The following is a 119,934-nucleotide window of genomic DNA, read 5'->3' on the forward strand; positions in this document are numbered from 1 at the left end:
AGGATAGTCAATTAACTTCAACGGAGAACTAATATGGGCAATGAATAAGGAGGGACTTCCTATTGAACGCCTTGTTTCCGTGATTGATGTTTCTAAGTCTAGACTGAGTTTGTCATAAGCTGCGGTATGATTGAGCCATTCTATTCCGGTTTCGCTTCTCTTATTTTTACACACCTGAGTCTAGAATTGTGAAGTAGGATGGATTTAGCCATAGCTAGGAGTAGTTTCAATGAATATTCCTCTTTGGGATGAAATTCATATCTTCCCGAGTCTTATAGTTCGAGTGGCTGTCATGAGTTCGACCGTGTTTCAAGTCTATCCGGCTAGAGATGCATTTACTTATGATTAACTATTAGATATAATGACCACACAGTCAGTTTTGGGGAAGCCGGTGCATCCTTTTTAGATGAAAAGGTGCGATGTTGTTACCATATAAGGGATCTCTTCGAGCTTTTGGAATACCTACCTGGTTGCCTACTATTGGCCTGTATTTTTCTGGGTACGTATTTTGTTACAATTTACCGTGGTGCTATAACAGTAGTCGGGCTGTCTTTACCTCCTCGTTCGGTGATATTGGATATTATTATCTAGTAATGCTACTTTCAAATGTCATGGATTATAGATTCTTCATATAGATATGTCCCTATCCTACGATGGATGGTGGAAATCGATGCACTAGGCCGTTTTCAAGTTAACCCAAGCAACCTAACTCCTTTCATACTTGGGTATGTTCAGTGAATGATGTATATATAACTCAACTACTAACAAGTTCAACTTGAATCTAAGAACGCGCAAGATCCACCTGAATAGCTTATACATTTGATGACATTCTAGAATATCATGAGCCACACCGTGGACTTTGCCCAATCTAAATTTAAGCTGGCATAGCCATACCGGGAAGGCTGTCGAGCCCTAGTATAAATTAGTATCCGCGCTTCCAATATTGAGAAGAGTCAAAACTTACATCCATCGGTTTCCTCTCCAACCATGTCGGCAACCTTGCATTGGTTGGCAGTCGACATAGCTTGCTTCGTGATGGAACCGCAGCCATCGTAGAAGCATTCAGACTTGTCCATTGCGCGTTGAAGAGCATCATCCTTCCAGCCGAACATGTAGTCGCCGTGGGTACCATATCCACTACCCTCAAAACTCCATACGAATGGGTTAGGGCCAGAAGTCCACATGCTGTTGAACTTGGTGGTATCCCATGTAATCTCGAATGTGACTTGGGGAACTCTGTCAAGTTTGTTAGTAAATTGACGGCTAACCTGATGGCAACGATGGTTTTCGAAAAATAGGGGGTCGGTAGGGCTAGATAAGGGCTAAATAGGGGCAACGCAAGAACACGACGCTCTTATACATACCTAACCGGGTGAGATTCCGGGCATGCGGGAGCATTGTTAAAGTAATCCGTGTTGACCGTGTTGTACATATGGGATTGATGGTCTGCACTGTCAAGGTTCTTACCATCCCAGCATCTAAGTTGATAGTTAGTATCCGTATAGTCTTGAATTTAGCGTAGAAAAATTACTAACGGGGGGAAGTGGTGAGTGGTGAATATACCACCTGAGCATGGCTTGTCAGGGAAGTTAGCCTGTAGGGTGCCTCTGTTACCGCCTGTCATGCATTGGTAACTAAGCCCGATGTGCTCTCGGGCCGTAGCAGTTGGGCTGCCCACGGTCATGCGGAAACCCTGAGAAGCTTTAGATATTTGAATAACGAACAAAGAGTATGGATATAATATTTAAGAATCATTTTAATACCGGTGGGAAGGCCTTGATTTTTTGCTGGTTGAGATTGTCCCTGCTCAAGTCGAACTGGGTGTAGTAGACAGTAAGTCCACCTTGGGCGCCGTTCGAGCCTCCCAGTAGGGGCTGGACGGGAATCACCGGTACACGGTGGTAAGATCCATTGACGGGATGTTTGAAGTATAAGTGTGCCGTCCAGTAGTTTGAGAAATCCTCGGCCATTTGGCAAGTAGTGCATGTAGCTCTAGCACCAACATCACCAAGCATAGTAGCGTTGAAGGCATTTCCACCGACGATATGGTGCACGTGAGCGGACGGGTTAATACCTGGCTGCACCACAGGATCCAGACGTTGGATGGTTAGGGTTGAGCATGGAAACCGGAGACCGGCTTGGACGGGCGCGATAAACGCGATAGCTGAAAGCAATCTCATCTTTACGGTAAATCCGATATTGACAAGGCTAACAATAGAACCACGAGGATCTGAGGATTCAGGAGGAGAAAGTAAGGAGACACAGGCCCGGATCTACAGATCTATTTGACTTATTTTGAATACAACTAGACATCCCCTACATATGATATCAACGCAAAAATTCACAGCAGAGCGTAGAGCATCTACCTAACTAGAAAATGAATGGAAGTTCAGGATGACCTAGGTCTAGTGCCAATCAACTCACGTCTACCCCATACGTTTGTAGAATTAATATCCGGCGAGATGGCGACCTCATATATATTTATGTACGAGGGGGTTGACAGGTTCTCGGCAAATGCCTTTCCTATGTATTTATTGGTTTTGAAAGGTGCCGTGAGCTAGGTACCTAGACTATCTCGCATCATCATAAGTTACGTAAATGGTAAAAGGGTCCAAAAGGACAAGGGATCGGTTACGCGTTATTGGATCCGGTTAAAGTAGGGAGATTTGAGTTGATTTTATATATATCCTTCTGGTTATTCATTGGGTGGAGTATCACCGTTGAGCTCATCCGCATCCGAATTTGTACTTATCTAACGCGGGGGATGAACGACTACCACCGCTACTCGTCCGGGGAGTGGTTTCCGGTGGGAATTAGGATCGAGTTTTTACTCGGTCCCCCGATAACGAGACAGTTGAAAATGATATAATAGCCTATGCCGACTCTAATTGGTGAGTAGAATTTCAAATAGTTAGTCTGCAGACTTTGAATTGAGGTGTTACAACAGGAATTATAAAAATAATAAATGAGCCTCGAAGAATCAATAAATTTCAAGGTGAAAAAAAGAATGACGACGTAATCGGCTGTCGCAAAGGTACAGAAAAGGAGTAATTCAGGGGGGTTAGATGATACATTTGCCGAAAATATGAAAGATGTCTAGGTAGATACCCTTGAAACCAGGGAAAACCATCTTCAACTCTGTCATCGCCCCCCTTCTATCCCTTTTACAATTTTAGGGTTACAGGCTTCAACTATTAAAACCAGACTAGCCCGCGACGTTCAACATCGTCATCACACCATCTTATTACCTAGATATCGGCCTAATAAGGCCCCAACCGGTAGATAACTACCTCCTTGATAGATACCCAGGTAGATATCGATATTATGTAGGTTTCGTTGTGTGGCTAGGTATTTTCTTGTAACCCATCTACTCGAGGTGTATTCCAAATTTCCATTAGAGCCTCATTAAGAACGAATCGGCAGGTTCGTTTCAATTGCATCTTAATACTACGAGAAGCCTTGAGAGAAATGATGAATATAGTTCTATCTTTATCATAAGGCGACTCTATGGGGTCACTAGGGGTAATAATGTAGCTGGGTTCATCGTCATTCTTTGTCATAGATGCACACATAGATACCTTCGTATGCCTGGTAGTAAGCAATTTGAAAGCATAATCCTCCGCATTAATATGAAGCATGACCTAGGATGATATATTAATCTATGGGTAGTTTACCTCAAAGTCTGGTTCGTACCACACTTATAGATAATCGGGAATGACGGCAAGTAAGGATCTTTAGGTGGAAAGAGGTGAATATGTTAAGCCTAAATTCCTAGAGTCATGCCGTATGGTAGTAATACGTCGTGGGGTAGACCTAAATCATGATATCGCATTAGAATGTGGCAATCGTTAGATCGATGTGAGTGAAAAGCTCTCGGTCGGAGATTCGATAGAAACGAGTACCGGTCTGCCGGAATTTGTTTATAGGCCTGACGTAAGAGTATTCCCTATTCTTACCTAGAATAAAGGCTCTGTAGGTATCATGTGGTATCATATTAGTACTAGGTGGATCGGAAGTCACCACTCACTCACTTGTAACTCACCTGGGGAAATGTACGACATGCCATCTGAATCTCATAGGTACTTTTTCAATGAAAAACCCAGGAGAGGGCACACGGGATTGGATTGTTGGGTTGTCTTTATTTTCATATTTGACAACTGTAATCGGCTTTGTTCAAGTTGACCTTCGACATAACTCATGTTTATGATACGCTGGCTGCTTCAAATATTTTGGTCGTTGTCTTAATTAAACTCCATCCACCCTGCTCGTTGATGGCAGATGCCTAGGGGTCGGCAATCCCCGTTTATCCTTTATACTTACCAAGATACCTAGGTATTTAAGCGTATGTCTAGGAAAATGGAATGTTTATGATAATCGACGCTGGTTCGTCTCCTATACCCGTCCCATCGAGGGTAGAATATCTATTAAACGTATAGAAAGAGTTCATCGTAACACGTATCTCGAATCTAGCCGAAAAGAGAGTCCCTTCTTTTAATAAACCTCAACACCTTGCTGATATGAAGAATAAAAATTATCGAGTAGCTTTAATGGCCTCCTCTAGAATATTCAACCCACTCTTAATTTCCTCATCGTTAATCGTGAGTGGTGGAACGAATCTGAGTGTATTAGTTCCGCATGTAATCACCAACAATCCCCTTTCCCTAGCTGCCTTCACTATAGGTGAAGGATCTTGAGTCAATTGTAAACCAAGAATCAAACCTTTACCGCGAACCTCGGTGATTAGATCAGGGTATCGTTCTTTCAAGCTCTGAAACCCCTCGATGAACTTCTTTGACTTGGAAAGAACGTCTTGTTGCAACTTTGGATCGGACAGTTGAGAAACCACGTAATGAGCCAATCGACATGCCATAGGGTTACCACCAAAGGTCGTACCATGATCACCAATCTTGATCTTTTCACTAATATGATTGTTGACAATAATGGCACCGACGGGAAAACCGTTACCGAGCGCTTTGGCCGTGGTAAGGACATCAGGATGTGCCTCCTTGGGAAGATGGCTATGCGCCCAAAGAGTACCAGTTCTTGACAGACCACATTGAATCTCATCATAGATGAGTACTACTCCAACTTGACGACATCGCCTGGCTAGAGCAATGAGGAATTCATCGCTAGCAACGTTGACTCCTCCCTCACCTTGAATAGGTTCGATTATCACACCACAAGTTTTATCCGTTACGAGATCGTCGATTGCTTCAATATCGTTGTATGTACCGTACTTGAAACCTGGCAACATGGGAGCGAAAGGTTGTTGGTATTTGGGATTGGGAGTCGCGGATAAACTGCCCATGGTACGACCGTGGAACGAATTATGGAAGGAAACGAATTCGTATTTGGCACCGGAAGGATCTAAGACCTTGCCAACTTTTCGAGAGAATTTAATGGCAGCTTCGTTGGCTTCGGAGCCGGAATTGCATACGAAAACTGTTGCAGCGTCATGCATAGCACCGGATTCGAGGGTTTTTTCGACTAGAAGTTGGGATAGAGCTCCTGTCCATGGATTGTAATAGAGGTTGGAAGCATGCCATAATGTATGAGCCTGGTGGGGTTGATTAGTATGTGCGTATGGAAACGAGAAATGAAAATAAAGAAAAATAACGGAATAAAAAACAATTGATTCAATCTTACCTGATCGGAAAGGACTTTCGCAAGACCAGGATTGCTATGTCCAAGCGCATTGACTGCGATCCCCGCCGTGAAATCCAAATACTTTCGATTTTCTAAATCCCATAAGTAGGAACCTTCTCCTTTGACAAATACCGGTGGTGGTCTAGCATACGTCGCTAGCATGAATTTAGAGTGTTCATTAATTAAAGATGCACTGGCTGAATCATCTGATGGATCTGGGTTCGGTAGGGAAGCTTCGTGAGAAATGGATTCTTGAACACTGTGTGATAGATTCGACGTTGTTGTCGCTTGAGAGGATATACCTCGTATTCTAGTAGTAGTAGTAGATACTAATCGTCGAACGGGGGATCGAAAAGCCATGAATATCGTATATCGTATGTCGTATATCGTAAAGTTGGGGACCGTCCTACTATGTTACCACCGCGTTGATTGAGGAGGAGAAAATGAATTGAAAAGAATAAATCGAAGTACTTTATTTTATATCAAAGTACAAAAAAGAAAGAGTCACTTGGAGAAAAACATGCCACTCAAAAAACTTGGAAAGAATCATAGCTTGTATCCTTATCGATAAGAATTACCGTTCCGATCTCGCAGTTTTTTTTTTCTTTGGAGTATGTTACAGAATCATCTTTTTACGGTAGGAATCTCTCTTCTTCTTCTTCTTCCTTTTGGGACCTTCCATTTTTCATTCTTTTTGAATCCCTTCGTCAAGTAGGATATGTTTGAATAAGGCGACTGTACTTTTGATATCTTCTTATCTTATCACTTATTTTTCGGTAACGTGGATTTGTTTTAATAATGGTCCTAATTGCGAATAACAACACATTCAATATATACCCATGTAGGTGTCTACTCGAATCTTAGGTGCCTAGATGCCCTTAAGAGCTTTGTCGCGATTGAAAACGAAGAGTTCTACAACAATGTACCTATTTCGATAGGTGTATTATAGGTAAGGGCTAATCCGCAACACTGAAAATTGACGGACCAATCGGTTAGATACCTCCTTGCGGTAGGCGACGGCTTTACCACTGTCAGCGCGTGATCTTAATTGATCTTCCTTCTATTCAGCTCAAAATGTATCCCCGAATAAAATACGGGTCACCATTCCTAGGTATCTATCTAGATATTTATGATGGTATTCGTCTACTTATATACCTAAGTAGGTACCCGGGTATTGGTCAATTTTCACAACCAAGAATACCTACAACCTACATATGTAGATATGAGGTAGGTATATAGGTACGTGCTAGAGATTCATTCGAACTCATAGCTACGAGGCGGTTCTAGGATTACCTGCCCAGATACCTCGTGTACTACTCATGGACACAAATCTCCAAATCTCCAACGTGGGGCTACATTCCTAATCCCCCTGACGGCTCCAGGCTTAAAATCAAGTGAATGTGGGGGATTATGGGGGGAATCGATCTGCTGATCAGTTAGTGATTAGTACTTGTAAGGCGACTTTCACATGCCAGATTCACTTACCTATGGCATGAGTTAACCTAGATCCTAGACGCAAACGTCACCAGAAGAGCCGATAGGTTCCAGGTTTTCATCACAAGCTTCTAAATTCAATCTTATCCTGTCAGCTCGGTCAGCTACTAGCAATTATTATCATATTACATACTAGTCCTCGGAACTTATGTCACGAACCCAATTTCTATTGTCTACTTCCGAATAGTCTTAGATCTAACATTGTTTTACTAATCCGAACTCTCCGTACCGAGCCGTTTGTTGTTTCGTGCCTTTAATTCCATTACCTTGATCTTCCCTAACAATAAGTTGTCGTAAGAAACCATGTTACAATTCACATGCTGTATTACTTTTTGAAAACATATCGACTAGTGTTTATCAATCTAGATTCTTCGTATTACCTTTTTCCAATCGTATATGCGACTATTTTGTGTATTATGTTTTGAAATCGCAAATTTCCAATTTTCTAATCATTTCTTTATTCCCGCCTACATTTCTATCTTCCAATGATACCTAGGTGAATCTACCCTACCACTATACATTATGATAGACCACGTGCTTGGAAAACCTTCCGTGAAGTCGCGTAGACTTCAAGTACTTGCCGTCTTGACGTTTTGGTCATTCTACCTATTCAAGTAAGAAGATCGGATACATTCATCTGAGGATCTGATTCGCGATACTAACATTAAATAGAGGTCATCGACATGGGCCCCCACTTATCCGATACCTTTCGAAAATATCGTCGAGAATATTAACAACATGGCAAACCGTCGTATTGACCATGATGTATCTATACGCCGCTCGGAATTTCAGTACTCTCGTCGGACTTGCTAGTCCGGAACCAATGGCAAATATGTATGATGCAAAATACTTCCGTGCGACATGGGTCTTAACTGCACTTGACGCGGGGTTCTGGACAGCTATGAAGCTGAAGAGAAAATGGATACGCGATATAGCCAGCCTCGTATTTTCTCTCTTCTATCTGGTAGCAGCGGAACGTGCAGACGAAAAGGTTAGAAAGGTTAGAGGAGCCTTGACTGTCGATCATCTACGAGTTAGTTGGAATAAAGGAACCTCGCCGTATTTACGGGCGGCTCAAAACCTGATGCGACCTCGATTTACACGATGGCCACCACGAGCTATTCGGATACCTCGACCTAATACTAGCGATTACAAGGAACCTGTTTCCGGTTGGTTATATTATGACGGACCTATCTCCGACCTGGAACATATCAATAAGATGATCCTAGACATTCCCGGGGGTGGCTTTGTGGCTATGGATCCACGGTGTAACGACGATAAGCTCTTTTCTTGGGCCGGAAAGACGGGTCTTCCGGTACTTAGTCTGGATTACAAGAAAGCACCAGAGTTTCCATACCCATATGCCCTGAATGAATGTTTCGATGTGTATACGACGATAATTAGAAGCAAAGGAAGATGCATAGGAATGTCGGGGATAGAGATTCCGAAGGTGGTGGTCACTGGTGATAGTGCTGGTGGTAATCTTGCGACAGCTACGACTCTTATGGTAATCGAGAGTGCGACAAACCAGCGTCAATCGTCGATCCAAGCGGAGTTACCAGTACCTGCTGGCCTTGTACTTCTTTACCCCGGTTTAGATATGAACATCGGCAACTGGATGTCCGACGAACAAATGTCTCTTATCAAAGATCGGCGGATGCGAGTTACGAATAAGGATTACCTGCGTCGGAAAAGTATGCAGTATAACGATCTTGTCGGTACTCCCCATCAATCCGATGACGAAGACGAAGAACCTTCCGGACCAGTTGCCGGCACCAAATTTTCCAAATTGGATATTGCCGCAAATGACGACGGCCTTCGTAGTCCTCAACCGGAATATTCCCATGCTAACCGTCAAACATGGACGAAATCTCAACAATCGATTCCTATCACCAATGGAGATACCAAGTCAATATCGCACAGACCCGAACCCATGCGAACGCGTTTGGCTATGGCATCTATGATATCCTATTTCAACGATCGCGTTTTGACCCCCGAAATGATGCGCGCAATGATCATTTTGTATGTCGGACCCCACAACCGACCCGACTTTTCGCAGGATTATCTATTATCTCCCATATTGGCACCTGATTTCCTGTTGCGAAAATTTCCCAAAACATACTTTCTCACCGGCGAACGTGATCCTTTGGTTGATGATACGGTCATCTTCGCAGGGCGTTTACGTCGTGCAAAACAAGCCTTTCATTCTCAGCGTAGCTCTCAAGGAATGAAAGGTTTGGACGACATTACGGACTTCGACGAAAAGGACGTCGCTGAAGTCGTTCTAATCCCTGGCATCAGTCATGGTTTCACTCAATTCCCAACTTTGTACCCACCTGCGTGGAAACTAATCGATCGCTGTGCGCGATGGGCTGTAGATCTATTAAATACCGCAGAAGCACGCACGAAATTTGAACAGCAAACACAGTCGAAACGTCATCACATTCGTACCGAATCTAGCGGCGATGAAGATAAACCACTCGAAATAAATATGACGAAACTACGATCGAGAACCACTAGCGACGAGAATAAGGCGAAATCAAAAAGTCCCGAACGAGAAGAAAGCGATACTGACAAGCCAAATGGAAATACGAAGAAGAAAAGATCAAATGGAAGATCCGGGTTTGGACAAAAATCTAAAAGCTTTGTAAAGCTAGATAGTTCCGACGATTTACTTGGACGTCGTATGCAAGGTCTTGCTGGTCCTTTGACCGGAGCACATGAGGAAGATTAAGCAACGGTGGATGATAGAGTCGGGTGATTGACCTCCATATTCGCCTAACCTGTCTAGGTAGGTATGTATGATTATGGCATTACGACGAGGAAACAATATGTTATGTATGCTGGAGAGGTTTACTATGGCGTCTACGCAGCTACGGATAGATATACCTACTCCAGGCAACGCGACACTACTTTATCACCTACCTACCAACACGTCTCAAGTCTAGACACTGAGTATTTAATCTTCCGGACTTGATCAATAATTTGAACCAATCTATCTGCCGATTACCTCCACCCGAAAACGATTAGCACCTGTGTCTATATATAACCGATTGGAGGCGTCTAGATACTTGGGTAAGAAGCTAGGTGGGGATTGAAATATAAGTAGTCGGCGATCAGATTCGTCATTGAAGGCCGACCTACCAGTCAAGGAATCATCCACCAACACAATCACCTACGTCCCCTACCTAGGTAATTTATGGTCGGCGACTGAAATAAGACGACCTTGTCATATTACATCTTCATCTCAACGCTTTTAGCTACGATAAGCTCCGACATTTAAACCTGCCGATATGATGTTGGATAGATTGGGTATGGCGATGCGATACAATAACCGCGCTCTGCTAGGTACATGAATTAAAATATTCATAGGCAGTAGCCAGCCAATCACATCCTCTATTGAACAAGTTCCCTAATTTCGACGAGTTAAGGTGGAATTTCTGTCAATATGGATGCTATCAATGCTTAGAATCTCGTTATACTCCTCAGAGAAATTGATATTACTTGGAGTCAACGAATACAACACACATGAGGCTACGAATCAACTCCCAACGTGACATCATACAAGTCAAGAACATTCCGACTGGTCTCGTCTTAGGAGTTGGGCGGTATTCATGCGTCTTCTGATCTTGATTCGCAACTGTTGCGCGTGATCTGGACCCTGAATACTCGCTCTACAATGCTTAGACATGCTATTCCATCCACTACGAAAGTACTTGAAGCATGTCCTCGACACGAAGCCTATTAGAAACCCGATCGTGATATCCAACAACTAATCTTACCCCAAGTTCAGACTAGATGACGGAAGCAACAAGATATAAGAGATTGGATCGTGGATGTGTATTGGGAGCCCTTGAGTCGCGATTGTCTACAAGTTCAAATTTTGCCCATGGTCCTCAAATTCAATTATTTCGTATTCGTTCATCGTCCAGAACCATTCCATCGACTTCTGTGATGCCTCGTCAAGGACTTGACGAAGAATCTGATCGTATGTGCCACCTTTTGATATTTATCATTGGTTATTATCTAACTTTCCGTGGATGATTTGTCATTAAAAGATATCCCCACCGTAAAGCCGACCGATGATACTATCCAGACGTATAATAAAAGAATTCAAATAATGGAACCTATAAATAACCAACTCCGTACAGATATTCAGGAAAGACAACATCAAGAGTATGATGCGAAAAATGAGCTTAAACAAGCGAAGTTAAGAATATCCGATCTTGAGAGTCAACTTGAAATTCATGTAAATGAATCACGAATCATCGCCAAACAACGCGATAAGACCGTCATGATAGAAGACCGACAGGGTAAAATGGAAGAGAGCGATCAAAGCTACTACGAGTCAGAGGGCGTAGAGAATGGTTTTACGGAGCAAGACTTTTATGAAGAGGGACGGCACTATATTAAAAATGATAAGGTAGTCTTCCATCATGTTGTCTGGGGATCAGAGTCCATCAACGACGAGTTACTTGAACGCCGTCTTTTGGACTACATTACCAAAGACTCTAGCTTCATCGTCACTCGAAAATTTGTTGGTCATGAAATAAGGAATGATGAACAAGCAACATTAGTTATCGCATACTCCAAACCCCCCAATACCTCATTGCGCTGGCTCGTCGTCAATGAAGGTCACGAAGGAAAATTCAACTTAGATTGAGATTAAGTAGCAATCCCAGCTAAATTTAAGTATTAGATCCCAAGAATTGCCCCTTCAATCCAGTCTAATTTCCGTATACAATCTTCCGTCTCCTAGTTTGCTGTACTGCGATCTAGCGGGCTAAATAAAGTCGATATACATGGTTACATCATTAGCTAATACCCCTTTCTAACTTCAGCTACTCAGTAATTCTCCGTTAAAGTCTATGTCTTTGCCTATGTCTCGACGCTCCCATTGGATGGATCGATATATTGGTAAGCTTATATATATCTGACGACCATGTGCTCAGAGTTGTACAGACTTATGTAATACATGAGTTAAGGTCCTTCGTGTAACCCTTAACCCCTATTCTAGTAATGCTATAGTATATGGTGTCTTAGATTATGTAATAACATCCTTAAGGTATCACTTATATCATATCAATTTTTCTAATGGTAAGGTGAGCCGATATTGAACAACCAAGATCTGTACGATCCTCTTCCTTCCATCCGCCCTCTTTGAGTACGGAAAACTTGCATTTAGGGTACCCAGGTACATAATAAGTGACATTCGGGTGGTGATATTGTAACTCTAACGATATGATAGACGGCGTATTAACAATCCGATCAGACATAAAGTTGAACATACGAATTATGTATTCAAGTTATTAATAGATTTATAAGTCTAGTATAGTTGTAATCGGGTACATATCGGAAAGAGGCTACAGATTTACGTAGTATTATATGTAAGGGGGCTGTAAGTCGGATGAGTCCGTGAATATTGCCCCCCTCCGAATCATAGATCCAATTATTTACTAGACTGTCAGCTAATTAACATGATGTGGTCATATATGAGGTCCGGAGTGGACAGCCAAAGCAACTCTCACCATATATGACCCCTGAATCTCTCCTAGGGGTGTATGGTAACACATTAAAGCATTACAGTAACGAGATATAGATAGATACTCCCCTACTAATGATCCGCAGCGATACTTAAAATACCTCAGATACTTAAATGCTTAAGGACCCGGTGGTGGCGAGTAATAGGAAGAATCGTAAGAACCAATCGATTCTCATGATCATGGATAGGTCTGAATTCATCAATTGGTCAACATACACGGATACTAAGTGCCTATCGAGTTATCCTACTTCACTGGGATTCGGTGAGGCGCCTTAAATCTCAGAGGTACTTGTACTTGGTCTTTCGTTTGTTTTGTTTTGTTTTGTTGAAAAAAAAAAGAAAATAAAAAATCTAGGCGTATACTTAGAAACAGAGCTACAAGGATTCCTACCAGGCATGTTACTAGCCACTGATATGATAATTAGCATACCCAAGAGATACGGTCCGACCCTTTCTTACCAACCTCATGATATTTCATCCAACCCTTGAGAAAGTCGCTCAAGGTACAAATATCGGGTGAGCACTACCCGAAGGTGCAATATCCGGATTTACCAAGACGGGAAAAAATAGGAATACAATTGTCTATGACGGTATACCGCTTTTAGTAGGATTATTACGTTGCAGTAACTAATTATAGCCACGAATTAATCTCTTTCGATTGTTGATTAAGTAAGTAGATGCTTGAGTTGTAGCGTAGGTAGGTACTTAAGTCTAATATCCGTGCGGAATATCGAGCTGAACATACCTAGTCATTTTTTGGTCTATCAGAACATAACATAATTCACTACCCTTGTTGTTTCATGATCCCGCATCGCGCAGGAGGGTGTAGAGCTCTTATTTACCTATAATCAAAAAGGCTTTCTAAGAAATTTCCACCATCTCCTATCCACCATTCTTTACATATCTCATGTTCTATGGAGTCGTTTCATGTAAGTCATTTCCAACATGCATAACGGATCGACCCCCTCCCTCGTGGCCTATTATGTATTTCGCGACTTATCTACTTGTTCCCTATGAAGGTTATTTCTACCCCTCTAGCTTATAGGTATAGCCACAGATGTATCCTTGACAAACTTCCACACCACCTCAAAGTGATATATCCGACGAAGTTGGAGTACATATAAGAATGGTTGGGTAACCGAACATCCATTGTCAAATCCCATTTTGATAGAGCTGAGACCAAGGTACCTCGCCTAGAATAGATGCTGTAGGTAAGATTTTAGTTGTCTGAAAAACAACCGCCAAGCCTCGTTACGCCGTGGTTAGCACGTGTAAACATGTCAGATGAGGCTTTCATCTTAACATTCATCTGTTATTCTTGTCGGTTATTCGCTTGGATCAACCTAACATGGTCCGAATCTAGCATATGACTGCATAGAAAACCCACAAACATGATTCGGCGAGCCAGACGACAATAGTTATAAGCTATCTACCCTCCTTGTAAGTAAGGTAGGTTATATACGCATATTGCAGTAATAATTCACGAGGAAGTGGAAATATGTACCTCTAGTCAGCCAGCAAAACAAGTGCATTAGCTTCTCTTAATGCAAGCTCAAGTTATGTTCAAGAGGCTATCATATACATGTAACATGCAAGTACGACTAGGTTGTAGAGCCTATTGTAACGCTTAGCATCCACTGCAAAATCCGTTAAACCCCTTTGAACCTCGCCCATTCTTGCCGTTTGCGCGCTGAACCGATGAGCGAATGTTTAACGCTAGGTATTGCTTCGTAGACAAGCCACCCACGTAATAGGAACCCTTTTGATTTGGTTCCTCCCTCTCTTATTTCCTTCGGCTCGCTTCCCGTACCCCCCTGGACCCCCTGAGCCTAGATAAGTACCTAGCCTCGGGTATTCGATGACATAATGATGTCAATCCTTCAAATACAACAGACGCTAGAAGCTAAACAGCTGTGGCGTATACCCACCAACCACCAAGAGCAGGAGAAAAATGTCTCAGTAGTGACAGTAGGGAAATTTTGCATGTCTTCGGATATGTTTGAAAAAAAAAAGAGGATCTAATTGTCGAAAGAATTGAAAGAAACAAAGGCGAACCGCGTTAGAAGCTAAATAACCCCCTAATAGATTGTCTACTAACACCATACCGGAAACCGGAAACTGGGTATTACCGTAGAGATGCGAAGAATGATATAAAAGTACAATCGTATAAAAATGCGACACAAAAACCTCCAAGCGCCTGTCAATTTCGAAAACAATTGAGAAAGAATAAACGGGGTATTCGTTCGTTCGTTCGTCAAACTCGTACTCGTAGTTTCGTTCGGTCTCATCCGGTGAGTTTTTTCTGGATCCATTCCAAAATTGAATTGGCCTAGGAAATTTGATTATATGATGTTTGCAATGCTGATTCTCTCCGTACTTCGACTTCCCGATGTTGTTCCAGCGGCTGGACTGTTTCTGCTACTTCCAATCTCGGCTACACCACCTCCTGGTAAATTTGCTCCTTGTTCTGTTTTAATAGGAGGAAGTGTTTGTGCTCTAGGTATATATCCCGGTGCTGGGCTTCCCGCCCCAGAAGCAAGACCTCTTGTAAGCTCTATTAGATTATCCCACCCGCTCCAATCTTCCCTTTCTTTGGCGTTTAGACCTGTCCGAGTATCTGGATGTCCCAGGCCGCCCCCAACGGAAGATAGTGGTAATGTTAACGGGGCTTCACGCTCCGCTCCGAACCATACCCAAGATGCTTCTGTGCTAGCTTGTATATCGGCACTCACGTAGATCAAAAGCTCTTCATCTCGTAATAGCGCATCTTGAATAGTCCTGGGGTCTGGTAAAGTCGCTTGTGGGGGATAACCGGGTGTTGTCGAACGGGGTACGACGGTTAATAGAAATTCTCGCTGTTTGGTTCCTAATACTTGTAGGAAGAAAGATAAGAAACGACCACACGGGATCGCGACGTCTCGTCGCGCATCGACCGACTTGAGAGCTCTCAGGCATGTGGATGCTTGATCGTAATATCCGGTTAGGAGTAAGAATAATGTGCAACGGAAGACATGAGTCACAAGAAGGGACGTAGCCGTGTCAGCAAGCGTTGCATTCGTCCGAGCGATTAAATTCGCCGTATCGACTGCTGTTGCTTTACACTGCTGAATCGCATCGCTCCTGGCTTCTAAAGGACAACCCGGGGCAAGATTATGGCGGTGCAACAATAATCGAGTACTAAGGAGGTACGAAAGGGGCATTAGCACATGAGGAGCGATTAGGGAAGAATTGCTTGCTTCGCAGGCTTCCGGGAACATCTTCTGACATGCGACGAAGTGATTATCGAAAGTCGCAAGGCATGGTGGTTCGATTACTGGATGAGAGAAGGCTTTTCTCATGGCAGAAAAGGACCGCACGATATTGATGATCCCATGTAGAAAATGCGTCAGGGGTACGGCGTTTGGAGGATGTACGGGACCTTCAGTATGGAGGTAATGATCGTCGAATGGTTCGGGTAAGGCTACGTCGCAATCGGCATCGTCGATCATAAAAGGACGTCCAAGCTCCATAGACAGCGTACGATCGAACACGTAAATTGCCCACCAAACTCTTCGTCTCATATCCGCCTCGACCCTAGAACGTACCCCGACCACTTCTAAGTGGAGATCAAGATCCTGCGCACTTCGTACAGCACTACCTAACCAAGTCCAAGCTGCCGACCTCAAATTTAGCTCATTTAGAGCTAGCGAAATAAATAACGCCGTTCGAACGTTATCTAAATCGAAGTCGTTATTCCACGGATCGATTAAGCTTCGCGAAGCTTCGAGGAATTCGTTGGCTTGTAAAGTTCTGTCAGGATATGGGTCGTTACTAAACAAGCTCCCCATAGCTAATACGGCAAAGAACATAGCATGCCAAGATATGGGAACCCGCTGTAGATCAGTGGTATTCTGGTAGAGCTCATCAACTTGGTGCTGCAAAGTCGGCCAGTGTAATATTGGCATCATAATATGCGCCGCGCCGTAATACGTTAGAAGGAGTTTATCTACGATCGCTTTAGCGGGTAACGACGGTCTAGCTTGATCGAACGAAACGATAGTCGTCTGTGGTAGTCGATAGGGCGCTGGAGGTTTCAATAGACCTCTCGAGTAATTTCGGAATGCTGTTCTCGCTCGTGAAGGATCCCGTAATAATGGTACTGCTCGTTTTCGTCTCCTAGGTTCGGAGTTGAGCTCTGGGAGTAGCTGAAGCTGTTGCTGCTGCTGTTGCTGCGTCGGTATCTGCTCTGCCCCCTCCGCATCAAGATCCATATGTTCGCCCCTCTCAGCGAGAGTACGCCTCAGGTTATTATTCTCCCTCCGTACTCTCTCTATTTGCTTCTCCAAATCCTGTACTTGTTTGATGGATGACATTCGCCGGTTTGTTTCCTTGGTAAACTGACATTTGACGTTACGGCTAGAGCATTCCGAACAGCTCGTCGTCTCCGTAGCATCACACTTGACCTTTCTCTCCCGACAGGCATCGCAACTTTAAATAACGTACGAGATTCGAGAAACGAATATCAACTTGTTCCTGGTACACCGAGGTGACCTACGGAATGTCAATAATCGTCCTCTCGATATCCCATACCTAGAAGTTAGCATTGGACTTCTTCCTACGCTGATAAAAAAAGGGGTTCGTAGAAAGAAGAAGACGATCTAGTTTCCAGGTCAAACTATCTACCCGAGTACGTACCTAGGATCTTTCCTCCTTTGACGGTAAGCACGTTTCTGAGCCGAGACATTTGCCGACAACTGAGCACTAGAAAGTCCCGGAGTGCTCGCTACCGAGTCCGTTGGTGGCAACGAATCTCGGCCCATCACGGAAGTTGCCGTTACCGGCGTATATGGTTGAAACCCTGTCTGGCTCACTGGAGGTAGCGGCGGAATCCCTATAGGTTGTGGTGGCGTCTGAGTAGGATTCGGTCTCGCGTTAGAACCCATTAAGTTGCCTAAGAGTTGAACTTGCGGCCGAGGTGAAGTTGCCGAAGAGACCGAAGAAGAGTCATACGATCTTGTAGATGGATTAGGAGAACGGGGAAAAGGGTTGTGTGACGATGCTGCCATCGTTCGTTTTTTTTTAGGGAATGGAAGAAATATAATAATAACAATAATAATGGCGACGGTAAGAGATTATAGAACCAAATTAAACTCTTTCCGTAGCTTGGTCGAGCGGAGTTCTCCTCGGGTCGGGCTCTCCCCAGTCGGGCGGCGTTCTGGGGAGAGTTACCGCTCAAGGAACATGCAGCGAGCTGTGTTGCAAACGTCTTTTCGGAAAAGGCCAACTATCAGAATAGCATCCAAACACCATTCCACCGTGGTCCAGTCCTGGGATGATGAACATACGGCGAGTGGCGGACTTTCGACGTGGGTGGAGGCGACTTCGAAGTTACTACCCTCGTACCAAAACCGTAGTCCGAATCTAATCCACCTAAAAGCTTTCGTCTCTTTCTCTTCCTTCCTCCAGAAAACCTAGGAACGAACTGCTGTATTTTTTGCGGTGTTGCAGCGGCAGCGTTGTGCTACTAGAAAACAAAAATAACCCTTTCTAGTTCTAGTCTTTTTTTTTAAACTATTCCTCCTCTGTCCCTATTGATTCGACAACCCAACAAATTGCCACTAGCGGGGGCTCCCAAACTACACGGGATGAATGACCGGTTAGAATCAGAGCCTTGAAAGCGTTGAGGTTGTTGCGATCTAGCATTGATTTTTTGTTCGATTGGAAGCTTTGATTATGTCAAGCAGGTTGGATAATAGGAAGGTTGGTTGCCTAAATAGGAAGGGTGAATCTGCCAGTAGGCGATAACGATCATGTATGAAGGTGAGAGGTATAGGTAGGTAAGTACAATACGGGTTTAATGTGGTGTTACTGTAGAAGAGCTTCCGGGGTGGACGATGATAATGGTGATGGTAGTTGAGTTTTGGGAGATGTGCGGCCCTTTTACTCAAGGGGTAAGTAACTAGTAACAATAGAAGAAGTAACAAGGCGTCGAGAGAGGGGGGGTGAGAGAAAAGGGCAACGACTTGAGGAGAAAAGAAGATGATGGCAAACTTCATAGGTAGTAACGCGAGCTATTACTTGCTGCTAACTAGTTCGCAGATGTATATTCATCTGGGTCTCCCGCCCTAGTCCGGCGCCAAAGCAAAAATCGGGAATATAATCTAGAGGGGTCAAACTGAACGAATCCTTCTTTCTGAACCACCCCTGTAAATAAGTGCAAGGAAGGAAACCGAACAGGGCTAGGTAACGATGCCCATCTACAGCAGTAGCAAAGAAAAAGCAGCTAGCTACGGTGTTTCGAACTTCTTAGGTGGGTCGCCGGCCTGGACCCTAGCCTGACCCTAATATAAGCACAGGTCACCATACTGTGGTAAAACCCTGGGTCCTTGCCCAGATCAAGGGGGGCAAGCCGCGATGGCGAATCGGACTACCATTTCTGAAAGGGCTTAATAGAGATTCTACTAACTTGTATGTATCGTGTATATGTATCGTATGTATAGATATCGTGGGTATATCGCGATTTCTATTCCGTATGTAGATATGTATCTAGGTATATAGGTAGGTAGCAAAGGTACAGTATCTTAGTACATATACGTCGGTACGTATGGTATGTATGTATGTTCAACCGATATCTACCTAGCCCCTCAGCATATATGTACCGTAGCGCTTTCAAACTTGGGGAATGCGACTGACAGGGAAGATATCCTTTTTGGCTTGCTGCGGAGGCCAATGGCTTGTCAGAGATACCCCCCCTCCCCAGGTTGATGCTAAATATGAACTAAGTTTCCCAAGTACATACATTCATGCGACATTACTTTTCCCCTACCTACCAGAAAGTCATCCTGATGTCGGTTCGGCTGCCCTGCCCTGCCCTGCCCATGCCCTGCAATGGGTCTTTGCCCTGACCATGTAGGGAATCCTAGACTATGCAACCTCCATATTGGAAAGTTGTACTGTATTTAGTAGTAGTTGCGCATTATTTAACAGTTGTAGGATATTTTTTTAGGTAGGACTGACTGGTGAGTCGGCATTCCTCTCGGCTGTGCCAGGTCTACCAGACCCGTTCGGGTGCATGATGTGCATTCGGAATCTAGAAAGTATTCTTTTGGGGGGAAGTTTTCTATCCCCATGTCCTTTTTTTCTTTTCTGTCCTCAACTTTTCGTCCTTCTCCCGGGAGTGTACCGTAGGTACCTAGGTACTTTAGATGCTCTAGGTAGTTTGGTAAGTGTTTTTTTCCTTCATTCTTTAAACATCTTAATATCTCTTCCTCCCCAGTTCTTCAGCTATTCAACTTGGCGACACGCTAAGTCTTAGTTAGCAAAATAAAAGTGGTGCGAAATAATAATAAGAGCTATGCTATATACGTGTAGGGGGGTTGATTTGTTCTTTTTTTCCCTGGCAAGCGGCAGTGGCCGGTCCGTCGTTTTAGTAACTTTTGACAAGCATGGCTAGGACCAGACGATAGATGCGTGTAAGATATTGTTAGGTTAGACAATCATCTGTGAGCTTATGGCCCGATCGCCTTTTATTTTATTCTTCTTTATATTTAATAAAACCTGGCATATGAAAAGAGGAGCGTCCCACAGAACGAACAACGGGTCACGACAGGGTAGAAAATATGATCACTAAGGACAGCTAGCTTGAAACGTACCAAAGATCGAGTACTCTCCGTGCTCGTCCCGATGTAACCTGATCGTTTGGTTGAACTAAGAAATCGAATAAACTCCGAAAATTATCAGCATACTCCAAGTAATTGGATGCGCTATTGGTTCCGAAATGCTGACCTTAAAAGATATCCGTGTGGTAATGTTCTTTTTCTTTAGTTATCTTGCTTTTTCTCCCCAATCCTTCGGAAAACTTACCGGACGAGTGGTCGGGGCCCTGTCACAAGCTCGTGGCATTTTTCAAACTTGTGGCGTTCTTATGGCGGTCCCAGCCCGAAAGAACCGATGGCTACTAGCTCGCCCCTCAATCTTTCTCGAACGAGTTAGTGATCCCGGGACGATCTGATCATTTTCAAGGCACGTTTTGTCCTGGTGATAGCCCTAGCAATTTACAAGGGGGGAGAGAAGAAAAAAAAAAACCTTGGGCCCCAACCGTACATATGTATATACATGGTAGCTACGTAGTAATCTACCTAGGTATGTAGGTATGTAATCCAGTCGGGGTTGAAAAGGACATGGGGTATAATGCAAGGTGCCGCAAAGAGATCACACACTATAGTATCAACTTAAATACGTACAGTACTTGCTTAGGGAGGTACATAACATTGTACGTACGTGGTATGTAGCCTGCATAACGGTTTTTGGTAGGTCCAGGGGGGTGTTACCACCCTTGTCTGTACGATGAGGGATGATTCCGAACAAGCAAGGGTTAGATAATGGAGTTTTCCGCCCTGATGAACCCATTTCCAATTGATGAAGAAGGGGTCGAATAATGCGTCGTATCTTTTATACCATAGTTTTTCAATAGTACGGGATCTCTTCTTATTATTCATTTGTCGCCTATGGGGCTTCCAAGTTTGATAAATATTAGACCACCATTTGGATTGTATTTACCTCCTAATAATCTAGGTAGATGGATTAACCCTCAATTCCTCCAGTTTGAAACAGTACATGATAGAGTCCGATATTGCACCTTTTTTAGTTACCTAGGTACTTATCGTCCTGTCTACCGGGTTTCCTAGCTGAGAACTGTGCCGGCTGACAACATCATACCCCCGTGTGAATTGTATAGTAGGCTGCATCGTAGCGTAGAACAACGTCTAAAGATCTGGAGAAATTGATTAACTATCAGAAGTTAATCTCAGGTAGCACCCCGACCATCAGATATAATCGCTTCCTGATATCATGAATCAATCCAATGTTTATATACTTAGTTGGAAACAATTACGAAATAAATTTATAGGATTGCGAAAACTATGTTACTAATTATAACTACCTACTTAGGCAAAACATTTCGATTGGATTTTAGTATTCATAAGGCAAGACAATGTCTTAAGAATCCCCCGTTTCGGAGACATGAGTCAGTTCCTTAGTATATATCATTGACAATTACCTGCCGAAGTACTTAAGCACTTTATATACCTAGTTCCTAAGGCCATTACGGTTGACAACGTCTACCATATCTACCATTTTAACGGCGAAATCATTCAAATTTCAAAAATATTCATTAACATATCAAAAGAAGTACCCTCACCGAAGTCCATTTACGGCAAAGATAGAAAAAGACGGATGGAAAGAGGCCACGCGGATAGGTAGTAATAAGTTATGAAGCTAAAAACAAGGGTCAGGGGTATGAAGTGGTATTAAGGTGCAAAACCTGTGGAGGATCTTCAATAATCATATAATAGTAGTAGAATTATAAGCCTGTCAATCAGATCATGAAGATCTAGACGCTATCCCACGTTATTTATAAGCTCGTGACCAGAACCAACAAAAGGTTCATTCCGTTTTTGAAACAATAGTATGTTGTTGATGTGTCGTTGTACTTACTATCTAAATGCATATAAGTACCTCCTCCTTAGGTATGTAAAGATATAAGGTCCGTTGAATGCTGTGGGGGGTATTCCAATTCATTGGTAAACATTGACAATAGTTGGGCATACCAAATGAGAATGGCATTATTAATTAAGGCTGAAGTTGAGCACATTGAATATCGAGACCGTCAGGGGATTTGAGGCTTTTAGTAGAACCAGAACCTCTTAAGATCACAATGCAGGGATAGTGAAAAGTGATGTTCCATTTCACCGAGTCCCGAATCCTGATCGAATAGTTACATTCATAAATAAGAAAAAGAAGTTCGCTAGTTCTGGGCATTAGGATAGGATTATGTAGTACCCGTCACGGGGAGTACCGAGGTAGTATTTGGTGCAAGAGATGAAATGAAAATATTGAAGTATTACTGGTATGACTGTGACCTTTGGAAGGGGCGGAGAGGGTTATTCATTGGAACAGAAGATATCTTGGGCTTATGGCTTTCTAGGGTTGTCGGTTTCATCCTTACGCTGCACTTAGTTGTTAGTTGCGGGAGAATAAAACCATGTTAATAATGGAAGTTTTGATATAGGTACCTCGGTACTTAGTTATATGTTTATTAAAATATGTATTTAGATGTATATGTAATTTTTATTACTTACTTACTTAGGTAGGTATGTAGGTACTTGTGTATATAAGGTGATGGGAATTTTATATATTTTTAAATGATTTAAATGAAAGAGACGAAACCAAGAGTTAACGTAAGGGGCAAGTATAAATCTATAGAAGTAATAACCTCGCATACGCAGCTCAAGCTATCTTTCGGAATACTTGATGAATGTATTCTATAACATGTACCTAACATGTTGCTAAGGAACCACCTACATAAGTATATGTCCAGGCTTATGTCAAATATAAAAGTACTTCAATTATAAGTATCTACTTGTCTTATAGGAACTTACGGTATAGGAACCAGGGGGGTACTGCGACGCCTTAGAATGAATCTGGGCGCGGAAGACATCCGACCGGATAAGCATTCAGTATTACGATAGGATATTATAATCAACCATTGTTGATCATTCAGCTATGTAAGTTCTTCTAGAAATGTTCCTTGGATTTTACACCTTTGTTATTATGGTAGTAAGGACACTTGCATTTAATTTATCTGTTACAAGAAAAAATATGTTGACAAGTTATAGAATACCTTACTTTTAGATTTCTAGGATCATATAAGTTTCTTTTATTTTCTCTCCATTTAATTGGTATTAGAACTTTACGCGAATACCTACCGAGATACTTAGAATTGGGGCATCATTCTGTAAGATCATTCAGGTTTTGCAACGTCCAAATAACTGTGTTAGATCCATGGGACCTAACCGAATTATTTCCCAGTTCGAGGTCTAGGTCATCTTATTACCTAGTTCATAGACTCGACTGATTTACTAGCCGCTCCGTATCGAAGAGGAGGGATCGGGCATCTACTACTTATCTAAAGCTAGCGGGTATTCGATTTATGATCTAACCTAATATTCTTGAACCCGGCATTCTTCATCATGGCCTACCATGACGCTACAATACTAGGCTAAATTCTCATCCCATATTTATTACCGATATAATTTCCCAAGCATGTCAAAACTTCAGAGGAACTAAAACCTAGCGTCCCTCATCCCTGGGATCGCGCGCGGCTGGCGCGTTAATTACCTACTTTTCGGTTTCCTCCGGAATGAGCACCTCGAACCGAATTACTATTTCTTGGGACGCGCGTCGGTCCCCACGGGAATTATAGTCTCGACTTGAAATATGGGTCATTCTTTAATACTAAAGATGGATATCCTAGATATTTACAAGATATACTTCGCCAAGTTTTGGTTAAGTTGACTCATTTTTCACGAAACCTTTGGTCATCATCCCTTTTATTTTAGATTATGACAGGTCACGACAGTCATGACATTCATAGCTGGCTCGTTCCACTGCAGTCAAACAAGAGCGTATCCTCTAATTTCGTCATGCTGGAAACCGAGTTACCGACGTTGGTATTTACTTAATAGTAACGTGGAAATAAGAAAAAAATCGAGAACACCGGTAATGGGATAGAGATCACCAATGGTAGGTAGTACATTTGACGGTTAAGACTCAACACGGACGGTTATTCGCATGATCTATATAACTATCCACACTTTTAGGCTAGGTCTAGACGGTCCCACGTTGTTGGTTGGTAGTTTATTGATCCACAAGGTCGTTACTGACAAGTGGTTCGGTAACCAAGCCGAGGAGATCTGTTTTTACGAACTGCATGAGATTGAATACTAGCATCATGTTTGCATATCGCCCAACTAACAAACAATAGACAAGCAAGTAAATCAACGAGCAAGCGAACAAGCAAGCATAACAAGGATTCAAACATGTAAAGAACCAAGAAGGTAAAAGATCCATGATATCATAGGAAGCCGTATACTTCTCAAATCTTCGTCTTCGCTTTACTCCGATTATTTGGCTTAGAACTGAAGCGATACCTAAATCCATTAGTATCTATCTACCTAGGGTACCTAGGCGGACAAAAATATTCATTCCCGGATCGCTATTGCGACTTTATGTTGCATTATACACCTGTGTACGTTGGTTCATGTTTAACCTCTTCTTCGTAGATACCTAACGTTGGTATGCACCTAGGTAGGGTATGAAATAGGTGGAATCTCCCCACTTCAAGAGAACACGCCATCAGCATCTACAATTCCAAGGATCCATGCTAGTTGACGACAACGGCTAGGGAACAGGTGACCAACTACCCAATTATCTAGGTATAAGGCAATCGTCGATCTAACATATTATCGGCAGGCAATCCTGAAATGTATAGTATCACGAGGAATGAAGATTTTAGGAAATCATGATTTAGGATCGCCAAGCTTGGCACGTGAATAAATATCGAATGATTAAATATCAATATCCCGTTCCTTACCTCGTCTTACCTTACCTTGCCTTGCCTTACTTGCATTACCTTATTCTACCTTACCCATACATGCCCACCTACGCATATTCCACCGACAGAAAAACTTATTCATATCGACAAGCACGTATGGTGGGCAAAATTGGTACCGAGGCCGCATGATTATGAATTCAAAGAACACATGGAGAAGCTTACCCAATGGAGCTAAGAGGACCGTATGCCAGTTAGGTAGCGGCCGATTGCCGAACCCGCGGGACGAATCCACGACGAGATCGGCTCCGCACTCATTCGAAACACGGACATTACCTTTTTCGACAACCAAAAGTTCCCGTGGGAGATTCGAGGGGGTGAAGAATACTGTAGCAATAAATCGTAGGCGGACGCGTCTCCTATGTTGCCTAATGGATAGTTATCCCCACGTACGGATGTAAATACCTAGGCATGTATAATAAATCCGTAGGTACGTGTGACTTTTTGTCCCTTCCCCCCGGTGGATTCCTTTTCCCTCCTGCCGTTACCCTAATTCGTCGTACCCTACCGCTGCGGTCTTATGTACATACATAATGGAGTACCCGCATATGGTGGGCCAGAACCTATTCCTTGAACGTTTCTTGATGTAGCATCCCATCCCGTGCGACATGGAAAAACATGCCGTCCATGTAACGCATCACAAGTCTAATACACTACCTAGGTAGCTTAGCACGCAAGCATCAAGATCTCGGCGAAGATATTCCCCTCCCCTCCCCTCGTTTCTTCGTGTATTGTGTGTAAAAAGGGTTATGCATGTATGTTACCAAGGTGACTTTCGTGAAAGAAAAGGTGAGACGTTCATTCTGGAGAAGAACCCAAATAAGGCAGTCGACCCTTACTGATTTCTCCACGGTACCTCTAGCCAAGAGAATCGAATACCACCGCGGCACTTCGAACAATTCATCCCCGCATCGGCATGGTTTTGAACGAAATGACCAGTAAAAAAGCAAATCCTTACGTCGGAATAAGTTGAGAATACCTCAGGATGAGATTCTTTCGTTCGAAGCATAAATCATGAACCAATTGACGCTGTACGCAACCGAACTAGTTAAGATATCTTTCGCAATTACGTGCATCAACGTAATACCAAGGGTTATTCATCCCCATGCGAGTAAGCTGCGCGAGGCGACATATGGTCTCGGGGATAAAAGTGGTACAGACTCAGGACAAGACATGTGGTGAAACGAACGACATTGTACCACTATCCCGACGACCAAAATTTCACACAGTTTTGCATTTTATCTTATCCACCGAGTCGATATTCTAAAGAGGAAAGATCTTCCTCTTCCTAATTGTATTTCCAGGGGTTCTTAGTGATAGGATCTTGCTGACGTGTTGGTTGGTCCAAAATACATTATCGGCTCGACGTGGATGAAGAATAAAATTACAAGACCCGCTGCATAAGAAGAAAAAGAATCGAAGTTGTAGGATTTGACTCGTACAAGATTTACGACGGTTTCCTTCCTTCTGTATCTCTTTTAGCTAGTTCGGTTAGGTACTTCTGCGGCTGATCAGTGCACGTGTACTAGGATTCCACCTGGGGTGAGGATCAACATGTAGGCGGGCTGGCGGCGCAAGCTTGCCACGAGGTCTCTGTAACAGTTTAAATATAAGACCATACTACTAAATTCCGATTCGGATAGAAGACCGGAAACTGGGGAAGTTCTAATGATGAAGAAAAAGTCCACTGCAGTTGATTTTATTAACATGTTCATACAAGAATCCTTCCCGTCTATCAAACGATTTTAACTTCTCTTATGATAGGTACCGTTATCTATGCATACTTACGTATTTAAGTACCGTACCTGGCTATGTATACAGCCAAGCTAGGTTCATAAAATAAGGAATTTATACCTAAATACTTCGTACTCACCGCTTGCTTCTTCTCAGGATAACAATCTTCTATTTTTGAATCCTATGGCTTTTTCATGGAGAATTGATTCGTTGTAATCCTCGTAACGAAATGTAAACCCCACTGAATATTTTACTGATAATGCATATGAACCATTAAAAGTATTACATGTATGTGAAGGTACTTCAATTTGTCTAACTACCTAACCTATTAGGTAGCAAATCTTACCATGATTGATTGATCGAATAGGCACATTCCGAAGCAAATAATCCATGCTACTACATTTTCTTTTTGTCCGTCTTTCTTCGCTTACTTCCGCCCCTGACACATGGTATCATGTAATCGGTAACCTCCTTTTACTGCGTGCGTATACTTATTCGCCTACCATATTTGGTTTGGTGGTTGTTACAAAACCAGCCGCGAGACCGGGAGTAGAGTCCGAAATCTTTTGGACGGGGCGGAACTACATAATGCGCAATGCGGTTCGGGATCCCTAGTAAAGCAGTCCCTAATGAGAACCCAATAATTGGCGTTCCCCTTGCAGCACAACTGAATTAATTAGTTACTTGCCAAGGTATACTCTCTAGGGAAGAGTAGATGGTTATTAGCTACATTTCACTTACCTACCTAGGTATCTAAGTATGTATAGGTAGATGTATTTCGACACAGGACGATCCGAAGGAGCTTAGTTAAGATCTAAACCAATCTAAATCGGTTCTAAAAGCCAAATATTGATAGTCAACATATACTTGGATAGGTATGAACGTGGCTACGTGGATGTTATTACGGACTTGTCCGTAACCGCTGATCTTCTGTCTGTCATCGTACCTAGGTAGTTTGCTTGCGATCTCTTAGCGTGTTATTTCAGGGTCCAGTTTTACTTTTGTCCTGATCGACAACCTAAGTGGTTATTTATATCTATTCTTCTCCACTTTTGACCCTTCTTCCCGGTCGGGATGGGATCCGAATCAAGCCTTCTTTTTGTACATTCTTCTCGGGTTACCGAATTCCCGACTTTATTGTATCTAATTCGTCTCGAATTAATAGGCCATGATTTTATTCAAACGACTTGATTGTTTCGATATATTCCCGAAATTTTGAGTGCACGAAAACTACCAAGATAATGGTTGCTGTTATTCTTAGTTATACCTATTGAACTACTACTGTATGTCAGTAATGTACGATTATTTGTTTCCCGCTAAACCCGTCATTCATTTCAACGGTACTTATCCACGGGTGGACTTTTAAATAATATGAAATTCTAGAGTTCGTATCTAAACCTGACTCATATCAACTAAGTAAAAGAGTCATTTGATAACAGGTGATTTATACATATATAATCGAAACAATCCTTTAAATCACGCATTATTGTTTATATCGATATTTCTAGGTGTTCAGGTGCCTAAATATTACTTAAAAATTGAGGCAACGAAGAATTTTCTGATGAGCCAAAATAATTCTACCTCCTACAAACTTGGGGATAATCGCACGAAATCGAATGGCATTTTATGATCATTGGGTTATTATTTCCAGTTAATTTTATTCAATAATCTTGAATCATCCATCCATCATGTGTAAAACACCATTACACGGGTTTCTCGCTGCCCTGCCTAAAGCTGAACACCATATCCATCTCGAAGGTTCCTTAGAACCAGAGCTCCTGTTCGAGCTTGCCATTAAGAATAACATTACCCTTCCGATTTCTACAGATTCGGCTTTCGCTTCGATAGAATCTCTCCGGGAACGATATCAAAACTTTCGAAGTCTTGACGATTTTTTGGGTTATTACTACATTGGTATGTCGATATTAATCAATGAATCGGATTTTGAAGCCTTAGCCTATGCCTACTTCACCAAGGCTGCATCCCAAAATGTTCGTCATGCCGAAGTTTTCTTCGACCCGCAAGCTCATATAACTCGCGGGATAGAGTTGTCAACTATCGTTGAAAGTTTTAGAAGAGCACAAATTAGAGCGGAGGCGGAATTTGATATGACGACGCAACTGATCATGTGTCTATTACGACATCTACCTCTTTCTGGAGCGATGGAAACATTTACCCAAGCGAAGGATGCTGGTTATTTCGAAAATGGCACTCTTACAGCTATCGGTATGGATTCTTCTGAAGTACCATTCCCACCACCGATGTGGAAAGATCTATATGATGTTGCGAGAGAATTGGGCATTCGAGGGACAATCCACGCTGGTGAAGAAGGTCCACCAATCTACGTTACTCAAGCTCTTGATGTATTAGGGGTACAACGGATAGATCATGGAATCCGGGCTTTAACAGAAGGGGATGATACATTAGTCAGACGTCTTGCCTCTTCAAAGACCTTATTGACCATGTGCCCTCTATCTAATGTCAAGTTGAACTGTATTGCTTCAGTAGAGTCATTCCCATTGAGGAGGTTGATTGATGCTGGAGTGAGGTTCAGTATTAATAGTGATGATCCAGCCTACTTTGGTGGTTATATCCTTGAGAATTACTGCGCTCTCCAAGGAACGTTTCATTTGGGTATTAGAGAATGGGAAATGGTATCCAAGGGTATTATTATGGGTAGCTGGTGTACCGAAGAAAGAAAGGGACAGTTACTTTTAGAGATAGAGGATGTGGTAAATGAATGGGCTAAGGTGGTTGAAGAACAGTAATGGAATCTGATTACCAGCATACTACTCAGGTACTGTGATAAGGATTCGATTATTATTCGGAAGCAAGTACTTTAGTATTGAGGCGCTTAGAACCTACCTGTACACTTAATGACTACCCGGATGATTGGGTTGTTGTATATCTAGGCAGGTGGGGAGTTATATCTTCTGATTCTCACAATCCTCAGCCGTTTGTTCATTACCTAGGTACCTTGATCCTCCTCAGCCATCTTAGGTGCCTAGGTAATTAACACTTCATATTATAATCCAACATCCATTTTGCCGCTCACTAATAAGGCACTGATTCATATAATAGGCTTTGTGTTGGGCGAATTGGCGTACCGCGACTGTATAACATACCTAGGTACTTTATCTTTTTCTACGAGCCTCGGATCTTGAGGCCATGCTATATCATTCATCAAAGGAATGCACACCTTGGTTGAGATAGGAACTAGAATTGAATACCCACAATCAATATCGAATGGGACTGAGGTTTGCATAGGTAGCTTCATTATTACGAGGCGGTGAGATAGGTAGTGTACAGAGGTACTACAATGTATGTACACATATTTGCTATTCTAAAATGACGTCAGAGATTGTACACAAAGAAGCATAAGTTGCAAATAAGAAAAATCTCCATGCGTAATTATTCACGATATTACTACACTTTCATTGAACGGGAGGTAGCTAATTCTTAATTCTAAATTACGATAATCTTATCCCTTTACATTTTAATGTCAATTGTGCCAAGTTGTGATTTCTTTTACCATTGGATATGATGACCCATCATGGGGATTAAATGGTAGTGTTGACGGGGCAACGGCGGATATCAACAATCACTGGACTGACCAACTCGCCGACCCGCATCCCTTTTCAATTCTACCCAACCATTTATTCAATTCCATATTTTCAAGGTCGGATTGCAGATTTTAATCCATGGCCGACGCAACCTACTTCAAAACAAACCGTAAGTGAAAATCTATTTGTTCAACATTGGTGAATACTCATTAATATCTACTTATCTAGGTCCCTCATCCGAAAGTTTCTTCCTGTTCGTCCTTCTCGATTGAATGCCTCGTCGAAAAACAAACCAGGATTTCGACATATACATCGACCAATCCTGTCAAAACACACCGATGTGTGAAGAAGGTCCTCAGTCGCAAACGACAGAAGCAGTAGATATCAACACTACCTCATCAGAACAAGACTCGATCGGAACAAACCAGAACCATACCGAACAAGACATTTCCGAGACAGTGGATGGTTCAAACGTGAACCAAGAATCGATTGATAACGGCGCATGTGCAATTGAAGAAGAAAATATGACAGATGATCCTAATCGAGAATCGGATGTCCGTCAAAGCATAGAGATCGATCGTAACGAAGCGAATAGTGAAGATCCAGAGCAAGCTGGCCATCCCGAACAAAATAACGAAGAGCACGAAGATGTTGAAGATGGCTCTATGATAAGCGATACGACCGATAACTCCAATTATCAAACTCGAGAAGAGAATACCTATCCGGATCGCTCTGAATTTGCTACATATCGTGCCCCTCATGTCGATGACGGTGACGGTAGTAGTTCTCATCACGAAGCTACAGACGAAGACGTATTTAGTGACAAGAGTCCACGCAGCTCTTTAGGGTCTTATGACGGTATTCCCGAGCCTGGTAAGACGCACAGAGATTCCGATAATATGACAACCGTTATTCGATCGCCCCGGATCTCCGACATTTCTCAATACGAAAGAGAATACGAAAAGAAGGAGTTTATCCCAACGGTTAGAGGAACACCTCGTCCACCATTCCGTACACCCTCTGACGTCCGCGCGATGCAGATGTCTTCACCTCCACCTTCGGTCCTTGGGTCACCAAGATCTGCCAAGAGGCAATTCCCGACTGTATCTCGTTTAGGGACGCCCAATGCTTCTGCACAGTACTCGCCAAAGATGATGTCTACTCCGTCGCGATTCAAGGGAAGGAAAGAGGCACCGCTTGTATTACTCCACGTCACTCTTCTACCGTTGAGGTGGGAGTGGGGTGATCTTCTCAATAACCTTGAGATGGATGACCTAAGCGATCAGGTAAAAGCCCTACAAGAATCATGGCGAATTCTCAAAGATCGTGTCGACGATACCATAATTGAGAGAGGTGTATTGTTGGGTCATCCCCAAAGTGATTATGAGGTTCTCGAGGAACGTCTACTCGAAACTTTGGAGTTACCTCATCACCGACGAGCCCGGATCTTGGAATGTGGCCATTATCTTGGTCCAGCCAACGAAACTGCCTTAACCGAAGGGGAAGAAAGTGAGGACGAATGGGATGCGGAACGAACAAAATCCATCGAAAAACATTACTGGTGCAGTACCTGTAAGAACGAGATTCGATATGATTCTCTTGGTTCTAAGAAAATCTTCCGGGTCAAGGTGTACGCTTCGAACGGATTGATGAAGACCGGCGCCTGGGAGGTATGTTGGAAGGAGATGGAGCGTGTAGATGTTGAATTGGAGCCTATGGTCGAACCCGCCTTACAAGAAGAATTGGTTCGACTTGCTGCAATTCATCAGGAACGTGAATTCGCACAGCAAGAAGAAGCCGATATTGCTAAAGAGGTAGCCGAACAGATGGAGCAAGAACATCGAAAAGAGCAGGAAGATCTGTTGAACTCGCATTACGATACCTTTTCACCTCCACCCGAGCGAGTTGGATCATCCATGTCGGCAGATATCTCTCCAGGAAAACGTCGACAACGAGACGAGGAAAGACTTCGTGAAATTTATGGCCATACACCACCTCCTCAGTCGCCCACGCGATCTCAATTTAGAGAGCCGTCTGTTCATTCTCGTTCTCATCGTCAACGAGACTCATATATCCCATCCCCTTCTCCATCTCCATCTACATATACATCAAAACACCCGGAAGAAAGTTACGAACATGGATCACAGCAAGGCACTTATCAGAATGCATCCCTCCCAGAACTTATGTTGCAATCTATAAGAGTCTTGATGCAAGATCGCAAGAATATCATCATCTTTACTCTTAGTATTTTCGTTCTTATGCTAGCTCTTCGAAATGCTCCTGCCCCTTCTGAACCTACTTATGAACCGGTCATCCACAGAATAAGAGATATGCCTGTTGTACGACGTACCCAAGCTCAGTCGCAGATCCACGATATTCCTCAGGTTCCTATAGCTCAGATGAAAGTTCCGATCGTGGAATCCTTTACGGCAGCTTCTATTTGTGACCAATCTTCGAGTGTGACGTCTCAAGAACATACCCCGTCGGTCAAACCTATTGCGGCTACATCGGATTATCAAGAGTTACCCGATGCAATCCACCATACACCCATCGTCGAACCTATGTCGACCTCGGAAGATTCCTTTCAACAAGAAACCAACTTCGAGCCGATGGTGGACGAACCAAAGAACCAAGAACCTTCCGAGTCTATGCTTCAATACAGTACCTCCATCGTTGATACCCCGACTACCACAGAGTACTTTCAAGAATCCTCCACACCAGCTGTCGAGGAAGAAGAGCTCAACGATGAAACCACGGATGCCATACCCAACGAGGAGGAGTCCATATACATATCGCAACCTGACGAGGTAGAAGAGAGCATTGCAGAGTTAGCAACTGTGTCCACCGTCTACGAGCCATGCAACACGCGAGCTTCCCAAGGAAGTTTTTATGCTGCGACATTGGAAGAGACGGAAACGGAAACTGTAACGGAAAAGAAAGTTGTCCGAGTTTTTCATACGGTTACAGAAACGGAGGTAGAAACCTCTACCGCAACTATCAAAGTTGCCCCTACTGATCTTGCAAGCAAGCAAGACATGCCTTCAACAATTCCGGAAGAGACTTCTGAAGATCCTCAAGAATCGGAGTCGGAAGAGCCGGTAACCGCTGAAGCTGTTACTGACGTGGATTTGTAGTGAAGTGACGCTGAAGCTTCTATGAGCCAATGTGTGAGTTGTGATGAATGAGTACATACCTTATGTAATGGGACAGGATGGATTACGTCGATGTTTCTTTTTCACTCGTTTTTAAAGGTTTTAATCATCGTACTGCGTGGAAGGATGGAATACCTATCCAGATTGATAGACCAACGATACCAATATAGCACTTATGATGTGAATATGCTTGCATGATATCTTTCTATTTAATTGATTTCCATCATTCCATCTTTTCTTAACCTACCTAGGTGGTTACTCCAGCATCTGAGAGTGCAGTCTTAATGAACTAACCCAAGATCAATCCTTTTCTTAACTTCATTCCAATAGTCAACCCTCTTCATCTCTCTGAACTTCTTACCCCACTTGATCATGACCAGAAAAATAGAACATATAGCTAACCCAACAAACGCAACACTAATGAAACAATTTTGATATCCCAAATTATCCAACCAAGGAGTAATACCATATCCAATAGCAAAACTCATAGTATTACGAATGATAATACATGTTGTTAAGGCATCTCCAGATATATCCCGATATGAATCGATTAGATAGGAAACACTAAGAGTGACACCCATCGTATTGGCGAAAGCAGTAGTGCCCATAGCAAATACCAAACCAAACCAATGTACTTGATGAGCAGCACCGACGCCCCAAAGTATCAAAGAGGAAGGAATTACTAAAGTCGCAACAATAAATAGCCATAATCGATGCTCGGGTTCGAAAACGCCATTATTCTTACGAGCTAGGCGTAGGATGAATCGATCCGAGAATACACCCGTAAAGGCCGATGCTGCAACGACTCCTACTAAGCAAGCAACATAGCTTAGACCGACGAGGGACGGGCGAAAGTTATATGGTGGACCACCTAAAATAATAGAACTCGTCGCATTGAGGATGTTGAAATAAATGAGGTAAGTTCCATAACTAAATCCCGAATAAAATACCACAGGCCAAGATAGCAACTTTAAAGATTGCCATGCTCGATAATGCATCATAAATGGTCGAGGTTTATCCATGACGGACATTCTTTGCCAGAATGTTTTGATGGTGATTGACGGTTGAGCTTCCGGAGAAGAGATTCGTCCAATGGTGTCGGATGGTTCTTCCAACCCCTCTTTGGCTTTTTCTGCGTCTGGACTTGACTGATCGACATCATCATTCAATTCAGCGACGATACCTACGGTCCGACGATCGTAATTTGTTTCTTCCATGAAGAAAAATAGGAATATCCAAGTTGCCGCGCAAAAGATGGCTTGGAAATAAAACACCCATCGATAACCCACTCCATCATTAATAAAACCACTGATGACTGGGGCGAAAAAGTTACTTCCAACGAGCGTAAAGGCATACCAACCCATATAAGTAGCACGCTCATGAGCGAAGAATAGATCTGCGATACTTGTCTCGGGTAAGGCCTCGATAGGCGCTGCGAAGAAACCAGTCAAAACTCGATTCGCAATCCATTGACCATTACCACGCGCATAAGGACCCCACACCGTAACAGCCATGAGTGCGACCAAAGAGATTAGATACGTTAGGCGTTTTCCGTATTGTAAAGCGAACGGTTGCCAAAAGAGGAGTCCCCAACCTAATAAAAGGAACATGTATCCCGTTCCCGCGTTAAGATCCCCTTCCGTTACTGAGAGTGCTGTTGAGAGTGGTACGAGAACCGAATAGACAACTGATAATGCCATCCCATTAAACCAAGTATAGAGTAGAGCGCAGGTTAAAGCCAAGTATTTGCGTCTTGGTGTCCAATTTAATGGATCATTTGGGTCCGTAGATGGTGTTGGTACAAGTACGATATCTTTTTGATCTTTAGCATGTCGTGTCGCCATTGTATGTTCGAGATCCACCAAATGAACAGTTCCCGGTACCAAAGACTCGTCAATGTCGCCATGATTTGAAGATATTGGTGAGGCCATTTTGAATCCGCGAGTATATCAACCGCAATATTAACGCCTAATGTGGTTTGAATTCGGCTTGTCTATCCAACCCTCAACAATATTCGAACTTGAACGAAGAATAATCATACGTGGGAGGATGAGGTTTAAGAATATCTTTCTCGATAACATTGGAGAGATTTCATGCTTACTTATCCCCGCACATACCTAGGTATCTGTTACATCGAACACACTGAGAAACGTGGGATTCCCATCGAATTAGCAGCCATTCATATTTCAGAACCATAAACAAAGGAAAGATAGTTATCTAAACCCCTGTCGATCTGCAGGAAGCCGTCATAACAAATCGTCGAACGGTATCTTCGGCCGAAAGATAAGGAAAGATACATTATTCCAGTTTCCTGAAACAATTAAGCATGTACGATTAAATAGGCGGTAATTTCGTACGTACCTAGGTACCTAGGTAGCTATACGTACTTGGATAGATATTCATAGATGTGAATTAGGGAAATAATCATCTATTAATTCCAGTATATCTTCAATATGACAGCCCTACCTAGGTACATACCAATCACCGCAAAATTCTATTTAGAACATAATTTTGGGGTAGCTAGGTACCCCTCAAACGTTGCACCCTGGTCGTTTATCCACTAACTCTACCTAGGTACCTAGCCTAGTACCTCGTAGCAATTTTCCGAATTTCAATTCCATCGCATACATCAAGATATTAAGGTAGTCTATTCAAGGTCAATCCCAGCAAGTACATACATATTTAAAGGCATCGCAATGCTACAGTTCCGATACATTTAATAATCAATTAATAGGGAACCTATTCAATTCCAAACGAATCGGAACTAACCGACGACACCTAATAATACCAAGTAATCCATTTTAATCTACAAGATCTCTTCAGATGTTCGATAACTGGAATTCCTCTGCTTGCAACTAGAGCATATTACAACCGTCTTTTCCGCAACTTCAACAAGAAAAGCCTTCATGACTGAAATACTACCCACATGCGACCATGTGTTTAATAATCCGTTACGAGGACCCGACTGTACACCAAATTCGGATTTCAAGAAAACCACTTGATGTTTGTTGTCGCCGGTTGTACATCCTGGAGTATGATGACCTAGAGAACTAATATGTATGTCCTCTAGGCATGTAGATTTCGACATCTCTCGAAAAATATATGACCAAGCGTTTGGACTTCGACGATTATTATCAAGCTCATCATCCCCCGGAGCCACTGACAATCCTACCATGCATAACCCTAGTTTCCGTAAGGAACTAGTAAGATGAAGTAAAACCTTCGATAATGATTCGGTGGGAGAGATCATATTCCCTAATTCCAAAACTTGTAAGTTATGAAATCTCTGACCTAAAGCAACGTGGTCGAATCCAGGTTGTAGACGACCATGAAGACGTGAGCCTTCCACTTGCTTCCCATTTGACAAATCTACTAATCGAGCTAACCACCCTATTATCCCATCTGAAAGGAAGCTTGGTCCTTTCGATTCGATTCGTATTCGAGTTAGGTTTGGTGTATACTCGAGGAAGGAGAACAGGTAGTGGGGTTGCCATCGTAAGAATGCCATAGATCCAGTCGCGAAACTACCTAGCGTGACGTAGGTAAAACTGACAGATAGATTGAGCGATCGTAAGTCTTGTAAAGCAAATCGGAGCGAGCTAACAAGAGATTTAGGAATCGCAAAAGCCGAACTAGATAAACCCATATCTCGTTTCTGTATGTCCACAGTGATGGCTTTCAATCGTTTACCACTTCTTGCTACGGCTAGCAAGGCAGTAGAGAATATGATATCGGCAAATTGGTCTTGTTGATGTAGATGCGATTCGTTACTCGATAAATCTATCCCCGTCTGTCGACGTACTTCGGCGGTACCATGGCTGACGAATGATGGGTTTGATTCTGGGCGAGGGAATTCTCGGATGATGCTGGCATCTCGAAGGTTGAGTTCGATCAGATTTGGTAGGTCATTTAATGCCTCGCTAAGTAGTAATTGTAATCTTCCACTGCTGACAAGCCAATTTTGCTCTACAGCAAGCTCTTCCAGTCTATAAGGTTCAACACCTCTTTTGGTAGGCAAGTTATTGTCACCCCAACCTCCATCTCCAACACTAGGTAGAGCATCGCTACTATATAATCGATCAAGTCCGATGGTGAACTTTATTAAGCGCTTTGACAGAGTAGGATGTTTCGATATGTCGATCAAGCATTTCAAGCTATCTATATCGTTTCAACGCGTCAGTACAAGGTTCAGATCTAAACAGGACATGGTTGTTAAACTCGAGTGGAGGTAATTGGGGTATCCGCAGGTTGAAGTCGAAGCAACATTGTACAGCATAATAGTCCCCTTTTCTACGTAGGAGAGAATACGTACTGCGGCAGTGTCGGAGTCAGCATCCATGTCAGACTAAAAAGGGGGGATTTTGTGAAACTAACCATTCAGTAACCATGAATCGTCTATTAGCAAAGAATTCTTCCGAGAACGTATCGAAGAGAAACGTTTCAATACGACGACATGTCAAGCGTAAATTGAATAAGTCTTCCGGAGAAAGATAGGAGGCCGTATGCACGAGGAGTTCACAAGGAAGCCACAAAAGCGGAGATTTATATGATTTGGTTCCAACATGCGTATCAACCATCTTCGTGGAAACCCCGGATTCTACCGGCCTAACGGATCGTGCAGCTACGACGCGATCAGCCATCGTTTCAACACGCAACATGCAGTACGAGTCGAGTATGAATTAATAGTCGGTCGAAGGACAATTAGAAGAACAAGAACCAAAGGTATGAATTTAGGAATATTTCACAAAAATTTATATCATAAGGACAACTAACGTAATAAAATTGTGTGTCATGAATGATATTTCTTTCCTTTCATTTCTTCCTATCACGCTTGAATATTTAATGTTGGTTCCTTTTCGCTCATCTGTACATCTTGAGATCGTTTAAGGTACCGGTTCTAAGGTATTATTATATGGGTGTTAGTTCCCACTTACCTACAAGTGAGTTATCATTACTTCGCCTCTTCTTACTAACCATCATTAGTTAGGTACTTTATGTATACCTACCTAATATATATGAAGCATGCTTCGGTAGATGCCGCTAGGTATCTGATGATACGCAGGGACGTTAGAGGGTAGTACAGACTTCATCTATCCTAGTCGATAATTCTTGGGGGCTAACAACCTTACTCTCATTACTGGTTCTATCTATAAATGAATGTTGGTTGAATTTTATGTAGGTAATTTACATTTACATTCATTATAAATATATCATTGGGTATCAGGAACGACACCACTTGAATACGCGAGTCTGACAGCCACACTTGACACTATGTGTCTGTTAGTTCAATTATCTCATCTTGTGTGATCTTTAAGATGCAACTACACCCGGGTACCTAGGAAATACCTACTTCAATTACCTAGGTAGTAGGGAGGATGCTGATGAATGTCTTGGGTACCGAGATACTTTACTAGGTATGAAGTTAGTACAGATATGCACTGTATGTAGTACTTAAGATTTCTACCTAATGCCATAAATTAGGTACATATTCTCGATACTTAAACTCATGAGGAAATAATACCTATATAAATTACAATGAAGACCAACTTCAGGTAAGAGAAAGATCCTTATTGGTTACTACAAAATTCTATTCGAACCAACACTGACAATTGAAATGGGGCTGACGTGACAGGTTGGCCTACAAAGAGACCCAAGGTAACGGTTCGCTAAATTAAAATGGATTTTCATATGCTTACATTGATGGGTATCTAGGTGGATAAACATTGATGTATTGTATATCTAGGCAGGTGTGGTTAGGAATGACTGACTCTTCACATTAGGATTTGGTCTAGGTATTATCTCAAATGTTTTATACCCTCATTTGTGTCCAATATTAGATCCGTTTATTCTTTTTACGCTAGGTTTCAACACATAGCTTCAATTTATAGGCAGTATGTACTTATAAGATAGGACCAAAGGCATGCCTACCTACATGTAGGTAAACAACGTGCCCTATATAAATACCTACCTAGGAACCTAGATATGTAGGACATGTATCTAGAATGCTGTATAATCCCCACCTACCATGCTAAAACCTAAATACCTAGGATCTACCCTTGTAAAATACCTACAGTTGGACAAGATTAACATGACAAGCATGGGTTAAAAAACCCCGCAGGTTACCAAGCATCAGGCTATAGAAAATTTCGGTCTATTCCGATTTTGAGATAAAGTCGGTAGATCGAGATATGCCCTATCATTTTCCTTAGCCTCAACATTCAACTTTATGTGTATTTTAATACCTATTTTATAGTTTTTTTTTTCTTACTTCCTTGAGGATATTCCGAGATAGTTTCGCAGTACCTTGCCTATATTATCGTACACACCGATATGATCTTGCCGTGTATCATGTTCTTGTCAGTTAGGAATTTGATCTATTTGGAAACGCGCGGCAACCGGAATATCAATACGTCCGGATATCTACTTTAGCGTCAACTTCGAGGCTTTTGGCAACCGGTGGCGAGTTCTGTTAGGTCAGCTAATTGCTGCGTCGTTTAGAAAATTATAGATATAATTACGAGGCATTCATAGTGATCGAATAGAATATTAAATCTATACTAGTGTAGTTAGGAAGGTCAAACCGTCCTTTCCACCCAGGTATGGCGTCAACTACAATTTCGTTGCTGATTAGAAGAAATGTGGGGATTTAATAGCATCTAGGGACGTGACCGAAGCTTAAGTGGAACTTGATTTCCAAGGTTCTCTAGGTGTGGTGATAACAACAATCGGAATACAATGTGCACCAATGCGGTGTTGGTACGATTTTAGTGGCATCCTGGGGCATTGGCTTCCCCTAGTATGAGCAAGTAGGTACAGAAAGCAGTCACAATAGAATAAAGGTACCAGATAGCCACGAAATATAGCGACTCTTTTTATGGGACTTACGGTGCGCTAGGTACCTACCTGTAAGCTGGGCCACTTAAGGGCTGTACATCAAATATGGCGACTGTCAACACCTAACTGAATACCTAGGTACCTAGGTATTGCGACAAGCCCTTAAAAGCTGCCTATCAACAGAAGTGACTTCAGGATCGACTAGTTTTACCTGCCTAGGTACCTATCTGAATACATACAATCTTTATTATTATCGCTATCTCATCATACATATCTACGTAAGTCATATTCATCAAATCACAATCAATGTAATACCATGAGAGTAATAACTAGGTTTACCCTGATCTTCATCTTTTGTAACGTATTTGCTCTCTAATCCCAAATACGCCCTTATTAACCGATTGCTTGCCATCAAGACGTTTCAATTGTTTCCCGTACCAACATACAATATATCACCACCAATACGAGGTACCTAATGTATATATAAGATATAATAAAGAGAAACCACTGTGTATCCCCTATAACGAACCCATATCCCTATCGTACGCTGTCTATCCTTATCTTCAGTCTTCCGAAGTATACATCAAAGACGAAGAAATAATTATAACCCATTCGTTTTTCAATCTCCGTATCGATGGAGATGTTCCAGAACCCATTTTTATGTGTAATGTTTTACTTAACAACTGCCGGGATCCGTATATGAAGGCAACATACCAGAATATGGCGTAGATGAACAATCAGGACAGATACGATCTGTAGTACAACGATTATGTTTGTCACAATGCCATTCCGTACTCGGTTTGCAGAGTCGACATTCTTGACAATGATCCCAAAGATCTGTAGGTACCCAACTTCCTCGACAAAAGCTATACCAGTGACCATAAAAATCATTCTGGTTACAATTGCCTAATGCGCCACGAAGTAATTCAAATTCGAGACGTTCTCTTTCTTCACGACTTTTCTTCCTTTTACCACCACGAGTTCTCTTCCAATCCTCTTCCCATTTTCGAAGAGGTTCCGTATATTCTCGAATATTCGCCCATGATGTATCGTCGTATAGTAGAATATCTATTATGAGGTCCATATCTAGTTCCTCGACATTAGGTTGGTTACAAAGCCATGTAGCGAAACAAGCGTTGGCACCACAAGGCTTAGAAAATATAGTGGATGGACCAAAGAATTGTGTCAAATCTGCGAAAGGATTGGCACATGCTTCACCACAAGAGCATGCTGAACTACAACTGAGTCCTTGTTTGCTACAAACGCAAAATATGCAAGCCTTCTTATCACCACGTCCTGTTTTACAGGCACATTTCCTAAATCTTTGCCCATTTCTAGACGATGTATCGATCGGAGGTGTAGGAACAGATGATATAGATGGTATGGACGTTTTGGAAAGGTCAGGATTGGTATAAATCTAGATGATTTAAACGAATTGATATTAGTTGATGATTTCTTTCGTCTAGTCTTACTTTTTGTAACAAGTCTTCCTATGATTATTACTTACCTCCGTTGATTCATCCGCTGTTTCACCCTGTGCATCATCATCAATTTCCTGTAAATCTTCAGGTGTATGACCATTCCCATTGTGAGTTAAAGGAGTCGACATAGGAGCTGGGCTATGTAAATGCGACGGACTAGGAAGATGCGCCGGGCTAAAATGAGAATTTAACGTAGAGGGAGTTTCCGAGTATGAATTGGTACTAGCGTGATATGTTGTAGGATGTGCTACCGTCTGTGAAGGATATGGTTCCCCATATTGCGACAAGGAATGTTGAGGATGTTGCGATAACGTCGATGTGGGAGGATTAGCGGGCTGTTGTGGTTGTTGCTGTTGTTGATTGTAATTTGTAACATGATTCGTCGGTATAGGAGAATACGTTCCACCCGTTCCTGCCTGTGGTGATTGTCCTTGTAACAATGTCTGCGTTTGTGTTTGTGCTTGTGTTTCCGTCGCAAATGTTCCATTACGAATTCCATTCATCGCTGCTTGAGCATAATGCGCAACATGAGAAGTCATATGTCCATTCGTAGGTGCCTGAGAATAATGTGTAGCAAAGCTAGGAGTCTGTTGTTGAGGACTATATGGTCCTGAACCATAACCTGTCGAGGAAGTTTGGTATGCTCCGCCATATCCGCCAGTTGTATTCGTCACCGTGTTGGGAGAGTATGGGTTATAATTAACTTGTTGACGAGCGGTCGTTTGGAGGGGATAACCTCCATTTTCGTATCCGGTCGGGGAATATAAATTGATTCCTTGGTTGACTTGATGATGTCGCAAGGCAGGAGCAGTTGTTTGTGGGGTGCCATTGACAGAATCTCGCGACGTGTTAGATCGCTGTCGCTTGGCCGGTGGATACGACATCGCATATTTGCTTCAATGCTTTCCCTCTTCTCGTCGTCTTCCCCTTCACACGAACGCGCCCGGAAAGAAACGGGAAGCGAAGGGGAAGGGGTCGAAGAATCGAAGGGTCGAAAGATCGAAAAATCGAAAGGGAGGCGAAAGGATATAAGGTCGAGTTGTCGAGTATGATGGATAAACGAAAGGGCGAAAGGTCTATAAAAATCGGAATGTAAAATCGAAGATTTGTACTTTGTTATTCGGTATTTTCGAGTAAACGGGCTTTTCGAATCAAAAATATGAAAGATATTTCGTTGATTATGCTATACCAAATTAGATAAATTTGAGGTTATTATTACTTGTTCAAATGTTCCAGGGTTCAGGCCAGAAATTCTTTGACGTCTAGATCGGCCAAATTCCGCGTCTTAATTGTGGCGCATGTCCCGTCCCGTGTATTTCTAGGGGTAGACGCGTAAATGTATCGATTTTTGTTATTTGCTTATTTTACTTAAAATAGTAACAGTATGCAATGAGATGAATACTTAAATTTATTATGTAATTAATCAATGTTCCATTGACGATTTCTTAGCGTAGTTTTTGTGGCAATCGGTCTACTACCCTAGTTAGGTAGGTAGGTAGGTAATTATTGAGATATCGATATCTATAATCCTCACAGTGGCGTTCAGGGGCTAAATTTCTTTCGTAATGTTTCCCTTGTTGCCAATTCATTACCTATCGATCTGTGCCTAATTATTTCCAGGCCGTTCGTAGTAGGATCTCGTCGGATGACCCCACTATCATCATCTAACACATAACCACATCCATGGATACTTCCACGAAACTTACAACCTCCATAGGATATAAGCAATCAACGCATTAACGAATACATTATTGTGTCTTTACTGGTGTAGTGTATACCACTAATAGATAACAATGGATATCTACTACGTCCATTGGGGAGGATTTTGAACTATCCCAATCTTGGACCGGCACTCAATTCTTCCCACAGAGGCTTGTAGACCCTCTCCTCGTGTGAAACGGTTCATCGGACCAATTCGAATAAGTTTGACGCTCAATATTATCGTTCTCGGTATAATATTTCCGGCGGTTGAATTTCCCAGGCACCCATATGTATGTATTCATGAGAGTCGCGTTTCTGGGCTGACGATGCACTTCTTCCCCTATCTACTCTAGTCATAGTTTTACGTCTTCACCCCCTACGCGAGTTTCATTTACTAGTTCTCTAACTATGCCGAAACATACACTATTTGCTTATACGTCAATACACCATATGGTTGGAAGGTAACACATGAGCACTGCAACTTCCTCTCCGGTCATCCGGTACCGGGATCCACTCTACGCCGATAAGTATGACAAAATCGACTACATACATGTATCCCGTCTTCTTAATTAAACTTCATCTTCTGCATTATTAACAAATGTCTTCAATTGGAGGCGAGATTCAATTCGGTCACATACACATGAATAACAGCCGAATATGGAATGATTGTGTGTTACCCCTCTTCAGCTACGTTACACGTCGAGACATTTTGCATCTAGGTATGTATCATTCATATTAATCAGGTCCTGCTATTCCTTAAAAATAGTGTCGCGTGTTTAAATCGAAAGTCAATCCGTAATTTTACGACTGTCTGCATCTCAACTCAACAGGTTTAATAAGGGGGTCATCGGATGAAATTCGTTTCGGCTTGGTGGAATAAAGATCACAGGTAACTATCTAAATGCGTGACCATTAAGTCGATTTACCTGCATCGTGATAGAGACAGCACACACTTACATAGAACCTATAAAGGCGCATAGGAAAGATATTAGAAATTATTGACAGCGACGACCCCCCAAAACACCTCCTTTAGAATTGAGGATGGCTCAATTCTCTCGATAAAATATAACTGAATATAGTAAAGGCACACGAAGGCATGGCTGGAGATTTTGGTGGGTTGTCATGTTAGGTAGGTCAATTCACAGCGCCTGATTGGGAACACAGGTAAGATCAAATCGTAAACAATGACCTTAAATACAACAACAATGCATAATGCGCTTGACTAAGAGATAAACAAAGGGTGAGTATTATGAGAATGTGATTGTTACAATACATTATCTTTGTTTAAGAAAAATAGAAATTCTATAAAGTCACGCACTATTCCCACAATTTTATATTTACGGTACGAACGACGTTGCGTAGCCATCTTTTCCTCAAAACCATCATACATCTTTATTATATCGAGCTAAACTCGTTATCTCGAGCTTAATTTCGTCTATTTAGACCTTTAAGGTATCTGGATAAGTAGTGAAGATGTGTGAAAGTCATGTACATGATTATCTTCGATGCAAAAAACCATGGCATAGCCGTCATCATAAGACAGATATCAGATTATGCACAAAAGCTAAGTTAGGATTGTATGCGAATACATATCACCCTATACGTGTTACGAATAACGTCATGACTAAATCGGGTCAATTAGCTCATCCTGTCATTGATGAAACTTGTCCTACGTGTTATCCAGAAAAGGCTGCTTTGGAACAAGAAGAGAGAAAGAAGAAAGCCGAAGAGAATACTATAGAAGAGAAAAGGAAGGCTGAAGAGGAACTTAAAAAGGCGGAAACGTTTTCGGCTAACCCGACCGAATACATGGATGATTTTGCTCATATGATGAAATAAGTTTCCATCACCCCATGTGAAGATATATTCAGCATGGAGCAGTTATCATGCTACCTGTACATGATTAACTATATGTGTTTCTCATATTCAATTCAATCATTTGGATGATGGGTCAAATCATGTACTCCGAATTTTAGTTTGATATAGCATCAATTCAACATCAATTTCGATGTTAATGTAATGAATTCTTGATGGATAATTGAATATTTCCATGTCCCCAACTCCTATGCTTATTTATGCCAATAAAACAAATAAAATATTTCTCAATAGATGAGTTTATCGTCATATGCGCGTACACTTTCCAAATATGACTTGACATCATTCCAATCACGGCATACTGTATTTATTCATTAGTATGAAATAAAAGTCAAGAGGGATAGATAGAGACATACCATGCTTAGAATCCCAACCATCAGAACCTCCATTATGATCTGGGAATGTAGTTTCTAGTCCTTCCAAAGCCATATCGGCGCTGCACATAATAGCTTGTCTCATATAATCGAAACAATGAATCATATGCCAATGATGATCATCTGGAATTTCATGACCAGATGTTAATCCAGAGTAGGTTTGAACGATGGCGAACTAAAGGAGATGTAAGCTATGATGCTCCAACGGGAAGAGAATTAGAAACTTACGAGACAGTGTAATTGATGAGTAGCTGATGTAGTAAAAACAGTCTTATCCGGCCACATGATGGGTGTAGGTAGATCATGATACTTATTTGTATCATTCACCCATACAAATCCCATACCCGTTGGCATCATATCATTCCATCTCTGTAATACTTCATCTGTGAAGAATTCGGCTGTATTATTCGGTGCGTACGATTCATCTCGGACGAATGTTGTGATTTTTTGAGAAACTGGGTACTTCATTAGATTTGATGTACGAATTCTCATGCGATACATATTTAACTTACGTCTTGGACCAACTCCGGTTAAATCTTGACCAAATTGCCAAGGATTTACTTCTTTTTCTTCAGGTTTTCGCCATTGATCTCGTATCAATAATCCTAATATGATCAATAATAGAGTAGTATCGATTATCCATCTAGTTGATTTGATTGTAGTGATGAATCGACGTATTCTTGTTTTTCGTGTTGTTGGTCTGTTCAATTCTACATCATGCCATTGTTTTTCATCACCCATTAAAGAATCTTCAACTTCGGTACTAGATCTTGCATCATCTCGATCATCGACGTGTTGTAGATTGGCGTACTTGGCTTTTTGAGATTCCATCGTGATCTACACAGGGGAATCAAGTTAAAATTTAATAAATAAGTCTGTTCGTAACAAAAAGAATGATATGAGAAAGGGAAGTTGAAGATCATGGAGATCAATAGAGGGGATTGAAATGATTTTATGGTATTATGAATAAGTCAATCATAACTCCATATTATATCCTTCATATTTACAAAAGTAATGGTGGCTGTAACTGAAGCTGTTTCGACTTGAATCTGAGACGATACCATTGAGACGTCGGTTAACAGGGGGTATTAGCGCCATGACGAGTGTACGAATGAAAATTGATCCATGTCATTTTCTCGTAGAATCTTACCTACAAAATAATATATCTAGTTATTACGAATAAAAAAAATAGAAAAAAATGGTATTTGTGAGGATGAGTAAGGAAATTCTAACAACGTTCAATTGCATTGAAATTGATCAATTTATGAAATTTCCTTACGTGACTGCATGATGATGTTGCAAAGATCAGTCTTCAGACTACCCGATTACCTAGGGGTAACTTATTGATTTACATGGGTCTGGAGAGCCTCGTTTCAAAATCCTAGCATTTGCGACACGATGCTATGACCTATATCATACTAGTACGTATGATATTTCGGCAAGAACCTGGGTATAGCTTCATTATTAAGGTAACCTGAACCGAGTCGAATTATTCGAATTAAGAAGCCTTTCGATCTCTAGCCGAGTTCCCCTAATGTTGTAGATCCTCAGTGACTTCATAGCGTATCTAGGTACCTAGGTTGGTGGGTTGGGTACCACCGTATCACTAATCGGGTGCGATTCGCCGTAATTAGGTGGAGAGAAGGCAATCATAACCATACATAACATACAATTCTACGTATGATATGATCATGGATTGCTGTATATCAAACCCTTACACCATCGAAGGTCTAGCTTTTCGCCGTGGGTTTCGTAGTTACAGTATTTGTTGAATCGGTTTGAGAAGTACTAGTAATAGTAGTTGTCGTCGAAGTGGGTGGTGGTAATTCTACCGTTGTCGTATTCGCTTCAGCTCTTCCAGCATCTCCATCTTTTTCAAGTCCATTTTCAACCGGCCATCGAAGAAATCCTTTCCTATCTGCTTCTTGAATACCTTTTGTAAAGATATGTCCCATTAATTCATAACCATAATCTGAAGGATGTGTACCATCAGGACCAATATCGGAAGGTTGTGGTCGATCAGGAAATCCTTCGCTAGGATGCATTTCTGCTAATAAGACTGGCTTTCCGGTATAATTCTTGATGAGATCGCGATATTGTTGATTGACATCTAGAATCTTGGGTTCGCAATCGGGAACTGTGTTGGTTAAACAGGTACTAAATATTACGGTCGATCGAGGGGATGTCTTTAATAAGTAATTTATGAAGTTTTTCATATCTGTACCCGTTTTGTCGACATCTCGATTTTGAAGAACATTATTTGTTCCTACTTGAATCAAGAAGATGTTTGGTTGAAGTTGTGGTACGATATGAGTAGCATGTTCATAAATTTGACTGACACGATTTCCACCATATGCTTCAAGATCATTATCAAGCATATCTCCGAATCGTTGAGATCCAACCATGTTGACAGGAACACCTAAATCAACTAGTTGATCACGCATTGTCTTGCGAAATCCGATATTACCAATTGAAAATTCTCCTCGAACTAATGAAGCACCAAGTGCCATAATACGAAGAGGTGTACCACTTGCGATATTGCTTGAATTCTTTGGTTTCCAATTCCCTAATGCGGACATGATACCATCTGATGTTATGTTGACATCGGTCGGTCGCTGAGGATTATTGTCATTGTTATTGTCGTTATTGTCGTTATTGCTACCGTTATCGGATCGAAGTACGTGGGTCGCGCCGAGAGCTACGGTTGAACACAGACATTAGCATATGGTCCTCTACATGTAGGTATTTGATAATTAATATCGATGGAAGGTAAAGGAGAAACTTACCAATTAATACGGCCGATATAATAACCAATATTGTCAATGCGAACATTGCTCTTTTGGTTCGAAGGAAAGATAATCGCGAAGAACATGATCGTTTTTCGTCGACTGCCATCGTGGCGAGTTGAGTAATCTCGAAAACGAACGAATTTGCGCTGTCGAAGGCGAAAAATTACATGAAATAATATAAGAAGAGAATTGAAAGGAGAAGAATAATTATCAAAGAAATAGCATATTGATTGAAGTAGGAAAAAATCTACTCGCGAGTGTTTGTTATCGCCATTATTTCTTCGACACAGCCCCGCGGTCGCATTGGTTTGAAGGATTAGGCAAACTTCTCAGCCTCCAAGGTACATATGTATGCCAGGATGCAAGTCCAAGTGGATCTGTTCTTATTGGATGAAAAGAGATACGTTGTAATCAATCTACCAACAAACGTTTATTTACCTAGGTACTTAAATCATCCAAATGCCCTGGGACTGTACCATGATTGATGATTCTTAACGGCCAATTGTATGTGTCTGACGTCTAAAGGTAGGGGATTTGCAGGTAGCCTACTAAATGCCAACGTTAGGTATACTTCGCCAGGCTCATTACATACCTAGGTAGGTAAACTGATGGACCTATTTTCTACTTCATGAGCCCTAGATAAGCCTAGAATGCAATACCTAAGCTGCTAAGCAGGGCAATTGTTTTACTCGCGCTAATTATTTAACCCAATCAGTTGCCTTGTAACCTGTGTTAGCAGCCAAAAATGGAAATTCCTTAAAACTTGAGGTATTCTAAGGTTGACAACCGTTCTGTAATTTATGCATCTAGGTAGGCTGCTGTACTAGTTAAGGAATTAATACGTCACATGCCATTCCCCTAAGCCCGTTATAAATTGGACGGTCGCGATCTTATTTAAGTATACGCAGACTTTCGACTTCATATTTAGGTAGTTCTGGCCTGGTAATTTGGAGCTATTTACCTAGGTATGAATAGATCTTGCTATAATTTACGTTGATGAAGGTATGATATTTGTTTTCTTGTATGCCTAATGTACCTAGTTAGTTGTTGAAAGGGTCGCGTTGCACTTTCTTAAACATTAGGAAGCTGAGTATTACCTATATGGATGCGCCAAGGGCACTAGCTACCCAGGTACCTAGGTGGTTTACACCATCACAGCAGCAAGAGTCAGTTGATCCTAGAACGCCTAGGCAGGTGTCTAGGTGGTTGATAGAAGGCACAAGTGAAAAAACAACACATCAAGACACATCATTCATTTCTTAAATCATCAACCATCCTATACAATTCTAAACACTCAACATCCACAGCCGTTCCTATCTGATTTGTTAATCTTAAATAAAAAATAATTTCAAAATGCCGTTCGCTGTTTTACCAACAAACTCCTGGGACGTTGAAGCTATCGCCGAGGTCAATATTGCAGCGTTCGAATATGCCTTAGGAATATCACATACACTTCCAAGAAACCTTTCTAATGGATTACGGAAACAACTTGAAAATACCGAACGAAATATTTACACGGTAAAATGCGTCGATACAGATACAGATAGGATTGTCGGAGTAGCCAGTTGGCAAATCCTATGGGATTCTCAAAAGAATGGTTAGAAACAACCACTTGAGATATTTCATTTGTTAAAGGGCGAAGAGAAAAAATCGAAATGCCAAAAGAATTTGGAAGGATTGATTGAAATTAGGGAAGATGCATTTGGTGGACGTAAACACGTCTGTGAGTTGAAATCATGATTTAAATTACTGACAGAAAAAAAACTAATAAAATCAAGACCTTTCAAGCTTAACAGTACATCCAGATTATCGACGCGAACAAATTAGAGAATTCCTATTAGAATGGGGAATTGATATTGCCGACGAACTTGAGCTTCCCTTATACGTGGAAACCTTAGAAAATACCGCTTCGTTCTATGAGTCGATGGGTTTGGAAAAGGTAACAGATCATGCCGTTAGGTTTGCAGCGAACGATATCCGCACAAATATTGATGTTGAAATTCCGATATTCGTTAAGATGCCAAGTATAGCAGAAGGTCTTAGTTTTGAAGATTGGGTGTTTGAAGGATATCCTATGAACTATGAAATCTTGAAATCGGATGATCAGCGAAACGTATCAGACTTTGAAGGGGAGACAGAGGATGACACAGAGTCAGAGGATGATGGTGGGGATGGAGAGTAATAGAGGGGAGACTTATCCCTAAAAAAGGGGGCTGACCCTCCACCCATAGCGACTACGAGTTAGAGGGACAACCTAGGACAACCTTTCCAATCGGCCTGTCCTTCAAATATGTAGTGTTAAATCCAAAAAGCGATGATTTATACATTGACAGGTTTACCGTATCAACATCATCTTTTTCATAGACAAAAAATCCGGACAAGTACAAAACTTTGACACCAACTCAAGATGGGTCCCGGATATTCGTTCCCTACAAAAAAGTGACATTTGACGGCTTACCCGATCATGTATTTCTCAAAACAACATTCATGAATCTACTTCCCACTTTATCCAAACCATCTTCGACGTTATCAATTGTTGGACCCGGCGAATCAAATCAAATCGATCATATTGATCCTATTCTCATTAACAACTCTTTCTGTAGAACGCATTACCAACAAGGACTTGTTTTTGATTCCTCCCCGACGAGTTTAGATAAATCTAAAGCAACAAGGGGGACATTTCCGTACGATCAAAATACATCCATAAAAATCGTACTATCATCTCTCCTCAATCCATATCTGGTAGAGGGGAGGGAAATTCATACACTACCACTAGAGTAGTGAATGAAAGAGGCTTGGCGTCTTTCATCATCATGGGACAAAACCCACAAGAGAAAGTTAATGCGCCTGATCATACCTCATAAAATGACACATCAATGACAATTGTCCAAATGTGGTATTGAGAGTCGTGATGAAATTGGTTGGGGAGATGAAGTGGATGGATTCATTAAAGCTTGTTTTGATGAGTTGGGGTTTAAACCAACAACTGATGATGTATCGAATCGTAACTAAAGACAGATGGATTCCGAGAAGAAATAATATGGCAATAAAAATTATCAAGAATTCTTATGACAATTTCTGTTGAAACCAAATGATCATCGCTCATCTAACTCGGTCGAAACAGTGGTATAGATGATTCCGGCGAATAAGATCAATGATGAATGATGAAATTGTTACAAGGTCTTGACTGTATGTAACCAATATTACCTTCCTTCCATTAGTCTTGATGTTACAAGCAATGGCAGAATACGATCAAATCGAATGCCAATGCTGTCTTCAATTAACAACAGTACACCAAAAGGAAAACCATCTTTCATTCCCACATAACTTTTAACGAACATCATCAATACGGCATTGAATGACCAGAGTATAAATACCAGCGACACAAAGCTGACGAGTGATACCAGACCAGGTATTCTTATCAATACGACTCATAGCAAAGGCACCTCACACATCATAAAGATGACTGGAAAGTTCAACTACTCCCCTTCCACCCCTTGAAGTCCGGATCTACTATGCCTACTTTTCAGCAGGACATAGTATCACTAGAAAATCGACAAGGAACTTATAAGGTAGATTCTGAACGACTGTAAACGCAAAACTTGGAACCAAGAGGTAGCTTAGGGTTAAGTTCCGAAATACCATTCCCTATTAATCGATCCGTCTACCAAGATTCGGTAAACAACCTTCCCATAACAATCCTTACGCGGCAATTCTTATTAGGTCCCTTTTGACCCCAAGAAATAGCGACGTGTTATGTGAGGTATTAAAAGATTCGATTAAGGGGTCACGAAGACATTCCTTTCGGAAAATGGGAATCGGAGGACTGTAGAGTAGGTGTCATGCGAGTTATGTAAAGGTCAATTCAAAATGACCGAAAGAGTTGTAATTCGAAAGGATTCAATAAGATTAAAGATGAATAAATTCGTATCTCGAGTAAATTACCAGCGATTGATTTATCTCCGGTAGGGAATGAGGAAGTTGATGATGAATAGTTGTGAGAGTAGGATGATTGGATAGAAAGAAAGAAAGTAAATAATTGAAAAACGCGTTAGATTTATGATCGCGTTTTATTAGTTGGCACGGACTTGACAAATGGTGCCACTTGTTACCCCGCCCCCGCTATTCACGCTATTTAGCAACCATAATCAATTAAGTATCCACTAGATCCACTAAACCACAGTGGTATCAACCTAAATTGTCCACTAAATTGCCTAAGCTGCCAGTTCTGGGGGCTACGTAATTGTCATCTTCAACTTTCTCAACTTCGATCAACTTCTTTCAACTTCATCCTCATTTAATCCGTATTCAACGAAACACGAAGACTAGAAGATCCGAATACGACACATCTAGTGCATGAATGCTATTAATCTGAATACTCGATCAATATAGGTTTTTTCGACTATCTAATTATCTACCCCGGTAGCGATTCCAACTACCAGCTTTGTAATCACATCAAATCTACAATGTCTCGGCAAGACTCCCTCATATTAGCTATTGAAAGTGCTGGATTGAAAGCATTTCAACCTTCAAGTGATGAACAATCTCGTTCAGAAGGTCAAAAAGAATTCAGCGCTCTCCTATCCAAGTATGTCAATTATATGACATCGAATAGTCATTTCTAATATTCATCAGAACAAATACCATAGCGCTTATGTCAATCCTAAGTAAATTAACCCAACCTGATCGCGTTCCAGGATGGCTTCAAGTTCGTTTAATGGATGTACTTACCATACTTCCTCAAAGACCGGATGGTGTTCGAGCTACATTGGAATTTGTCTTTTCTATTCATCCGTCTAGTACAGTAAAGACATCTGAAGCAGCAACGCCACAGAAACAAGGAGCCAACATTACCATGGAAGCTTTGAAATTAGCAACAAATTTATTATCTACCCCACCTGCTACAGTTCCACCTGAACAATGGTTCCTTGGTATCGCGCCCCAACTTTTAACCCTTCTTGATGGAAAGGATGGTCCGGATCTGATGAGGGCTGCTTCATACGTTATTGGATTTGGTATATTAGGAAGAAAACAATTTGGTGCTCCTGGTATGACCTGTTTTATTGATCCTCGAGATGATATATGTTTTCTAACATTTATTTCATTTAGGATCATCTGGTTGGATATCATTTGCTGAACCGATGCTCGCTAAGATCGATCCAAGCTTATCATCACAAGAATCTAAGAACGATCCACTCGTTTTCAGCGCTGGTCCAGATGAAGTTATTGATTTACAAAAAGAAGCAGTTCTTGTTGAAGCCGACGAATTATATGTTGCTTTGAGGCGATTATCTTCCTTATTGGAATCGCATCCAAATCCGGGTTTAACCAAAAGACTGCTTACGCCATTGATGTTACCGCTATGGACACTTTCAACTTGGTCTTCTACGAATAAGGAATTTGACGATCGATATCGAAATCCTGCACATACCCTTTTGCAGATCTACCTCAAGCTTTCGGGGTCTCCTGAGAAATTCCAAATACTTCTTGACAACCTTCTCATCAATGGAAACTCGGATGCATCTAAGCCTCGATGGATTTATGACCAAGTGGGAGATTCTAAAATTCAAATAAAGCAATTACGAGGGAATACGAATGTTTCCGACGTTGAGTTGAACCTGAAACTATTGGAATCGAAATCGGATTCTCTCGTGAATCTTTTACAGTCTGTTGGGACCGATTCCGATATTTCTACACTATTTCTCAGTTTATTCCGAAGTTCATTTGGATCTAAAAAGAGAACTGATGAGATTCAATTCATTTCCAAGGAAGATCCATTGAAAGATCCAACAATACAAATTATCGAAGCGAAAGTTCTTCAAAAGATGATGGAAATGTTATCCGACAAATTAGTATCAAATTGGAAACAATTACTTGAATTTGTTAGTCAGGTATTGAATGAATCGCATACCTCTTCAATCTCGACGCACGATGATGCTACAGCGGTGGCATTAAGTCTATTAAACATCGTGGTCACAGCCCCAGGTTTTCAAAAGTCAAAGGCACCTACAGATATCATCACGTCTATCGAAACCTCACTCGAAAGAATCAGCAAGTCACAAGATATGGATATATCACAAACGGCTCGCAACCTTTCCCTTCTTCTAAAATACCGAGACGGGATTGACGATCCGTCTGAAAGAACAACAGCACCAACGGATCGTCAAGTAGAAGATCGCAAAACATATAACCTAGCTATATCATATATTACGCAGTCAGATTCCCCCCCGCCCGTACGGACAGAAGGTTTAAATCTTTTATCTGGGTTAATTAGATCTAGTAGTCCTATCCTCGATATTCAATCCATCTTGGTACTTCTCTCGTCGCTTCTGAACGAAGATGATGATTATATCAATTTGACGGTATTGAAATTATTCACTCAACTGGCGAATAAACATCCTAGATCAACTACCAAAGAGATATTAGAACATTATATCGATGCCAACGAGTTAGAGACGACCGATGTTCGACTACGATTCGGTGAAGCTTTACTTCAAGTGATACAACGTCTTGGTGAGACATTTTCAGGAGAAACATCAAAGCAAGTAGGTGAAGCGCTACTTACAATCGCGGGACGACGCGCATATCGACCTAAAACCAAGACGAAACAAGAACGAGAAGATCGACTGAAACAAATGAAAAATAAAGCAGCTCAAGATGCTTGGCATGGAGAGGTACCTGACTTTAGCGAACTTGATGAACAAACGGAAGAAGAGAAATCACGGAATGAAATTATCGCACATATCGTATCTGGATGGGAAAGTAAACGTGGAGCGGAAGACGTACGTATGCGTGCTTCAGCATTATCTATCCTCTCCGTCGGTATTGAAATTAATGTTGCTGGATTGGGTACTTCTCTTATTGAGACATCCGTCGATCTATGTCTTAACATTCTCGCTCTCGAAACCGATCCGGAAGTTGGAATTTTACGACGAGCTGCTATTATTCTTATTTTACATTTCGTTAAAGCTCTTTCGGATGCACGCGAAAGTGGTAAACGTCTTGGATTTGGACTTACAGATACAAGTCGTGAGGATATTACACGTTCACTTGAGTATATCGCACAAACGGATAATGATGGACTTGTACAACAACATGCTCGTGATGTTGTGGAAAGTTTACAAAATTGGCATTTAAGTACATTGGTATCATCCATCTCGGAAGTTCGTGATGATCAAGGACCTACAGCATTGACGAAACTAGCTGGATTAGATATTGGGCTTAGTTCGAGACCAGATTTACCATCACTAGAACCAAAGGTGAAGCCAAAAATTGAAGAGATTGAGTAGATATCTAGGTAGATACCTGTCATGTCAACTGGGTGCTTGGGGACTTCGAGTCATACCTGCTAGGTACTTCTGAGCAGGGCAGATACATATTATGTTGTCTATCACCATATCTAACTTTATTGACCATCTTATCGCGAGAATGATGTCTAATTTTGGGTATCAACCAAACGCCGAAATACATGCTTCGTGAACCCTTAACTTGGTACCCAACAATATTGAGCCCTCATCCAATGAGAAGTCGTAACTGATCAATCGCCTTCTAACTCTTTCGGCCAAAGTAGTTGTCTATTCCAAAGACATTTCAACATACTCATCAAAACGAGAGCCCAAACAACAATTAATAAAGCTGCCATAACACAACCACAAATACGAAGTCCAGTACTTCCAAGTGCGGTAGCTAAAGCTAAAGTAGCAGTAACTAATGCGGTATTTGGGAAGACGAAAGACCACCATGTCATTTGAAAAGGCATCTTTCGTTCAGGTCGTACATATTTCCATAATGAACCGACCGATACTAAAAAGAACCAAATACTAAGACCCCATAACCATAATCCAACTATAGTTGAGAGTAATCGTAAGATGATAACACTATGAGTTGATCCTTGAAAACTATCTGGTATGACAACTTGTGATTGCTGACCGAGGGAAACTATTTAAGTTAGTTGTACCATCTAGATGAATATCCAGGCTGAACAGGCTGCATATAAATGGATGATCATACCTAATCCAGCTACTGTAAAACCACTAGGTCCAATAGAGATGAACTGATAGGAAGTCAATATCGAGAATCATAAGGGGACATTGGTAGGTATGACTTACTACACCTGGTCTTTGCATATCTCTAGGTAACTTTTGTGTCATAAGACGATAAATGAATGCAGCGCATATCATAAAACTTATAAGGAACCCAGTACCTTGTACAGCTATGGCACACATTGCTATAGCTAATCTATTGATAGGTGGATTGTTCATAGCCGTAGTATTCGCTGCTATGAGTGTACTAGCGAACGGAGCCGTTAAAAGTAAAGGATATCCTGGAAATACCCAAACGGGTGTCATGGTATGAATAGGGAAGATTCTGTTATATGTTAGTGACCCGAGAAGAACAATGTCGGATTGAAATGTGACGAATGGATTGACTTACTGAGTTGACCATAAAATCAAATACATACCAGCACTAGCTATTACGCTTACGACGATATAAATCCAAAATAACCATTCCATAGTATGTTGAAGCCAAGGACCTGTCATAGGAATACCATATTCGCAAGTATTGATCATGATAGTTGCAGTGCTGTTCGTAATCAATGAAGGTGTCATGATGAAGTCCATCGTGAAACTTACGAGACTACCTAATTCAACATTAGTTTGGTATCGTATAAAATTCCGATATTATATGAATTGATATATGAATTAATAGATATGAGATTAAGCGACATAGGAATTGAAAAAATTGAACGTACCACGGATGGAATAAAAAGTGATTCCATTTGATCCAAAAATGAATGCATAAAACTTCCCGGTACCATGATGAATCTCATCGTAATTAAGATGCAATTCATGATAAAAAGACATAAATTGAGAAGAAAGAAGATGAGACCGATATACCAAATCCAATCAGCACGATACGGAGTCCATACTAAATTAAATGTTAGCCACCTAGGTATTCTATGATTCGAACCCTTGTTAGGGGGAGGGATATTACCTGAGTGAAGGACATTGGCAACACCACCAGTTGCCTAGGTATCATTAAGTATGCGACTTATGATATATATGATAGAGATGACTATCAAAAGTACATGATATCAAAGTCTTAGCTTACCATTGTCTAATTTATGTTAGCGACGAAAAAAAGAACGACATAAGAAAATCATACGTACCATCGTAAACCAAGTCCATTGATGACAACATATTCTATCACGTATTCCTATCTTTCCTTTTTTCGATTTTCTAGCATTGGATATCATTCTAGCTAAACTTTCGGCATTTGGTGGACCAGGAAGTGGAGTAGGTCGAGGTCTTTTTTCTTGTTGTTCTCGATTCGATATTGAAGATAAAACCGGTGAAGCAGCACCTCGGTCGAAATAATCTTCTCCTGGAGTTATATAACCATTGATGGCTATCTCCAAATCGACTTGTGTACTTAAAGCTCTGGACATTTTAACATACAAAAATCGTCGGGAGTTCGAGTAAACAATTTCGAAAGTATATAAAGACCGATAAGTAGGACAGGTTCAACATGAGATAAAACCGAATGAAAATTGACAAGAGTTGTTAAGAATACAACTAAATGTAATACGACAGATCCGACGTTGGAAATAGACATAATCCGGTGTCGGGTTCTACCGGAAATATGATGTTGTAACGAATGAAAGATGCGGTGGATTCGGATGTGGGCGTGTCTATGTATATATGAATCTATAAGAGGAGAAAATATGCAAGGAATAATAGACCAGGAAGTTCTAGCCTATCTACCAAGTAGCTTAGGTGCGATAACTAGGCTGTTAGGCAATCCTAGGTAAGGTATTGGAACCCGTATGTCCGCGTGGAGAATGTCGAATTGTAGATGAATACTACGCAAGACTTGGATCTTTACCGAAACGGTGTTGATTATTTTCCGGTATGTAAATTTGAATGGATATGGAACCGAACTAACATTTGAATGATGGAACGGTATCAATTCTGACTTATAACTGGTGTGATTATCTTGAATGTCGCAATAGATATTGATAATGGTGGTGTAGTAAATTTGAAGTTGTAGGTACCTAGGTATGTTTGTAAATGTATGGTACGTATTATGAATTGATATTTTGGTTGATTCTTATCAACCTTAAGCACATTGGTCCCTAGGTACCAATTAAAGTATGCGTTAACATTAAAGCCCCGCATGGTTTTTGAACTAACATTCGGGTATGACGGCATGACGGCATGACGCATACCTATCTAGGTACTCGTAGGTATAGGTTCTCTTAGTTTAATACCTATAGCTACTGTAAACCCCAATGTGAACGTTGGATATTCGATTCGAATTATGGTGTATTTTGAGGGCTTCTTTTGTGATAATGTATCTGAAATGTAAAACTAAAGACGGATCGCGGATGCTACTAGGATACATCTATGGATAAAACATAAAATTCAATTGCTAGATATGTGCATGTACTTGCTAAACCCCACTACTTGATGTAACCAATCATATCCTTGTATTTTCGGTACGTTCTAAGAAATTAATAGAGTTTTGTGGGATCTTTCTCTCCAAACCGTCGGGTTGAGGCGGACAACTTTAATCCTCCAAAATGATTCCATCATACCTAATTCCTAATTCTTACCAAGGCATCAAATGTTTCTTTCTTAATTCATTATTCATCTTCGTCTTTTGGAGTTGAATTTATATACACTCTTGTTCTCCTTGATGTTAATTTTCGGTCCTGATTTAGTTTATGCTCGTTTCCTAACCTACCCAAGTCTAATTGACTTCATTTGACGTTTTACCACATGATCATCATCCTCAACAATACCCTAACGAAACGAAACGAATTTATCTCGTCAATACTTCCGACACCGGCTTTGAATTGCGAATTCTACTCCGATTTACCTTGCGATCGTTTATAATCATACACCGTATGGTCCTGAGTGCTTAACACATGTGTTGTGAAGCCGAATACAATACCTCAATTCGACAATTAAGGATATCCCTATATCACCTACGTTATGGGGTTAGGTCGTGGACCGAAAAGATGGTCCTTGAATGATACGTATGGTTAGTAGTTCATCTGTCCCTCTATTTGCCTGTCTACCTATTGTCCGCCCGTCTTTCGGCTTCGTTTCTATCTGCTTTCCTGCTTGTCTTGGATTTGCGTAGCACGACTTAACTAACAATAGATTGTATAGGTTTTATCGCGAATTTCTTCGAATCAAATAGCTCGAAATATACGTATCGAACCGTTTCGAGATGTACAGCATCAAACTCCCAAAATCGATTCTTTTCGGTATCCCAAGATACGAATACTACATCTCGTGTCGAATCCCAATCCTCTCAAGTTCCTCCTTCACCACGTAATGTTCAACGTGGTTTTCATACATATTTCGTAACACATCTACCATCCTCTTCGTTACATCCCGATTCACGAGCTCCTACCGGTCCTCATCATAAATTACCTCGATCCGCAGCCGCTCCTCATAATTCGAATTCCGGTGCCGCACCCATATCTCCACCCCATCTACCGTCGAATCGAGATTTAACCGTTGTTCGTATACCTTTACGTAGTGCTAAACATCATTTCGGTGCTGCGGATTCCAGAGGTTCGAGACCATATAATGAAGATACCAATCAAGCCGGTACTATCGATATACCTGCTTTCGCAAAACGTGCTCCTATTAGTCTTGTTAGAAGTACTATGAATAAGACAGGAGAAGGTACATCGGCTGATAGTGCATACGGAGATCCTCAAATATTTTATTTTGGGGTTTTTGATGGTCATGGAGGGACACAATGTAGTAATTTTCTACGAGATGAACTTCATGGATATATCGAAGAGGCAGCAGAAGAATTCGAATTGAAAAGCAGTCTTCGTTCGACGCGAAAGAGTAATAACCCCGACTCGGATTCTTCTGGTACCCCGAAACGAACCCTACCCGACATCGAAACTGCTGGACAAAAGAAACTTGACCAATTGGATATAAAAGGTTCGGAAGCTGTCATGGCAAAAGCTGAGATACCCGAAATAGATAAAAATGATGCGATACAAGAAGTTCAAAAGTCCAAAGCTATCGAAGGAAGTCAACCTATCCCAGCCATAGTCTCGCAATCAAAAGCTTTACGATTACAAAAGGAACTTGTTGAAGAATATAAGAGTACTATTGGTGGTTATTTTCGACGATTTCATCCTCCTTACTTTCATCTTAAACAAGATTCCGACTCTCTCGCGCCTCCTATTAGTATCGAATCCGTTTTAACATATGCGTTCCTTCGTGCCGACCTCGACTTTGTTGCAGCACAAGCTCGAAAACCTGATCCTGATGATCCATACGTTTCCGATACGGCATTAAATTTCGATGAAGTATTAGGAAAACCACATCATTTACCTCCATCAGGTCAAGGTATAGGTGGACGTACACGATTTAAAGGAGGCTCGACCGCATCCGTTGTTTTAATATCAACACCTACACCAGCTCCATTTTGGCATCCAGCTGCTACTTCAACGTTACTTGTTGGTCACGTTGGTGATACTCGAATTTTATTATGCGAAACTGCTACTGGTTTACCTCGACCTTTAACATCAGATCATCGACCAAGTTCTCCAAGCGAATCTCATCGATTACGTCGATTCGCTGCATCATTCGTGACGGATTCATTCGGTGAAGAACGAATCCAAGGTTTAGCCAACTCTCGAGCTTTTGGAGATATGGCTTCAAAACGATTAGGTGTTTCTGCTGAACCTGAAATTACACGTACGGAATTAGGACCAGCACAATATAGCTTTATCGTATTGATGTCGGATGGTATTTCCGGTACTCTAAGCGATCAAGAGATTGTTGATATTGTTAAAGAAGCCAAAACACCCGAACAAGGTTCAAGAGATGTTGTATCATATGCTACAGAAGTCAGTAATGATGGAGATAATGCAACATGTCTTGTAGTACGACTTGGAGGTTGGGAACGTAGAAGTGAAGGAGGATTAGGAAGTTTAGGTACGAAAGAAATACGAGATTTTAGAAGGAATGAAGCATTAGATCCTAGGAGAGGAATTAGATAAGTAGTATTTGTATTATTTGAAGAATTAATCGAGAAGTGGATTGAGACTAGGAATGACGACGATACAGGTAGTAATATAGTATCAATTCATGAATATCTAACATGATGAATTTCATGCTTAATTCGTAATCTCCAAACGCCTAGCATATTTAAACATTTCAAAATCCTCGCTCGTAATTCTTTATTAGATACTATTGAATCGAACCGTTTTCCTCTACCTATAACTCTACCTAGGTACTTGACTTCGGACGATAGACACAAGTATGATATCTAGGTATCCTCAAAACAATATCCCCGGATGAAATAATGCTACCGGGAAATACCAAGAGCATCCATACGTTTGCATGAGGACATTTCGAATTGTTCGGCAATTTTCATCTTGTCATGATCCACATGAAACCATCCTTGTGCCTTTTCGATTAAATCATGTTTCGTACGCATTTCAGTATCGCAACGACGTCGTAAAGCACGTACGAATCCAACTTCAGCTTCTTTATCAAGTTGTCGAAATTTATAATCATTCCATCCGATAACTTCAGCAGGATCAACATAATAATCGACGCCAAGTTTTGGTGTAGTTCGATGATATGTTAAAGGAGGGGATTCGGCATCGAATACCATCGATGGTACAGTAGGTTGTGAATCGCTTCCGGAAAAGATGGAGGACAATAATGGGAATACGAATAAAAAGAGGATTGGTAATAGACTGATTAATGTATCCCAACCTGTTTGTGGTCGTTGGTCAGTTTCTCTTGGTCTTCTTCTAGGACCTGCACCACCCATTTGATGTACTCGGAATCCACGATTACCACCGATATTAAAGACGAATTGCGGTCCAGTATCGAAACCTATTATATGTTAGACTTCTCTACTCTCATATCCCTCTCTTCTTTACTTTTGACTGTAAGGGATCAAACGTAAATAACTTACCTCCGAAAGGACCACCAAATCCACCTCCAAAGAATCGTTGAAACATTTCTTCAGGACTTATCTCGTCTTCCCACATTCCACCACCACCAAATGGACCTCCTGGACCACCTGGACCAGCTCTTGCACCACCAAATCCACTAAATGGATTACTAGCTTGAGCTCTAGCGCTTTCAAATCTACTATCCGGATCGGTACCGAATCGATCATATTTTTCTCGTTTTTCCTTATCTCCTAATACTCCAAAAGCACGACTAACCATCTTGAAGGCTTCATCTGCATGTTCATGACCATTTTTATCCGGATGTGTCAATAAGGATTGTTTACGATAGGCTTTTTTAATATCGGCATCGGAACATGTTGATCGTACGGATTCGAGGTCTAGGATATCATAAAACGCTGTCGCTTTACATCTTCGAATTCGTAATACCGCAGCTTTTTGTTCGGGAGTGAATTTACGATCTTGATTTCCTTGATTATGTTCTCTAGATCGAGCTGATCCATTTGAGGAATCAAAACCAGAGGATGTTGCGCTAGGCATGATCAAGATTGTATTTGTATGGGAGTCGAATGAGGTCCGCGCGGGTTAAACGAGGCGAATCGGTATTAGATCTAGATCGAATCGAATGATGGATCGGAATAAATGGGTTTATGGCGAAGGGAATCGCCTCGAGTTTAGAGGTTAATCCGAGATGAACATATCAAAATCGAATGGAATTATCGGAATAAGATATGTTGATAGGTGGACGAGTAGGTGGGTGGGTAGGTAGGTAGATGATATCTAGGTACGCGACGTTCCAGTTGTTTTGTTTGCTCGGATGATTGAATATAAGGAATCGAAATTAGAAGTGTTATCGAATCGCTAAAATGGTGAGCAAGAATTATGAAATGAGGAAGATATCCTCATTAATTAAAGAACGAAACGGAATGAAATTGTGATTGAATTGAAATGAAGTCGAGGCTGAAATTGATTGAGAATATTCTAAAGTTCTTGTTGCAAAGTGGCTTCAAATGTTCTAGACCGATAAGATTGTGGCTGATGCATAATAAATTTTGAATGTATGGGTACATGCTAAGATGCAATGATATCGCCTCGATACCCCATACCCCACTATCCATTTCCATTTCTAATAGAATAATAAGAATTCTTAAAAATGAGCCTCATCATCAATTCGTCATTCAATATTAATATCAATATCAATTTCGTCTCTATTTAATTACAGGAAAAAACAAATAAATATCAACAGTTTAGATCGTGACGAGGTTAATCATAATTGACCTATTTAATTCGATTTATCTATTTCGTTCGTTATTCGATCACATATCCCTACAGAAATCTGATCTTGTGGTTTCGAAAGTACACAAGGATTCGATCATCAACCGATTGAACGACGAACATATCCAATATGACATCTTCCGAACCATCCAAATCCATAGGATCACAATTTGAAGCATGGGGAAGTATGTATCTCTTTTTTTCTTCCTTTTTTCGTTTCGTTTCACATGAATTCGACTCAATTATATCACCCTGAAATACATACAAATATTGACATACTACAGATTCCTCTTTCGCTCCTACAGGACTCGCAACACTAATAACGGCACTTCATTTTCGTCCATTACAAATTAAACCTATGTTATTCGTACCTATATTACTCTTCTCTAGTTATGCCAATCTTCAAGGGTTCAAGATTGATAGTGCTGGTATCACTGCGGCAAGTAGTGGTACATATGCTCTATTAGCTTTAAGAAGAAGACCAAATACCTTTAGGAGTCGATTTTCAATTCGAGGTATCGTTAGAGGTGGTGCAATTGGTATAGGATTGATGAATGTTATCGCGGCTGGTTGGGTATATGCTAAAGGTGATCGAAATAAAGAAAAGGAAAATAGGAGGAATAATCCAAGATGGGTTGAATGAATATCTTAATCATGTGGTAGCATGTACGAAGCATACCAAGAAAAGGAGGTTTCATGGAGGTAGCTCTGAAGACTTACCGAACACCTTATGTGATGGTGACATATTTGGATGGGTAACCAGACGTGTCACAAATACTTGATTTAATAAAATAAGCTGTGGAAAACCCTTCAATTGATGTATCTTGGATTTGAATTGTCTATCCATCTTTTCCATTCCTGTCTATTTGCATCCAATTCAATTCAGCTCGATTCAGGTATTGTGTCAATCTGAACTTAACCCCGTAGTAATATATCCCGACAAATCTTGATATTAGAAACTTAAGATGGGATACATTTATCCATGCGAATCAAATCAAAACTCCATTAGACATATCAGCACTTGATAGTCTACCAAAACCAACCATCCATAAATCTGTTATACCTATGAATATGCTTTCAATTTTCTCAACGCCATGTCGTCGAAGTTGTTCTTTCTCTATCTTCAATTTTCCTCAAATACATTCTTGATATAATCAATTGAAGAAACACCAAGCTTCCAATGCATTCCTAGACAATCGGAATCATAATTAGATCCTAATCAATGGTCTCCTTCGGTCTCGTCGTGGCATATTCATAATAAGCCGTCCATGTTGATTTAATGCCTTCCCTGTCTGATGATTTGAAACGATACATCGCGAAATGAGGTTGTGTTGAATTAAACGGTAGTGAGTAATAATAATCTAGTACTTGAATATACCCAGATGGATATAGTGAATGATGCCAACATGATCATACCATAAAATGTACGTACGACAAAAGGTGCTCGACTTGGTCTTGATATGACATTGGGAAGATCCGCTAACTTGAAATCCAGTAGGTATTTCACATCTGTCTCTCTAACCTTTGGTTCGGCATATTTGGTGTATTCTCGAATAATGCTGGTGGTATCCCATTCGTTGGTTTTTCGTAAAACACCAACAACACATCCAGTTCGATGTTTTCCATGATTACAATGAATGAGTAGAGGATAATTTTTTCGGTTGCTGATAATTGAAATGATGGATTGCATAGTTTCAATTGGAATTTCTGCCTTTTTGGTACCAGCCATGTCGAATATTTGATGTTTGATTCCATTTTCGTCAATAAATTGTTGAAATCCATCCGGTAACTCTTTGCCGACTAAGGTGACGATAGTTTTTAAATCAAGTGTCTGCATAAATGGATAATCCGATGTTTGAGGATAACCACTTCGATAAAGTCCGGGAAGTACTGTAGCAAAATTGATAGGTGGAGATCCAATATGAGAAAATGATTGTTCGACAGCGATATCTTTGGCGGAGATATATGCTTCTCGAAGAACATCTTCAGGAGATTGCAATTTCATATTGATTGTATGTGATAGTTGATGATGATGATGATAGCGGTGATAATGAGGATGAGGATGTTGTTGTTCCTTTTCAATCATCTCGTTAACTTTGATATCTTCCGAAAACCCAACGGTCTTCGAATACATATCGCGATTCCCAGAAAATATTCTATGAATTCCTTTCAAGTTTCCAAATTCCAAGTTTGAATGTCTTGAATAGATTCTTGTGTGACGCGAATGACGAATAGTATCAAGTCTTGGTGATGAATTTGTATGACTCCTCCTATCGACGTGACTAGGAGAATTACTTAGGTAAGTAACAAGTCCCAATCGGAAACAAATACCTAGAGGATAATTACCTAGATATATGTGTAGGTAGATGAATTTGATGGTGACTTTGGATCAAAAGATGAATAAAAGTATCGTTTAGTCCAACTAAACGCTGGATTAAAGCGAATCAAGAAAAGACATCATGTTGACAAGATGTAAATTATCAATCATCTTGAACGATTTGAGTGTGATTACTTTGAGATGAATCGTGAATTTGAGGATGAATAATGTCGTTGAAATGTAAAAACGAAGATATTTGATGTCGTGACTTGACTATTGTTGTTGGGGTGATTTGGTGAATGAATGAGAACTGGAGAAAGGGTTAATTCGTCGCATCGAAAAAATGAACCACCCTATTATTTTTGATAGCTCGCCTTTTAAAATGACCTTTTTAGGGGTCTTTGCTAGGTAGATTTTAGTGGAGTTGGCGTTTTAGCTAGGTTGAACTCCAGGCAGGTTATGGGGCGTTTTGTCAAAACCTTGTATTGACTTGCCGAGGTACTTGGATAGGTACTCATATTTGTATTGTATTTAGGAGGAAAGAATGGTACCTACTAACTTATTCCAAGTAATTCGGCCATGAATAGCTAATGCATGTACTATACGATATCTAAGTGCATTGGTACATAATATTATCCTCTCATTCTTTAATTCTTAAGGATGCCTTGAATTACAGATTGAGGCTGTAGATTTATTATAACAAGGTGAAATATTCAAAGGACAATTCATCTTGATTAAAAATCTTGTTAGATTCATTCTAGGAACTTCTATACAGATCATATTACCCCTTACTTAGGTAGTATTAGTCCTTAAATACGTAGGTAGGTACATACTTTACGGATACCTATATGAGGTTAGGCGGTGAAATACTTGAGTTAGTTCCTGGCAGAATGACGCAGCTATAGTAGAGCCTCGGTACAGACTATATCTAAATAGGATTAGTTTTAACAGGGAAGCCTTTAGTTCACTATTTTTAATCTCACTCCTAGCGGTTTTAAGAGCGGGGGATCGGAATCCGGGACCGTGCCGCTTGTATATCTTAATATTTTCAAACAGGAACATATTAGAAGATCTAATGATTCTATGTTATAAATGCTTGCGTATTTTCATTCGGTTAGTTTCAAGTCGCAAGCGACACATCCATTATAAGTCCGTACATACCGGCTACGTCCCGAAATACCTAGGAACCCTTGAGGAAAGGAGACACGACTTACCTACATATACCTAGGTACATTAGGTATATAGGTACATGTACCTTCCCCTCAGTAAAAGATAATCGAGTAAACTCGATAAGGGGTCTGCTAGTGGGTACGGTAGTCCGCTCCTCCCGAGCACCTCTTCTTACATTCATTCTTCCAACATCATCACTCTTAATCACATTCGTTAGACATTCCAATGGAATATCTATACCTATGTCGATTCAAAAACCACTTGGAAATACACCTTGTTTCTATATTTAATTCAATGAGAACTTACCGATAGGACCGAGAATTGAGCGGTTCATCCGAATATTAATATCGCATTAGATCTCTTAAAACCGTTACTTCATTGTTACCCTTCGCATTGCTCCACCTAATCGACAATCTTGATTGATGTTTACAAGATCTATCTCCGAAAGTAAGGCGATCCCTCGTGTTAGACGTTTGATCTTTTGGATTTCCTTTCTTCCCTCACTTCATTCAATATCCATCACTTGTTTATAAGTTTTATTCTTCAACCCAAGTTTTGTAGTCGTTAGACACGCCTGGCACGTGTTACTGTCTTCGATTTCATACTTTTTAGCGGATCCTTTCTCATCTTTCTGCAGTAAGATCATATCACTATGAATATCTAATATATCGCACGATGATACAGTTATTGTATCGGAAATTCATCGGAATGTTTTGAGTAACCTCGCTATTTATTCCTGAATTGAATTCATCGTCAAGTCGCTTATTCATACATTTGCACTATCAATTCGAACCATCCTTATTCAGCCAGGAACTCGATCACCTATGATGTCTTCTAAATACCCCTGATAGGTATGTATGTGCCTATGATTCTTAGTCACAACTTATTTGTTCCTTTCTCATCTCAGAGTCATAATGGTGGTCAGAGTCACCGCTAGATTTTTCGATTTTTTATTATTATTCGTCATTTCTATCCACTGAAATATATTATCCTATTCGAATCCAATCAGATGACATCTATATCCCCATATTGTGATGATGAAAGATAACCGAAGAACGACCTTCCCCTTCTATCAAAATCAAATTATACACCAAAATAATGCCCAATTCTATTCCCACTCCCAAGAGAATCAAAGCAACCCATCCCAAAAGAATTGATCCAATGAAATGATTAACGTCCTTGTGGTCTTTGAAATCCTGCTGCTTTCCTTTCAAAGACTGTTTCACTCATAGGTCTTGCTGGTATACCATTCAAAGCTTCTTCAACAAGCATAGCCACATCTTGAGCACATCCAAACGATAAACTCCAACCGGCACCACCATGTCCATATGAATGAACAATTCGGCTACCTGTTCTACGAAGTTCACGTTCCACTCGTACATTTTGACCTCGGAAAGGACGAAGACCTTGAGCGAATGGATATTCTGGATCGACACGAGCATTTTCTAATCCAGGTAAGAATTTTTCGCATCTTTCTCTCATCCTACGAATGATAGGAGTATCCAAAGTAAGGTCTAGATTCCATTCATGAGGTTCAGTAATACCTCCGATTACTGTCATTCAGTCAGCTTCTCTTTTTTTTTTTTTTTTCTTGGCTATCAGACAAAAGTCATTCGTCCCAAGGTCAAATATGGAAAGTTTCAGCGAATGACTTACAAAGAATGTTATCATTCCTAGGTACGAGGAAAATAATCTCATTAGCAGAATGAGCAGCATCTGCCGTAATAGTCAAAGCCGCATCTACTTTTGGAAAATCCGTTCCATCGTTGATGACTCGAATAAGTCCACCTCGAATCGGATAAACACTTTCATCGCCGGCAAGTTCTTGCGCTTGAAGTCCAGTACAATTGATGATGACATCGGCTTCGAATCGAGATAGTAATGAATCTTCAATCTCCACAAGGTCATCTTGAATGGTCTCGGTGATAAGATTAGCTCCTTTGCTTTCGACAAGTTCCATAAGCCATCCCATTGCTTTATCGGTATCGATGACAGGTGCTAATAATTCATACGCGTCTACAGCACCGTATGATGGGTCAATTCCTCTTTCGTCGATTATGTCAGCTCCTCGATAAAATCCTCGCACACCACTAGCCATGATCTCGGTCATCTTGGAAACTTGTGCTTTGTCACTTTCCACAGGTTCAGGAAAGAAGAAATCCGAAGGCATCATTCGTACTCCAGACGCATCACTGAAACCAGGAATGGATGCTATTCCATCCCAAATGTGATACGCTGTCATGGACCAATGTTTCGAATGAGCTAATGAGATTTTATCGGTATGTTGACCACATACAGCTGGAGGAAATTCCCATAAAGCTCCAGCTATTTGTGATGTCAAACGTTGTTCATCGTTTGCCCATGCACTACTGACGATGGTAACATGATATCCTCGATCTAAAAGTACCCAAGCTCTTTTCAAAGTTAGTGTTCGCTCTTTAATCTCAATTCATGGAATATTCAATTAACATGAAATGGGTATTTCGACAAGAAACCTCTCAACTTACGATATCAATCCGGTAACACCACCACCTATTATTAAGGCATGGGGAGATTTATTAGTTGGCCTCTTAAGAGGTTGGCCTAGTGGTGAAATGTCTCTCCAAAGTGTAAGAGCCATTTTTGTCTGAATATTTCTGAATAATTCGAGCAATTCTTTTACCGTCAAGAATCGAGAACAAGTCAAGCGTCTTAATCTCGTATATAATCTCGGATATGAATGAACCAGTGTCTAAAGATGAAGATTGAGTTGTTTGATGAAGCTATCAGGACATTTCAAATCATCGAGAAGACTTCCATTATATAGTTATATGAGTCTTGCAAAACTTCCTCTCAACGGCCTTGCCTTCGGTTATGCACTTATGTCCGTCGCCTGCGTCCGCCAGACCGCCGCCTCTTGAGGTAATGAAACATAAGACAACCTTACCTAGGCAACCTTCCAGAATCTCTCGTCTTACCTCTCTTAGCCGAAGTTCTATTTTGATACTTTTATCATGTACATCAGTAAGGCAGTACGAGGATGCACGCGGACTAAGCCAAAAAGTCGGGAAGCACAAGTCGAACCGTTTAACATCGCTGACGAAGTTATGCAAGGTTATTGGTCACGAGTAGGTCCGACAACCTTTCTTGTATAATGATCTACCATGGGACTAGCTGATACATCATACTATTGTCGCCTTGTAGGGCTGTCCGATGGGTATTCTGACCTTGTTATGCAATGTAACATCCGCCATTAGAGCCGCCTTGGATTTATGGTTACACATCTTCGTACGGTCAAGAATGAGTTTCCGTCTTGTACCTTTTCTTTAAGACATTTCTTACCGAAACGTACTTATTTTATTCGGTTATACATGACTGATACAGACTTCGGTATATTCTTCATACCTAGGTAGGAGAAACATGTGAAACATACATATATGAACCGTATAACAACCAATATTATACGAATTCGTCTAGGAATGAATTCTATACAATTCCATGTCGTTATGTCCTAGAATTACTTGTCAGAAGTACCTAACAAGGCTGACAATATTATTTCATCGGATATCCAATTATTAGTGTGATGAGAATATGTCAGAAGGATATCATACTCAACATTGAAGTCTACGTAGAGTGCTCACCGATCCTCTCCACTCATCCTCACAATTTATCCCGCCTGTTTTATTATTTTGTAATTTTTGGCGTCATCAATTTCTTGTTATGAATATTCTCGTACGACGAACCTTCATAAACAAGATTTTTCTCTTATTTTACGTATCGTATCATACCATACGGAATGTAATCGTCCTACGCTTATGACATTAAAAGCGGTGAATCATACCTACCTAGAAGACTAGGAGGTTGGTTTGTAAAGTGTAAAGTATGCACGACATCGAATAAGATCAATTACCATCTGTATGGCACTTCAAACATCTGAAATGTCGGATCTGTTAGGAATTACATTATCACTTTACATATAACCACAGCTCACATTTCACCACACTTGTCCAACCTGCATGCCATACCTAGGTACTACGTCTTTCGGTTAAGTAACCACATAAGTACCCAAGCATGTAAGATATCTAGTCATGTATCCTAGAACGAATGGCGGCTCGAGGAATTATCGAGATAATCTTGCGTTACGCACGTTAGGCAATCGATATGATTTGATTTGTTCTCAAGTTCTTGAACGTTACCGCTATTATTAAAGTCAAGTCGTTATTACTTGACTAAAAGATTTGGTGCTACAATTCTGTTTTACGTGAATAAGGAACGTTAATTGGTTCAAGACTATCTCGTCTTGTACTCCGATATTTGTTAACTGTCGGGAAAGCTTCGCCTACAATGTCTTGAAAGGTAGACTCGTTTAGGAAAACCGAAGACACCGCTTTTTACTGAGTTTGATTGCTTACATCTTCCCAATACCATGGTAATGATTTTACCGATTGTATGGTTCAAGAACCCATTCTTCTTCGGTCCGAATTTCTCATTCCGACTTTTGGTAAAATGGTATGATTCATGAATGTATAGTGTATTGTCCTGGCGGCATTTCCGCTTCCGCCTCAACGACCACCGAATGGAGAACTCCGATAATTTATTAATTTCTCGGAGATGTGATGGAAATGTCACGTCGGTGAAGGTTTATCATGAGCTGAATTACCTAAGTTGATACTAGGTTATTCTTTCAGCCGCATATAAGTTAGCCACTTTGACCTTTTATGACTACACCGATATATTTCAGCGTATTTAAATCATTGATATCTTCCCTCCCGTTTAGTATCCAGCTGAAATCTTACACTTTGATAATTTCTATTACCACATGGTTTAAACCACAAGGCTATACAATTTGAAAAAACCAGCTGAAAGCTCAACGATGGAATTGCGTATGAAGGAATTGAGGCTCTAATTGATGGTCTAAATGACGACCACTCGAAATTGGGGTTGAGAAATTCATCCTACATAGTGCTGTACTAATTCTTATACATGTCAGCCCTATTTTATACGGGTGATCGGATGACCCACACCTACCTACACATATCACGAAATTAGGATCTAGATCTAAGTTCTATAATAGGTATTGATGTACATGATTGATAGATGAATACTTAATCTCCCATTTATGTAGTATTATTCATAATATAGACGTCGATGCTTGATGTATGATTTGTTTAGTTAAGAGGATAGTTCGGCATGTCCATCCCACAGCACCCGGCATGACCTGGAAATAAAAAGGAATTTATATTTAATCCGGATATATCGAACGTACTGTAATAACCTAGAGACATTTATCATTCCCGAGGTTATTATGGATATTCATTACATAAATATGTATTTGAGTAAGCCCGAAATTCGGCATACAAGTTATTTAATCGAATCAATGTTAACTCTTTCGTATTGAGGATATAGAACGGCCCGTCTCTCGTAATAGATCCCCCCACAAGATCTGTCAGCTACAAAAATATAAACAAATCTTGATCATTATCTATGAATAGAATTTATGTAAATAGACCTGATAAATCTTATAAATGAGCGACTTGAATACACGAAGAATTGGTCATCGAATGAATATGATAAGGATCTGTTGAATATGTCCTTAGATAAAAATCTAAAATGGGGATGAAATAAATCGGTGTGGTTTGGTTTCTTTAAGGCGTAGGGCTGCATAATGCATCTGAACCGTTTCGGTCTACCCACTCGGTATTCATGATGTAGATATTTCCGATCCAAGTTCATATTCTAATGTTGTCGGCCATCGGTTAGTAAAGGTTTAATTTCCAAGTTATTAGGACATTCCCTCATTTAAAGAATTTAAAGATGAGTAAGGGGAAAGGTGTATGACTTCATTTGGTATGGTAGTGGCGCAGTTAATTGATTCTTACTCATTTTTATGAAATATTTAATTGGTCATAAAGTATGACGAATTTGGCTGTGAATGTATCATTTGAGGCTTAGCTGCTTTTCAGCTTGTAACCCGACATTTAGAGAAGTTACACTTAATGACGTTGATGTAATATCCACCTAGGTATTTAGCTTGAATATAATTACCGGTATGGTGAGAGGTACCTAGGTATTCATCATTAATGGCTTAGAGGATGTCCAGGTCATACAACATTGAATGTAAGTGGCTGAATCTTACGTAGGAATTATGTACTTTGTACTGTACCAAAACTACGAAACTACCCCGCCATTGCTTATCTTAGATTTCATCATCAGTTCAGCTTCATCTCGTAAACTTACTTGGGTAGGAAAACTTCTACCTAATATTTCATTCATTCAATTTATCAATCTCGCGACACGATTATTCATCGATATATGGTTAACCGACATCATGGCTTTTCGATTCGGCTTCGGCTTCGGCAGTTATCTGCTGATCTTCCTTATCGTATTGGTTGTGATGCCTGGTAAAACTGTTGCTTTCGGTGCTGGTAATATTCCTTCTATCGCTCAAGTTGAAGGTCACAATTGGCGTCATGGCGATATTGAAGATATGCTCAAAACCATCGCATTCCTTCATGGAAAGAAGTGGACTACTTTAATGGTTCAACGTACTTATTTCGGAAATTGGCTTCGAGATTATTCCCAAGCTTTAGATGTTGGTAGTCTCAAGGGTGTTAATGCCGCCACCATTCGTATCCTCGTTTGGATTCTTTCCTTTCTTGCCAATGGATATGCTACCGAAGAATTCGAAGTTACCGAAGAACGTCTTGGTGTTTATAGACCAGAGGAACACATAGATAATCCTTTGGGTTATGCCGACGGTTTAGATGCTAGAACGTTCGATAAACGACTTCGAGGTCCTGTCCAACCTATCGAAACCGAAATTGATATGCGTACCGGTATGAAGAATTACATAGCTAACGAACATGGAAACTGGGCTACTAGTGCCGGTTACCTTCGATTTAGTATCGGTAGGAGCGTACATTTTGGTAGATTATATTGTCATGGTTCCCACGGAAAAGGAAAGGAAGAAGATCTTTGCGAAGCTTTACGATGTTTAGGTCAAGCTTTACACTGCATGGAGGATTTTAGCGCTCATAGCAACTATTGCGAACTTGCTTTACGAGAGCTTGGGTATCATCAAGTTTTTCCTCATTGCGGATCCGGTTCGGAAATTACCTTACATGGTAAACGAGTATTTCCTCTCGTAACCGGTACCTTTGGTGGTGTCGACTTTTTACATTCCGTTCTAGGTGAAGCCAACGATCATTTTACACAATCCGAAGTTGACGAACTGGATGTCGCCTTGAAGAATTCCGAACAAGGTGCTAGTTCGTCGGGTGGTACTTCAAGAGGATTTGGTGGTGGGTTCGGTGGTGGTACAGGTGATTTCATCTCCCTTGTAAGCCAACTTCCTGGAATCGGAGGAGGAATGGCTTCTGAAGCGCGCGATTTAAAACGTATGGCCGAAGATCAAGAGAGAAGAAACGAACAAGATTCGTACTACGGTACACGAGCAACAACCAATTCCAACCCCAACATCGTACCAGGTATGAGCGAAAGTTTCGATCCCGTCAAAGTATCCAAACAAATATATCCCATATTGGAATTCCGAGACAAGATTGTCAAATCGATCAATAGAGGTATAGCGAAGATACCTGGTTTGGAAAAGCTCTTGGAGCATATTAGTGAGACCTTGACAGCTTTCGTCCTAGGTCTATTAGCTCCATTCATTCGACCTATCATCAATGCCATAACCAAAGCATTAAAGGATGGTTCCTCCGAAGTTATCAATTCTAGTGCAAACTCGCAATTAGAACCATGGAAAAATCCTAGATGTACCGATCCGACACATTCTATGCTTTCCAAGGATCATTTCACCAATGTTCTAAACTCATGCGCTGGAAGAATTGCCTCTACAATTCTTCAATATGTAGTACCGTACGTATACTTTCCATCTTTCTACTTTCGCTTCATCCGTACTAATGTATCTAGACGAGTTCTCTACGCTTGGGATAATCCCGGTGTTCCTGTCGACGAAGTAGTTAATGATGTACTACGTGCCTTTCATCATCCCGCCCTTCGTGATGACCATGTCGAAATTCAACGAGAAATGTTTCAAACCGTACGAAAATGGGCCGACGAATATCCTCGACGTCACGAAATTAACCATATTCTTGGTTCCGAATCTGTTCGAACGGGTAAAAATCATATTCAATCCGGACAGAAAGGTCATTCACATGGTGGTGGTATTTTTGATGGTGGTCTTGAAAAACTTGGTCATGGAAAACCTAGTGGATCACTTTGGTCTCAATGTGCTACAAGAGATCTAAATGCTATGGGAGCAGGTGAAAGTCTTCGCCCAGAATCTGGTTATGGATCAAGCCGACCTACGTCTTCCCATTCTCAAGGACGTCTAACATCCAATCCAGGTTATACAAGTCCAGGTTATGGATATACACCACATCAACCTCCCCAACCTTTACAACAAGGGGATGGATTTTCACCTTATCCTAGTTATGGTGGTGCATCTACTCAACATCCATCTTATAATCAGCCAGGTTTTCCTCAACAAGGATATGGGACTTCACAAGGAGAGGCAGCATCTTATTATAATGCATCACGACCATCTCAAGGGTATCCTAATCAAGGATATGGTGGGCCACCTCAGCAAGAATATCCACCTTATGGGAATCAATGGGGAGGTGGATATCGTTAAAGATCATGTATTCAATCAATAGTGTTTATTAACGCCGGATGTTAACCGCAAGGTAACTATTCAAGAGAGATAGACGCCATCATGTAACGGTATTGGCTTGGGGAGGAGGCACGATTCTACACGCGTCATTCCAATACCGGGGATTGCTTAACGGGGTCGGATAGGCATTTCCTACCATCTTGTCATGAATCATTCGGCTATAGCTCTCGTATACTGCGGCCATCCTTTGTAGGAAGTCTCGGGTCATCCGAGTCCTTTTATTCTTGTGCCAACCCCCATGTTGAATCTAGCCACGACGACCTGCGGATAGACGGCATCATGCCCGGTTAAAAGCCTTCTATTTTCGCCTTTAAAGTCCTCATCACCTAGCCGGAATGTCTGGGCTGCTCTATGGGATATAGGTGACTTGTTCGGACGTGGCACGGTAGTCGGCATGGCCATTTCGAGATCGTTACGCGGGGCATGGGGGAAAGTTGGAAAATGGCACCTAAGATGATGAGGTAAGTCGTTGAGATAGTGGGTGGTTTACTCGGGAATCGTTGAAGGCATTGGGAGTTCGATCGGGGATTGCGGGGTACTATGACGGCCAGTTAGTTTCGGTTATCAAGACTTGCGTTTTCTTACTTCACTTAGACATATATCGAAGTATTGATACGATGATGGGCTAAAACCCCGAGAGTCATGAAATCAGCAAGTTTATTACTTCGCATTGGGCTGTACAGCGGTCAACCATGCTGTACAAGAAATATGTTTAAAGAATGTCGCGTTATCTAATTTTTTCAGGTCGCGTTGCACTAATCTGGATAGGGCAAAATACTGAGCACGGACCGTCACAATATCTCAAATAGATATGGCGCACATAAATGCTCCCTTCTCTAATATGTTCAAGCAACATCCACGGTACACGGCTGCTATACATTCGTTCCGTCAGGATTCACCGCAGGTAAAGTGCTTATAAGTCTACAAATGTGCCTCACCACTCCCGTTGATTCGTTAGATCAAACGATACCCCATTAGTTCTAGATCGAGTAATACTAACTATATAGCGTTACATCGTAAATCGTAACTTGGGCTTGGCATAATCCAGCTCGTAAGTCGTAAATCGTAAATTTCCTAAAAGGGTAATAAGGATACGGCTTGTACAGAGGCGCTATAAGAGTCAGCGAATATTTCAGCGTCTAGAAAAGACTTTACATATCGTCGCATCAAGTTTAACTTACGTCCTTCATTATCGTTTACTTTTATTTCATCTTTTAGTTCTTCCGGTTCCTTTATGCGTTATCTTCTCAGTCTTATCTACACAGTAATCTCCGTCAAGTCTACCTGAGGAATCTCCTAAGACTTATGAGACGGCCCTCGGACAGTATGGCCGACGATGGGACGGCAACACCAACCAAAAATCAAACGACTGAAACGGAAACGAAGCCACCGCAACGAACGCCAGCCATTTCCGATTATCTAAGAATCTTTACCTACGCAACAAAATGGGATTTTTGTGTATACGCTATAGCTGCTGTAGCATCTATCGGTGCTGGTGTTGCCATGCCGCTCATGAATATCATCTTTGGTCAACTCGTAGGACAATTTACCAATTACTTCAAAGATGCGACCACTATATCCCGCGGCGAATTTGACCAAATCCTTAGCCGACAGTCCTTATACATCATGGGTCTATTCCTCGCTCGTTGGGGTCTAACCTCTATCAATAAGTTTTGTTTCAGAATGATCGGTATTCGTATGTCGTCGGCTATCCGTCGCCATTACCTACAATCCCTACTCGCGCAATCAATCCACGCAATAGACACCATGCCTACTGGTGCACCAGCGACAGCTATTACAGCAACGTCAGCAACTTTACAGATTGGCATCTCCGAACGTTTAGGTACCTTCCTCCAATTTACTGCCACCATCTTCGGAGCGATAATTGTTGCCTTTATTTGGAGTTGGGATCTTACGTTAGTGACATCCTCGTTAATGCTTTATATCTTGGTCGTCTTATCTTTCGCTGTACCTTTAATCGTCAAAGGTCAAACCGAAACTATTCAAGCGGATACCCAAGGAACAGCTATCGCAAGCGAAGCATTGCAAGGTATTCGGCTGGTCATGGCATGTGGTGCTCAAAGTCGAATCATCTCTCGTTATGAAAAATGGGTGCAGGAGGCTCTTAAAAAAGCTCAAAAAATACCTCCAGTTGTTGGGATTCAATTATGCTGCGTATTTTTCGGTATTTTTGGGGCGTTCGGTCTGGTAAGTACTTAATCAATGATAATCTATAGATCTAAGTCTAAAAGCTAACGCATAAAGGCCTTTTGGTATGGTGCACGGCGATACAGTGTCGGTGCGATTGATAACGCCGGTGTGGTCATCGTAGTACTCATGTCGGTCATGATGATTCTCACCTCTGTGGAGCGAATATCGACGCCACTTATAGCAGTTAGTAAAGCCATGGTTGCTGCATGCGAATTATTCACCGTTATCGATGCTCCTCTGCCTTCATCCGGTTCTCTTAAGCCAGACATTACTGGCGAGGACTTGGTTTTCACCGACGTATCCTTCTCATATCCTAGTCGCCCTGGTGTCAAGGTTCTAGACATGCTGAGTTTTCGCATTCGGCACGGTCAGAATACTGCTCTCGTGGGTCCCTCAGGTTCCGGGAAGAGTACTATCGTTGCCTTGCTAGAGCGGTGGTACACTCTTAACGCTATTAAACCATCGGACGAGTCAAATGATGAAAAAACGGACCAACCCGAGGAGTCTGAAGTGCCCGTTGAACCCGAGTCAACCGGGTCGATCACGGTAGGCAATCACAACTTACAAGACATTGATTTGTATTGGTGGAGAACGCAAATCGGTCTTGTCCAGCAAGAACCATTTCTCTTCAACGATACTATATTCGGTAATGTGGCGAATGGCCTCATCGGAACTGAATTTGCAGAAGAATCCGAAGAGCGAAAACGAGACCTAGTCCAAGAGGCATGTCAAGAAGCCTACGCCCATGAATTTATCGACCTTTTACCAGAAAAGTACGACACAAAAGTGGGTGACGGAGGGATGAAACTCTCAGGTGGTCAAAAACAACGTATTGCCATCGCCAGAAGTATCATCAAAAAGCCACGTATCCTTATTCTCGATGAAGCAACATCCGCAATTGACGTACGAGGTGAACGTATTGTACAAGATGCTCTGGATAGAGTTTCGCAAGGTCGAACAACAATCACCATTGCGCATCGACTCTCTACTATCAAAAAGGCCGATCATATTGTCGTATTACAAAAAGGGCGAGCGGTGGAAGAAGGAACCCACACAAGCCTCCTTGCCAACGAAAATGGAGTCTACAGTGGTTTAGTGAAAGCTCAATCACTTCAACTAGCCAACGACGAAGAGCAGCCAGATGCATTACCACAGACATATGACACCAAGTCCGAAAAGGCCGCCAGCGAGTCTAATGACGCGGCGACTCATATCGAAGTGACCCTTCAAACCACAGCTAAAAATCCCCGAAGTTTAGTTCGCGCCTTCTCGAAACTTCTATACGATCAACGAGTATATGTGTCATTGTATTTAGGCGCTCTTGCTTCATCTATGTCGACTGCGGCCGGTACACCGATTCAAGCTTGGCTATTCGCCAAAGTTATTGGCGTATTCCTACTTCAAGGGGACGAACTTAAGAAACAATCCAACTTTTGGGGGTTAATGTGGTTTGCCTTAGCTGGTGGCGTTGGTCTTTCGTACTTGGCATTAGGATGGTTCAGTCTGAGAGCTCAATACTTTGTTAGCGCAGCGTATAAGATGCGATATCTAACTGACATGCTGTATCAAAAGCCTAGCTTTTTTGACGAGGATAGTCACTCCCACGGTACATTAACCTCCCAAATCGCTGGGGACGCCAAACAGCTAGAAGATTTATTTGGCGTTAATATGGTATCGTGGCTCGCTGGCGTTTGGACGGTCGTCGGATGTATCATCATCTCACTCATCTTCGGATGGAAGCTTGGCTTAGTCGCAACATTCGTCACCATGCCAATTATGCTAGCATCTGGCTTTTGGAAATTTAGACATGAAGTACAGTTCGATCAAATGAATTCGGCCGTGTTTTTGGAAAGTTCGCAATTTGCTACCGAAGCTATCAATGCAATCCGAACAGTATCTTCTCTCACAATGGAATCCACGATCAATAATCGATATCAAAAGCTTCTCCAAGGACATGTTCAGAAGGCTAGGCGCAAGGCTCAATGGACAGCAGCACTTTACGGGTTTGCGGAAAGTGCTAGCCTAGGTTGCCAAGCGTTGGTCTTCTATTATGGGGGTAGACTCTTGTCGACTGGAGAATATAGCTTGGAAGCCTTCTTTGTCTGTTTCATGGCTATTATACAAGGTGCAGAAGGCGCGGCGACCGTGTTAGCGAACGCTCCCAGTGCTGCACAAGCTGCGATGGCCGCGAATAGAATATTCGATATGGAAGAGTCCGCTAATATAGATGAAGGCGAGACAGAGAAAAGCGTAATTATACCCGAATCGGACGATGGTATTCGAATCGAGTTTCGCGATGTTCATTTCAAATATCCGACGCGCGACGTCTCGGTCTTTGAAGGGTTAAACCTGAGAATTGAAAAGGGTCAATATGCAGCTCTCGTTGGTCCATCTGGTTCGGGAAAATCAACAATCATCTCACTATTAGAAAGATTTTACGACCTAGAATCCAACCAAGGCGCAATCCTCTGCAATGACACCAACGTAAATGACCTCGGGGTCTATGGTTATAGGCAAAATCTATCGCTTGTAGCACAGGAACCAACCATGTTTCGGGGAACCGTGCGCGATAACATTCTTTTCGGTGTTACAGATCCAAGCTCTATATCGGAAGAAAGAATCCATGAAGTATGTCGCGATGCATTCATTCATGAATTTATCATGTCTTTGCCCGAAGGTTATGATACCGACATCGGCCAGAAAGAAATATCCGGAGGACAGAAGCAAAGAATTGCGATCGCGCGTGCCTTAATTCGAAACCCTAAGATTCTTCTTTTAGATGAAGCAACATCAGCACTGGATTCGGAATCGGAGAAGATTGTTCAGGCTGCATTAGAGAAAGCACGTACCGGACGTACTATGGTTGCTGTAGCTCATCGGCTTTCAACTATTCAAACCGCCGATATAATTTTCGTTTTAGAACATGGAAAGGTTGTCGAGAAAGGAACCCATAGCGAATTGGTTAAGCAACAAGGTGTATATTGGGAGATGGTAAGTTCCTCCTCATTGGCGTTTCCTTCGGTCGCGCTAACGAAATAACAGTGTCAGAGCCAAGCCTTAGACCAATAGAATAGTATGTTAGAGACGAACCATAAGGTAGAGGTAGAGGGTATACATCGGATCGGCTCTTGGGCGTCTCTGGATTGGCTAGGATGACGATACATTATAGTTGCTTGATTTCGCCGTTGATATCGTAGACTTGTAATATGAACTAGACTCATTAATGTATTTTCTTTTGAGCACAAGATTAAACGTACCAATTCAAGAAATGCCGCGAATTGCCGCAAAACTCCATGTTGGTGCACATCCTCACTGATCCTTGCGCTGAGTCCTCAATGACTATTCCTGTTATTCAACGTACAAGTCTTTCATGAGAAGACCTCCAGATCCAGTTAATGGTTGTCGTTTCCAATGTATATCTTCGGCGTCCTCTCGAACTTCAACAACCTCTTCTATCAATTCCCATTCCCCAGTAACCTTATCCTTGTCGTAATAACGAAATAAGATACGGTCGCCACCATCTTCAAATACAAATTCACGTCGCCAAAGTCGCTGTAATTGTTCCATAGGAGTACCTTCGACTGTGTTGGATTTCTCCACGTCGCGATTCCTAAGAGCTAGGAGGTAGAGGGAACGAGTATTCCATAATCCATCTTGAGCGGGGTATTCTCTTAACTATTCATCATCAGTATACCAGGACGTCGACGTTGGGTAAGAGAGTTAAGAAACTAAATGACTTACCATCCACACAGCTTGATCACGGGTAAGAGGATCACGGCAGAAGAATGAAGTAATTAATAGGTTAAATGCTAATCCGCATTGGAGTGAGAATTGATGCGCAGGATTTTTAATCTCTCGCTTGGCTATGCGTAACGCGACCTCGGCGAGAGACAGATACTCACGAAATAAAGGCGTTCGCGAATGTAATGTCTCTATGTCGAGGAACTGCGGAGGGTCGTTGAAGATGTAAACACCTAAATATTCTAAACGTAAATGGATGGCTTTTAGATATTCTGGCGATTCCACATCCGACATTAGAATCTTATTAAATAGAGGTAAAAATGCGGCATCCAGTTTTTGCATCACCTTCCCTGAGTTCTGAGAAATTTCTAGGATTCGACCATCCCCAAGAAGAGCCGAGTAAAACTTTTTGATGATGTCGTGCCCATTTGATGCGAAGACTCCCGAATCTCGCATGACATCAGTCATGATAGATGCCATTACAATCTGAGCACGCTGAGCAGTGACCCAATACTCCTCAAATTCATCAAGGTTATTAAAGACAGCAGGAATGTTTTCCATGGTGGCCTTCGGACGAGTTAGATGGCTCATTAAGATTATGAAGGATTCCATTGTCTTCTTTTTGCTTCGTAGTCCTTTTGTTAGAGAGGGCAGTGGCGGTCCGTTGCCGATTCTTCCCTGAAGGACAGCACGAGCCTGCATAGCTAGGGGAACGAAGATGTTGGCTACTGCTTCAAGGAGAGGTGCTGGACTAGGTGCTAATTCAGCCACGCGATGATCAACATCTTCCCCCGTGAGAAGCTCAAGTAGAATGGCTAGGCCATGATTAACGTGGCTTAAAGCAGCTCTCTTCCCACCCCTAAGTGTTTCAAATACCAACCATAACACCGAAAGAAACATTGCGTCACGCGCGGAAGCGTGTTGGTTCTGTAATTTGAGTGACCTGCAATAATAAGCCACGGCGTAGAAATAATGCGCATCTCTTTCCGCTTTGGGAATGGTTGGCACAGAGATTGTCCGAAGCGAATCATGAGTAGACTGACGATGCCACAAACTTAAGGCGCCGACAGCTATAGCGGCGGATCGGATCGTACCATCGGAAAATGCGAGTTGTGGCAATAATTCCCACAAAGTATTACACCCGACAGCATTGACCCATCGACCTTGTGCCAACCCCACGAACTCTTGAAAGTAGAGCATTCCCTTTGCATCTTGGAAATCAAGAGAGTCCGGATCAAGCTTCAACTGCATAGGAGGAGAGGTGCTACGAGCCAATCGTTTAGAATCCCATCGGAATTGAACCGGGCTGGAAGCCCTCTTTTTTCGAATAGGAGCATAACCTTCGCAAGTTCCTCGACTTTTAAGACAGTTATTGCAATGAGGTTGAGCCTCGTCGCATTTGATGTGGCGTTTCTTGCAAGTGATACAACCCGACCGTACTTTATGAGTACTAGTACGGGAGAGTTTTAGTTTGTTTTGGGTTGGTAGGTCCATTCGTAGGTCGTATTGATCCAATCAATTCATGTTGAGATGAAAGGTTGGGCTGAGAATTTCCAGGAAATGAATTGATGTTGTTTTCTTTTAGTTTGACTAGGCATCGCGGAACTAGGCTGCTAGGTAGATCGGGCTAATTTTCGGGCACTCTAAGCCACCGCCACATTCTCATGGCACATCAATTTCACGGAAACAGAGGCCATCCAGCTTGGCAAAGGATCCAAACCTCCGAATTCTACCTTGTACATAAACTATAAGTCCAGCGACGATTATGTACCAAGTATTAGATCTACCTATAAATCTACCTAGGGGTCGGGATGTTAAGGTACCTTGGTAGATTAATGGATTAAAATGAAACATTGATTCAGCTCTCTCAGTGTTAATATACCTAGGAGCTGCAGGTTCAGAGCCGATGGCACCCAATGATATTCGATGAATCAGCAGTAGTGCCTACGCGCCACAGCTGAAAACATGGGTCTACCTTCATCAGCGGAACTTGCTTAATTGTCTTCTACCATGTACGGCTTCGTAATGGCGGAATGGCGTTGCCAACTGATAGCACGGGTATCGAGTACCTGGATAGGTAGATCATATCTACCTAGGTAGGTACATACGATCCTTCGGTATTTAGTCGATTCTGAACAGAATGGATCATTTGCTCATTCACCCATTCACCTATCATTCCCACAGTATACATTACCCTTTTATCACTTCAATACGGACGATACTTAGATTTACATGATAGTTGAATTAAACCTATTAAGGTTACAGTTTTAGAGTTCTTCGGATCGGCCCGTGAAGTGTAATTCTAACCTGCTGTGCGGGGGCGGGGAGGGTATACAATAGGTAGTGACACTGACACCGTTACTCAACGGGCGCAAGGAAATGGCTAACAACTACATAATATCTATCATTTCCTAGGCCAGGGACATCCATTGTATCGCCTTCATCGTTGACATCACTCCCAAGATCTAAATGTGAAAAGTAATTGGATTATTTCTGCCCCGCACCAATTCAATTCGAAGTTACGAAACGCGGGGTAGTTTGTGATGCTGATGCTGGCATTGTTCATATGTATACCTAACCTTATGATACTTTAAAGATTATCCCGAACAATTCATGTAGCCTCTATACTTCATGTACGGCGGTCCAATAAGCATAAAACCGCCAATGCACCAAGACGCCGTGCGGATGTACAGTGTAGTGGCGCTACGTACTGTGTAGCTGTAATTACAGGGAGTCATGTGCTGAAGTCCACTATAAATACAGCGCTTTATAGGTAGCCCCTGTAATGTGCTGTAATTACAGCGTGTTATAGTGAGGTGCTGAGACGTCCTGCAAGTGTGCTGTAAATATAGGGCTTGAAGCGCTGTAGCCCACTGTAATTACAGCACACTACAGTGAGTACCTTCAAGGCGCTATAGCTACAGGGCTTAAAGCCCTGGAATCCCCTATAATTACAGCGAATTTCAGTGGGGTGCTATAATGCGCTACAATTATAGTACTCTGAAGCCCTGTAAAGCCCTATAATTACAACACACTTACAGCGCATTTCAGTTGGGCGCTATAATGTGCTATAATTATAGTACTCTAGAGTCCTGTAGAGCCCTAAATTTACAGCACACTTATAGCGCGTTTTAGCACCCCACTGAAATGCGCTGTAATTACAGCACTAATGGCCCTGTAAATTTAGTTTAGCAGTGCGAAATGCCACCATACTGTAAACAATACACTGTATTATGGCGCATTGGCGGTTTATTGAAAACGGCGCACGGTATCATGCAGGCTGTCGTCCTAGGTGCGTAAAGGGCGGGGTTAGGTCGCAGTTATCTTATGGGTATGTCTCTGCATCTAGATTATAACATCATAACGGTTATCTCGAATACAATTTGTTACTTTTCTTGGAGTTTTATGCCCAGCCATCGATCTTAACTGCTCAAATATCTATGAAGAGAATGGAAGGCCTAAGGAAGGTAGCGGCGTCAACCTTCAGCGCAACACAAAAGTTTCTAGATCACAGACCGTCATTTCAGTTTGACACAATTGAGATAGCCCTCCCTGCCCAGCTACCGAATGACACAGAATTTCATCACGCCAAGTTAACGGAGTCTAATTTGGGCCAGTGGGCCACAAGCAACATATGCGCCGGAATTAAGGAAAGTCGAGCTTCGTTAAAACTGGTCCGTATTCAACGCGACCTCAATGCAGCTCTCTATGTCTCTGCAGGTGGCTTCCATGACTTATTTACCTCCATGAAGGCCGATACCACGGCACTGCACCTTATATGCCACGACAAAGACGGCTATTATGAGTTTCTTGATAATAGTGCCGGGTTTTTATCCACTCGTTTTTTGGGTACCTCAATATTCGCGATCGTCTGGACGTATGACCCTAGTACAGCATGCATAGTCGGCGTATTCGTCGATCGCCTACTAGATAGCTTTTTCGACCTGGGCCATATACTACGCGTGTACGGTGAATGCGTCGCAACCCCATATGTGTTATGCATTGCTGTCGTGGTACATCAAATACAGTGGCAGGATATATCAACCGCGGCGGGGTTAGCAAACCTTAGAACAGTAGAGGGCCGCACAGGCTTTGGTCCTCACGGTAACGCGATTGAGAACCCACTGCAGCAACGCGAAGGCATATTCAGCATTGATGATCTAGCGATATGGACACAGCGTGTTGGTGAGGTCGCAGGCAATATTAAGAACAAAATGAGACTCCAGCGTATAGCTCAGCAAATGCTCGAGACAATGCTACAAGCTCACAAGGGCGGAGAGATGGTGGAAGTTCCAGAAGGATCAATGAGAGCTAATTACAGGACGAGTTTACACACTCTTCGCGAAAGAGTTCCAATTCTTGAACGACAAATGGCAACAGACTCTGAATACTTATCTTATTTGCAGTACCGCGCCGAGAAGCTGTCTGGGGTGGTGAGTGCGCCATATACCTGATGTTGATTTAGTAGTCTGACGGAACATAGCTATTTGCATTCCTTACGCACGAGGATGCTGTTGCTAGCGCCAACCTGGCAGCCGCAAGTAAACGCGATAGCTCTTCCATGAAGACCATTGCTATTATGACCATGGCATTCCTTCCGGCTACCTTTTTTGCAGCTCTCTTCGCAATCCCGTCTCTCCAATGGGACAAGTCCGATGTTGTACAAAGCAAATTTTGGATATATTGGGCATTCACCTTACCAGTAACGATTCTCATACTTGGTATTTGGTTGACTGTTGTTAACCGGAGCTGGATTTATGATCGATTGGTTCGAAACCGTAACACGGATACCTAATCATAAAAAGGCCGTGTAGGTTCGTACAGATATCCAACTGGTTCTAAACGATTTCTCCTTTTTAGATCTAGATTCTATTTCTTCACCTGTTAGGTTACGTAAAAAGAGTACCCGGTAGTACTCTAGTCAATATCTTCCATCTCGCCCTATGGATGGATCAAAAAAAGAGTAATAAATTAATAGAAAATGGCGACCGTCAGCCGTCAGCTGATTGTTATGTTATCTATTGAAGGAGATAAAAAGGTTGTGATCTGGTTGCGAAATCCTCATTCAACGTACCTAAGCATTATGGTTACATGTCCATGCATCATGGCAGACCCCTTTGAACATGAAATAATATTATATAAAGTGCCAACTCTTGTCTAAACCATTGCCAACCTAAAAGGTAACAGAAAGTTCTCTATGATCTACCACAAACATATATCGCAATCTATGTCTACCCTATTCATATAATTCGGTACCGGTGTCATTGACGAGTTTAAACCGTGATCTTGTCCTCTCCCTTCTTTTCCGACGCATTGGCTTTCGGGTCTCCCATCAATTTAACATTGGGGATTAAGATACAACCCAAAAGACATATAGCTATCATAGGAACCATCATGATAAAAACGGCGCGTAGTCCGTTGAGCTTTGCGTCCAGAATGTCGGATTCCCACGCTTCGGAACCCGGTTCACCCTTTTCCCATAACCCTTCAATTACACGAGATCGAAGAGTGGTGGGTATCGTATCGGATAAACCTAGCTTCATAAATTCGAATTGAACAGTATTTGCTACTGCCAAACTAAAAACCGACCCTAACATACGCATGAGGTTTCGCGTAGATGTAGCAACGGCTCTATCTTCCTTTTTGGATAAAGCTTGTAAAGCGACCAGAGCTATGAAATCATTAGTAAGTTAACATGATCATGTATTATTATAATCATACCTGGCTGAAGTACGAATCCAATACCGGTTCCTTCGATAAATAACGATATTACAGATACGCCAGGCGACGTAGTCCGTGAAAACATCACTTTCAAACCAGCCCCCAATAACCACAAGACTAGACCACCTGATACGACAGGGCCAGGCCTTTTTATCGGTTAGTCGAGATCATAATGGGTTATAAGTGGCTTACCTAGCGATTTTTGAAGTGATTTGACCAGCTACCAATGCCGCAACAGCCTGAGTTAATAACAATGGTAGCATAAGCATAGCATTTTGAAGAGGATTGTATCCCTTAACATCTTGAAAATAGATAGGCAAGAAGTAAATGTTGATTTGCCATACTCCATTATATAGGAAGCTCTGCAAATAAATCGTACTGGTGGATAATCTGTTGAACAAACGTAATGGGATAAGGGGGAACTTGGCTAGTCGAGCTTCTACTACGCCAAATAGGATGATAAAAGTACCCCCTATAACGAGCAATGCGATGACGACAGGATGGTTCCATGGAAATGTACTTCCACCTGAGTTGATTGGTATCTACTTTGTATCAGCCATCATATCGACTGCATGAATATGTACCCACCCAGGTAGGTAGACATGAGGGGTTATAAACTCACTATGAGGAATAAAACACCAGTCACTCCAAGGAATAGACCGCACCAGTCAATCTTTCGAACCTTCTCCGACCAACTACCGGTAACTGGTTTCAAAGGAAGAGAAAACCACATAACGGCGGCACACTGCGTAAGAATTAGTCCAAATTCTTGACGATATAATTACCGTTCCTTCAATTAACTATTGGACCACTTTCTAAGGCGAGACTCCAGGCGTTCGAAGTGTTTGGTGGCTATATAATTAAGGAGGGCGAGGAACATGACTTACCGCAGTTGCGAGAATAGGGGGAACTCGAAAGATCCATCTCCAACCATCCGTAGTATTCTGCATAATAGCAGCGGCGATAAATGGGCCTGTAGCAGCTCCCAATCCAACACCAGCACTTAGAATACCTTGATATTTCCCCCTATCTCTCAGACTAACCAAGTCGCTAGCGGTTATCTGTACCAACGAGTTAATCCCTCCACCACCGATACCACTTAACGATCGACAGGTATAAAGCCATATTGGATTCTGAGCGAATCCACAGAGAAGGTCACCAATGATAAGAGAGCATATAGAGGTGATCAAAACAACCTTTCGGCCAAATATATCAGATAGTCGTCCATATAGGGGTTGAAAAGCGGTTTGTCCCATAACATAAGCAGTACCCGTCCATGTGATTGTGTTACCGGCGTTTAGGGAGGTAGAAATAGAAGGTAGAGCAGTAGCAACAGAGTTGATGTCAAGGGTAGAAATAAAATAGATAGAAGCGAGGCAAAGGTAAGCTGCTAGTAATCTTGGGAACGGTAGGCGTAATGTTTGATCTTGAAGTTCTGTTCCTTGTGTTGGGCTTTGACATTGACTATCCGTAAGTGAATCCTTGTCTGGAACATCTCCGCTAGCTTCTAAGCTTGAGTCGCTTCGAATAGCTACAGTGAGTCCTTTCGGTTTGGGGCCATAAGGTCCATTGTCAAACACTGGTGTAGACATCGATATTATCAGGCAAAGACTCGATATTGAAGTTGATATCAGTAATGCCAATAGCAACAAGTAGTTTGAGAACGTGAGCGGTCAGAACTATCAAGCATGCCAGAGAATATAACATCTGGGATATTGTGAAGGGGATTTTCATACTTTATCTGTACTTGGAAATCATCTGCGGATAAATCCAAATGAATATTGACAAATAAGAATCAAAGTTCTTGGAATAATCTTGGAGACATGTGAATGCAGCCTTTTCAATATTCTTGCATCAAATCCAAGCCTTGGGCTGACCTGGAATTATGATGCCTAGCCATTTTCATAGCGGAGTCGGAACGGAATCGGATCTCATCAGATAAACTCAGTCCAGTTCCAAGGAAGGTGGTCGCGAAATAATACTTGGCCATGCTTACTGGAAATATTTGATGGTGTCGAATCGAATTTCCTAAGCCACAATTTCAAAAGCTATTGTTTTCCAATATCTTTTTAGAATCTAGAAAGTTGAAAATCAGATCGTGTGTAAGAAATGAAATAATGATTTGAATACTAGTCCGTATACGACGACTTACTGTAATCTTAGGAGGCGTTGGTAACTAGTAGATAATGTATCAGGTTCTTAGTGCTTAGGAAGCAATACTTATGAGGCTCTATATAGTGGTATTAACTAGCTACTATCCCGCCTTCATTAGTTAGAAATGACCTTGATGGACTGGCCAGTACTCTTTCCGAGCTTCGGTACGCGTTACTCCGATTTTTCATTCATATCCAGGAGAAAGTAATATTTGGAATCTACGTAGATCACTTCTGCAAGATACTATTTGATCGTCATTCTTGGTTCTTCTTGTTCCCTTGGTACGAGCTTAGGTAATGTAAGCTCGTACGAGGTAGAATTTATACATCAAGTAGCATTCAGTACGTTTCTGTCGTGTTCGGTGTTCACATTCCGTCATATACCTTACGCATAGTCTCTACATGGAATTCACTTATTTTAAATCAATCTCGACGATACGTTCATCTATCTGAAGTAGATTTGAACCATCTAGCACGCGAAGGCATCATCGGGAAGTTTATTATCTAATTATTATCATAGTAATGATTTACATTGTTCGTAAGTTTATTGACGCGAGATTTTATCTGATTTAGTAACTTTTTTGGCATAGCCCATCTAACCACGCAAACAATTAAACCTTGTAGAGTAATGATTACCTTGAGGTTACAATGAGGATCTTCAATCGTGGATCATGAATATGAGTTTCTATTGATCACTACTACGCAAACACAAGACCCAAAGCAGACTCCATTAAGCTATCCCGTTTAGAGTAGGTGTAGATACTTGCAGCTAAAACTTGACTACGCCGAAAAATGGCGATATCGTCGATAGAACTTCTTGTATTTATCGTATATGATTTCCCACAAACTCCATAAGAATTACTATGCTATGGTTGATGTAATATTGTGGTGACTATTATCGCCAAGAAGTAACATCGTCTCTTACCCACCGAAGAACAATCTCGGTACCGGCGGCAACTATGGTCTAAACAGGTAAAGATCATTTATCATTCGGCATTTTAAAAAATAAGCTTTGTTGAATTGCATTAGATAGATGTTGTAGAAAAGGCCAAGACGGGTGACCGGTAATTATCTCTTTTAATCTTTCTACTTTGCCTTACTCATTTATTCTCAACAGTTCAAGATAGACTCTCTAGTTTGACTCAGGGCCTTTCAACGTTTTTATCATTATGAGTGGTTGTCAATTTGCCACTCGGGGATATTTCAATGTCCATCAGCAAACGAACACGGCAACGTGGGAGGCGAATTTTGTTTCAGATTTTCAAGTAGGACTGAGTTCCAGGTGTCGAAGAAAGCCATGGGAGGCGCTGCGCTTCTAGCTATCCATATCTGATAACATTCATGGATCGAAACAGCCAAGGCCAATCCCCTTGAAGATTCTCATGCAAAAAATGCATACCCGCCACGGTTACTTCTACCGGCTCGGCGGAATCCACTTAACATGCTTCTACAACTAGCTCCCGTGATTACAACAGGGTATCCCGTCAGTTGCCAAGATTTCCGCTCCTCGGCTTTCTTGGCATCACAACCCCTTATCATGTAAGGGGTCCACTATTTAAATCCCTCTTCTCCTTAATCGACCTCTCTTGTAATCGTAAAAGACCTCATGTTACCCAAGTATTGATCTGTTGGCTATCGTCGGCGAGTTTCACGATAATTACACCGAGTGGATTCATTCCGAAATCCTTGAAGCAACGATATAGAAGTTTTATACGTCCAACACTACGCCGTGAAATTTCCAAGACGTTTATACATATTTAATGCGTCCGATGCCGGTATGAACTTATTCATGACCCGGGAGGAAGTGGAACTCATCCGAATTTATTTTCGTCGTATGATAAACCCCTTAACTGCAGGCCGTGGCAATATGCGGATGTATGTTCATACCATATCCATATGCTAAGCTAACACAACTCACCGGCGATGAATTTCAATGTCGTCCTTTTGGTTGATGCAGATTCTGTAGCTACAGGACAAGGTGAACTTAACGACCTCTGTCGACAAAGTTAAATGAGTTGGGCATACTGGACTGGAATAATGGACGAGCTGCATGCCATATAGCAAGTTAACCTACCTTAGGTGGGTATTTGGGGATGAAGTATTTAGTATAGGTAGCCCGGACTGGAGCTATCTGTATGAAAGCTGATCTCTCTTGGCGAGTAGACGACGAAATCCAATCGCCGATGGTACGAAGGATGAGATGCAGCCAAGCTAGTGGATAGGGTCGATGCGCTTGACTTTCACATGTTATTGAATTAGGTTATTTGACTCGCGTCGGTAAACTAGAGTAGATAGATCTACATTGGATGTTTCAAAATAAAGAAATAGGTAACATAGGCAAAATGTCAACGGTATATGTTCTCCTTGGCCAGTAGATAGATAGCTTCATTAAACGCAATGTTATTGATGTAAGGTACATTGTAGCTATCACCTGTAGATATCTGTGGTCTAAGTAGCAACGACTTATGGCGCCAATGCTTATATCCCACCGCAGATCCACCATCTCTGGTAGCCAAGGACGAACCTCGTTCAGGTCAAAGTCAGACATGACTTTATTTCGGACCGGCACGTTCAAATCTTTGGTATCGTTCCTCTCTCCATTTGGGACCCCATTTCCGTACAATCAACACGCATATACTTGCTGCTGATACAAGAAGACCCATGAAAAGGTAAGTAAATCCATAACCCCAAGCGTCTATAATATACTGTACGACAGCACTTCCTACAGCACTCAGTGTAGCTCTTGTTAAGTTAAATGTAGAAGATACTCGTCCGGGGTTCATAGGATAAAGATCAACCAGTATTGTGGTCAGGATAGAAACAGGACCACTCAAACCAACTCCAGCAAAGAATAAGACAATTAAAGGAGCCGCCAAGGTGGTTTTCGTATTAACAACCCATCCCCATGTGATAATCATAGCAACTGCTAAAGCAGTCCATGGCCACATCAAGTCAAGTCGAGCTCTTTCTATCGGGAATTTTCGTAAATCATCTCCTCGTTTCCGATCTGGTGTAACGCCGATACTCTTCGCAACGCGAGCATAATTCCAATTGAGAATCTTGCCAACAAAAACGGCCCCTACCACGGAACCAACTGCAAAGGGGATGTAACATAAGCCCACTTGTAAGTCGTTGAAATCATATCGCCTCCGAATAACGTCTTGTAAAGGGACTAGGATAGCGTAATTCGCCATAACGAAGAGTGACATGAAAAACATGAGTAAACCAACATCCTTTTCGAATACAATGATAATAGCGGCCCAAAGGTTGGGTATGGGAATTCGTCTTGGTAGTTTCTTAGGCTCGGGTAATGTTTGACCTTGTGATTCCAAGTCTTTTCGTCTATGGCGGAGGTTATAGGCGGAGAATAAGGACATATTCATCTTTGGAGGAGGAATAGATCCATTTCCGACAATTTTACGAGCCGTCTGTAACGTATTCATGTTAGTTGAAGTTCCCTCCTCGGGTTTCTTGGATGGGGTACATTGACTTACTTCAGGGGTAAATGGGATATAGATCATTAAAAATACACCAGCCGCGATAACCAAGAACCAAAAGGTTGATCTCCAACCGAGATATTGGGTTAATATTCCACCTAGAACGGGTGCTAAGGCTGGGGCGAATTGAACACTAGCTTGTACAGCAGTGATATAGCCGCCTCTATCAGCAGCAGTTGTAACATCCGCAACTACAGCACTACCAATAGCCACAGTTGCACTACTACCTGTACTTTGTAGTGCTCGAAGAACCATAAGTGCGGCATAACTATTTTGTAGAGCTAGCCCAATATTTGCACCTATGAAGATGGCAAATGTAAGCATGTAGACAGGTCTTCGTCCTATCTGATCACTTAAATCACCGAAGAAGAGAGGGGCAATAGCTTGCATGACTTGATAAAGAGTAACTGTAAGATTAATTTCTCCAAGAGATCGATTATAGGATTGCGCGATAGGTGTGAGTGCTGGAAGATAGATGAAGGAAGAGAATGGTGAAAATAGTGTTGCAAAGACAGTTATTAGAATAATGAATAATTTGGTTCTTGGCCCGAAGATAGAATGAACTGGTGCCTCGTCCTGTTCGCTTTCTTGGTTGACTTGGCCATCTTTGATTTCATTTGATGTATTCGTCTGCCTATCAAAATGAGGACTATCGTTAGGTGCAGACCCCCCGCTTTGTTGCAACATGATAATTAAATTCGCTTGGAGCGAACGAAACTACTTTACTCCGATGTATATACCTGGGCCTTATCGTGACCTCTTGTCGAAATATGAGAGTCAAGTTCAATTTATACAATATGATGATGTACTAGAGATTTGAAGACCATTTTGCCGAACCGGCTCCGCACCTTTGAAAATCCAACCTCCTAGCAATCCTTGGGGTTACACACTAGTCACTACAACGTAGCGTCGGAGCCGATTCGGCATTGTTTAGCCGATACTAACCCCTATCATCATAGGCGCTGAAATTGGACAGCAGCCCATGTATTCAAAAGAATTATTTTTCTTCTCAAATGATTTAGTCATGAATAATTATCCGTTTACATCATTTTAGGTGTACCTAACGTTGTTGAAACATTCTGTTACGAATCTAATATCCGTAACGCTACGATTTCTAAACGAAAGCCACAGGGTTTCTTTCATAATCATATCATATCATAAGACGACGACCATGCCTAACAACAAAAGTGTCGAGTTGGGCTTTAGTTTGATCGAGGAGGATGCATCCAAAGTCTTGGGACTCACTTTTGGATCTCATAAAGTTGAACCAGGTCAATATATTCCAAGAGGAGGTATGTAGTCTATTCATTTCAATCACAGGGAAACATAAGTAGACGTACTAATGCGTATAATAGTTGCTCGAACTCCACCGGAAATCAGTTTCAGTGCCTCTTCTTCAAATACATATATGGTCATTTCTATCGACATTGATCCCCCTTTCGTTTCATGGAATGTTCTCGGGCCTGCCTTACACTGGATCCAATCCGACCTGAAAGCCAGGAGTAGCTCTACCACCAACGAATCGGTGGTACTTAATTCAAGCGCACCCTTTATCGTTAACTATATAGGTCCATCTCCCCCACCAGGGGCTGCACCTCATCGATACGTCTTCTACCTATACGAACAGCCGTCCGGTTTTGATGTCACCAAATACGCTCCAGACAACGGGAAATTAGTTGGTCTCTGGGGCCGTGCGCGATGGAGCTTGGATGATTGGGAAAAAGAGGCCGGACTTGGCAAGGCAGTAGCTATGAATTATTTCAAGAGTAACTGAGAAAGACATGATTACTGGTGCTTGTGTCATGAGACCAACCGTATAAGGGGGTTAATAACTCTGTTGTTGCGCGAGGAGATCGCAAGTAACTGCTACGGAAACTATCGTATACATACAAGAATGGCTTCTTTGTTCTAAGGGCTCCCTTACCTCCACATCAGCGATAAGGAGTTGCTCCGATACTTCCCAGGATGTATCCCTCCGTACGGCTTAACTACTCACAGCTTGCCTATGTTGAGAGAACTTCACACGATGCTTAGATAGGTATTAAGAATAGTGATAATTATAGGTAACTCGTCTCCATACGCGTACCGGAGTAAATATCTACATGACTCGTCGTTTTATATCCAAACTCCCGTCTAAATAGTGGAAAGTTTTCTACGGTATTAAGTATTATGATATGATCCTACCTAAGTTTGGTTAAAATCCCACAAGGTCATTAGCACGGTCAAATGAAAACAGATCTAAGCAAACGATGTTTATTCGTTGTATCCAATGTGAGTTAGTCCCAGCACCACATATTCATATCCGCCTCATACCCCCTCGCCCATTACCATCCAAAGGGGCGCATAAACAACCAAAGCACGAGGGTGACATGCTACCCATCCTCATGGTCCTGTGAAGCATCAAGGGTGGGTACCGAATGCACCACGGCATGATGCTCAATTAGCTGAGACTGTTCATTGAATCCATTAGGGCCTACTCTGTCGCAGCCCATGACGTAGCATCCTAATGGAAGCCACTGAGAATTGTAGGTACCGTCCACTTCAATGCTGCTATCTGTGGTTGACCCAAGGTGATGATTATTGTCACAGTTTCGGGGGCATCTGTCCTCATGTTGAGTCAGGTGGTCGCGACGACGAAAGCCTTTTTCGCGATAATTGAAGAGGAATTGGGGTGCTCCGGTAGACTTTGTAGCGATGTGTCGATTGAGGGCATCCAATCGAGTGAATCTTGTGCCGCATATGCAGGTCGTTGTGTATCCCACCATCCCCCGGTCGCGGGTCAAGTAGCTGGTTGTAATCAGGCGTGTCGGCGACGACAAGCTGTTCATGCCTGATGAAATCTGATGGTATGATTGGCTGAATAACGGATTAGGGACACTATGGAAAAAAGGGGGATGTGATTTTCTTGTACTAGCCCCTTAGACCAACGCCAGGCTCTGTTTAGGTACTTTGGGAAACATATGAGCCATTTTGGTAGGGTGGAAGTAGGATGGAAACCCAGATATGGAAAGGCCGCACTGCATCGAAGCTGTTGTGCGACGGTACCTACGTTTACTTTATTAAGTCCCTCTTTGTATCCTTGATACCCAATACCTGTGGGTAGCAGTATTGGCGCGATTGGTGATGTTTCGAGTCATGTACGCGATTATAGCAACATGAAGCTAATCCCCCCGGGGTCGAGACGCATCTAGATAGGAAATATCCAGCTCCTATACGCGACCGTCACGGTTGGTACCAGTAAATGAAAGGCTTGAAGGCTTGTTGAGCAGTATTCAAATGGGGGCGGGACTTATTGAAACATAGTTGCCGCGACTACGTAATAGCCACGATCTTTTCATAATTTTCCTTCTACATTCATTGATAAGAGTATCTTAAGAAAACGGCTATTAGTTCTATGAGACTACGATCGGGATACAGGATTGCCAAGAATTCTGTTGGTGTAATATAAGGTGGAACATTCCCAAAGCTCCCCACTGGCTTGTCACCAATAGGATATACCTAGGTACGTATGTTGGCGGTAATGTACTTGTCGGGTTGTTTCTTTTGTTGGAAGAGGAACCCTGTAATACTGCTTAAATGTACCATGATCCCCTCCGTCCACTTAGGTACGACCTCAATCGGCATCACGGAGGGAAAGAGTTATATAAGAATTTCGGCGATTAATCATGAAGTTAGTCTTCTCTGTAGCACTAAGGTGTTCATTGGAATCCCATACCCAGTTGGATCATCCTGACCACGACGTAAAGGCCGGGGCCACCGCAAAGAGTGATCCAATATAACACTTCTCAATCAGACCAGAATATCTTCAAAAGGACTAGCGTGCGGCGTTAGAATGCGACGGTTCCGTTTTTAGCATGCTAGGTAGATAGATGCATATAACAAGTGCCACACAAGCTACAAAAGGAGGTTCCGAGGGCGCGACCATTCCTTGCGTACTCCCTCTCATCCGGACAGTGAAGTTTACTTAACCCTCTAAACCATCACTAATACACTTGTCGCCACCTCGTCAAATCCATAACTTCTTAGATATCAAGTCGCAGCACTATTCCTATTGACCCAGAGAAACAAGCATACCATAGTTACTTAGATAATTAGCCAAACCCCTCCACCCCTTATACACGCTGTTGAAACCTTGATCATGTCATCAAATCAGTACGACTTCGTTATTATTGGCGGTGGTACTGCTGGATTAGTTCTCGCTGCTCGCCTCTCAGAAGATGCTAGTCAACAAGTTCTTGTCCTAGAGGCCGGCTCGGATACGAGTGACGACGAAAAAGTTAAGCTTGGAGTTTCATGGCTAGCCTTACAAGGATCGGATATCGACTGGAGCTTCAAGACAGAGCCCCAGGTAGGAATTCCTCTAGGCAATTTGAATTATCAACCTGATTCTCACATAAAACTCGCAGAATAGTATGAAAGGTAGACAAATAACTCTGAGCCAAGGCAAAACCCTTGGTGGTTCAAGCGCACTGAATGCGCAAAACTTCTCGCCGCCAACCAAGAAAATAATTGATGCCTGGGGTGCCTTGGGTAACGAGGGCTGGGATTGGGAAACGTTTCGCCCCTTTTTCATCAAATCTTACACCCCTCCTACCATTCCTGAAATTCAGAAGAAGGCATTAGGCAAAGAAGCTTGGGAAGATGATCAGGCAGATGGTCCAATCCAACTTTCTTTTCCTGAAAGCCCAAATCAACTCGGGGAGGCGTGGATAGAGGCCTTTAAGAGGGCGGGGAACCTTATGCCTCATAATCCCTGGATAAAAGATTCTGTTGGAGGATTTATCAATCAATCAAGTGTGGAACCAGTAACCGGCACCAGATCCTATTCGGCTAACACATACTACGACCTCGCGAAGGGTCGCAGCAATCTTGAAGTTTTAACTAACGCTGTCGTGGAAAAGATTTTTTTCACCGTGTCGAATAAGGCCACCGGCGTTCAATACCAACATGAATCACGAATAAAAACCGTCATGGCTAAAAAGGAAGTTATCCTGGCCGCCGGGGCTTGCCAATCACCCAAGCTACTTGAACTATCCGGTATTGGAGATAAGACTATCCTCGAGCGATATAATATTCCGGTGGTTATCGATCTTCCCCACGTAGGAGAAAACCTCCAAGACCATCTTGTTTGTGAGATGGGTTTCAAAGCATTGGATACGACCCAAACCAAGGATGGTATTATACGACAAGAAGCTGAGGCGCTTCGAAAGGCTGTAGAAGAACTAAAAAATAATAGAACGGGTCCGTTGACCTCTACAGGGTTTCTTACAAATGCTCACGTATCTACTGTCAGCTTGAGTCGGCCCGGAGGCAGTAAATCGCTTCAGCAACTGCTTCAGAGTAGCCGTGCTAGTGCTCAAACCCTATCAAACCAGGAGTTATCTCGGGCACAGGCCTACTATAAAGTAGCAGAAAATGCCTTACTCGATCCAGAACAACCATCAGGTGTCTATTTCACTTTTCCTTACCAAATCCCAACCCTATCTGATCCGGAGACCGGTCAAATTACCATAGACGTACTTCCAGGCAACCATATCTCTTTCATAGCCGCACTTAGCCATCCGTTATCACGCGGGAATGTCCACATTCGTTCGTCTAAGATTAAGGACGACCCTATTATTGACCCAAAATACCTATCTCACCCTGTGGATCTCGAGATCCTAGCTGAGCACACGCTAGAATTACACAAACTAGCAGCATCATTACCCTTAACCAAACTTTTAAAGCAACCTATTACACCATCACGATCTCTTTCCGACTTCAATGACCTTAATGGTGCACGGAACTACGTCCGTCTACGGGCCACCACCATGTGGCATCCAGCAGGCACTTGTTCCATGTTGCCTCGTGATAAGGGTGGAGTTCTGGATCCGAAGCTTAAGGTCTATGGCACGGCGAACTTACGAGTTGTTGATGCCAGTGCGGTGCCACTTCTTCCCACGGCCAATATACAGTCGACTATATATGCGTTGGCTGAAAGGGCGTCTGTCTTTATCAAGGAACAATACGGTTTGAAGTAGACATCGAGGAACTCCTAATCGCCCGATTCTATTAACTTGCATGAAGATATATATTATATGTTCAACGTCGAGCTATCATACATAAATTATGTATTCGTAGGCAAATTGTGCTTTGATTCCATATATAGCGTGATAATTTCCAAGAGGGATTTCGATATAACTACCTGCAGTAATGCTTGATACAACATCATTAATAATACATGCCTTATCTCTTGTGTACGTCTTGTTCGGGCCCTGCCAACTTGAGACATAATACAACAACACATTACAAACCATTTAGTTGTGAAAGTTCAGCATCGGTAAATTAACGCTTACCGGTCCCACCCAATTTGACATATATCTTAATAGTAACTTAGGTGAAATTATATCCATATACAGTATGGTGCCTGGGTGGTTGAAGCGTTAAGTAATTGCGACGAACCTATGCCTCGGAGAGGTATAGTCGTTGCTGGATTAGCTAATCTGGGGTGTCTTGATTTGAAGGTAACAGTATCAATAATAGGTCAAGTAGTTAAGTATGTTCTGTTTGTCAGAGAGGCTTGGAGTCCTCTCACTATACTCAAAAGAATAATCTTAAATTAATAATTAAAGAGTTATAAAAAGAATGATTAGATATATAGGAAACATCTTATGGTTATATAGTTATTCCTCCTTCCTTTTCTACATTGGATATGTTAGATGTATTCTTTATATTAGATATGTTAGATATATTCTTTATATTAGATGTATTAGATGTGTTCTTTATATTGGATATGTTGTTGATCGATATATCCAAATATCCAAGATTATATTATTATTGGTTATATCAGGCCCTACTCATCTTTCAGAAGCAGGCGCGGGATTCCTGGTTTATGACATTATTCTTCCTTTCCTAAAATCTTTATCTTAAAAATTTCCTCTTCTTGGTAGGTCCTTTCCTTTTTTATTTTATTTTATTTAATATATCTTCCTTTGTTTTAAAATTAATTATATATTCTTATCTAAATTAATATGGTGAATATAAAGTTTATGTTAATTATATAGAAAGATATAAACTTCTTATTTTATTATATAATAATTATATGTTACGTTCCAAGCTGTGGGATAACATATATAATATAAAATTAGAGAATAATAACTAATTAATTATTGGGAAACTTTTATTTTATGGCTTAACTGGTTATCCCTAAATTAATTTGTAATATAATAACCAATTTTATCTGCTAAAGTAAGAGATGTAGGTTCAATTCCCATAGTTATTAGATAAAAGCTTTATTACTTTCCAAGCTTTTAGGTAATATTGATAATAAGCAGGCAAGGAGGCCTAGTTGATAAGGGTATCATTAGCTTGGAATCTTAGAGTTTCTTTATATTATATTTTTAATATATAGGTATAAGGCTTTATCTATTTTATAATATAATATATATACCAAGAGGTATGAGGCCTAGTTCTTCTCATATGGTATGGCATAGGAACATATCTTATAAAAAAAAGATATAATATTATGTTTTAAATTATAGGATAATATATATAATATAAAATTAAAGAATAATAACTAATTGGTTATTAAGAAGCTTTTATTTAATGGCTTAATTGGTTGTTCTTAAATTAGTTTGTGATATTATATTAATTATAAGGAAGATAATTGTTTCCTTATATTTGATAATATGTATTATAATTATTATATTTATCATTAATATAAGTAATATAATATTATTAAAATGAATTCCTTTGAGCAGGTTTCTGCAGCCTAGGAATGTTTAGAAAAGGAGCGTTGGGATGCTGAAGATGACTTAGTTTATCTTTAAAAGGAACTCCATTTAAAGATTTTAACAAAAATAAATAAATTATAGTAATTATATTAGTAAAAGGATCTCCTTGAACATTATAACCTTTAACTATTATAACAGGATATAAAATTAAATAATGTTAAGGAAAGGAATTATTTAATAAAAAAGCAGAGATTAATAAAGGAATAATAATATGTTATTGAAATATAAATTAATGTTATATCTATGGATAATCTTTTCGTTAACTTTTTTATTAAAGATGTGAATTTTAATCTTTTATCAATTGTAACGAACCTATGCCTTAGAGAGGTATAATCATTACTGGATTGGCTAATCCAAGGTTTTTTAATTTAAAGGTAATAATATTAATAATAGGTTAAGTAACTAAGTTGGTTCTGTTTATCAAAGAGGTTTAGAATCTTCTTATTATATTTAAAAAATAAATCTTAAATTAATAATTAAAGAATTATAAAAAAATAATTAAATATATAGGAGATTTCTTTTTTATATATATTTTATTTAAGTAATCTTTATTTTTTAAATAGAAACCTTTAAAAACCTCCTTTTTATTTATCTCTATAATATTCTTAGAAACCTCCTCTTTGTTTATCTCTATAATATTCTTAGAGATCATTAAAAATTATTATATAAGCCTTAATATATAGTTTCTATTGTTTTTATAAAGACTTCCTTTAATTAGTTATCTTAGCCTTATTATTACAAACCAGCCATGAGGGACCCTTGTTGGACCACGAAGGATGAAGCATAGGCAACCTATCACGGCTAAATTCCAATCTGATATACTGAGATGCAACACATCACAATATATTATAACACATTACAATATATCATAATATATCATAATATATTATAATAACTTTAGGATAAAAGAAAGGGAAGGAATAATTATATAATTATAAATATTTCTTATATATTTAATTATTCTTTTTATAATTCTTTAATTATTAATTTAAAATTATTTTTTTAAATATAATAAAAAAATTTTAAACTTTTTTAACAAATAGAATTAACTTAATTACTTAACCTATTATTAATATTATTATCTTTAAATTAAGAAATTTTAGATTAGTTAATCTAATAACAATTATATCTTTTTAAGAAATAAGTTTGTCACATTTTGATAACTTTTTAATTAATATTAATACTAGGTTAAGAAATGGTATGAATCATCTATAAGATATTCTTTTACCATTATTAATCAAACCTTTTCTTATTTTACTAATTTTTAAAAATAAAATAGAAAATCTTTATACCTTCCAAGAATTACCTTTTAAGACATATCATAATTGGATATAAAACAAATTAATAGACCCTAACCTGGAAAATAAAGAAAAATTAAATAAAGAAAAATTCCAAAATAAAGATCTAAATAATTTATAATAACATAATCCATCACTATCCAGAATATCTATATTTATTTATATTATTTAAGATCTACTACCAATAAAGAAAATATTTTAATTTATTAACAAAATAATACCTCCTAAGACATACTTATAAATCCCAAAAATAGAAATATAGGAAAAAATCAATATCAAAATAAGAAAAGATAATCAGGAAGAAAAAAAGATCCTTAATTAATAAATCAGAATAATAATTACCTTTAAAAAGGTCAAAAGGTTTAAAAAAGAATTAGCCTTAAAGAAGGTTAAATTTAGAAAGGTCCTTAAGGGATCCCTATCAGGAACCTTTTATCAACTGGCATCTTTCTAATCTTTAATATCCCCTAGACCTCTAGATAATAATAATAATAATAATGGAAAAGATAAGAAAAAAAAAAGAAATAAAGATCTTTAACTAAAAAAAGAAAAAATAATAATCCTTTTTTTATTTATTAAAAGATATAAATTAATAAATTTATTAACTTATAATGGAACTTTAAATATTAAAGATTAATTTATATATATAAAACTTTATTTATTCTTTTATAAAGAAAATTTATTATAAAAAGAACAATAGATATTTATTATTATTCAGTTCTTAAATGAAATTACTTTTATATAATTTTAATCTATTTTAAAAAACCATTTTAATATTATCAAAAAAGAATTAAAAGAATCTTAATATATCTTTAAACTATATAAACATTTTGAAAACAAAATATAAATAATGTTTAATAAACCATTTAAAAAAGAAAAAATATAAAAGACCATCCATTACCTTAAATAAAAAAAATAAATTATACTTTATATAACAGAATTTAAATAACTTATAGCTATAAGATAATTACTTAAAGATATATAATTTAATTATTTTTATAAAGGAATAATTATCTAGATAAAAGATAAATTTTCTAAAGAAGAATAACCTATTATTATTAATAAATATATAACCAAAGTAATTCTTTATAATAATAAATTATATAAAAGATATAATAAAAAAAAAAATTCCAAAATAATAAAAAATCAGGGAAAAAAGGAACTAACCAAGATTTAGAGCCTAAATATAATCAATAATAATAAGAAATCTGTTAGTAGGTATGTATGTAAATGAAAAACAATATAACAAGTAAAGCAAAGTAATGGGGATGAGATGATATGTATTAAGTTATCTAAGGAAAAAAGATCTATCTATATGAGTAGGTAAGAAGGATAACCTATTTAAAAAAAATCTTGATGATTAAATAGATTATATATCCTTCATCTATATAACCATCATTCACTTTATTTTCTTTTCGTAATTAATTGATTATGAATTTGTTATTAGCTATGTGTTTTACTTATCCTTCTAATTATAAATTAATTTGGTTATTTTCTATTAGCCTTTTTATAACTTCATTTGGAGATGCCTTCATCATGGTGTTTATAGGGTTATAACTACCATGAATCTATTGGATATTATTTATTTTTTAATTTTTATATAATTGCTTCAAAGTTATTAAATTAATTATTAATTTTTTTTTGTTAATATTACCCATCTATATCAAACATTAATATAAAGAGAAAGAATTGATATATAAAACAAGAAAGATCTTAATAAATAAGAGATATTTCAGAATTATATTAATAATATAATAGATGATATAACTAATATCAAAACCCTATACCATATCATAGATTTTATTAACAAGAATATTATAAATAATATACTTATATTTAATAAATAACCAATAAATGATATTTCCAATGATCCAGATTTTATTATCTTAATTAATAGATCCTTTATTATCTAAAATAATAATATAACTAATCTATAAACTTAAATCCTTATTATTTACAAATAATTTATTAATAAAGATATATAGATGTAAATCTTATAGATTTAATTTAATATAATTAAATCCTTATATTTAATTATTTATTTATCATTATATTTTGATATTAAAAGCTTTCATTTCTTTAGGGTTTAACTTAAGATATTGAATTACTATAAAATAATTAAAGGCAGTTTCAAATTAATAAATAAAGGTAATATATATATTTTAAACCTTTTGTTCCACAAATCTCTTAACCATATCAAGGCCTTTCATATCTAAAAGTTTAAATTTTTTAATTTAGTCTTTTTAAATGATAAAGATCTCAAAATCCTTATCATAAACAATAATATATGAATCATTAAAATCCTTAGATCTTAAATCTATTATTTTTTAAAGACATACCCTAATTTCTACTTTAATAAATATTATATCCTTAGTAATAAAAAATTCTATAATACCTATATTAAAAATGTTATTTATTTAAAAACTTATAATTCCAAAAGGGCCTAAATTTATTATTAATAAATAAAGGTTAAAGGTTAATAATTTTATATATAATTTTTATTAATAATAATATAAATAAATTTTAAATTAATAAATATCTGATTTTATAAGACCATATAATAATTTAATAATTTATAATAATATTTCCTTAAGATATTTATTTTTTAATTTAGTTAATAATTATATAAAGATCATTTTCTATATTAATATTTTAAATTAAATATATATTATAGTTATATCTTATATTATAATCTTTATCCTTTAATAATATAATATAAAAATAAGAATTAATATTAATTATTAATTTACCTTTTAAATAATAGGTATATATATTATAATAAATTCTTTATTAAGATCATTATATCCTTAGACCATAAATTATAATTTTTTATAGGGAAAAGAAATGTTCCTAACCTTAATTTTATAAACTATTCTTAATTTAAAGATTGTTATATTTTAGTAAATTATCTTATTATATATTTCAGATTATAGAATATTTTTTTTAAATAAAATATTCATTTTTTTTATATTTAATTTCTTATATAATTTACCTGGGATAATTATTTTTTTATTTATTTATAATTTAAATGTAAAGGTGAGATTATCTTATTCTTTAATAGTGAAATATAGAATGGCAATGTGGAAGATATTATTGGTATATATGAGATCCTTTTTGGGGATAATTTTAAAGTTATTAGGGTTAAATAAGGATGGAGGTAGCCAAATTTTTAATTTTTTTATTAATTCTAGGATTTCCTTAGATTAAGTATATAGTTTAATATAGGAATTCCTAAATATTGATATGTTATTTAAAATGTTAGAGGTTATAATTATATCTTTATTAATAACTGTAATAACTTTATATAAATCTTTTTATTTATCTTTTTTACAATATATTAAGATTTTATTATTAATAAATAATAATATGGATAATATTTTCTATATATTAAGGTTATTTTATATATTTAAAAAGTTTTTAATAGAATATTAAGTTTTGATCTTTTTAATCTCTATTATAGCTTTTTAAATTACCTAAGTCCTTTAGGTCTATAATAAAATAAATGGGGAATCCATGTTAATCCTAGGATAAATATTAAAAACCAGTAAAGTTAAGATAAGTTTATTAAGATTGGCTATATTATTAACTACTTTAATAATTATCTAAAGTTTAACTATTTTGGAACTGGTATCTTATATTTCTTTTATAATAATTTTATAAGCTTTGTGGATAGGGCTATGGTACTCCTTAACCTTACTGATAGATTAATGTACTTCTATTAATACCTAATAATAAATAATTTTGATAAGATATATTTTATTTTAGAATTTGATGTTATTAAAATTGATGTTAATATTATGAATGATGATATCTGGAGGTCCCAGGTAAGTATTAATTTAATATTATTTTAATGTTTCTTAGATTTCTTTGATAAATATATTCCTTAAGAATTATACTACCTGGAAATTAATAATTATATTAATGATATGGAGGATAGGTTATTTATTTAAATATATAATATTAATGATTATTTTATAATTAAAGTTTATATTTAAGTCTTTTATTATAAATTTAAACCTTTATAGAACTTTTTTTTTGATTTGGTAATGGTGGCAAAATTTATTAATTTCTTTAATATTATCAATATTAATATCATAATTAGCCTTATCTAATAAATTATATAATTTATTAATTAATAGATAATCAAATTAGATATGGATATATTGTAGTTTAATCTTGGTGAAGAATGTTATATCTTTTAATTAGAACTATGGGTATCCTTATTTTTGGATGATGTTGATAATTATATTATTTTTATAAATTAATTGATTAATAATATTATTAAAATATATTTTAAATTAATCTATATCTTTAATTAAAAGTAGGAATAGGGTATCCATATTTATAATATGGAAGTCCATATAATCAAAAGGGGTATTTATTATGATAATTCCTAGGGATCTAATAGGTAATCCATCCCCAAACCTGATATTAACTTTTTTGATACAGTTACCATCTAGTCTCAGTTAGTGATTTGGATGTTCTTTAATAAGGATTAAATATTAACCTTTTTTAATTATTAATATATAAATAATTCTGGTATCTAATATGATTCTTTAAAAAATATCTTTACTATATTAATTTAGAAAGAAAATAATATTAAGCTAAAGGTTAATTTTAAGAAATAAAATAATAATATAATATTAAAAAACTTAATTAAATAAATATATAATAATTATATATTATTAATCTATAGATTTTTTATTATCTAAGATTAAGTTATTTATTTTTTTTTGTTTAGGTTTCATATCTAAATTTTCAAATTCCTTATAATTTATCAAGAATATAATATAATTATCCTTAAAGGAATATCTTTTAATTTTTTATTAGATATGGGCTTCCTTATATTTCTATTCTAAATATTTAATAAATCAATATCTTTTTTTTTTATAAACCTAACATTAACATTTCTATATCCTTGGTGATTATTATTTGAAAAAAAATTTACCACTTTTGTTACTATAATGATATTTATGGTCAATATAATAAATGTTGGTATTATCATTATTGTTATTATTAGTAAACAAATATTATCATATTCCCTTTATAACTTTGTAAATATCAATAGATATTTGGAACTTGCTTGTTAGGTCTTCAAAATAGATAATAAGTTTGAAAAAAATATATTATAATTGAAAAATGAAATGATAAATATGATATATTATTATAATCAATTGTTATTCCTTTTTAAAATCTGATCCTAATATTTTCTAATATAAAGAAAACTTGTCTAACATGATTTGGAACATTTCTAAATTATTTTTTCCTTTATTTTACTTTTCTACCTTAATATTAAAGAATATAATGGCTATCTAATCATAATGGTATTAAATTTTATTTTATTCTATATTAAAATATTGTTATATGGTAAGATATATATTAATAAATATCCAATATTAAGGGATACTATATAAGAAATAAATAATTACCTATTTTAATAAAATTATTAAGAATATTATATAAAATTATGATTATCTAATCTTATTAATATAATAGATATCTAAAAAGAATCTAAACTTATCTTTTAAAATATTATATATTTTATTTATATAATTATTCTTTTTATTTTAAGCCTTTTTAAATTATTTTATAATAATTAATAAACATATTTTATTAGATATTTTAATTAATGGAATAGAATAGAATATAAATCCTTATTAATTATTAATGGATATAATGATTTAATTAGGTAATAGATTAGGTTCTGGGGTAAGCCTTAGAACCATTTGGAAAGAAGAAATATAACCTTCTAGGGTACTTATAGGTCTTGATTCCTTAGTTAGAAATATTATTGGAAGGAATTGTTATTCAGGGAATTATTTAGATCTTGGAGGAATGTTAATTTAAATATCTGGAAAGGATATAAATTATATATTCTTTTTAATTATTAGATATAATAGTAATGATTATTATTAATTATATCCTAGATAATAAAGGTAGGGATTAAGGAAAAGGGGATAACCAAGATAGCTAATATAGGATAGATAATCTAGAAGATAAGGATATTAATATAGATATCCCATATTAATATTATCTGGGGGATTTGACATAGCTTATATAAGAAATATAAGCTGTCCTAGATAAGAGGAGAATTAAGTATTAGGAAGGGGTGAAGGCTAGGTGCCAAGGGAATGTTAAATATCATAAAAAGGAAGATAAGGTTAGGCACCAGAAGGGGATAAGATCCTTCCAAAAAATAAAGGATTATTAGATATTACTGGCATATTATATGTTAGCTGGAACCTGGGAGTTTGATTATAATTAATTAAAGTTAATTATTAAGATATAAGATAGGGGGGAAGAGGTTGGTTAATACTATAATTAAAGAGTTGATATAAGGGATCAAATAATGGACCAATTAGAATTATATTTTCAATAATTTACTTTATTGGTGTTATAAGTTAATTAATACTTGGTGAAAATGTTAGTAATCTTATTAATTTAAATTAAATTAAATAGATTGATATCTTTTAAGGATAAACTAACCTTTATTCTATGTTATAGATCAATATTTTCTATGTTAATATATTAGGCTATCTAATCTTAATTATCTTTAATTTAATTAAATCTTATATTAATAATTAAGATTATATAATAAGATTAGTTAAGATTATTATAAAGTTAATGTTATATCTTTTAATATAAATATTTCTTTATATTAATATAGTCTTAAAGGTTATATGAAATGTTTTAGGTATGGCTTTAAAATCTATTTTTATGAATCTTTAGAAATGTTTTTGATATTATTTAAATATCTTTTTTATTATCTAATATATCTTTAGTTTATTATTTATTTTATTAAAATCTTTAAGGATAAGGAGTATTTAAGTTATTTTTTGGATATTTGTGGTTATTAATGGGGTAATTTCCATTTAGTTTATAGCTATATAATTAAATGATTAAATAAGAATAATTCTTTATCTTTAAAGATGGTTGAGGAGTTATGTGAAGGTAATTATATTTTCCCTTTTAATATTTTATTATATAATTGTTTGCCATGGTATATTATATGGTTGTTATGTAATGGCTTGTATAGAACTTTCTATTTGATTATTAGATATATTAAGAATTAATGGAATGAAATGGGTAGAAGAAGGAAGCTGGTATTATTTATATTATTATAATAGGATTTTCCAATTATTATAATAATAACTTTTTTAATCTTACTAATCTATATTGCTAATTATTTAGTAATATTAATCAATATTGATAAATATATATATAAATGAAAAATAATATAATAAATAAAGTAAAGTAATGGGGGTAAGATAATGTATATTAAATTATCTAAGGAAGAAAGATCTATCTACATGAATAGGTAAAAAGGGTAACCTATTTAAAGGGAGTCCTGATGATTAAGTAGATTATGTGTCCTTCACCTATGCAACCATCAAAATCTAAAAAGGATTTAAACAAGATCAAATATTATAATTACCAGGAAATGGGATATTATAAAAATTAATATAAAAAACCTAAGAAATAATCATAAATCCCAGAAAAAAGATTAGTTAATATAATAATAACAATATTGGGATCCTTAATCTTAAGAATATTTAATATTATTAAAGAAGAAAAAGAATAAGAAAATCTATTATTAGACTATAATAAAGCCATCTAATAAATAAAAATAGAGAATTTTATGGATCAAATAAATTAATTATAGAATCTTGATAAAATAAACATAAAGGATTCTGAAAAAAAAGAAACAAATATTTCTTCAGAAGAATCTAGTTCTTCTTTGGATAAACAAAGACTATTATAAGATATAAACTAGAATATAAAAGGAAAAATGGAAAAAAAAATAATATTTTTAATATAGGTTAATAATCAAAACATTTCTATCATATTATTATCAGATAAAAATATTATTCTAATATACTTTAATAAAACACAATTATATCAATAAATAATATAAGACTAATAAAATTCTAATAATAAAAAAAAATAAAATTAAACCCCTAAATCAAAATTAATATACCATATATAATTAATTAAATAAATAAATTATTATTATTATAATCTTAATAATCTAATAAACCTAAGATATATATCTAAAAATATAAGAAATATAGACCCAAAAATATAAGAAATAAAATTATAAAAGAACCTATAAAATCATTATTAAAAGAATATTTAAAAAATAAAGAATATTAGAATTATTTATCTTAAATATATTTAAAAATTTAGATTATAAAAAGATAATCAGAAATAAATGGGACTAAGAATTTATATAATAATGTTATAAGAATATACATAAGGTTTCCTATATAATATTTTATAAAAAAAAATAAGATATAATTATCTTAATTAAGCCTATTTATAAATATTTGAAATAAATAACCTAATATTTAAATATTATTCTAAATAAATATTATAAATAAATATTACTATAATATAAAGAAATAATTAATTAATTTTAAAAAAAAATATAATATTTAGAAAGTAAGATTATAATTCTTTAAAGAAAAACCAAATAATTAATGAACCTGTTATAAGGAATGATTAATATAATTAATAAATAATAGAATATAATAGAAAAGCTATTAAAGATCTTATAAACAATACCAAATAAAATCAAATTAATATATTTAATAGGAATAATCAAAGGATCCCATTTAATTATAAAAATAATATAAAAAGAATATAAATTTAATATCTTAATTAATTTAGGATATATAATTAATTTAATCTATTTAAGATTAATTAATATATATAGAATATCATATTAAAAAAAGAAGATGTCTTACTAAGTCAGCAACATTAATGGAAGTTTTATTACCTATAATGGAAGAAAAATCAAAAGAGAAACTGCAGTTTTCTCTATCTTAATCCAAAGATATCAGGAATTAATATTTTTCAATCTTATTGACATAAATTATAAATTAATTTTGGGGAAGATATGGTTCAGAATTAATAACCTAAAAATTAACTAGGTATAAGATTAATTCTATTAGAATAAGTTAGAAAAAGATTTAATCCCTAAATATTAGAAAAAGGTTAATTTAAGTAAATCAAAATAATAATTATAATAAATATAAATAAATAATTTTATAAAGGAATATTCCATATTTCTATATCTTATGATATAATACATAAATATTAAAGAATTAAATAACTAAAAATAAATTAAAATTAAAGAAAAATATATAAAAATATTTCCTAAATTATTCTAAGATAATTTAAATATAGATATAAATATATCAAAATATAATTAATATAATTACAAAATAATATTAAAAAAAAAAGAACATCTAAAATTATATCAGGTTTATAAGTTAAATCAAAATAAATCCAAAACCCTATACATTATATGTTAAGATAAGGAAGTAAGAAGATTTATATAAAAATCAAAATTATTAATAGGATACCCAATTTTTTTAATATTTAAGAAAAATAAAGATAGAATATCTAAATTAAATAAAAAAGGAAAAATAATATGGAAGGATATTTATAATTATTAATAATTAAATAAGATCATAGTTAAAGATGGATATCCTCTACCATATATTAAGAACCTAAAAAAAGAAATAAGTGATAATAAATGATTTATATTATTAGATCTAAAATTTATTTTTAACCTTATATAAATTACTAAAAGGAATAAATGGAAAATAGCTATTAGAACATTACATAATCATTTCAAATGTTTAATAATATCATTTAGATTCATAAATATATTAGCCATCTTTTAATAAATAATTTAAGATATTCTATAATAATTTTTTAGAAAAAATACTTTCATATATTTAAATAATATTTTAATCCATTCCAAAACCAGAAAATAATATAAAAAAGATATATACAAAATATTTAAGGCCTTAAGAAAAGCTAAATTTCTTATAGATCTAAATAAAAATAATTTCTTTATTTAAAAATTTAATTACTTTAGATATATAATTTTTTTAAAGAAAATCAAGATTTAGAAATCTAAAATATCCATAATTAGGGAATAGCTAACCCCAAAAATCATTATAGGAATATAAGCCTTTTATAATTTCTATAATTATAATAGAACCTTAATTAAAGATTTTAAGAAAATTATAGAATTAATAATGGTTATAATATATATTAAAAATCTAAAGGATTTTAAATGGATATAAAAGATAAAAAAAATATTCTAAGAAATAAAGAAGATTATAATAAAAAATCTAATAATAAAGTTGCCTAGCCTAAACAAAAAAAAATAACTATATATTAATATTTAATTATCTATTTTTCCAAAATCTTTAAAAAATTAGAAATAAAATATAAAATATATAACTAAGAATTTATAATCATTTATCAAATATTGAAGAAATAGAAACCATAGATATCAAAAATTACTGAACCTTTGGAAATCTATTTAGATTATTATAATTTTAAATCTTTTATAATTATTAAGATTCTTAATAATAAATAATCACAATAGATAGATAATCTTATATATTTTAATTTCAAAATCCATTATATTAAAAGAAAAAAGAATATCTAAATAGATATTCTTAATAAATCAAAGGATCTTAATATTAAAAAAATCAAAAAAGAAAAGGTAATATTCCAGGAAACATCCAATAATACCCTAATATTATTAGTAATATATCTGACCAAACCATAATATAAATGGGAACAAAAGATTAAAGAAAAAACCTTATAAATTAAGAATATTCTATTAATATAGGATTTCATCATTAAAAATATAATATTATATAATAAGAAAACTTATATACCATCAATATTATAAGAAAAATTTATATAAAAGATATATAAATATCCTCTATATAAACATTTAAGAATCTTTAAGATAATTATATAACTATAAGAAATATATAACTTTTTAGGAATCAAAGGGATAATTAGGAAGGTCATTTTAAATTATAATATCTATAATAAGATTAAAGGAGTTAAACATAAACTATATAGGTTTTTATAATTTATTAAGGTTCTAAATAAACTATAAGATATTATTATATGGGATTTTATTATTAAACTATCTAAATCATAATATCTAATAATCAAAGAAAAATATGATAATATATGGGTTATCACCAATAAACTCATAAAATATAGATACTTTATATTATTTAAAAAAAGTTATATAGTTAAAGATTTGGCTTTCAAATTTATTAAAAAAGTCTTTAATAAATATGGACTATTAAGAAAGATTATTTCAAATAAAGATAAGTTCTTTATCTCAAAGTTTTAGGTTAGTTTAATAAAAAGGCTAAAGATTAAATAAAAACTTTTTATAATAATTTATCTTCAGATTGATGGCCAAATGGAATAACTAAATCAGATACTGGAACAATATCTATAAAATTATGTTAATTATGAATAAGATAACTGGATAGAACTTTTATTACTTACTATATCTTTATATAATATTTTAATAAATAATATTACCAAGATGTTACCATAGGAAACATTATATGGATAATAAATAAATATAGAATAAGAATCATTAATAAATAAGGTTACCCCAAAATTAAAAATAATATTACCTTAAATAAAAATATTTATTATTAGAATTCTAATATTATAAATTAAACTCAGAAAATATTTCAAATTCTTATAAAAATAAATAATAATATATTACAATAAAAAGAAAATTAAAAGATCAATTCTATATAAAAGAGATAAAGTCTATCTCTTATAAAATAAATAATATTCTATATTAAAAATATCTTAGATTCAAACCAAGAGACCAAATAAGAAGTTAGATTTTAAGAAACTAAGACTTTTCTTAATTAAAAACGTTCTTTCAAGAATAAATTATCAACTATAATTATTAACAAATATAAAATTAAGAACTAATATATTTTATATTATTATATTTAAACCAATACCTAAAGATATTAAACTTAAAAGAAATATCAAATTAAAAGAAAACCTAGAAGAATATAATATTAAGACCATTTAGGATTCTAAGATTATTAATAATTAAATTAAATATTTTATCAAATAACTTAATTATTTAGAAGAGAATAATATTTAAGAACCATAGAAACATCTTATAAATAATAAAATCCAGAAATTAATTAAGGATTTTTATTATTAAAATCCCAACCAACCAAAACTTATATAACCATAGTTAATGATAACATTAGGCTAAGATCAAAATTTACCCTAAATAAAGAAAAGGGGAAGATTAAGGAAAAAACCTTAAAGATAAGAATAGTATATTCCTATTCAATTTAAACCTATTCTTTAACAATATGAGCCCATTCTTCTACCAAACAGGCCTATTTTTCTTCAATATTTTGCTCCTTATTAAATTTTAATAATTCTAGATTATATCTTTTTAATAAATCTTTTTAATAATAGAGTCGCTATAATTTGCTAATCTTTTTCATCATTTTTTCTTATAGATAAACTAATTTATCCTCTATATCTTTATATTCCTATTTTAAATAAATATAGATCTAAAAAATATAGTCAAGAATATTCATTTCTAAGATATCATAACATTTTCAATTCTAATAAATATAGTAATTATAAACCTCAAAATTAATGGATAAAAAATAATCTTTTTTAGAAATGTTATAATTAGAATAAAGAAGAATAGGTTAACTATGAATTTCGATATAGTTGATGCAAGTATGGCATTCCTGTCATTAATTAGAACAAACATTTGACTTTTATACCTTTCCAGATATGGTTTCTATATAATAGATATAGGAATAAAAGAAGAAAGAAATGTTTACCTTTTTTATTTTTGAAGGTAAAGATTTAGAGAGGAAAGATATAATATTATAAACTAATCATAAGGGATTCTTGTTAGATCATGAGGGATGGAGCATAGGCAACCTATTACAGCTAAATTCTAATCTAATATGCTGAGATATAATGTATCACAACATATTACAACACATCACAATATATTACAATATATTATAATATATTACAATAACCTCAGGATAAAAGAAAAGGAAAGAATAATTATATAATTATAGATATTTCCTATATATTTAATTATTCTTTCCATAATTCTTTAATTATTAATTTAAGATTATTCTTTTAAATATAATAAAAAAATTTTAAGCCTTTTTAATAAATAGAGTTAACTTAATTATTTGACTTATTATTAATATTATTACTTTTAAATTAAAAAATCTTGGATTAGCCAATCCAATAATGATTATACCTCTTCGAGGGATAGGTTCGTCATACTTATCAAATCTTTATTCCCTAATCTTTTTTTTATTGGATTTATAATATTATTTCCTTCTTTTTGAAATTCTTATCGTAAAGATTTTCTTAATATATTTTTTCCTTCCTTTCTATTACATTTCTATTAATAATTATGGTTAATCATATATTAAAGCCTCTTTAAAAACCTTAAAAAGCATCTTCAATCAAGAATTATCATTAATTAATATTTACTATTAAAGATCTAAATATTAAGATTATATCTTATAATTATTATTTTAATAATAAATTAGATTATATTATATTAGAAAATATGAAAGGATATTTTTAATATAAATTTATTAATATTTCCTATAATGGGATATACATTCCATTTAATTCCTTTTATTATATTTAGGATAAATATATTTACTTCTTTGAAAAAAAGGCTGATATCTGATAGGAATTTTAGATAATATTTGATTATTAAAAAGAATCTTTTGTCCATTTTGTGTATATTAAATAATTATAGGAGATGCTAAGGGAAAAGGAGGTGAAAATGGTTTAATATGGCTTTTTAAATTTAGAAGAAATGGAGGAGCAGAAATGACTGACCATAGAGAAGGAAAAGATAAAGATATAAATTAATGTTGTTTCCTTAATTAACCTTTTTATTGGATTTTTCTTTAAAGATATAAGTTTTAATATTCTATTAATGGTTAATCTGGGTTCTGGTAATAAAAAACTTTTATTAATGTTTAAATCTTTTTATTTATAAGGTATTTCTATGGTTCCTAGATATTATTTTTTTTTAAATAATTAAATTATTTGATAAAATATTTAATTTAATCATTAGTAATTCTAGAATCCTGAATGGCCTTGATATTATACTCTCCTAGTGTTGGTAGGTATGTACGTAAATGAAAAAAACAATATAACAAGTGAAGCAAAGTAATGGGGGTAAGACGATGTGTATTATGATGTCTAAAAAAGGAAGAATCTTCTTTGAGGTTATGTACGAAGGTCTATCTATTTATGTACAGAAGTATTAAGGTATAATAGGTTATGTTGTTATATAATTATTATTTATTTTATTTTTTTTTGTAATAAATTAGTCATAAATCATTTTCTTTTTACCTATCCTTCTAGTTTGATGGTAAATTTATTTTCTTTAATTAGAATCTTTATTGTTTTATTAAGGGATATTTTTGTTATAATATCTATTAGGTTATAATTTCCTTGAATCTATCTGATATCATTAATTTCCCTGTTTTTATATAATTGTCTTAAAGTTATTAAATTAATTATTAATCTCTTTTCATTAGTGTTTTTCATCTATATAAGGTATTGGTATAAGGAGTAAAAATTTATGTAGAATATAAATGAGATCTTTGGAATAGATAGATATTATAGTATTATGTTAATGGTATGGTAGATCATATATCCAATATTAAATCCTTGGATCATTTTGTAAATTTTTGTTATAACCTAACAAGAGGAAGGCCAAAGAATAAAGACCTGGTAGGACCAGGGTAACCAATCAGGAAAGGGTCTTTATGGAGGTAACAAAGATTACATATCATAGTTTATATAATAACCTCTAGAGGTCTCTAAAGACATTATAGAAATAAACAAAAAGAAGATCTCTAAAGGTCTCTAAAGACATTATAAAAATAAATAAAGAAAAGGTCTTTATCTAAAGAATAGAGATTATTTTAATAGGGAATATATAATTATAAATATTTCTTATATATCTAATTATTCTTTTATAATTCTTTAATTATTAATTTAAAATTATTCTTTTAAATATAATAAAAAGACTCTAAGCTTCTTTAATAAATAAAATTAATTTAATTATTTAACCTATTATTAATATTATTACTTTTAAATTAAAAAACCCTAGATTCACTAATCCAATAATAATTATATCTTTTTAAAAAATAGGTTTATCATATTTTAATAACTCTTTAATCAATATTAATATTAGGTTAAGAAATGATATAAACTATTTACAAAATATCTCTTTATTATTATTAATTAAATCTTTTCTTATTTTATTAATCTTTAAAAATAAAATAAAAAATTTCTATATCTTTTAAGAATTATTTTTTAAAGAATATTATAATTAGATATAAAATAAATTAATAGATCCTAATCTAGAGAATAAAGAAGAATTAGATAAATAAGAATTCCAGAATAAAGACCTAGATAATTTATAATAACCTAATCTATTATTATTTAGAATATCTATATTTATTCATATTATTTAAGACTTATTACTAATAAAAAAGGTATTTTAATTCATTAATAAGATAATATCTCCTAAGATATATTTATAAATCCTAAAATTAAAAATATAAGAGGAAATTAATATTAGGATAGGAGAAGATAACCAGGAAGAAAAAGAGGCCCTTAACTGGCAAGCTAGAATAATAATTGCTTTTAAAGAGGTTAAAAGGTTTGAAAAAGAATTGATCCTAAAGGAAGCTAGATTTGGAAAGGTCCTTAAAGGATCTTTATTAAGAACCTTTTATTAATCAATACCCTCCCAATCTTTAACACCTTTTAAACCTTTAAATAATGATAATAATAATAATGGAAAAGATAAGAAAGAAAAGGAAGATAAAGATCTTTAATTAAAAAAGAAAAGAATAATAATCTCTTTCCTACTTATTAAAGGATATAAATTAATAAACCTATCAACTTATAATAGAATTTTAGATATTAAGGATTAATTTATATATATAAAATTTTATCTATTTTTCTATAAGAAAAATTTATTATAGGAAAAATAATAAGTATTTATTATTATTTAGTTCTTAAATGGAATTACCTTTATATAATTTTAATTTATTTTGGAAAATCATTTTAATATCATTGAGGAGGAATTAGAGGAATCTTAATATATCTTTAAATTATATGAATATTTTGAAAACAAAATGTAGATAATATTTGGTAAATCATTTAAAAAAGAAGAAATATGGAAGGCCATTTATTATCTTAAATAAAAGGGGTAAGTTATATTTTATGTAATAAAATTTAAATAACTTATGGTTATAAGGTAATTACTTAAAGATATATAATTTAATTATTTTTATAAGGGAATAATTACCTAGGTAAAGGATAAATTCTTTAAGGAAGAATGATTTGTTATTCTTGATGAATATATGATCAGGGTAATTCTTTATAATAATAGGTTATATAAAAGATATAATAAGAAAAAGAAAGATTCTAAAGTAATAAAAAATCAGGGAAAAAAGGAATTAACTAAGATTTAGAACCTAAATATAGTTAATAATGATAAGAAATCTAAGAAAGATTTAAATAAAGTTAAATATTATAATTATTAAGAAATAGGATATTATAGGAGCTAATATAAGAAACCTAAGAAATAGCCATAAGTCCCAGAAGGAAGATCAGTTAATATAATAATAATGGTATTAAGATCCTTAATTTTAGGAATACTTAATATTATTAAAGAAAAAAAAGAATAAAAAAACCTATTATTAAATTATGATGAAATTATTTAATAAACAGAAATAGAGAATTTTATGGATTAAATGAATTAATTATGGAATTTTAATATAATAAATATAAGGGATTTTAAGGAAAAAGAAATAAGTGTCTCCTTGGAAGAATCTAATTTTTCTTTAAATAAATAAAGACTATTATGGAATATAGATTAAAATATGGAAGGAAAAGTGGAAAAAAAAATGATGTTTTTAATATAAATTGATAATCAAAATATCTTTATTATATTATTATTAGATAAAAATGTTATTCTGATATATTTTAATGGAATATAACTATATTAATAGGTAATATAAGATTAATAAGATTTTATTAATAAAAGAGGATAGAATTAAATCCCTGAACCAAAATTAATATATCATATATAATTAATTAAGTAAATAGATTATTATTATTATAATTTTGGTAATTTAATGGATCTAAAATATATATTTAAAAGTAATAAAATATAAATCCAAAAATATAAGAGATGGAATTATAAGAGAACCTATAAAATTATTATTAAAAAAATATTTAAAAAATAAGGAATATTAGAATTATTTATCCTAAATATATTTAAAAATCTGGATTATAAAAGGGTAATTAAAAATGGATAGGATTGGGAATTTATGTAACAATGTTACAGGAATATATATAAGATTTTTTACATAGTATTTTATAAGGAAAAATAAGGCATAATTACCTTAATTAAGCCTATTTATAAATATCTAAAATAAGTGGCCTAATATTTAAATATTTGTTGGTAGGTATGTATATAAGTAAAGCAAAGTAAAAGTAAGGAAAAGAACAAAATAGGGTTAGGGTTAGGGTTAGGGTTAGGGTTAGGGTTAGGGTTAGGGTTAGGGTTAGGGTTAGGGTTAGGGTTAGGGTTAGGGTTAGGGTTAGG

At 37.9% G+C, this 119,934-nt stretch overlaps 30 protein-coding genes across 30 annotated transcripts; 14 read left to right on the plus strand and 16 right to left on the minus strand.

Moving 5' to 3' along the window:
• Positions 1-621: 621 nt before the first annotated feature.
• Positions 622-2,437, minus strand: F4822DRAFT_405362 (uncharacterized protein). The gene is made up of 5 exons (XM_051458287.1): positions 1,764-2,437; positions 1,536-1,693; positions 1,365-1,478; positions 965-1,236; positions 622-912 (listed from the first exon to the last, which is right to left on the minus strand). The coding sequence occupies exons 1-5, from the start codon at positions 2,178-2,180 to the stop codon at positions 875-877; spliced, it is 999 nt and encodes a 332-aa protein (XP_051314990.1). The 5' UTR covers positions 2,181-2,437; the 3' UTR covers positions 622-874.
• Positions 2,438-4,356: 1,919 nt separating this feature from the next.
• F4822DRAFT_273010 (putative acetylornithine aminotransferase precursor) lies at positions 4,357-6,151 on the minus strand. Its single transcript, XM_051454744.1, has 2 exons — positions 5,647-6,151; positions 4,357-5,557 (listed from the first exon to the last, which is right to left on the minus strand). The coding sequence occupies exons 1-2, from the start codon at positions 6,004-6,006 to the stop codon at positions 4,532-4,534; spliced, it is 1,386 nt and encodes a 461-aa protein (XP_051314991.1). The 5' UTR covers positions 6,007-6,151; the 3' UTR covers positions 4,357-4,531.
• A 1,511-nt stretch (positions 6,152-7,662) lies between these two features.
• Positions 7,663-9,874, plus strand: F4822DRAFT_429832 (alpha/beta-hydrolase; the record flags this gene model as incomplete). The annotated part of the gene is made up of 2 exons (XM_051461168.1): positions 7,663-7,754; positions 7,813-9,874. The coding sequence occupies 2 exons, from the start codon at positions 7,663-7,665 to the stop codon at positions 9,872-9,874; spliced, it is 2,154 nt and encodes a 717-aa protein (XP_051314992.1).
• Positions 9,875-10,406: 532 nt separating this feature from the next.
• F4822DRAFT_273004 (uncharacterized protein) lies at positions 10,407-11,854 on the plus strand. The gene is made up of 2 exons (XM_051454743.1): positions 10,407-11,128; positions 11,199-11,854. Exons 1-2 carry the CDS (start codon positions 10,939-10,941, stop codon positions 11,801-11,803), a joined length of 795 nt encoding a protein of 264 aa, XP_051314993.1. The 5' UTR covers positions 10,407-10,938; the 3' UTR covers positions 11,804-11,854.
• A 3,170-nt stretch (positions 11,855-15,024) lies between these two features.
• On the minus strand, positions 15,025-17,727 carry F4822DRAFT_429834 (fungal-specific transcription factor domain-containing protein; the record flags this gene model as incomplete). Its single annotated transcript, XM_051461169.1, has 2 exons — positions 15,025-17,149; positions 17,357-17,727. The coding sequence occupies 2 exons, from the start codon at positions 17,725-17,727 to the stop codon at positions 15,025-15,027; spliced, it is 2,496 nt and encodes an 831-aa protein (XP_051314994.1).
• A 9,495-nt stretch (positions 17,728-27,222) lies between these two features.
• On the plus strand, positions 27,223-27,687 carry F4822DRAFT_405385 (uncharacterized protein). The gene has a single exon (XM_051458288.1). It carries the CDS (start codon positions 27,237-27,239, stop codon positions 27,459-27,461), a length of 225 nt encoding a protein of 74 aa, XP_051314995.1. The 5' UTR covers positions 27,223-27,236; the 3' UTR covers positions 27,462-27,687.
• Positions 27,688-27,927: 240 nt separating this feature from the next.
• Positions 27,928-29,983, plus strand: F4822DRAFT_405386 (adenosine deaminase). Its single transcript, XM_051458289.1, has one exon. The coding sequence runs from the start codon at positions 28,535-28,537 to the stop codon at positions 29,612-29,614; it is 1,080 nt and encodes a 359-aa protein (XP_051314996.1). The 5' UTR covers positions 27,928-28,534; the 3' UTR covers positions 29,615-29,983.
• Positions 29,984-30,511: 528 nt separating this feature from the next.
• On the plus strand, positions 30,512-33,693 carry F4822DRAFT_273234 (uncharacterized protein). The gene is made up of 2 exons (XM_051454745.1): positions 30,512-30,578; positions 30,638-33,693. The coding sequence occupies exon 2, from the start codon at positions 30,682-30,684 to the stop codon at positions 33,541-33,543; it is 2,862 nt and encodes a 953-aa protein (XP_051314997.1). The 5' UTR covers positions 30,512-30,578; positions 30,638-30,681; the 3' UTR covers positions 33,544-33,693.
• Positions 33,694-36,000, minus strand: F4822DRAFT_273235 (putative MFS transporter). Its single transcript, XM_051454746.1, has one exon. The coding sequence runs from the start codon at positions 35,490-35,492 to the stop codon at positions 33,843-33,845; it is 1,650 nt and encodes a 549-aa protein (XP_051314998.1). The 5' UTR covers positions 35,493-36,000; the 3' UTR covers positions 33,694-33,842.
• A 248-nt stretch (positions 36,001-36,248) lies between these two features.
• On the minus strand, positions 36,249-38,138 carry F4822DRAFT_443899 (uncharacterized protein; the record flags this gene model as incomplete). The annotated part of the gene is made up of 2 exons (XM_051463151.1): positions 36,249-37,715; positions 37,936-38,138. 2 exons carry the CDS (start codon positions 38,136-38,138, stop codon positions 36,368-36,370), a joined length of 1,551 nt encoding a protein of 516 aa, XP_051314999.1. The 3' UTR covers positions 36,249-36,367.
• A 2,470-nt stretch (positions 38,139-40,608) lies between these two features.
• F4822DRAFT_405395 (uncharacterized protein) lies at positions 40,609-43,168 on the minus strand. The gene is made up of 2 exons (XM_051458290.1): positions 41,903-43,168; positions 40,609-41,812 (listed from the first exon to the last, which is right to left on the minus strand). Exons 1-2 carry the CDS (start codon positions 42,758-42,760, stop codon positions 41,072-41,074), a joined length of 1,599 nt encoding a protein of 532 aa, XP_051315000.1. The 5' UTR covers positions 42,761-43,168; the 3' UTR covers positions 40,609-41,071.
• Positions 43,169-45,547: 2,379 nt separating this feature from the next.
• F4822DRAFT_405396 (uncharacterized protein) lies at positions 45,548-46,892 on the minus strand. Its single transcript, XM_051458291.1, has 4 exons — positions 46,339-46,892; positions 46,055-46,281; positions 45,809-46,001; positions 45,548-45,753 (listed from the first exon to the last, which is right to left on the minus strand). The coding sequence occupies exons 1-4, from the start codon at positions 46,655-46,657 to the stop codon at positions 45,680-45,682; spliced, it is 813 nt and encodes a 270-aa protein (XP_051315001.1). The 5' UTR covers positions 46,658-46,892; the 3' UTR covers positions 45,548-45,679.
• A 55-nt stretch (positions 46,893-46,947) lies between these two features.
• On the minus strand, positions 46,948-48,924 carry F4822DRAFT_405397 (carbohydrate esterase family 3 protein). The gene is made up of 2 exons (XM_051458292.1): positions 48,613-48,924; positions 46,948-48,524 (listed from the first exon to the last, which is right to left on the minus strand). Exons 1-2 carry the CDS (start codon positions 48,719-48,721, stop codon positions 47,557-47,559), a joined length of 1,077 nt encoding a protein of 358 aa, XP_051315002.1. The 5' UTR covers positions 48,722-48,924; the 3' UTR covers positions 46,948-47,556.
• Positions 48,925-49,968: 1,044 nt separating this feature from the next.
• F4822DRAFT_429842 (acyl-CoA N-acyltransferase) lies at positions 49,969-50,797 on the plus strand (the record flags this gene model as incomplete). The annotated part of the gene is made up of 3 exons (XM_051461170.1): positions 49,969-50,212; positions 50,258-50,338; positions 50,394-50,797. The coding sequence occupies 3 exons, from the start codon at positions 49,969-49,971 to the stop codon at positions 50,795-50,797; spliced, it is 729 nt and encodes a 242-aa protein (XP_051315003.1).
• Positions 50,798-52,854: 2,057 nt separating this feature from the next.
• Positions 52,855-55,967, plus strand: F4822DRAFT_405400 (uncharacterized protein). Its single transcript, XM_051458293.1, has 3 exons — positions 52,855-53,203; positions 53,251-53,663; positions 53,725-55,967. Exons 1-3 carry the CDS (start codon positions 53,082-53,084, stop codon positions 55,902-55,904), a joined length of 2,715 nt encoding a protein of 904 aa, XP_051315004.1. The 5' UTR covers positions 52,855-53,081; the 3' UTR covers positions 55,905-55,967.
• Positions 55,968-56,152: 185 nt separating this feature from the next.
• On the minus strand, positions 56,153-58,063 carry F4822DRAFT_437547 (voltage-dependent anion channel-domain-containing protein; the record flags this gene model as incomplete). Its single annotated transcript, XM_051462424.1, has 9 exons — positions 56,153-56,553; positions 56,626-56,668; positions 56,724-56,982; positions 57,049-57,198; positions 57,249-57,252; positions 57,364-57,543; positions 57,610-57,643; positions 57,785-57,939; positions 57,979-58,063. 9 exons carry the CDS (start codon positions 58,061-58,063, stop codon positions 56,153-56,155), a joined length of 1,311 nt encoding a protein of 436 aa, XP_051315005.1.
• Positions 58,064-59,172: 1,109 nt separating this feature from the next.
• F4822DRAFT_273385 (protein serine/threonine phosphatase 2C) lies at positions 59,173-61,829 on the plus strand. Its single transcript, XM_051454748.1, has 2 exons — positions 59,173-59,661; positions 59,793-61,829. Exons 1-2 carry the CDS (start codon positions 59,613-59,615, stop codon positions 61,655-61,657), a joined length of 1,914 nt encoding a protein of 637 aa, XP_051315006.1. The 5' UTR covers positions 59,173-59,612; the 3' UTR covers positions 61,658-61,829.
• Positions 61,764-63,567, minus strand: F4822DRAFT_405408 (DUF1977-domain-containing protein). Its single transcript, XM_051458294.1, has 2 exons — positions 62,587-63,567; positions 61,764-62,504 (listed from the first exon to the last, which is right to left on the minus strand). The coding sequence occupies exons 1-2, from the start codon at positions 63,122-63,124 to the stop codon at positions 61,966-61,968; spliced, it is 1,077 nt and encodes a 358-aa protein (XP_051315007.1). The 5' UTR covers positions 63,125-63,567; the 3' UTR covers positions 61,764-61,965.
• Positions 63,568-63,684: 117 nt separating this feature from the next.
• F4822DRAFT_405410 (uncharacterized protein) lies at positions 63,685-64,701 on the plus strand. The gene is made up of 2 exons (XM_051458295.1): positions 63,685-64,044; positions 64,144-64,701. Exons 1-2 carry the CDS (start codon positions 63,990-63,992, stop codon positions 64,500-64,502), a joined length of 414 nt encoding a protein of 137 aa, XP_051315008.1. The 5' UTR covers positions 63,685-63,989; the 3' UTR covers positions 64,503-64,701.
• F4822DRAFT_405411 (tyrosine phosphatase family-domain-containing protein) lies at positions 64,702-66,570 on the minus strand. The gene is made up of 2 exons (XM_051458296.1): positions 66,206-66,570; positions 64,702-66,141 (listed from the first exon to the last, which is right to left on the minus strand). Exon 2 carries the CDS (start codon positions 65,991-65,993, stop codon positions 65,196-65,198), a length of 798 nt encoding a protein of 265 aa, XP_051315009.1. The 5' UTR covers positions 65,994-66,141; positions 66,206-66,570; the 3' UTR covers positions 64,702-65,195.
• Positions 66,571-68,516: 1,946 nt separating this feature from the next.
• On the minus strand, positions 68,517-69,966 carry F4822DRAFT_429848 (FAD dependent oxidoreductase; the record flags this gene model as incomplete). Its single annotated transcript, XM_051461171.1, has 3 exons — positions 68,517-68,899; positions 69,003-69,760; positions 69,854-69,966. The coding sequence occupies 3 exons, from the start codon at positions 69,964-69,966 to the stop codon at positions 68,517-68,519; spliced, it is 1,254 nt and encodes a 417-aa protein (XP_051315010.1).
• A 3,687-nt stretch (positions 69,967-73,653) lies between these two features.
• Positions 73,654-75,981, plus strand: F4822DRAFT_437550 (heterokaryon incompatibility Het-C; the record flags this gene model as incomplete). The annotated part of the gene is made up of 2 exons (XM_051462425.1): positions 73,654-75,203; positions 75,258-75,981. The coding sequence occupies 2 exons, from the start codon at positions 73,654-73,656 to the stop codon at positions 75,979-75,981; spliced, it is 2,274 nt and encodes a 757-aa protein (XP_051315011.1).
• A 1,209-nt stretch (positions 75,982-77,190) lies between these two features.
• On the plus strand, positions 77,191-81,511 carry F4822DRAFT_405422 (P-loop containing nucleoside triphosphate hydrolase protein). Its single transcript, XM_051458297.1, has 3 exons — positions 77,191-78,228; positions 78,286-81,222; positions 81,274-81,511. Exons 1-3 carry the CDS (start codon positions 77,326-77,328, stop codon positions 81,298-81,300), a joined length of 3,867 nt encoding a protein of 1,288 aa, XP_051315012.1. The 5' UTR covers positions 77,191-77,325; the 3' UTR covers positions 81,301-81,511.
• A 68-nt stretch (positions 81,512-81,579) lies between these two features.
• F4822DRAFT_437552 (uncharacterized protein) lies at positions 81,580-83,466 on the minus strand (the record flags this gene model as incomplete). The annotated part of the gene is made up of 2 exons (XM_051462426.1): positions 81,580-81,906; positions 81,973-83,466. The coding sequence occupies 2 exons, from the start codon at positions 83,464-83,466 to the stop codon at positions 81,580-81,582; spliced, it is 1,821 nt and encodes a 606-aa protein (XP_051315013.1).
• Positions 83,467-85,280: 1,814 nt separating this feature from the next.
• On the plus strand, positions 85,281-87,128 carry F4822DRAFT_405447 (uncharacterized protein). Its single transcript, XM_051458298.1, has 2 exons — positions 85,281-86,405; positions 86,456-87,128. Exons 1-2 carry the CDS (start codon positions 85,413-85,415, stop codon positions 86,765-86,767), a joined length of 1,305 nt encoding a protein of 434 aa, XP_051315014.1. The 5' UTR covers positions 85,281-85,412; the 3' UTR covers positions 86,768-87,128.
• A 117-nt stretch (positions 87,129-87,245) lies between these two features.
• F4822DRAFT_443912 (MFS general substrate transporter) lies at positions 87,246-89,289 on the minus strand (the record flags this gene model as incomplete). The annotated part of the gene is made up of 5 exons (XM_051463152.1): positions 88,581-89,289; positions 88,316-88,438; positions 87,886-88,235; positions 87,694-87,839; positions 87,246-87,643 (listed from the first exon to the last, which is right to left on the minus strand). Exons 1-5 carry the CDS (start codon positions 89,283-89,285, stop codon positions 87,246-87,248), a joined length of 1,722 nt encoding a protein of 573 aa, XP_051315015.1. The 5' UTR covers positions 89,286-89,289.
• A 2,941-nt stretch (positions 89,290-92,230) lies between these two features.
• F4822DRAFT_405449 (putative MFS transporter) lies at positions 92,231-94,162 on the minus strand. Its single transcript, XM_051458299.1, has 2 exons — positions 93,341-94,162; positions 92,231-93,274 (listed from the first exon to the last, which is right to left on the minus strand). The coding sequence occupies exons 1-2, from the start codon at positions 94,028-94,030 to the stop codon at positions 92,399-92,401; spliced, it is 1,566 nt and encodes a 521-aa protein (XP_051315016.1). The 5' UTR covers positions 94,031-94,162; the 3' UTR covers positions 92,231-92,398.
• Positions 94,163-94,334: 172 nt separating this feature from the next.
• F4822DRAFT_405450 (putative protease inhibitor) lies at positions 94,335-95,318 on the plus strand. Its single transcript, XM_051458300.1, has 2 exons — positions 94,335-94,635; positions 94,699-95,318. Exons 1-2 carry the CDS (start codon positions 94,515-94,517, stop codon positions 95,115-95,117), a joined length of 540 nt encoding a protein of 179 aa, XP_051315017.1. The 5' UTR covers positions 94,335-94,514; the 3' UTR covers positions 95,118-95,318.
• Positions 95,319-95,675: 357 nt separating this feature from the next.
• On the minus strand, positions 95,676-96,621 carry F4822DRAFT_273627 (uncharacterized protein). Its single transcript, XM_051454750.1, has 2 exons — positions 96,393-96,621; positions 95,676-96,199 (listed from the first exon to the last, which is right to left on the minus strand). Exon 2 carries the CDS (start codon positions 96,169-96,171, stop codon positions 95,716-95,718), a length of 456 nt encoding a protein of 151 aa, XP_051315018.1. The 5' UTR covers positions 96,172-96,199; positions 96,393-96,621; the 3' UTR covers positions 95,676-95,715.
• An 860-nt stretch (positions 96,622-97,481) lies between these two features.
• On the plus strand, positions 97,482-99,387 carry F4822DRAFT_443915 (aryl-alcohol dehydrogenase; the record flags this gene model as incomplete). Its single annotated transcript, XM_051463153.1, has 2 exons — positions 97,482-97,691; positions 97,750-99,387. The coding sequence occupies 2 exons, from the start codon at positions 97,482-97,484 to the stop codon at positions 99,361-99,363; spliced, it is 1,824 nt and encodes a 607-aa protein (XP_051315019.1). The 3' UTR covers positions 99,364-99,387.
• Between the last annotated feature and the right edge of the window lie 20,547 nt (positions 99,388-119,934).

This window comes from Hypoxylon trugodes (assembly GCF_022578975.1).
Source record: "Hypoxylon trugodes strain CBS 135444 unplaced genomic scaffold F4822scaffold_5, whole genome shotgun sequence".
Taxonomy (NCBI): Eukaryota; Fungi; Ascomycota; class Sordariomycetes; order Xylariales; family Hypoxylaceae; genus Hypoxylon; species Hypoxylon trugodes.

Coding starts and splice junctions, on each gene's coding strand:
- F4822DRAFT_405408 (XM_051458294.1), bottom strand. CDS start 63,124: ATGCCTAGCGCAACATCCTCTGGTTTTGATTCCTCAAATGGATCAGCT. Junction 62,505..62,586: donor ATTTGGTGGTCCTTTCGGAG/GTAAGTTATTTA, acceptor AACATATAATAG/GTTTCGATACTGGACCGCAA.
- F4822DRAFT_405395 (XM_051458290.1), bottom strand. CDS start 42,760: ATGTCGTATCCACCGGCCAAGCGACAGCGATCTAACACGTCGCGAGAT. Junction 41,813..41,902: donor CAGCGGATGAATCAACGGAG/GTAAGTAATAAT, acceptor TAAATCATCTAG/ATTTATACCAATCCTGACCT.
- F4822DRAFT_405385 (XM_051458288.1), top strand. CDS start 27,237: ATGCTACTACATTTTCTTTTTGTCCGTCTTTCTTCGCTTACTTCCGCC.
- F4822DRAFT_405400 (XM_051458293.1), top strand. CDS start 53,082: ATGTCTCGGCAAGACTCCCTCATATTAGCTATTGAAAGTGCTGGATTG. Junction 53,204..53,250: donor TTCAGCGCTCTCCTATCCAA/GTATGTCAATTA, acceptor AATATTCATCAG/AACAAATACCATAGCGCTTA. Junction 53,664..53,724: donor AAAACAATTTGGTGCTCCTG/GTATGACCTGTT, acceptor TATTTCATTTAG/GATCATCTGGTTGGATATCA.
- F4822DRAFT_405397 (XM_051458292.1), bottom strand. CDS start 48,721: ATGGCAGTCGACGAAAAACGATCATGTTCTTCGCGATTATCTTTCCTT. Junction 48,525..48,612: donor TATATCGGCCGTATTAATTG/GTAAGTTTCTCC, acceptor GTTCAACCGTAG/CTCTCGGCGCGACCCACGTA.
- F4822DRAFT_405396 (XM_051458291.1), bottom strand. CDS start 46,657: ATGGAATCTCAAAAAGCCAAGTACGCCAATCTACAACACGTCGATGAT. Junction 46,282..46,338: donor AACCGGAGTTGGTCCAAGAC/GTAAGTTAAATA, acceptor TGAAGTACCCAG/TTTCTCAAAAAATCACAACA. Junction 46,002..46,054: donor CTCATCAATTACACTGTCTC/GTAAGTTTCTAA, acceptor CATCTCCTTTAG/TTCGCCATCGTTCAAACCTA.
- F4822DRAFT_405450 (XM_051458300.1), top strand. CDS start 94,515: ATGCCTAACAACAAAAGTGTCGAGTTGGGCTTTAGTTTGATCGAGGAG. Junction 94,636..94,698: donor TCAATATATTCCAAGAGGAG/GTATGTAGTCTA, acceptor TGCGTATAATAG/TTGCTCGAACTCCACCGGAA.
- F4822DRAFT_405386 (XM_051458289.1), top strand. CDS start 28,535: ATGTGTAAAACACCATTACACGGGTTTCTCGCTGCCCTGCCTAAAGCT.
- F4822DRAFT_405362 (XM_051458287.1), bottom strand. CDS start 2,180: ATGAGATTGCTTTCAGCTATCGCGTTTATCGCGCCCGTCCAAGCCGGT. Junction 1,479..1,535: donor ACCACTCACCACTTCCCCCC/GTTAGTAATTTT, acceptor CTATCAACTTAG/ATGCTGGGATGGTAAGAACC. Junction 913..964: donor TGGAGAGGAAACCGATGGAT/GTAAGTTTTGAC, acceptor AATTTATACTAG/GGCTCGACAGCCTTCCCGGT.
- F4822DRAFT_273010 (XM_051454744.1), bottom strand. CDS start 6,006: ATGGCTTTTCGATCCCCCGTTCGACGATTAGTATCTACTACTACTACT. Junction 5,558..5,646: donor CGAAAGTCCTTTCCGATCAG/GTAAGATTGAAT, acceptor CAACCCCACCAG/GCTCATACATTATGGCATGC.
- F4822DRAFT_405447 (XM_051458298.1), top strand. CDS start 85,413: ATGAAGAGAATGGAAGGCCTAAGGAAGGTAGCGGCGTCAACCTTCAGC. Junction 86,406..86,455: donor CCGAGAAGCTGTCTGGGGTG/GTGAGTGCGCCA, acceptor GACGGAACATAG/CTATTTGCATTCCTTACGCA.
- F4822DRAFT_405411 (XM_051458296.1), bottom strand. CDS start 65,993: ATGTATTCGAAGACCGTTGGGTTTTCGGAAGATATCAAAGTTAACGAG.
- F4822DRAFT_273004 (XM_051454743.1), top strand. CDS start 10,939: ATGACGGAAGCAACAAGATATAAGAGATTGGATCGTGGATGTGTATTG. Junction 11,129..11,198: donor ACTTGACGAAGAATCTGATC/GTATGTGCCACC, acceptor TGTCATTAAAAG/ATATCCCCACCGTAAAGCCG.
- F4822DRAFT_273385 (XM_051454748.1), top strand. CDS start 59,613: ATGGGGTTAGGTCGTGGACCGAAAAGATGGTCCTTGAATGATACGTAT. Junction 59,662..59,792: donor GTCCTTGAATGATACGTATG/GTTAGTAGTTCA, acceptor TAGATTGTATAG/GTTTTATCGCGAATTTCTTC.
- F4822DRAFT_405410 (XM_051458295.1), top strand. CDS start 63,990: ATGACATCTTCCGAACCATCCAAATCCATAGGATCACAATTTGAAGCA. Junction 64,045..64,143: donor ACAATTTGAAGCATGGGGAA/GTATGTATCTCT, acceptor GACATACTACAG/ATTCCTCTTTCGCTCCTACA.
- F4822DRAFT_273235 (XM_051454746.1), bottom strand. CDS start 35,492: ATGGCCTCACCAATATCTTCAAATCATGGCGACATTGACGAGTCTTTG.
- F4822DRAFT_405422 (XM_051458297.1), top strand. CDS start 77,326: ATGAGACGGCCCTCGGACAGTATGGCCGACGATGGGACGGCAACACCA. Junction 78,229..78,285: donor TTTTTGGGGCGTTCGGTCTG/GTAAGTACTTAA, acceptor TAACGCATAAAG/GCCTTTTGGTATGGTGCACG. Junction 81,223..81,273: donor AAGGTGTATATTGGGAGATG/GTAAGTTCCTCC, acceptor ACGAAATAACAG/TGTCAGAGCCAAGCCTTAGA.
- F4822DRAFT_273234 (XM_051454745.1), top strand. CDS start 30,682: ATGCCTCGTCGAAAAACAAACCAGGATTTCGACATATACATCGACCAA.
- F4822DRAFT_273627 (XM_051454750.1), bottom strand. CDS start 96,171: ATGAACAGCTTGTCGTCGCCGACACGCCTGATTACAACCAGCTACTTG.
- F4822DRAFT_405449 (XM_051458299.1), bottom strand. CDS start 94,030: ATGTTGCAACAAAGCGGGGGGTCTGCACCTAACGATAGTCCTCATTTT. Junction 93,275..93,340: donor ATATCCCATTTACCCCTGAA/GTAAGTCAATGT, acceptor AATACGTTACAG/ACGGCTCGTAAAATTGTCGG.